Below are 120899 nucleotides of genomic sequence, written 5' to 3' on the forward strand. Positions count from 1 at the left end.
TGGAGGCCGTTCTGTGTCTATAAAAACATTATTTGGTGGTAAGAAAAGGAGGCATTCTTCCTCCATTCTTCCAGTAAATTGCCAAGGAAAGTGTCTAAAAAGATCAATATCAGATGTTAACATCATTACACAGTTTTAAAACTGCCCACAAGCTAGTTATACAGTACGAACAAGATAATAATAGTAAGAAAACATTTTCCAAGCAGTTCACTCCTTTAAGTTTTGTCTGACAAATCTACTAGCTTGGTTTATCGTGTTTCCTTTTTTTTAATGGTTCTGCTTTTTATTGTCTCATTGTGTGTCGCTGTGCATTGACTGAATCGTAAAAAAGGTATTTTAAAAATTTTAATTGTTGTTCTTCACCCATTCCTAAAAAAACGTGCTTTTTAATTCATACAGATCAAGATAAATTTTCCAGGTTATGTTTCCAGATAGGTTTTCCATGGAGCTTAGCCGGAAATGCAATCTAGAATTTTGCATGTCTTTGAATAATAACGAATCTCACAGCACATCTCTGTCTATATAGGGCATTTCATGTACATTCTCAATTATGATAATTTGTAATCGTATTCATTGCTCCATGTTATTTGTGACCATGAATATCACAAAGCCAGCATGCAATTCAGCATAATTGGTACTAGCTGCTCTGGTCTGTGTTGCTCACAAGTAAATAGATGGTTCTTTCAAATCTTTGGAACTCATATTGAGTACCTCTCTGTTAATAAAGCTCTGGAAATAAAAAAAAAGAAAGTAAATCACATTTTGTGCAGAATTACTTAAACTGCATACCTGAACAGGAGAAAACAAAACACTGGATTGAGTTAAACATCTGTGAGCAGGAACGCAACAGCCTGGAGCAGCAATGGACTGCTGCAGCCATTGTATTGCTAATACACTGCATAGAAATCACTGTCGCATACTCACACTGGGCAAGCCTATTGGGAATCCTTTATTGACTTTAAATGGGATAAAATAAAATGACTAGTGTGGTAAAATAAACAGTATTCATTGAATTGCTAAATGTAAACGCCAATGCTGTAGGGTCAACACTGAAACTCCCCATCACAAATCAAGTATGCAAAGGGGAAGAGCGTTGGGCTTGCAGGTCACCCGGAATGGTCTGTGGGATAGAGATAATAAATCTCAACAGTAATGATAGCAAAAATAACAGGTTCTGTAATTCGTAGTGTTGCACATAATCATCACGATAGCCCCTTGGTGTCTTTAGTAGAACCCAGTAACTCTATAGCCTCCTTTTGTTAACTCCGAAAAGAAAGAAGAGGATAATTGTTTTATCATTACAAAAAGATAATCTTCTGATTTGATTCCTACGGTGTAAATCTAGCAATCCCCAATCAATATGAAGCTAAACAAGGAAATAATCATTAGTGGAATTAAAGCGCAGCTTCTCACCCACCAGCTCCCTTAAGTGATTCTCAAAGTAGAGAGGCTGTGCGACCCAGCAGATAACAAGATACCCGCCGATCCCCAGGTTGCTTCCAGACAACTTCTTCTGCACTTTTAATTAAATAAGCCCACATTGCCATCAACAGCGCTGGCCTCCAGAGAATGTAGAATTCCGCAAAGTGCTTTAAGATTCAGCGTGCCTCTGCTACTGCAGGGAAACAAATTAGGGTTGTCTCAGAGAAATACAGAGCCATCTTCACTATGCATCGACTGAGGTACAAAGACAGCTTGAAAGCTGTTGTCTGAGTTCAGGGTAGAGGCGGGTCATTAGGTAGAGCTTTGACATTTGGTTAATGTTCGAGTTCAAAAGATCCAGGATGGCAGGTCGCTACGCTATAGATGGGGCTAATGTTGGCTTCCAAAGATTTTTTTTTCTACTTTATCTAGGAATATGTTACAGTAGTTTCAAACCCACTTTTTTTTCTTGGTCTGTCTCCCTTTTCAAGTTCTGATTATTGAGGTTTACCCCAATAGTTCAAATAAATAGATAGGTACTGTAATTGCAATCATGAGGTATTATTTTCAAATGATCCTTCACTATGATGTAGAACTCAGTAATAACAAAAGGTAAAGGGATTAAGCCCCACAAGATGCTTGACACCCATCGCAGCATGGCTTCTGAACCTCGGAACCTCAGCATCACGTGACTGTTTAGACATCTGCAATCTGTCCCCTAGCCAATAGCAGATAGGCTCTCACCTGATGCTGAAACAATTGTTTTAGAGAGCTATTGCAAAGCCACAGTTAGGCATCTAATAAAATCAATTGTAAAAATAGCTATAGAAATGGAGATCTACTGCATGTTCAGCCTTTAGAATCTTCTCAGTTACTGTTCTGTGAAGTTCAACAGAGGAACAGTTTACAGGATTACACAGCCCTTGTTTTTTGAAGGAAACCACTGAAACGCCTCTGGGGCAAAGAACATAAAACATGGGAGATTCAGTGGAATTCCACTGCTTTGTGGTGGTGGTGGGAATGCACGATTTAAACTTGACATGTGTGGCACATACTGTAGTGTGTTACATTCATCCACACAAAGTAGAGCTAGCAAGCACTGAAGCTGAGGGAGAGTGGACATTTCAGATTAGTTTTTCCCCCCCACCTAGTTTTCTAAGCATATATTCTGTGCAATATGCGTAGCACCACATACTGTAGCATGATTGACATAATGGTGTTGATATAATCTACAGGTAATATTCCAGTAACACCTTGAAAGCCAGCTTTAACCAGTTCAAAACTGGGTTGCTTGAAACTTATGTGCCTACTAGATTTCTTTAACGCCCTTAAGTGTGGGAAAAAGAGTAAGCACCAAAAGTGCTTAACAAACTTCTGGTATCAGTCAGAAATGCCAAGTTTCTTGTCACGCTGTTTGCTTTGCCAAATTAGATACCTGGCTGGGTAACAAAGAAAGAGAGCTCCTCCCCAGCGCAATACCGCAGGAATGATGTCCTTGCTCTGTTAAATTAAATTCCAAACAATGCCCGAGGCACTGCCCAGCCTGGGAAAAATATTATGAGCAAAAGGCCACACATGATACACCCTAGCAAAATAAAGATAATTACTTTTCAGAGCTTTTCAGCTTGAACTTCCCGTTTGTTTTGGTGGCTCACATAAGAAAGGTTGTAGCCGAGGTCTGCATTGAACTGCGAGCCACCTGCAGTCTGAATGAAGTTTACAGCCTTGGTACGCCAGTGCGGAAATGAATTGCCATGGATTGTCAATTGTAAACAGGAGAGAAGAACAGCTGTTCTTGTTTTGAAATCAACACATTAAAACAGTAAGTAGCGGGGTTCAGAAAAATACAGTGTTACACGGCCCCTCGTGTTGCTATAACTGTTTAAATAACGTACTTATCATTCTTCTTTTCATGGTTAACTTTTTACACTTATAACATTGAAGTCTGTTTCAAAGGTAACACAGCACTAAGTTGTTATGATGTTAACAATGAAAAGAAAAATTACAAGTATGTTATTTAAACAGTTGTAGCAAGACACAGGGACGTGTAACGCTATATTTTTCAGAACCCTGCTACTTACTCTTCAATTTATTGAAGACCTGCTGATGAAATAATTCTTAAAAGCAGTTCTGAGTAAGAGTACGAGTTTGTGTACACCCCCTACTTATCAGTATTATAATTCCCTGGAGAGCACTGGACTCTGTGCAGTTGTTTTATGGTTTGTCTGCATGTAAAAAGGAGTTCATACATAATTCTGCTGTGGTTCAGTATTTGGTAATGGGGTGTGTATATCAATGTGTGGAACTGCATACTCTTTCAGGGGCACAATATCAAAAGCATGTTGCTTGAAAGCACCCGCTGAAACACCACAGGCTATTGGAAACAGGTCTTTGTTTAAATGTATAACATTTACATTCAAAGCAATTTCCCATTCAGCGCTGCTCTGAATAAGAGAGAGACAGAGAGAGAGAGAGAGAGAGAGAGCCGGTTCATCTCTATCTTGTGAAGACATAACAGCAGCAAATTGGGGGCAGACAAAACCAGCATGGTGTACATTAACACCTCTGGGAAAAATGCCAGAATTATTCGTTGCTTTACAATATAAAAAAAATACTTCTATTACTGATCTTTAGAAATTCATATACTGTAAATAAACTGTTTGAGAATCCATCCTACAATGAACAGAGTAATCAGGCAGTGAAAATATGAAAACAAGTTTTGGTCTCAGTATAAAAATTACACAAGGTTGTTTATGAGGAATCAATGAGAAACGGTCCGCACTCAAGGATTTTTCATTTAAAAATAATTCATTTAATTTCTAAAACATATTGTGAAAATTGTGTTAAATTTTTGCTAAATATTTTATAAAAATTAAATGAAAAATCCTTGAGGGTGGACCGTTTCTCATTTTCTCACTATATCCTTTTGGTCTATGCCCCGTATTGTGTTGCTATTTCTGAGATGCTTTTTTTGAGCATGGGGTTTTCTTTTGTTAATTGTTTATAAGTAATCAACATGAGAACTTTGAAACATACAAGAAATGTCAGCAGGAAAAAAAAGTCATTTATAAAGCAGTTCAAACAACTACAAAACAAACAGACACACACAAGCACCAGTGGATCTGTCTTTCGGACAGAAGTCATAGTAAGGTACTCTTTGGTCGTGGTCATTACTCCATGGGTCTGTCCAATTGGTTGTACATATAGACGGTACCAGAGGGGTCAAATTGGTTAATTGTTCAGAAAGGCTGAGCATTGCTCATGTGCTTCTGAAGGAGAAAGGAGAAGAGTTGTGCTTCTGTGAACCACATTAGTCTAGAGCCCTTAACTAATCTTCAGGCAGCATTCAGGAGTTCAAGACTCAAAGCTTGAACAAACACAACGCTCTTCCCTGACAGGCATTTTTAACATTGCAAGTTAGCGAACAATATATTTTTTAACCCTATTAATCAAACTGCGTTCTGCAGCACTGTGTTACTGTTTAGTGTGTTTGCTTTGAGAGAAAGAAAGAAAGGTCTAGATCTGTCTTTAGATAATACAAAAATAGCGCTGTAGAAAGAATGTTCTTTTGGTATATTTGTGTCTAGCTCCTCTGAGTATTTTGGCTAGATTATAGCACTGGCTATATTATACCGCAAATTGCAGTTGTGGCTTTTGTGGGTCTTCCCTTGCCCTTGTTCAATTGCCTGGCGCTTGAATCTAAAGTACACGGATTTTCTTAATACCCAGGTCATGGCACCACAATCAAATGAAGTATCTCTTGGAGATTTACCTTCTCATTAAGAAATAATTGACCATCATGTGAAAGACTACTGAAAAATGTAATACTGGAGTCTGACTACCATACATGAGTAGCCATGACATCCTTAACATGGGAGGAAGTGATCAGGTTTCAGTGGGACCAATGCAGTGGGTGCATACGCGAACCATAGCCACATGCTTGGGGCTTTATTAGCCTTCAGGAGAAGCAGAAGATGACAAAAGTCATGTTACATTATAGCAGAGAATTTGTCAAGATGAAATACACCCATTTCTTTTTCAGACAAAAATATTATTCTTTATTTCAACAAAGAGATCTCTCCATTAAACAATGTGTTTTTTATTATTATAATTTTTTTTTTTCATCTACAAAATGGGATTAATGGAAAGCAATCAAGGTAAGGTGATAGCTTGACAAATGATTACACAAACCTGGAAGCTAGCTCTCAGACTATTGCTTTTGCACATTGCTCATGATGCTGCCTGGCTCTTAAAATGCAGCTGTAATGATGTTAAGGATTGGATACATAAAACAATCTATAACATTGCTCTCAAACCCTGAGAATGCACTTTGTTTTCTAAATTAGAGGCTATAAGCACATTAACCAAGTCATAGATCAAGTGGAAAATATTAGTTTCTGTTCCTTTGATTCTTCAGAACTGACACTGAAATGAAAACAAGCACACACCTTGTTACTTTTACATCCCTGTGCTAATTTCTCATGACTTGATCGGCTTTGGAAAGTTCCTAAAATATTTCAGCATGGTGCCAAGCCACAAATACAAAGCTGCTACTTTTCACATGTACATTTTTAATAATATCTGTGTTAATCATTTCCTATCTAAATTAAAGTAAGCAGGTTTGCTAATCTCTAGTTGGTCAGTACTGGTACTCATCGAACACTCAAACCACAGCTAAGGTCAAACATTTTGCATCTCCCTATAAAATTAACTAATTTTGCTTCATAAAGGTCGAATGAAACCTGCTGAACAATGTTACGTTAACATATTGAATTACATACCGCTTTGCAGTTTTCAATATACTTAGTAAAAAACAAAACTGACAAAAAATGGAAAAATATGATTTTGAAATCTAACATGAACTGTTATATTTTTGGTAGACTTTTACAGTATCATTTTGTAGTTTCTTTGACTACATGATGTTAAATAAAAGATCTAAATTATGCTCACGGTATTGTTTTTTAAAAGTATACCTCAATCCTAAAATTTCACGTCATGAAAAGTTTTTGACCATAGATGTAGGTCTACATTTTTATCAGTTATCATTTTAACATAGAATAAAACAGGTGACTTGGATGAAAAAAATTGCAAGGAGCCTATAGTCAGAAGACCTAGGCAAAGAAAAACAAACAAATGCTACAGCACTTCAAACCAGCTGCATGCCATTACACCTTTAAATGGCAATCTACTCATTGTCAACTGATCTTCCCAACAATACCTTCTCTCTAATAGTAGGCAATTAAATCAGAATTTCTATAATTTAATATCATGTCAACAATAATTAAGTACCATAATACAACCTCTTAAGAAAGCGAAGGCTGCAGTGTTTCCTGTCACAACGGATTAAGGGGCCTGTCTTTTGCATGTCAATTATGTTAATGATGAAAGTTCTTGTCTTATCAAGGCAGGCGGTGACTTAAACCACGATCACAGCTAATGGGAAGTGAAATTTACTGTACAACAGGGGGGACTGCTTATCCACAGCTCTGTCAAGTAACCCTTTGTGTCTCTGTAAACGGGAACAAATCTGTTGAAACGGCAACGCAGCAAACTTTGCCAAGTGTACTTCTGATGAGTATCCATTTCCATGCTTTTTTTAAATGGAATTAGGCTTTTATATTTAAATGCCTGGCGATCAGATTGGTCACTGGGGGTGTATTTGAAGTGTAGCAGGGATATTTTTGCTGTGAGAATCCGATGTCTTTTTTACCCCATCATCTTACCTTTCTCTTTGATCCTCCTCATCCGGGTTCGACAGGAGTTGGGACCCGGCCAGGGAGAGGTCGAGACCCGTGAGGGGCAGGTCTCTGTAAGCGAAGTTCACAAGCTGGACTGGAGCGATGCACTGGCTCTCCTCCTCCACCTGCTGGGATATGATCTCAAGATCAGACACCCCAGCCTCCTGAGCAGGCCTGAGAGGCAAAGAGAAAGAGAGGAACAAGCACAGTCAGACGCAGCCAAGCAGATTGCACAGAATAAAAACAGCTAGGGAGTTCAATTATATGAAACAAGTGGGATTCAAAACCAAACTAAATTAAATATGATTTCTGTCATATTTAATGCATGCAATAAAGATCAAAAGCTTTATAGCACAACTGTTCTTATTTATAGATTTGACCTGCAATGGTTTTCTATGTAGATTTGTCCTGCCTCCATGGTTTCAGAACCAGTTAGGAGCTAGGAAGATAATGTCTTCTTTACTCATGCTAACCTCTGCCTTGCTGTGTGTGCGTGCCCAAGGGAATGCATCTATAAAGCCTTGGTACAAGCAGGACCCAGCTGGAAACAAGATGTGACATCTCAATAGGGTACAGGCGGCAGCTGGAGTGAAAATCAATCAGCCCCAGCGTGAATGCATCTGCAGACCTCTGCCCTGTGGCACACAGTTTTAGACTCAAGCAGATGCTGGTATTAAATCCATTGGGATACGGCTTGCTATCATTGGCTGCATGGATGCAACAAATGAAGGGAGTGGAATCTAGACAGTATTGCATGAGGCCCATGTGGATGCAGATGCAGTTAAACATGTTCCCTATATGCTTGTGAATGCAACAGAATCCCACTTGAAGCTTCCACTTATGCTGTTAAAATGCAGCTGAACCTGAGGACAATGGGTTAGGAGATCAGGGAGTGCTCCTGATACTGCTTCATCTTCAAGTGCAGGGATGGAAATCAGACTCCCATTACATAGCAGTTTGATCCATTCTTGGTTTTACTAGGAGTTTAATAAGACACCCCCGAGCTTGTTACCAATGCATTGTGGCTAATCAAGCTCATATTAAAACCTGGAATGGTTGAAACTGCCTTTGCAATGGGAGTTTCAATTCCATCCCTGGAATGTTTTTGTGGTTTTTACAATTAGCTATGTTCCTGTGACCGAACACACATAAGACAAATAAAAATGTATGTTTTTGTTCTGTTTCCATGCATGTTGATTTAACAAAAGCAATAGTGATAAAAAAACTTAAAAAAAACTATTGCAATAAAGTGTTGTGAATCATACTAGGGTAAATGTAATAACTAGAAGGCTTTGCTTGCAAAGAATCTTGGAAAAAACATAATCAGGTGTCACTTGCAAATCTTGCCACAACACGATTATCTGAATACATACATGCTGTATAAAAGGCATAGATGTAACAGTGCCAGGTATTAAGAGTTGATAGCTGTAGTCCAGGGGATCCACTTGGTACAAGTGGGAGGTTGGAGGAAAGTGAGCAGGTTCCTAAAGTTAACTGTGCCAAGGACAGTCCTGTGGATTAAAACTGCACCACTAGCTCCCTGGTGGTTAGCCTGGCAAGGATAGAGAGACTACGCTCTGAACTTCTAGTGAAAAAAATCAATTAAAAAAAAAAGAATAATAAAACAAATAAATAGATTTTTCAGAAATGATGCATGGCAAAGCTTGCATGTCTCATTTGCTTACGAACCTCTTTTTAATAAAAACATTCCTGGTAGAATTTTTTAAATCTCACTTTCCTTCGTAAACATTTTTAATACTGCAGTTTCAGCTTTTTTTTTTTTTTTTTTTTTTTTTTTTTTACAGGACGAACTTACAATGCATTTTGAGGTGTCAAGAGAACAAAATGCCAAATGCAAATTTAAAAAAAGGAAACTATAGGGTTTTTAAACTGCTTGCATTCCAAACTAGGGCTGGTTTACCCTCAGCAGACAAACTGCTAAGAACTCATAATGAAAGCTGCAGTGAAAGCAATAGACCCATCCACAGCCTACGATTCCTGAACTGAATCCTGCTACACCCTCTACATTCCGAGTAGGATGATAAGAACACACCACTGCCTACAGCATGTAGAACCAAGCATGCTTTGTACTGGCCTACCGTCAAACAAACCATTATATCACAATACTTACATTCAAACATAATCCTAAAAAGGCAGATAAATTACTTGAATTAGACTATCTGGGTACACTGGACTGACTCACAGCAAAATCAGGTAAATAATATAAACACATGGTAACTGAACAGCAATAACCCTGAACAAAGCATGCCAAGGGAAATTATCAGAACTGGCCCCAAGCTAGCAAGAGAGAGTGGGTCACTTTTACAGTTGCAATATAAAAGAACATTTGTTTGCTGGAAGGAACGTCGCTTGCCCATGGGAAATAGGGTTTGGAAGCGGTCTTGTTGTTCTGTAACAAATGTGCTGATAACCTCCTACTTCAGAGGGACTGGGTTTTCTTTGTTTCTTCTGTTAACCTTAAAGACACCCTCAAGGCACCACTTCCCACCTCTTAAAATAGCAGTGGCAGCTGGACACAAACCCCAAGACTGAATATCCTAAAGAGGAGGCATTTTGTGATTTTTACCATTTCTCCCAGCCCTGCCCACAGACCACAGCTATTGCATTTGCCATCTAAGCTCAGTGAATCAGCAAGCTTTCCATTTAATAAATAGTGTTTTTGTTTTATGGACGTTTGACTTTTGGTTTCATATTTTGGGTTGTGTGTCACACTTGTAGTATGTAAAAGTGTTTGTCTCCTCATAAGAAATCTCTTTCATATCGTTAAGTATGTTCCCAAAACCTCACATTATACCAGAGACTCACACTATCTTTGCTGTTTCTTCAGAATGCTTTCTCCAGTATTCGTAGACAAGTTTTTTGTGAAGCACTCCAAGAGTGGGTCTGGGCTGCTGTGTGGGTGTCAGGATGTCATTCAGTCCTTAATAGTAGCGTAGAGCCAGTATAATATTCCACTTGCTTCAGGCTGCTGTGTACCAGCGCTTTCAAATGTTTTAAGAAGCTCCACTTGTACTGTAATCCCACCAGATTCTTTATTATTCACTGTCTGGTGCTTCTAGCTATAGAGCACATCTGGACAGCTCTTTATTGGCCTTTCAGGGCGTCTCGTTGAATGAGCCAACTGTATTACATAGCACAGCACGTTTTGACATTATCTCCATCCGCATATTCTGTGACACAAGCAGCAATTCGTTTATTGTGTGGTACAAACTGGATTAAGTTATTGACTCAGTGATATGCAGCACACTAATACAACCTGCTGCAGAGAGGTTAACAGATTGCTCTCTGATCATTTTTTTTCTTCAAATGGTTATACTGACAAATAAACAGATCAGTGTGTCTTTTTATAACGGGGATCTCTAACGGAAGCTTTTTGCATCTGCTTGGTTTGGCGAAGTCTTAAACACAAACATGCTTACGTTTTAAGATCTAGTGACACAGGACTGCAAAGATGACCTTGAGTGGTTTTTTTAATACTTTTTAAATACTTAATGACTAGAGCAGGGGTGACGTTATTCATTGGGCATTGCTAATTCCTGTGTTGACTAAATAGTCCACCACTGGGGATAACTGTATTTTAATACCCATAACACAATGAAGTGCACCAGAACTATTGCATGTAATGCAATGAATATTGTAATGTGACCCGCATATCATAATGCAAATGGTGTAGACTTAACTAGAGGGATGATAATAGAAATCTTGTTTCAAGTTAATACTGTATAAAAAGGGATATGGGGCATTATAGTAGGAAGATCAAAACATTTTCAATAGCTGAATTACATTGCGCATGGCTAGTGAAGCACCTCTTCTAAAATGCATTCCCATCACCACAGTTATCAGTGCATCGTCAGCATAATCCAATTGTTTTAAATCACACCAGAGTAAGAAAGGTCCTGGCTTTCAACACAAATGTCACACGGCAAAGCAATGAGTCGGTCATCTCTTACTTCTTCAAAACGCTCTGTTAAAATGATGTGAAAAGATCATTCACTCGTATAGGTCTTGTTTTTAAAAGTACATCTCTAACCACAAACACATTACAAAATTATGTTGAATGAGATACTCTTATTACCCATACTGTGCTAACTCAATGAATAGAACATGCTAGAGAAAGCAGGTTCATAACAACAGCCTTTGTGGTACCAAATCTTGGATTCTGATTGAAGAAGCTAAGCAAGGCTGATCAGTACTGAACTTGGCTGGAGGATCTTTAAGAAAAAAATGTTAGAATGGGACACTGTTACTTTGCAGGTGCTGCTGGGTCATTCAAAGAAAATACACCTTACACAGATTTCAAAAATCTCTCAGTGGCCCCTGCCTGTCTAAACATGAATACAAAGATAATTCAATTTGTGAAACAATCCTCAGCTTCGTTAGTGCCCACAGTGTAACAACTCTTGTCATGTATTGATCATTTTGAGCTGTTCACCAACATATATTTACAATTCTTTCTAACACGGTTTTAGTAGCGTTTGTGTCATGCAGTACAATCTATTATACGATGCTATTACCATATTGCCAGATGGGTTAAATTGCACCAATGGCCAGACCAATGACACTGCATAGCCTTACAGCTTATGTATTTCATGCTCAAACAACTGTATCTTCACTGAGGGAGTCCTGAACAAACAGAAGTCACATTGGTAATAGCTTCAATCCCACTACCGGAGCCTGAGAGCATCAACGATCCCATACTTCTCCAGTGTCCTCCAAAAGTCTAACAGCTTTCCGATATCGATCTATTTCAGCTTCACAACCACTGTGTAATGAGAATGCCACCCCCCAGGGATCCATGCAGGCTATTTTGGGGGCTAGGCTGGGATGCACAGATAATCATGGCATCAGTTTGAAAAGCACACTGCTTTGTGCAGAACATTCTGCAGTCCAATTTTCAGCAACCATACCGTCAAACTAATGCATTAAATCTGTTTGAATTCGTACCAAAAACACTGAGACTATTCACAGAAACAAATATAATATGATAGCGTGCCGTACATCAGCAGGGTTCCCAAGAGTCAAGATTAGAAGTGAGCAATTACTTTAACTTCAGTAAAACGCTTTGATTCGCGTCATTGTTATTGCGGTATATGTCAATGATCAGGATAAATATAATGTTAAGTGGGCTTCTCTTATTTACTATAAAATATTTAAAAATACTGTTTTTGGAATTGGCTTTTGGAGGTCATGCATAAGTGACTTGCTCCTCATACAGTATCTCTCATCACAGATATATTAAAGGAATGCTTTCATGCATTCCTGTGAACTTGTCAGTGTCAGGCTTTTGTCTTTTTTGGCTGCAAGCTGCAAGCACAGCTCATGACAGTGTTGGATTTGAAAGCTGTGAAATGCAAACTTCTTAAAGTAATGAAACCACACACAGCGTTTCTTTGGGGCCTTTATCTTATGATCAATAACATTCATAAAAAAGACAAGGTCTCTATGGCTGGATGAAAACGCGTACAGGAAATGCATTCAGATTACTCGTCTGTTGGGGAAATCACATATCACAAAGCAATTACACTTACCATTATTTAATCATCTGCCTAATATCGTCATTGTTATTACAGCTACATAGACCACTTACTGTACTAATAACAGCAATAAGAATGAGACAACACCGACAGTTTTGTTGCCAGCTAACAAAACCAATTCAAGGCAGCAAAGAATCCCTAGCAAAGGTAAGAGTTTATTTCTGATTCACATCCTTAATGCACTTCAGGTAGCTCTATGTACACTCAGGGTTTTAAGATGCAATTATGCTGGGAAGATAGCTTTTTTAGGCAAGGGCAATGAAGTAAGTAATTGTTTGTGCCTTGCTAATTATTTTATGATTTTTAACAGTTTCAATTTCAGATGGTTCGTTATCTTGCTTGAACTAAGTTTTACAGTTGGATGAAAAAATGTGGCTAACATTTTAATCTCACAGGGGCTAAACCCCAAACAAAGGATTGTTTTTTTTTCAGTTTGTTGTAGGTTTCTGTATATCTACATAAACTAAACTTGTCTGGAATAAACATCACTGGGAAATAGGTTTAAGCTCCTCATAATAGGGAGCTAGCACTCCCTTGACCCTTGAGCTCAGCACATCCTTGACTAGAGGCACAAGAACTTATATTGACAATAAAACAATAGGCATATCAGACTGGTAGGCTGTTTTTTTCCCCCAACAAAAAAAATTAACACTTTTGATTTTGATTTATTCTATTGTATTTATTTTAGACATGTGTGTCTGGCTGAACAGATTAAAGTTTTTGATAAAGGAAATACTAATGTAGCTTATTGCTTGTTATTTATTTTTTTATGTGACACTGTTTTTGCATCCAGATTCCTGAACAACCTGCTTCCACTTTAAAGCCAAATACTTCAATATATTTTAAAGGAAAAACTGGAACAGCGTTCCTGGGATAACTGAACTTGGGCTTGTCTGTTTACATCTAACATCCTTGTCAGTGACAGTGCTAAAGTGTGTCACTCTCAGTTTGTACCATTGGGCTTGATCATTTAGAACCAGTAAGCTCTCTGGTGCTAAACTGTTTTGAAAGTTTTTTCAGATATTTAAAGGTTTCTTTTTTAAACTCTAAACAGTGCACTGATTGGATTTACTATCTGGAAAATAAAGGTTGGTGTCAATTTAACAGGTCTGCCAAAAAAGAAATTCTAAAAATGGTGAGATTCCGAAGAAAAACAGGACATGTGACTGGATTTTACAGCTGCCTGGAGCCCTGGCTTTCATCTGTGGATTTGACTTCAAAATCCATGCAGGTCAAGCTAAATTGGTATAACTGGCATGTAAGCAGAAGGCAGAGAACTAGAGCTCTCCTAATCCCTTACTATACTACATGTATTGCCAAAGCGGCTAAGGCTACATGATGCCTTACCTCCATATATATATATATATATATATATATATATATATATATATATATATATATATATATATATATATACACACACACACACACACACACACACACACACACACACACACACACACTTATAGGAAATATGAGTTTTTCATATCTTTGGTCATAAAACCATGTTACCAACAGGCATGGCTCATCTTCTATCAGCAATTCATTCATTAATCAATCGTTGTCAATTTTGTTTCTCTGTCAAGCATTTACTGTCTCTCATTTGTACCTGTGAGACTGGGTAAGTGGCAGATCTCTATAACTCAGACGCAAGACCGATTCCAGTGCTACAACTGTTGTCTTTCTGGCCAGTGGTAGCAAACACTGATTTCCAGTAAGCAAACACTATTGCCAGCTGTGGTCTATAATGATGCATATGAATGCATGCTGAGTTCTTTGCATCACTAAAAATAATAATTTAACATAGTGCCAAGCCATCAGATAAGTAGTTATTTTTTTGGGTGGTAAACAAGTTATAAATCAACATTGTTAATAAAATAGAATCAACCAGAACGTTTCATAGCTACTTCTAGCAAACCAAGGGAGATGCTATTGTTTGTTTGATGTTTTCATTTCAAGTCCAAATCAAGGGTATTGATTACACCGGGCATTTATATAGCACACTAACAGCTCTACAGGTCTCGTTATAGATTCAGACAAGAAATCAAGTGATATGAAGAAAGAAAAAGAAGGTGCCGGTTTTAAATGGATATTCAGAAGCAGCATTCGTAGACGAGGAGAAGAGATCAGTGAAAGTAGTCATTTATTGAGGTTTGTTAATCAGGAGACCGTTCATCACTGAGCAGTGCAGAGAGCACAGAGCCTGCTGAGAGTTTACAAAACAGCCTAAAGACAAACTAGTCCCTTCAAAATATCAACACCCGCAAACACACACACACACACCCGCAAACACACACACACACACACACACACACACACACACACACACACACACTTCCACGTGTAGATTAAAGCTTCTGTTTCCCTTTGGTTTAGTATTTTTAATACACTGCAAGGCTAAAACACCCTGTTTGAAAAGCTACCTTCTGGGTTAATGCAATAGCAAATATAAGAGCACACGAATGCTTAGTACAACAGGGATTTGCACTGATCTGATCTTGGAAACCTAAATATCTCTGCCATTGTTGAAAAAGCATCAAGAATATTAAATGACCAAGTTGTCTGGAGACCTTACTAGTTGTGGGCAATTGAATTGTTTCAGGAGAAATCCCAAAGTTAATTTCCCAAGACTGAAAGAATCGCTAAATTTGCAACATGAAAAGCGACACTCCTCTCAGGGTCACAGAGAGTAATTATTAATAAACAGTATTAGCTAGTGGAAAACGCCACTGCATATGAATAAGCCTTTGGAGTCCCTTCACATTCTGGGGGGGGTTTGTGTAGCCGCTGGCCTCCTGGTCCGGAGTGTGTATTATTTATTGAAATACTCTTTATCCGGGGTAAACACATTGAGATGCAGATTTTCATTTACAATGTGGGCCTGGAGGGAGCAAGGTTGCAGCATTGCAACACGCACAGAATACATTCAGCATTCAACAGCACTGTCAGGGAAGGAAACCTAGATTCAGAATACAAATGCTAGATGAGAGTCCGAGGCAATTTCCCTCTGGAAAAGGCGTGGAAAAGAAAGATGCTCCCAGTTGATGTGCCCAGAGAACAGGACGGATTGTATTTATAGAGCATATTTCAAGTCACTGCATACAATACACCTTTGAAGTCCCTTCACATTGTGGGGCAGATTTGTGTGGCTACCGGCCCCCATGGTCGAGAGGGTTCATTATTTATCTAAATACTCTTTATCAGGAGTTGTACATTTTGTACCCAGTAGAGATTTTTTTAACAGAGGAAAACTGCCCATTATATTTGGTGTAAACCATCTGTTAACCATTAAATCAGAGCACCAATAAAGCGCTCAACAATTAAGAAGCAAACCAGCTTCCTCAGTTACCAATAGTTCAGATAAAAAACTAAAAAAGGGGTCGTCTTTGGCTCATACATTTATAAAAACAGTTGATCTCTGAGGATACATAAATGCATATTTGCCTGGGATTGAAATTAAGATGTCTAACTAATTCCACCTCTCTAAGTGGATGTTTTACCAGTATTATTATTATTTTTTCAATTTTATTTAGTGTGCCCAATTATTAAACTGCAGGTTCAGTGGGTGTCCTCCAATCCCACAACCAAGCCAGCTCTTCTACACCCAGGAGCTCGAGAGCGGATATTAGCAAGCTACCTGCCTCTGGAGGACAAAGACTAGCCCAGCAGATGTCCGCAGGACCTCACTGGGTGGCTGGTCGGTAGGGTCCATTGTAGCACAATGAAGAGAAACAGTTCCTTCTAGTTTTGCCTCCTTAACCCACGGGAGCACCAAGGCCAATGCGACGCTCCATCTGGAATGCCCTGTAAAGAACAGCGACTTCACACAGCCAGGATGTGACCCCAGCTGTGCTTTTGCTAGGACAGCCACTCAGGGACCCCCATCACTACTAATATTGTTGATGTTTTTTTTTAAAGCTAACCCACCAGAACCCAATGCTTTAACTACCTAGTCTTAACTAACTATTTATATCTCTGTATCACCCGAGGGCTGTCAGAAATGGGGTGTCTTTGTGTCGCTGCATCACAGCCTGCTGGGCCAGATGAATTCCAGCAATAAAACATAAATGTGGTCCATTTACTGGATTCCATTTACTGTAAATATTCCATTTCGTATTTGGAGAATTTAATTTACTAAAAACTGTTATAACACTGCATTGTTATAGGCGTAATTCTTTACAAATAGCGTGCAAGTATTTCTAATGTGACACAATGTTATGAATACTTTAATCATGTCAATCTTTTAGATGCTAAAGAAAGTATACAGTATACCAAGGAAAAATAAACCAGAAAGAAAAAAGTTAATTCATAATTCATTAACTATGCTGTAGAGCAAAAGAACATTATGAATACCTCTTTCTTACAATTTCAGGCTGTCCCATTGTTTGCACTAAGCCTAATTCTCTTCTCTCAATTAGCAATTTGTCTATAGATTTTTCTTGATCACAGAATGGCAGGGTAAGGGAAATTGTTCAGTGACATGAAATCAGCTACATTCCAAACAACCAGCCCCAATTCCAAAAAGGCATACTGGGAATAAAAGTGAACACCCGAGGGAAATTAGGAACATGCCTCTTGCTCAAAGCAACTTTCGTACAGTTACTTTGCTCAAGGCTAGACTGACTGAATATCATACTCACTGAGGGCTGCTCATGTTGAGAGATGTAGCAAGAAGCCGCTATTCCAATAACGTTTATCCAATTCTAACTCCCAAGTATAGCACAGATTTCACACATAACAGACCTGAAAAGAAGAAGGAGAGAAGATAATTGAAAATATGTAACCTGAATTTAAATGCGTAACAATCGCTCTGGACTGATACGAAGTATATGGCAGTCTGGGGGTGCAACATGCTTGGACAGTTAATGGTGTTATAGAAGCAGCTAACACATTATTACTGCTATAAAACAAAAGCGGCAAAATCCCATGATGCACTAGCAGGATGTCAACTATTTTTGGCTATGTAAATAAGTCCATTATAGCTTACAACCAATTATCACATGCTTCTTACATTTTGCAACAGTTTTGCACAAGCAAACAACACAGGTGTCTGAGAGTTAGTTGCAGTTTTCCGTCCCTCACAGTTCTCTTTTGGCCTGGTTTTCCTCATTTTTACAACTTCTGGAGCCCTTTTCAGTTTGGTAACTAACAACAAGGTTTCTCTTTGAATCAACACCGAGTTATTTCAGAACTATTCAATCAAGTGTGTGCAAAAGGGGTGAAAAGCCAATATGTTTGTAGAAATGAAAGCTTTAGGAGACATCAGGTGGACATGAAAAAGAAACAGGTGTGGAGGCAAAATACATACAGTGTCCTACCTACAAACTAATAGCAGCTCAAGGTGTTATATATTGCTTGCTTTGTTACTGCAGTGTTCAAATTATACTATTGAGTATCTTGAACATGCTTTTTCTTGATTTTGCTGGTAGATGCAAAGGTTCTGCCTGAGAAATCGTCAAATCTCTTACACAGCAAAAACTGTCACAAGAAGGCTTCAGTAGAATATATTAGTAATTATACAGAAAATGTTTCATTACACCCAGGACTCATCTTTAAAAACCTGCATTATTCTCAGTCAGTTTTTAAGTCAAGGCAGTCTCTGCATGCCTGCAAAGTCTGAATACTGCAATTTAAAAAATGTGAAATGCTAAAAAGAAAAAATTTAAACACTGTTATCCAAAAAGTATTTGATAGGGTGGCTGTTGCGTAATTGCTTGGAACAGCTAGAAATTTAAACTTTTAGAGACTGGCAGTAAAAGAAGGGTGTGATTGAGTCCAGAATTTCACATTGTAATGAGAGATGTTGGGAACAAGAATGGACCGTTTGAACGCCTGAAGGTTATTCTCCTGTTAGCATGCATTTAAGTGTTTCTTGAGTGACCCCAAAGTCTTAGCTGCTAAACAACTAGTCCCATCATTAATCATTTACAACAGGCTTCCCATCTGAACTGGCTTTTTCTCCGCTTCTGTTGATCAGCCAAATTAAATGGTTCTTTTTAGCAGGGAGTGTTACCTGGATTCATCAAATGTATTTAAGTGAGAAATTGCAAAAGTTTAGCTGTCCCTTTTAAGTACAAAAAAAAATGTTTTTGATATGCGCATAACTGCAGAGAGTAAGTGGGACTTAACTACATAATCTTTTGGGTCCACACATAGAATTGCTTTGTCAAGTTCCCCGGTATTACATTTGCCTTTTTAAATAATCACTCTGCATTGTTGAAATACTGTTAGAGTGGAGTCCACCATCACTCCAAGGTCCCTGTTTCAATCCCATTCAATCTGTACAGTTTTATGCTCAGTATACAGTGTTTAATGCACAGTATTAAGATAATATTCATGTATGTTAAAGAGCTGATCCATTCCAAAGCTCTTTGTATTGACTTTACAGCATTTAATACATCCACTGGTACTGCACACAGTTTGGTGTCTTTTTGCAAAGTCTGCAGTTAGATTTTTCATGGTGTGTTTTTATATTATCATATCCCAACAGAAATGTGTCCCAACCAAGGAAACCGGTTCTCCATAGCTAAGTGGTAACCCTTTTGGATATACTTTATTAAAACAAACTGTTATTTGAGTACTGACTTTCTTTCTCATCCTTCACCAATATTTGTATGATCTTCAATGCATTAGAGAGCAACAGAGGTGGCAATTTAGCTGCTGAATCAGTTGTCCAAGAAACAAAAAAAAAACAGTACTTATCATCACAGCACAGTGGAAAATATAACAGATAGCAGTCTACTGTAAATTCAGTGTGCACACATTTGACATTAATCTGTAGTTATATACAGTACACGGTAATATTAACTATTGTGTGTCTAAAACAATTAAAATAAACCCTAAAACGTGTTTATTCCACCTATATACACTGTAAACCCAAATGATTGACAATGAAACGCTGTCCACGAGTATAACATATGGAGTAAGGCTGACGTTTAAGCAAAATAAGTCTTTACAAATAAGCATTAAATATTCTTATAAATGATAAATTAACAAGCAAACAAATAAACACACACACACACACACACACACACACACACACACACACACACACACACACATTATATATGTATGTGAGAGAGAGCAAGAGATGTCAGTAGCATTACATTTTTATAAAGCTATATATTAGATAGATAATGGTGTGCGATTCTTCTCTTTTTGTATTAAGACATCTCTTACATGTTTTTACGTATTATTAAGCGTCTTACACCGTGCTCCATGTTTATTTAGACAGAAGCTTAGCCTGCTCCCTACTTCCTTCGAACTGACTTACCATGCAACAGGAGTCAGCTTCTACTAAACACATTTACCAGTGACCCACAACATTACTGCATGCTTCAGTGATCTATACGATAGCACTAAAACAAGATCCACACAGTGGAATCCGAGTTAAGATCAAGGAAATCACTAGAACGTGTGCTACCATTTAAAAGTCTGCTGTTTTACCACCAGCAGGTCTCAATAATCCACTGCCGGTCATCGGACCCTCACAGCCTCTCAAAATACAACTAATCGGTCTCTGTGAGTAAGCACAACGCACCCAATCCTAAGTGGGGTTTATTGGAATCAATCCAAATTTGTGATCGTTCCATAAATCTGTATCATCGCTCTCATTCTACTTATTAACAAGGCCTCTACCCGCTCTCAGTAACCGTACGCATACTGATCCGAGGCATACAACAGTATTGCGACCAAATCCTACAGATAAGGAATGAAGACAAGAGCCTGTTGTGTGTCGGCAAAGCCTTTGATAATACACACGTAAATAATAAAAGAATGGACCAGTCCAGTCTTTAACTAGAAAGCGTTAGCGTAACGTTAATTTTATAATATATATATATATATATATATATATATATATATATATATATATATATATATATATATATATATATATATATATATATATATATGATGAGACTCTGTTGTTTTTTAAACCTACCTTTTTCGAATTACATGGTGGCCATTGTCTAATCGTGCCTCCGTTGCCCCCGGTGACGATAATAATGTCTCCCTCGCTGATGATCAGAGTATCTATGAAGCTCCGTGCTCGCAATGTGTAGGCTGTTATCCTTAGCGGTTTTGCGTTAGACAGGCACCCTTGCTGCTGCTTAGAATACGAGGTACAACGAAGAAGCCCAATCCGAAATACAAGCAGCATCATTTACCAAGATGTAATTAACCATCCCCGGTTAACCAACTGGCTAGTTAACTGCACCCTTAAAAAAAAAAAAAAAAAGAAAAGGAAGAAAAAATAGATTACTCGTTCGGTTCAATTAGACAGGGCTTCCCCCTACGATCACATGGACTCCTTGTGTCGGGTATATAGAGCTGGGTCTCCCAAGACAAGGAACTGTCCAGGTGCTGAAAAAGAGATTAGCCTCGTAATCCCATTCTCTACCGCAAAACACCGCTTTAAAATCAACAACGAATGTTACAGTTAAACATATTTCGGTACAGCATATTAAATTGTAACATGTTTTCTCATGAGTGATAGAAAATATTCTGAGAGCCAGTAAATTGCATTACGCGAGCCCCGATAAACGTAGTTCACTCCCTCTGATGAGATTCTGTACTGCAGTACTATGTCCCGCTAACCCCGTTCTGAACGGTGTACTTTATACCCACCTTGCTTTTGGAGTGCATCCGCTAATGCTTTATTTAGGTCGCTTAATATCTGGTATTTTTATCCTACGGTTCTTGAAATAAAAGACACTGTTAGGAATGATTCGTTATCTTTACAGCGATTGGCAAAAGCGTTTGTCAGTCATGCGGATCACCCTGTCAATGGGCAAATCACATGCCAATCAATCCCATGGCATGTACAGTCTGTAGAATAATTGAGCAAGGCAGTGCTTGCTCAGCTAAAGGAGAGCGCACACTTGCATTCATATACCTACTACTGCTTTTCTACTGAAGAGCACGTTACAAACGCACTGTTTGTTTTCATGTGTTTCACTAAGACATGCAAAATGAATATCTAAATATATGTGATGCCAACATTAAAGATTAACTTTACTTACAGTTCCGTTTTAACGCTCCCAGGTGCGTCTTTCTGAGAGTGGTTTATTTTACATTAATCCTACTATTTTCAGAAGATTCATAATTTTGTTTTAAGTTTTTGGTTTCAGATATGCACCGTCTAACCATGAACAAGAACTAACAACTGTAAATACAATCATTGTAAAATTCAGAAAGCGTGATATATTAGCAAGGGCACGGTGCGCTGGAACGCACCGAGATGCATTGGGGTGTCAAGAATCTAATTTACTCATGTAAATGAGCATAATTAAATAAACACACTTCCACAATAAGTTCAAGGACAAATTGTGAATCTCCACAAAATCGTCGGGACAGCTTAACTGTCACTAAAAGGAAATTGCTTATGTAAATCAGCTCGACTAATACACCACGTGCTCAATATACACAAGCGGACCTAACTGAACTTTTTTTGTTGTAAAAGTTGAAAACTGATTTTACTGCAAGAGTGTTGGAGGAATTCTATTTTTATATTTCATGGTTAGTTTGTATGTTGATTTTACTTACATATTTGTAAATGTAAGATTAATAAATAACATCAAACCTGTATAAAGGCACATGATAAAATGTAATAACCATTAGAAAATTGATCCATAGATGGGAAAGTTAGCGTGGTGACCGAAGAGGACATGATAACATTGACATTTGTGTCTTTTTCTTGAAAATGGTGCAGATTGCACTTTGATATGCTGTTGCTGTCTGATACTATCAATGAAATGACATCTTTGAGGCGTGCTCCAATATGGCAAGCACGTCTGATTATCATCTGCGCACATTATAGTGAGGAAGAATAGTTTCCCATAATAATCTTCCAGGCCCAGTGCTAGATTCAGCACCATGCCCCTATTGCCACATATGAGACATCGTAAAGACCTCAGTGATTATTAACACGAAGCTGCTGTCAGGCTGCACTTGAGTTCCTAACATCAGACATTAATAATACCTCGTTGTGTTACATTTACAAACATGTTCGCCTGGTTTTTCTCCTCCATCTATTAATCCTGTCAAATAAAGCCATATGAAAAAGAAACGGTAGTTGGCATTGAACATTGCAAAAGAAGATGAACGTGTGTAATTTGTAATTAGCCAGTTTGCCTGTAACCGACAGCTATGTTTCCATATCATTTTGTATTAATTATATTATACCGTATGCTTCTTGAAGAGCTGCACATGCGCAGTTTGCATTATCATGAAAGCACAGTTCAGTAACACGTTTTGTTCATTACCTCATCCTAGTATATTAAAAGAAAGGCAATCCCAAGGGGTAAGCCCTCTAGAGCGGGCTCGAGGTATGCTAGAGGGGACAAAATACTCAAAGCCCTGCTTTATTAGGTCGTGATAAGCAGAGAGAGCCAGTCCTCACAGCTCCTCGGGGCTGGGTCACAGCGCTGTGTGTTTCTGTTAGACAGACACAAACAAGGGTAAGCTATGAAGGGTTGCTGGGACTAGACTGATAGACATTAAAGAAATGATGATGAGAGAGAGAGAGAGAGAGAGAGAGAGAGAGAGAGAGAGAGAGAGAGAGAGAGAGAGAGAGAGGGGAGGACCAGTGGACCCAACACCTACTAATACAGCCTCAGGTCATTGAGCCGATGAGTGGAGATTGCTGGCGATGACGGCTAAAGGAGTCAGACAAGCAAGGATAATGGAGCTAAACAGAAGCCATCGTCACAGCCTTGAGAGTAAAAACAAATAGGAAACAACAGCTGAATAGACAATGAACAGGTGGCAGCACAAGGGAAAAAAGGGTTTCATTAGGACCCATATACCCCTAATAGTATACAATGGATGGTCCGAGATAAAAACGTAGATTCAATACGTTTCTATCATGCTGTTGTTTATCTATGTCATCTTGCAGGAAAGCTTTAAACATCAGCGCGGTCATCAGAGGAATGTTTTCTATCACGGAATAGACCCAAAAACCAATGCCTCTGTTTCGACCCCCAGGCTTGTCAATCATTTTTTGTATGTTGACAGTGAAAACGCCAAATAGGCAAAAGAAGAGAAAGCACAATATGATTGTTAGTGGATATTACTGATGGAGAGCCCCGTCTGTCAAATCAGCTGTTCAGCAAACTATGTTAACTTATCAATTTGGTCCCGATTTCTTTGGATTTTGTCGAATTACATGGTGAATGCACACTAAGCCCACTTTGCAAGCCAGTCATCCAGAATAACTTTTACACCTATCATTGGTACCAGATAATTGTGCAATGCGGAATGCGAATGCATGCTTAACTGAAGAAATCAGAAAAGGCAATTGGCTTGTAAATTGTCTCATTAAAACAAATACATACAGGGATCCAAATCTAAATCAAAAGTTGATAGCCTAGTAGTTTGTGAACTTTAGGAAAAGCAATGTGCCATAGGGCTGACTTCATGCATCTGGTATGCATTTACATGACAAAAGTATTTCCTTTTTATTTGTGCATCTTCCCACAGAAATCATCCCAGCTGCTGAAGCTATAAATAACACCGTGTAACATTTTTTTTTTGTTGTTTCTGTTTGTTCCTGGGTAGTAAGTGTTATTTCCTAATTGCTTATGCCTCAAAAGTATAGAAAATGGCTATTATTCCTCACAAACTTTGCTTTTGTGACCAGGACAGTGCTATTTCAAAATATCACTATTTCCAATGGGAAAACGGGCAAATATGTGTCTTTTCGTTCACTAAAGTCAGAAAAAAACAACATATGAATCCAAATTAACATGTATTTATACTAAAGTAATACAAAAATGACTACAAAATATTTAGAAGTGAGTAGTTTTTCGAGATTTACGATTATACTGTATTTAACTAGACAAGTTATTCTGTGTGCTAACTCAACAGCTCAAGTGAGTAGACCACACTACATTACTATGAGCAATGTAAGAATAGTACTTTCAACGTTTCTGATATAATTATTATTTTGATGATAAAATTGAACAATTACACCACAGGCTAATGTATCAATGCATTAAGGCATGCTATTGAGTCGAAGCGACTTAAAGAAATTTACAGGTGTCGTGTTATTTTGTTATACTGCGCTTGCCCCAGTGTTGTGCCATCTTTTGCTTCTCATCAGTTTTTGCCAAATTCCTATACTGCGCATGCTCGCATGCTTACCTCTTCGTCTAATTACTGAGTCAGAAAAAGCTCCCTACTTAAATCGTTTTAATGTATTGCTAGTAAGTAAGTATAAATGGATACAATTAGTCCTGTTGACTATTTTTCCATCATGGGTAACGCTACCTTCCGAAGATTATTTACCTTAAATGAAAATATGTATTATGATGTCTACACGGATAATTAATCTTCCCTGTTTGTGGGCAATGTGTATTCCTAATTGTAAAGTAATGTGTTGATGGCATTCATTCCTTTTTTTACTGTTGGTGTCGTTAGTACTATGGTATTATTGTCTGCAAATGCTTTCAGTAGCCGTGATACATTATGAAAGTGCTTGTTGACCATTATTTGATTGACTTTATTGTTTTTTATTTACAGACCTCCAATTTACTTAAATTCTTTGAATAGGGCAGTGGTTTTCAGACTTATTTTAGATTAGATCACCTTTGAGTTTATACTGATTTAAGTCTTCACTAAGAAGCAGTGGCAACTATAGCTGCACTTTACAACTGAAAAAAGTTACAGTCAATCTCTGTTAAGAATTGAACAGCCGGTATTATCATTTAACCTGTCAAAGGTTTGGTTATGTAGATTATGGCAACCATTTACTATACTTAGATTTCTAATATAGTAGTTTACATTAGAAGGTCATTGCAAATGTTTTGAAATTGCCACGTTATCTGGTTTATTTAATTCAAGTACATAACAACAGTTCAAGTAACACAAACTGTACTTTTTACCCATAATACAATAATGAAACAGAAGATGCATGTTTCATTATAGCAAGATCCTAGTTTGGTTGGTGAGAAAAGACGATGACACAATCTGCGTTTGCCTATTAACAACAAAGCATGTCAGACGAAATTAAGGCTTCCAGGCTTTGCAAAAGTTAACTATGCAAAAGTTATTAGCAAGTGTGTTACAGGAGAAGACAACTGATATCTCGTTGTGTTACACAATGTTGGGGAAGAAATGACACACTTGCACTAGCCGAAGCACTTATTTATTAGCAATGTGTTTAATATATCCGCTAGTGTTCATTACTGATTAATTTGCCACCCATTACTGATTAATTTGCCATCTTCTTTTGCTGCTGTTCAAGAGGAGTGTGCAGCTACCATACAGTGTGCTGTGGTATAGCACAAGGGGTTGAAAGCTCAGGAGAGAACAGACTAAGCAGCCTTGAAGTTTCCATCAATGTGTTATACCGAGCTTGATACCTTAGTGCGGACATCTTTGAGCTCAACTTGTTGAGGGTATCAAAATCTTTCTTACGAGGTTTTAGTTTTTTCAAAACTCAAGGGATACAAATCTGAGGTCCAGAATAACACCTTTTAATGTCATTCTAAATGATCTTGGAGTTGTAATTTCCTGGTAATAAGTTTTTTTTTTTTTTGTGTTTCTTTTACAGGAAAGAGATATTGTTCAGGGCCGGAATCTACTTCTTCAGTTTGTCAGCTTCCCTTTACAAGTTAAAAGAAGATGATGGCAGGTGGAAAATATACATTTAAAAAAAATTATGATTCAAGAATGCTTATACCTGTGGCATTAACTGTGTTCTTAATGTAAAATAATAAAAAAAAAAACATGCATGTACTGTATATTGCAAATGCAACAAGAATGGAAATAAGACTCCAATTGCACAGTTTCAGCCGTTCCAGGATTTACAGCGAATGGGTAACAAGCTCAGGTGTGTCAACTTAAACTCATAGTGAAACCAGGAGTGGATCAAACTGCTAAGCAATATGAGTCTTCTTTCCATCCTTGCATAATGGTATATATATATATATATATATATATATATATATATATATATATATATATATATATATATATATATATATATATATATATTATATATATATATATATATGTGAGGTAAACATGGTGCCAGGAAAAATGAAAAGCTGTAATGTTTGTCTGCTTGATTTAGTCTCATAGTTTTTTGATCGTCTGTTTTCAGAGATGGAGCAATTGTTCACATCACGTCACAAGGCTCATAGAAAAAAACACTGAGTTAAAACCACTTTGTTTGAATTACACTGCAATCAATTCCTGCTGAGTTTCAACTCCTTATTCATTATCCAAACACTTTTCCAGCCTGTGATATTCTCTTATATCTGTGTTTATTTGTTTTAGCACACGGTGAGCCCTGTGAGGCATCAGAGCAATCCTATTGCTACAATGGAGGCAGGTGCTACCAGATCTCTTCTATGTCCACCCTTTCCTGTGTGTGAGTAGCACTTTGTTTTTTGTGGTAGCTCTTTAAAATATTGTTTGCAAATTCATAATGAATTTCTGCTGTATGCTACAGGAGTAACAATATCTTCTGCACTTCTGAAGTAATTAATTTTGACTTCAGCCCTGTTAATTCATTGTGATTTCAAAACATTTAGGTTCCCCTTTCCCCTCAACCCCATGCCTAATGAATTTGCTGTTTATTCTTTACTAATTCATACCTTCTTATCTGCCCACCAGGGGATTGTGAGAAGTGTTCATTCATGCACGAATGCATGCCTTACACATGTGATCAACATCAATTGGAATGAATACGGGTAATTACATCCACATGAATTAACAGGGCTCAATTCAAAATGAATTACTTCAGAACTCAGAGCCTCAGATATTCAGATGTTCTTCCTATGAGATTCCCTCAGAATTCATTATGAACCGTTTTTTCATTTTTCCTGAATGAAAAGGTCGCTTGTTTTAGAGCAAAGGGTTGACCTGATCATGCTGCTGTGTGTGTCACAGGGATAAGGATTTTTCTGAGAATTTCACACACACTGGGGAATTGCCCTGGATTGCACAACCACATATCTGAGATCATTCCTGGGGGGGTGGGGGGGGGGGGGGGGGGTAAAGAAAAATATGTGAGCATATTTTGATTCTGATTGGAATATAAATGTGCCTGCAATGCCAAAAGTCCCTGTGCTACAAAACCAGCAGGCTTCGATGTAAAGCATCTTCCACATCCTGTTTCAAATCCAGAGAGCATCATCATTTCTGGCTCGGGTTTAAAGATACGCATTGTTGATTTGAAGATTGCTATGCTTAAACTTAGTTTTTAAAAAAAAATATTTTTCAGAATCTGGAGGCAGAAGAAAAGAAACCAACAGAACACCAATCAGCAGTCTTACCACGTCTATCCCCGAAGCAATGGAATATGATAAGCACTACTTTTATATGAAAAGCAAGGAGAATTTTACATTCACTTAAAACATAAAATGAAAGACTTTCGCATCCCAAACATGCTGTAGACATCTATTGTACATAAAAGTGAGCCGTTTGGGCTCTGGGCTTTTTTTAATTTAATTTATTTTTTTTAATTTAATGTATATTTAGTGTGATGCTAAAATTTGCATTATGACTAGTTTATAATTTTAAAATACATCTTAAACACTTATTTTTTAAATACATATTATTGTGTCCTTTTTAGGCAATTCCTCTAAAGTGGGTTTCAAACATAAGGTTTTTACCAAATGATCTAAACCACAAATTTATTTAGTGAAGGTAACAAATCGCACTCAAATGCACACACTTTAATCAACAAACAGGACCCAGGTTATAAAGCCACTTGAGAAGCAACTAAACAGTTTGAGGCTTTGGACAACTGGCAGCAATACGAATTGTATGTTGTTTAGATGTTATTTCAAGGGTAGCTGTACTATAGATGCTGGCCGCAGGTCCCTCGAAGACCCATGGTGTTTAGTCTTACACTGTAGCTCATAATTTCTCATGTTTCTAACAGAGGATGAGCAGCAAGTGGTAACTTTAAAGCTAATGACAACTGTGTAAAAGTAAATTCAATAAAATAAATAAAACACATGGTATTGTAACATTATGTGAACTAAAATTAAAAGCATTAGGAGTTGGATTCTGTACCGCTGAATGACTATTGTGTGGGCTGTATGACTGTGGAATCACAGTTTATTCTACTGTATTTACTTTTTGGTTATTCCCCATTTGAAAAGCAGGCCCTTAGGAAGAATTGGAGTGTTCCATTAGGAGTAATCACTTTCAGAACTCAAAGGCCCCATGTTGGGCTGCACTTGCTAAACGTGAATCGCCCTTTAGTGAGATGCTGTTAAAAGCTACCATGTTGTGTTAATGTTAAATGTCATTGTAGACGTTCATGTTCTACTTTGTATCAATTATGTATATTTCTTTGTATTTCAACAAGCTTTAGTTGTACATGTGTAGCAAGAAATTGTCAGCTGGCTGAAGATGAGTCATGTTGATACAGTTATGTAATGGGTACAGAAGAGCACAAAAAAGTGGATTACTTTGTAAGATTTTATTTAGACAAGCAGCATAATCTAAGGCTCGTCACACCCAAATACATGTGCCGTAGTTGAATCTACAGCAGGTTAAAGATTGCATGCAAGGCATTTTGCAAAATTGTAGTTGCGAGAGACGTATGATAGTTTGGGAACTGAATCCAGGCCCATGAATGCCTTGTAATTTAGTTTCTGTAGATTGTTATGGCATAACTGTCTGCCAGCCTAAGTAAGCTGTTCTCCCGATTCACTGCACCTGGCACAAAATCAAGAATGCTGTTGTGATTTTTGGATTGCAAAGCACGCTTGTCCTCCGATTCGATTCTTTCCCGTGCTACTTGTGACAGAATGTACATTGTTACATCAATGTCACTGGTAGAACAATCCCTAGCAGTCTTTCCACTGAAGCCCAGTTGTTCCAAGAATATTGATTTGTGGAGGTTAAAATCAATGATGAATTAACCGAGTCACCAACTGCCCAGTATGTGACTAGGCTGAGAAACATTTCACTGGCTTAAAAAAAGGGTTTGTGTTTCTAGTTTCTTATCTTACAGTCTTTGTTTATCATCATTGCTTTACCTGTTTAAGTGTGCAAGTTGTGTTCACCCCATGTGACCTCCTGCACCCTGTTCAAATTCACCTTTGTGTAAAAACTGTAAAAGAGAAGGCACTTCATGATGATTGAGATGTTCAGAATAATGGTTTCTTCGGTCTGATTTCAGATTAGAGGCAGCTATAATACAATACCTGTTTTTACTTTATTATTCATATATTTCCTGCTTATAGCATAAAATGGAGATGTAGATATTTCTACAATTTGTTATTTAATGGCTTGATAGGCGGTTGCGCTGTACAGAAGTAATTTTGAAGGGGGTGCCCTCCAGAACAAGCTTGAGAATCCCTGTCCTAATGCATTGAAATCAATCATAACCCCTCCCCTCCAAGGGTTAATATGTATTTTTTGCTGTGAGTGCGTGTTTGCCGAGTTCTCTCATGACTGCTGTGGGATGTGTGACGAACTGCATTTACAGCTGACTTGCATTTTCTTTGTTTTGATTTATAGTTCATTCCTCCTGTGTGATGAAATCATTGCTGTTATTATATTGCCCGGCATTAAGATGCTTCTGCATTGGAGGTTGCTAGGACTAGTACGGCACTCACTATGGTACCTTTCACACAGGCAGAGACACATTTTCAAATGCCCCAATCCATGTTTTATTGCGGTTAACCATCAGTCACAATACTTGTTGGAGAGTAACTTACACATAAGTGAACACTCTCATGTCATATGTTATTAGTGCACATCCATAATTGGTCTGATAATGGTGAGCAAATTGGTGAATGAAGTCCAGAGGAAGAGGATGGAGCTGAGCACATAGGGATGATCTTAGCCTCTTGAGTGTGCTGATGGGCAATAGATTTACACTTAGTCTTGTGCAAGGTGTAGTTACACAAGACTCCAAGGGAGGACAAGGTAGTGTCAGACAGTGGCAAAGCTATGCAGAACAGGTTGTCATCTTGCAGCAATAAAAAGGCCAGTAAGTGCAGGAGAGCACAGAGGATCACTCTCCTGGTGTCCAAGTCAGCGCCAGCTCTGATCTCCGGAGGGACGGCTGTGAGAAGCAATTGTTTAATAGGTGCAAGTCAGAGGAGTGGGTATTACTGCTTGGGAAAAGAACCAGGAGAGTACATCAGTTAGGATGGGGGGCAAATTTTAATATAGGGGGTCAGCCTACAATGTATAAGGGTTAAAAATGTAAGCCATTATTCTGACTTGCAATAGGCAGAATGCTTGTCAAAGGACAGCTAATTTATACACATCTAGCAAGTGTGGTGTATTGAAAGTGTTTCCATTTGTATTCCAGTTTGGACACTCGTACCTGTTAGGGGGTCTGAGATTGGTACTTTTAACATGTGTCCCTTTCATCCACCAGTAAGCCTGTATTAAATGCAAATCCAGCAGGAAACAAACACAGTGGATCAATTTACTTTTCTTCAACCTTGTTTCCCGCAACTTGCCCAGGTGATGATGACACACATGTTTCCACCTTCTATTCAGAGGAGGTAGGAAAATTGACAAATGGTTACACAGCAAGTCAGTGCGTGAGCTGGGATTTAAAACCATCTCTCCGAGCCCACAGCTCAAACCATATGGCCATGAAGTCATACACTGGGATTCAGAGGAAGACCTTCCTATTAATACAGTAACACAATCAACTCAAAAAATGTGAACACAGCAGGTCCAACTGACTTAAAAAAAACTTCTTTATACATGGTCATTAAAAATATTTGCATATACTGATTTAGTGTTTAAAAAACACAAAGAACCATCAGATTCTCTGCTCATTAAAAGGGGGACCAATGTTAATGTTAATTAGGCTAATAGGACGTAAGATTTTAAAGCATTGGTTAGAATTATTTTTACTGATTTCAGCCCAGTGTCAAAACAAACAAACAAAAAAAAACCTGATGAAATCCATTGAAAACTGAAATAATATTTCAGGTTAACAAAACGTCTCGTTTAGAATCATGTTATTTAGCATTGCTTCTACCAATGCTGAATTATTCAAGGAGATCAATAAACGGACCAGCCTCTTCAAGGAAGGCAGTTACTTATCCTGAGGTCCATGCAGTGTGTCAGGTAAGTCGTTGGGCTAACTAGGCATGACTGATCTATTGCAGGTTCACAGTCCTGTTTGTGTCCCCGATGGAAGGCTGAGAGGCCAGAAGCCAGTTAGCTCATCCTGTGAGGAGCATCAAGAATTGCAGTGATAGGACTGTCACTGACGGGGCAATAATATTGACTTTGTAAGGCTGAACAACATAGAATCTGTTTAACTAAAAAACAGACAGCAGGAAGGCCATTACGCGGACATGCTTTTGCCCTAGTGTTGGGTGGGATCAGTGGGGGCATTGTCAGGAAGAGGCAGTCTGTAGAGGGCTGGAGTGGGGGTGCTGGGAACTGTCACCCTACAGCAGTGAGGTTTGAGAGTGATTGATTTTTGAAAAAAAAAATCAGTTGCAGATGCAATTCGATTTAAATACACATTGATGACTAGGAGTATTGCATCACCTGGGTTAAATTTCTCAGACACAAGTCTTGGGATTGCTTTAATTCTCAGGTCATAGGGGCTGCCACTATAATTGGGAAAGGTTGGGAAGCCTTGCTCTGATGCCTGGGGAGAAGCACTTTGGTAGCGATGGATGAGGCTGTCCAGGCACAAGCGGCAGTACCCAAACATTAGCATCTAATAAATGTTATCAGAAGCAACAAGAAAAGCCAAAAAAAGACAACATTATATTCTCTCTGAAATGCTTCTAAAATAAATATGCAACATACTTAATGTTTGTTTTGTTGATGGCATTTAGTAGATGGTGTCTTTCTTTTACTGCAGTAATTTCAGCGAGAACAACCTGCAGTGCCATAATGGCAGGAACAAGTGCTTTGACTTGAGACTCATTCATGACTAATGCATCCATATGGCCATTTCAAAAACTGCCAGATCTATAAAACTATTACAAATTTCTATTGACAAAACTATGATCGAGACTGGTGCATATTCGTCAACAATCTGTGGATATTATGAGTGTTTTCTCTGACGGTATTTCAACATATATGGCAATAAATCATACATACCAGGTCTATTCAGTGCCTTTGAAATGGACTCTCATCTATTACCTTTCAAATCTGCATCTTTATAATTGCGGTAATCTTTGTCATGTTTGTCACGTCTGGTGTGTAGAGACCTTAAGTAACAACACTGCATCTCTTACATATTGTTTTTCAAGATCAAGGCCAGCCAGAAGAAATATTAGTTTGATCAATTATATTTACTATAAAAGCTAAATTAAACAATTAAGGAATTTTAAGGGGAGATTTCAGAGCCATTTACAACTTTTAAGCACACATAGTACCCAATGTTTGATGCTTTATCAAAGCTTTTTTTAAAGAAAAAAGGCCTAGAAACAGTGAAGAATCTTTCCTAGCACTGTAAACAGGTCTGCAGTTTCGAAAGAGTTAATGATGCAACTGACCTCAGGAAATACAAGGGGAAAAAGTTAACATTTTATTATCTTATTTAAACAGAGATATCTTTTAAATGCTAAATTGTTTTAATAACAGATATGTTCAGTATGCAGCATTCATACTTCCACTGATGCAACCAGGATGTAGATCTTGATCCCTAAAACTTTTTTAAAGCTATAAATTACCTTATACAAAAAAAATGAAGCGTAAAGTCACCTTGTGGAAACGTCCTTCTTTAAAACAGGAATCACAGCTGCCAAGTTGCATTAAATTACAAAGTTATGGTTCAGGTCAAAGCTTAGAACATTAGCCCATGATTTTTATGCAACTGCCAGACATAAAACAAATGACAGAGTGCTACACCATTACAAAACGTAGAAATGGTTCTGGACTGCGCTCGACACATTTATTACAAAAATGATTGCTGTAATAACTTACATTTAAGAATACACACAATAATCCACAATATACAAAAGACAGAGGTCGCAATGATGGATTATAGAACATTGTGTTTTAATATGACTGTGCTGGACTGAATGCAAAAAAATGCAAACTGCGCACACCACTAGAAATATTTGGTTTACACATTATTGACTAATTACATTAATTAACAGAGATACAAAGCAAACATCACCTTTTCGTGTAACAAATGCAACAAGTTCCAATTGTGTATAATCAACAGTTACGCAAAGCATGTAAAAGACTAGAAAAAACGCTTGCTTTATTTGTAAATACAATTAGAAACAGCTCTTGGGCTTGTCCCGCCACATAAGAACTATGCATGTGATGACACTATAACAGTGTTATAGACACTGTCAGAACACACTTAATCCTCCTAAAAACAGCGTCAGCATTCAAGCACTTAAATGTGTGAACCTGCTGGCAGCCAGCGACATGTGTGCTGCACATTACCAGGAGAGTACTGCCTGGCCCCCGTTTAACATGAAAAAAAGCTCCAGAAAACAAAATGAAAAATAATAATAATACATTTAAGCAGAAACTGGTTAGCAATCCATAGAAAATTATTTTTTTGTAAAGTTCTCCAGCACAAAGAAAATTACGTTTTATCATACAGACAGGTACGGTACATAGCCAAGTCAATTACAGTACATTTAATTACAGTCCAGTCGTGCATACACTGCTCGAAACAAATCGGAAACAATATTTCCAGTAATCAATGCCAAGTCTGTATTGGTATATGTGGCGATATTTACATATGGAGAGTGGACAATAGTATAGATTGGAATGTCAGATATATCTATATTACCACCATCAGACACCTCACTAATTACCCATTTAGCATTTATATGACTATAGGGTTAGCATAGTCATAATTTCAATACAGGATTTGTGGGGTTTATAACACTTGATATACAAATCTCTGAATGTCCCTTAATTGTCTGGAGCAGTCCATGCATTTCCCATCACAAACTTTAACACACCAGAAAGCCTATGAAAACCTATAGTGCAGAGCAATGACTTCATTTTCAACACGTGTTATAAAGCTTTCCTAAATGATGTGAAACGCATCAGAATAGTAATATCTTTTGTTACAAACCAGATTTTTTGAAAAAGTGCACACTGCTGGAATTTAACACTTGCTAGTAAATGGAAAAGAAAAAGAAAAAAAAACCTGGAGTGACTCAACTCTCCCCGTCACCTAATACTGCTCTGCCGTCCGCTCAACAACCCTACAAAACCTGCTCCCACTTCCACGCTTCTTCATCCTAAATGAACAAGTGCCACAACTGTGGAATAGCCGTGCTGCAGGTTTTCCGCGTCAGTCAGGGTGTAACCGTCAGTGACAATCTTGTCACATCCAATCTCCCCATTCCCGAAGAAGCCAAACAAAGGAATGTTTGGGAAGATCTTCCGAAAGGCGTCTGCTTCCACGTTGTTCTTCGAATTGTAGTGGTGTCTGCCACGACCCACACAGGCGAACATGAAGCCCAGGGTGTTGTGCTGGGGGATGTTGGCGGATTTCAGGCGCTGCAAAGCTGCTTCTGCAGTCTTGTCACTGTTCACGTCCTGCTCGAGGAGAACCGAAGCACTCTGGATCTTGGAGCCACTCAACGCCAGACCCACAACCCCGTAGGAACCCGGGTTGCAGCTTCCATAAGCAAACAAGACACACAGCGGAAATAAACCGATGCAAGTCAGTTCAATTGTTCGCATCCAAATGCCCATTTGTTTAATTAAAAGCTACACAATTGTCTAGAAACAGCTGCAGGAGGTACATGTTTTAGTAATCATTTTTTGATATACATTGGTGAGCTGGATTAGTCAAACTAAAAGACTTAATTTGTTTGTACATTTTAATGATCTGGAAAAAGGATACATTATTTAGTTATAAATTGTTACAAGAGCTTCTGAATATATGAAAGTATTTATTGTATACAAAGCCCATTATTATGAATTAAAGTTATCAATTCTAGTGTACACTGTACTTTCAACCTACCACTCTGGCTCTGGGGAAGTCACACTCTCAATATGTCCACCTGCAAGGAGGATGTTAGCTTTGGACAGCGGCTCAATGACTTGGTTAAGGAATCGTGCAGCTCCCGACTTAAACGCCTCATATCCAAACAGAAGAACCACCCGCAGATTGGGATTGTTCACAAGTCCTGCGAATGAACAAACACATATTGTGCAATAGCAGTCACAGGAACGAATGGCCAGTCTGCCCTTAACCACCCTTCCCTATTGAAACAGCAGACTTGCTGGATATTCACGATTTGAAATGTAGTTGGTTCATCATTCCAGATGGGATTAATTGGTAAAAGTATAGATGGTTACCATAACACAGTTATAGAGAAGTATATCAATGGTATTACTCCAGGTGTAAATGTTTGATACAATGGAGGAGGTATGGAGGTATGTGCTTCAGAGAAGAGTCCTTGTATCATTTACCTAACCCATGGAGAGTATATATTTAATGATTTGAAAGAAGAGAAGAGGTGTTAGCCAGGTATACTGGCTGAATTACAACACAGGAGCACGGAGCAAAGACACTGTTGGCATATATATTGCACTTGTTGCACGGTCACTCTCTGCAGTGACTGAAACACATACAAATGTATTAGATAATACAAATGTTACATTAATTAATGTTAATACATAGCCTAATGATGAAATGATGATTCAAGTTAACATTAGTTAGACCCTAGAGGAGATCATCATTAGAAAAGTTACAGCAGTTCTAACCAACAGGTGCTACTGTTAGTAAAGCAAAACATTGACGCAATGTTTTTTTCTTATAAACATTCTTTACAAAAAAAAAAATAATTCAATCACAGCTGTCACTTAACCATTCAATACTCTAGCGAAAATACATTTTAAAACAGTTTCAAATAGGTCAGTTGCAACACAATTTCACTTCCTTTGATTCCAGTGCTAGCCTACAGAAAGAGGATGCAGTTGCTGACGGAACAAGGAGAACCAGCTAATAAAACAGAACAAAGATACTGAACAACTGATAACAGTGTCAGGGTGCTAATTAAGCAGAAACTTTTAAGTATTTTGGCAAATCCTGTATTAAATACCAAGAATAATAAAGAAAAAAAAGCATAAAATGAAAAGGCAATGCACTTGAGTACATTTAAAAGCACATGCGTTCATGCTCCATTGTGTTACCAGCTATACCCACCTGCTTCTTCAAGTGACGTGCTGGAGAAACTCCTTTTACAGAAGTGGAAGGAGCGGATATTTATTCCATCAATATTGGGAAACATGATGGCAAAGCCTGCTTCTCCCTCTTCAAATTCCTGAGGTGGGTTATTGTGTGATCCCATCGGAGTTACTGGAGAAACAAAAGGGGCTGGTAAGCATCCAACGCTCTCTTAAATACCAGTGCTCTATTCCACTTACAAAAATACATTCAAATAACTGGGACTGGAGAGGCACGGACTATCCTACAGAGCCAGACTTCAAGTATAATTACCAATTTAAAAGGACATTAAAAACAGAGAAGTTGCCTCTTACAGACAATCCCAGGTACTGCAATGCCCAAGATGTCACATCCTATGGGAAACAGTTTCCTAAGCTCGTCTGTTTTTCCTGAGCTAGATGACTTTTTAACTGTAGGAAAGAAAAAAAAAAGTGTTAGTTACAGATGCAGCTTAAAAAAAAAAAAAATCAGAACAATATTGTTCTTGCCAGTGTTGATTTACCATCAACTCATATGAAAAGTTCAGTTTGACTTTTTCATTTAAGTTGTTGCCTAGATGCATGACTAGTCACTGATACCCATGTGATTCAAAATCATCATTCAACAGGATGAGGATAGAATTAATAAAAGGCTTAAGAATTCAACAAATCATCTCCTACTAACATTTAAATCAAAAGGCAAAGCACTTTCGCATTGTTAAGACCCCTGTGGGAAGTCTCTATAAGCCTGCACAGAGGGGTGTATTATAACCACCAGATGAAGGACAAATGTACCCAAATGCAAGGGCCAAGAAGCAATCTCAATCTGTGATCACAGATTGTCTGTGGGCAAGAATTAGCTTAGCAGCAGGGGGCACAAAAAAACAAAAAGACTACATGTATTAGAAATATTACAGGAAAAGCTTTTTTTTTTTTTTTTTTGCAATAGGTGGCAGCGTTGGTAAGGACAGGATAAAAAATGTGGTTGCTTTTGTTGGGAATACAAATATCCTACAGCACTGTATTAATATTCACCCAGTATTCAATCCCCCCCAATGTCTACAACCATAAACAATCTTCAAGCAAATCATTTAGAGTTACAGTTCATGTAAAACAGGTATTCAGACCACAGTCCTGGATGTAATGAGAGGGGGGGTGCCAATACTGCTTCACTGGAGATGTAAGATGAATAAAAACTGTGTAAAACTTGACAAGGGATTTATGAGGGCAAATAGCACAAAACAAATGCAACAGTTTAAAACAGTATACCCAGCAGGGATGGAAATAAGACTGATTACATAGCAGTTTCATTCATTCCAAGTTTTACTACCAGCTTGATTGCATATAGATAACAATCTCAGGTATGTCTTATTAAACTCACAGTAAAACCAGGAATGGATCAAATTGCTTTGCAATGGGAGTCATTTCTGTCCTTATTACTGTGTTTTGTAGTACATCTCCTACCTTTTTTTTTAAGAAAATGACTATCTTGCTGGATAAAAGCATCAACATCTGCCATAATCAGCACTGTCTTGGGAAGCAAATATACATTCTGCACAGAAGAGAACAGGTTTATACACAATGCTTTATTTATACTGATCATTGGTTCTACTCCAAATATGGGAATGTCAAAAACAGGATGGGTTTCAGGATTTTTATGTGCTGTGGCTTCATGTGTGTGATTATGATTTGCATTACCCAAGTTCAGACCCAGGAGCCAACAGGAACCTTACCCAGTATTGGTGCAAGTAATACTAACTTGGGTAAGATGGTTATAAATATGTATACTGCACATCAACAGCATTTAACGGTGTGATAGAACAACTGGTAAAAGGTCATGTTATTAAGACATTCTCGTGTAAATCACACAGTAATTGTGTTCATCTGCAGCCAGTACTAGTAATTAAGATTACCTCCACTTCTTCAACCAGAGTCCGGGGTAGGACGTGGCCAGTGCCGCCACTGGACCCTGAAGCCGAAATCCAGGTCACTTTCTGCTGTTTTCTGAGTACTCTGCGGGCACACTCCCGCCACAATGCGCAAACACTAAAATGAACAACACAATTACAACGCCATGCTGTACTACAGCACACAGTAAACTCGCGGATTATGTACGTTACTGTCTGCATGTGCATTGAAGACAACAGTTGACTGCCAGCTGACATGCGGTGTTATACAACCAAGGAAACAAGTATCACTCAGTAAATTGAGGACCATATGATAACAACAACAACAACAACAACGCGGAAGTTCTTTTTTATGACTTTACTAATTCTACTCCAAAATATCAAATGAAATTCAACCCTTTTGTGTTAAGAATTCAACTGCAATGTGCATTTTGCACAAGTAAATAAAGTAGACTATACGGTAATTCATACTGATATGGTATGTGTTATATTTATTTTCTTACCTGGCGGTGTGAAACAGTGACTTGGTCGGCACAAATGTGAGAATTTTCTCAACCACCTCGGCTACGTTAGAAAGCACATACCCAGCTTTACTTTCTATCGTTAAATCCATTTTTTGCAGCTTTGTAGCAACATAAAAAGTCTACGATGCACAACCAGAAGCGGCAGACCCTTTATTCCCGACCTTTCAACTTTCCACCAAAAAAACTAGGAAGTACACACTCAACTAGAATCAGCTGTCTACTGAGCCTCATAGCGCCTTCTAGTGGGTCTTCCTCAAATCAAACAAACTTCGATACACGGTATAGATGACACAAATACCACTTATCGGATACACCCGCCAGCTTTTATTAAAGAAAGGGTCTTATAAATATAGTCAAACGTTTCAACGATCGATCTTTTTAATGTCTTAACACGAGATAAGCTATTGGCGTGCAATATGTAATACTAATTTTGGCCACCAGTCCAGGAAACTTTAACACTACAATTGAATAAGGCATCTGGTGATCACACCTTATAGGGCTGTACTGCTCATACACATCTCCACTCAGAGATCTCGGGCTTGCTTTTAGCCTGGTATCAGGCAATAGGAGACTATAATTAGTAATCTGCAGCTGGTCTTTTGGACAAAGGGTTTAGATTAACTTGGCCTATTCATGATGTGATGCACTTAAATATGGAAATATTGTGCTACATTAAACAGGGGGATCACGAGCGCACACCTGGGCTGTAGCTGATGGTTTAAAATGAGAGTTTGCATGCACTCTAAAGGGTCTCCAGAAACCACCTCTCTCTCGCGTTCTGAGGGAATGGATATTAATAGATTTCGTCTTTCTGCTGGACATGTATAATTAGAATGCTGAGTTTCTGAAATAAGATCTCTAAATATGCAAATCATATTACATTTGCCAGCAGAGCAGATCACGCAACAGGGTTCAGGTGGATGTGCATGCTTGAAGTTACTGGACCGCAGCCTGCAACGTGCATATAATCAGGGACCATTGTTCGCTTGGTTGCTGAAACAGCTTTGTTTCATTTGCAGTTTTTACGTAGTCGATATGGTATATTCCAGTGTTGCTCAAACTGCTATGCCGCTATCATTCAGCCCCTTTCAGTTACTTTGTATTAAACAGGTCTAACAAGTGTAGTCTTTGTTGGCCGCACTCAGCACTGTGAGCATAAAGCACTGGCACTTTTAAGACTACAAATAAAGAGAATGATAAACAACACGGTTTCAGGTTTTCCTATCCATCGATATAATGGCACTAATTTATGCACACAATGTATTTGTTTATTCTTTTTTTTTGTTCACTCATCTGACTTGGTTGCAGCAATTGGGTATTGGAATGGCTACCTGCAATAAATAAATAAATAAAGCCCACACGGGGGCGCTGTTGGCCTTGTTTGGCTGCTGAGGAGATGATGGGTGTTTCCTAAATCGTTACTGCTAGAGAGGTTTTGTTTTAGGAAGGTACACACCCTGTGACATCAGTAGGTTTTGAAGAAAAAAAAAAATAAAAATCTCGTACAGACGCTGTTGTGCAAGATCACAGGGGGAGAGGGGCGCGCCTTCCTAACCATTGCTTTGTATTTATTTTAAACAACTGTGTTTTGTTAAAGAAAATAATAATAATCATAATAATAACTAAAGTACTAATTTACAGGACAGTAAGGGATCTAGCCGGATCTTAATCAGACATGTCAACTTTGGACGAGACAGATGCACTGCGGCCGAGATATGGGTGTAAGTAGACTACAGAAAACTTTTTTTATGACCTTAAAATATATTTAGCAGAGTTTAAGCAGACTTTTCACCTTGCTGATGCGACGCAAACAAGGGATAGGTTTGGGAGCGCTTTGCGATCAGCTTCAAACAGTTTCCTTTTTTTATTTTCCACATTAAGTAGAACAATATACACATTTTTAATGGTGTATTTATTATGTACTGGTAAGTAGCTCCCATCTGCCAACCCGCTGTAACTCACCTTTCCTTTTTTATTATCTTCACTAGAAGTGCAGGGTTATCTTTTTAGTCAGTAGCTAGCCCATATTGAACAAGTAAAGCAACCTGCTGTTTCTATGCTTTTGTAAAATAATTTAATTAATCGTACGTGCAGATTAAAAACTGGTGCCCTCCTCAGCTCAAGTCAACGTTGCAGGTTTTCACCTGAGCACAAACTCGAGCCTTAACTAGTGAATCCCGCCCACAGAAAGTTTAATTATAGGCCTGAAGTAGAACTTAACAGTCCAATCACTGGTCACAGACCAGGTAAACTTCTTCAAACCTGATTGTTTGCAAAAACAACAACAATAAAGAGAAATGATGCAGATAAACCATTTAAACAATGCGCGCACTAGCAGGCTGGTGGTTCTATAGCTATGTGCTTATGCTACACATAACAATGTTTTGTTACTTTATTTTCTAGTTCGATGGCTCTTTTTACTTTGTATCTGTCCAGATTGTAATGTAATTCCAAACAAACGAGTTACCAGTACAGTAACGTTCAAGATGTTTCCCACGTGCTCGTGTTATAAAGTCTTATACTGAAACCAAATGCAAATAAATAAAAACACTCCAGATAGACAAAATAATCAACAAAAATGAATGTAGGTGCAATGTCATTTTTGTTAATTTTTTTTTTTTTTTTTGCCTTTACCTGAAGCTTATTTATTTATTTGCATTTGGTTTCACTACAAGAGTTTATCTGGTTATCGCATTTTTTTTTTTTTTTGTCACCTTAATATTACATCTGTTAAATGAGCCAATCTGAATGGGACGGAGAGTGTATCCTTCCTCTAGTTCGCATCTCTAGGACCTGCGGCTGACGCGCCAAATATTCCAGCGAGTACTCGCAGCAGAGGAATGAACTGCAAGCTCCCTCTTTGTAAGCCGCGGCCCTTCTTTCCAAGGCAGAGCAACACCCAGTAGCGTTGCTAAACCTTCTATTTCTGTACAGGCGGGAAGTTATTTCCTGTTACTTTAAGAGTTTTCGGTCAGGATTCAACTGCAGTACAGCTAGAAAATTTCTAACACACCAGGTCCTTGCTTTAAAGCAGATTGAGAGATTTAACACCGTTAACCACCTCCCCTCCCCTCCCCTCCCCTCCCCTCCCCTGCTGCCCTGCGTGGACTGTACTGTACTATTAAATATATCGTCGTGCGCTCAAGAATGCAGTAAAGTTTCTGAAATGTCTATTGGGGCCTGCAATGCTGGATGTGTAAATCGGTACGCTAATAGAATGGCGTGTGACCCGAGGATAACTCTTTAGCAGAGGTTTAGGATCATTCTGGGACAGTGCTATGATGGATTTTAATCTTATTTTTTCTTCATTAGTATTTTATTGTAGGTTTTTCTCATACCTATTAAACACATAGAATGTCGTTGCGGCCCACTCTGCATTAGGTAACACAGTTCAAGAAACCAACCATGAAGGTTACAAGAGCACTGAGGAGCTAATGGGGGTGTCGCTATTTTTAGTTCCTTTTTATCTGTTTTATTTTGAGGCCGGTTGAGTTCTGTGACTTGCTGTAGTGTAATGAAGTATCTTGGTCCTGATTACTAACAATGTTGTACACATTTGAGAGCTGGGAGTATGTTTTCTCTCTGTATCCTGTTCTTGAACTCTTTCTTAATGAGCATGCACAATTAAGTTCATTAGGACCTCAGATCTAATCGGCTATGAAGGGCTTTAAGTGGAAAATGTGCCAAGTGGGGCCAGCGTATGTACACTGTGTCTTCACGTGAATCTCACAGACTGCCTAATGTCTAATTCAGCACTTCATTTCTACTTCAAAGCAGCGTTTATGTTTGATTTCCGGGCTCAACAAAGATGATGCTCAATAAACACAGGTTCCAGCGAGAGTGTCTTGAGAGACACTGATTGGTTTATTAAATCTTTACAGAACCGCACTCATGTCATTGAATTGTGTTGTATTCTGATTTCCACGAGTGCACCTCATCACTACAGCATGCAAACAAATGGTGAAATGCGCCGCTGTTTCTATTGCTGCAAAAAGTTGGAAATTGTTCGAGCTCCTGAAAAAACAGACACAAGTTGCCGAACAATGTGGTGTTTCCCGTTGTGGAGAGTTGCTTCGCCATTCTGTTAAATAATGTGCATGTCTTGTATGTTGCTGCTGCATTTTCTACCATGTGTACGGGCTCTGTGCTAATTCAGTTTGACAGTTTATTAACGTTAAATTAACCCTATTTAACTCCCATTGTTTTTGCCTCTGCCATTGTGATAGATCGAAACACACCAGCCGGCTAACTGCATAGTAAATAGTGATTTAAGCTTTTTCACCAAGTTGTTTTGCTTTAGTTTTATTAATGTTGGAGTTTGTCTGTCACTTTATTATTATAGTTCATTAACATACACTTCCCTATTGTTTTGCTTTTACTTATTCAGTTCATTTCATATGGTGATGCACGTGCGTCATGACACATCATACATGTATTTATTTATTTATTTATTTATTGATTGATTCATGGTGTGTCTGGTGGCTGACTTAGAGAACACTTTGGCTAAAAGAACACTTTGCTTGCTTCCCGAGGGGTGTTCTCTTAGCCGGAGACTACTGTGTATATATAAATATACATCTCGACGCAAGGCATTGAAAATGAAGGTTTCTGACTCTGACAGAAATGAGATCGTTAGCTTTAATAGGTGGGTGGGATTCTGGTCTTGGAACTCCAGTAATAGAACAAGACCAGGTTACTCTCCTAGTTCATATCAGGGTCTGTTCCTTGATATCAGTAGGCCTATATTTTGGCCTATGTCCAAGTATCTTGGGATAGGTTAATTCTATGTCCACAGCTGTCTGTTTTACAGTTTGAATAATTGTTTGTGGCAACAGATTTGAGAGGGATACAGATCTTGGTTTGCTGTGGGGTTGATCAACAGACAGGGAGTGTATATTTGGGGGGGGGGGGGGGGGGGGGGGGGGGGGGGGGGGGGGACAACAAATGAAAACACCTGCACAGGTGAGCAGTCAGGATAACTAACCATGACAAGGCTGCATTGCAAGGGGCTTCTGTTTAAAACATTGTGGATTCCTCAGTGTTTAGTGCTGGCGTTGGGACGGCCAGTACAGTCATGGATACCGAAGCCCTCGTGAAGATGCCTCTGTTTAGTCCTTTGTCTGTGTGTGGACAGTGTGCTATAGGGGCAGCCCAGTGTAAATACACGAGTATACAGTATGCTATAGGGGCAGCCCACAGTAAACCCACGAGTGTGTGGTATAGTCAGGTTCCAGACGGTCTCAGTGCTGAATGCATTTTCTCTTTTGTTTATTTGAGATATAGCGCAAACAGCCTTTTTTAAAAGGACCAAAAAAAGTGTTTTTTTTTTTTTTTTTTTTAATTTTCCCTCGCTCTGCTACCCCTCTGCAAGTTGTCTTGAGTGTTGAAGGTGAGGTTAGAACTACTGCTAGGGTTACTTGAAAGGACTGTTTAGAATATTTGTAATAAAATTGTCCTAAAAAAAAAAAAAAACAGTCCTTAATGTTTGCTGAATATGTCTCTAAATCAAGCAGGTAACCGTTTTTGCTATAAAGTACAGTAACTGCTTGTAGTCCCCCTAACGGTTATTCAGTGATTTTAAATGTGACATAGGGAGAATATGGTGTAAACCTGAGGGAAGACAAAACCACCTTTTCAGGAACAGCAGCTTGAAACCTGGTTCCAGAAGACCAGGAGACCTAGTGTGAGGCAAGTTAGCTGTATAAAACCCTGTCTCTCCTGGTGTGTCATGCAGTGGCCTGAAGCCTAGTCTCTTGAAACTGTTCCAAGCCACAGACTCCAAATACATACACCCCCTCATTAAAGTTCTGAGTCCATCATTAATGATCATTTTATTACACATGCAAAATAACCCCTCAGGACCAACACATTCATTGTGATTATTATTGTGTGTGTGTGTGTAATATATTATATATATATATACACTTCATTTTATTATAGCACTCATACTAATGGTGTGACACTGTGCAGTAAGCAGCACTGCTGTGATGTAACGTGCAGTGAAATTAGATCTCAGAAAACGTGTTAAAGTATCTCAGACATTTTATAACACTGAAATGCTGTCATGAAAACGTCCTGATTTATTTCTTGTTTGCAGATTAAACGAATGGCGCAGTTGGTGGTAGTGTAGTTGCTTTATGTATTTGACAATTGCAGTTTGAACTCTGCTTACCCTATATGCATACAGTTCCAAATAAGGCAACTCAATTACACAATTGTTTGGAAAAACAACAAGGTGTTTGTGCAGTAGTCCTCTCCGTCCACTATTCTCTGAATTGCCATCTACTTTTAGAACAAGATTGGCTTTAATCCTGGGTTAAGTAGGCTTTGCACTGGTCTGGTGCCTCCGGGCTGCTGTGTATTTGCTGTGTTTAGTTCACTGTGAAGCTGGTCCCCACTGTCTGCTTAGTGACACGTTAAATGCGCCGCTGGTTTTGTTTTTCAGCTGTTCTGGACAGCGTGGAGCGCCTCACTGCAGAGGAGATGGACGAGCGGCGGCAGCAGAACATGGCATACGAGTACCTGTGCCACCTGGAGGAGGCCAAGCGGTAAGGAGCCTGTGGGGGAGGGGTGGGGCACACTGACCAAGAGGGGGGCAGTGGGCAAGCGGGTCAGCTGTAACATTGTCTTACCCTGGGAGCCCTGGGTTTCAAATTAGCTTTGGAAAAAATGAAACGGACAGTCTACAGAACAATACCATCTTTGTAAACCGGACCGAATGAGACAATAAAAAAAAAAATTAAAAAAAGCAGCACATTTAAAGCATGTAAAACAAGCAGAAGTACTACGGCAGAGAGAAACCTAAACACAGAGAGGCTGAAGAAGTCGCTTGTGTAAGCAGATCATGTGGCTGCCTGGTTGTGATGGGAAAGTGAAAGTAGCTAGCGGAAAAGATGTATGAGCATCATTCAAATACAATTTGTACTGCTTTGTGTTCAAGAATAGTAAGCAGCTGAAGTTAAGCAGCCTGTGGAATGTGTCCAGGGTTGTCTAGCCGACCAGCAGATTCAGTTTAAATACACACGTTTCTACAGTGTAGGGGCAGGGTGAAACCACTGGGGTGCAATCTTCAAAGGCGTTGCTCGGCATTTTAATATGATTTCCTCATTCCATTTCATTGCCATTCTCGGTCTACGGCAGAGCTTGATTGAGCAAGAAACCTGAATATTGAAACACAGTTCCCTCTAAGGGAAATTTATTGTATAGGATTGTATTACTAATGCCTGTCTGTTATTATAATATCATTTTCCAAGGGAAATTGTTTTTTTTTCTGCCTTTCCTGTGCTAGCAGATCTTTTATTCTTGGTAATGATTGATGCTTGAAAACTTTAGCGAGTTTATGACACTTAGCAGCCAAGTGGAACACTTTGAAATGTCCTTTATTGCTCCAGATGAGCAACTTGTGTGTAACCAGTCACAGATCCACACTGACTTCCACTTTAAGTTCCCCAACAGCTTGCAAGAGACTTTCTGATCTTCTGTAAACTTGAAGTACTTCTGGGAGTTTCTGTTGCTGTCGATTTTGATCCAAACTCACAACCATCTGTGATGAATCAACCTGGGCAACAGCCAAGTAATGGCAGTCCAGTAACCACTCTGCTTTGTTGAAGACGATTGAGTGCATTTTAAGTGACGTGATGATTAAGTTGTGGTCAGGTGGCCGGGAGCCCGTGTGTGGAACCCAGGAATGGAACGAGAGAGTGGAGTCAATGGAATTGAGCTAAATAATGAGCCGCTATTTAAATATCCAAAATAGGACAAACTGTGTCACTTTACAGTACATTTCAAGAGAATAATACTAAAGATACTCACTGGCGTTGATGTTGGTTTTAGTGATCTGTTCTTTTTATTATTCAAACAAGGGCTCTCTCTCTCTCTCTCTCTCTCTCTCTCTCTCTCTCTCTCTCTCTCTCTCTCTCTCCCTGCTTTCATGGGTTCAGACACACACTGGAGGAAGGAGAGAGTGCAACAGGAAGTGAGTCAGTCCCTGCAGTCTTCGGCAACACACTCTGTTACTGTAGAAACCTTTTAGTTGCCTTGGAGATGGGTTCCTGTGTGACACGTTGGTGATTGGGGGGAGGGGGGGAGGTTTGACAGTTTCAAGCCCTGAAATTTTACTGCTCTTGCTTTCAGCTGGTCTTGAATTTTCATGTCCTTTCACCCAAATCGACTTGCTTCACAGCAATTATAAAAACAATTTCAAAATCTTTTAAAACGACTGTGTCTCAAGTAAGTGTATTTAATGAGCAATGAATCATAAATTCCACGTCTGCCAAAACTGTTAAGTTAGTGCTTGTTTAGTGTCATGTTTTAGGTCTGGGACTTTCGTTGGCCCTCATTTTCATAAATGAATGATCCCTTAATTACTGCATCTTGTTTAAAAGCACTGGTTGGCTTTTGGTTGTTTTACAGTAGTAATGTAAGTAAGTTAATTCTGTTTTTTATTCTTGCACATCAGAGTCTGCATCAGTGAATGTAAAAATGACATTTGATAATCACTGTAAAAGGTGCTCCTCCTGTTTTCTTACAGCCTAGAGGAAGATTATGATATACTCATCCTTCTTGCTTGTATAAATTGCATTGCTGTTAGACAAGTTTAAACACTTACAATTTGTTTAACCTAGCCTCTTGTGGAATTAATTACATGGAATTGTAGTAGTCAGAATTCAGCTGCTGATTTCTGACTGTGTTTCTAAGCATTGCTGCATTGCATTTTTGGTCTTTTGAAGTGACTGGAGAGTGCAGAACCGTCACTGATGAATCTGCTCTGTGACTCTTATCCCAATACCAAGGTGGATAAAGGGAGCTATTTCAAATCAGGCCCCCTCCAATTTGCTGGGTGAGATTGCTGATCTCACAGCAGTCTATGCAGCCAGAAAGAGAATACCAGATTTAAAGTGACACTAAGCAGATCTCTGTCGGATTGGAAGCCTCCAGTGGTTGCATTTTGTAAGTTGTTTCCACAGTTCATTCCACAAAAAAAGCATTTGGGATAATTTGCATGTTTTGCAGTGTTTATCTACACTGGTGTGAGATATCACCAGCGGCCGTGGGCTGGAGAGCTTTTGATGTGGTCTGTAGTTAAAGAACAGCTGCCAGGAGACATTGGCTTTGAATCCAACCTCTTGCCCACTGCTTCACTTACTCACTGTACTGTGACCTTATGCTTCAGTCCCACCTCAGTCAAAACAACAAGCTTCCCACACATGGAAACATATCTCAGAAGCAAGAAGGCAATGTTGTGTGCAAAATACAGCCAGCAAGTTTGTTATTCCAAAGCACCTTTTAGACCCTGACCTCCTCTACACTTCAAGCGCCCTCTCCTGTATGCACTGTTTTTAATTGGGTGAGCTCTTACCTTTTAAAGGATATGTGTTTGTCCCACCCTTGTGGTGTAGAGTGATGATGTAATGCTGCAGCGAGTCTCATTCCTGTTCTATCACATTGAACATGCAACATGAATGTGTTTGTTTTATTAATTGTGCTGCTTAGCAGTTCCTTTTCTTTTTTACTGTTGCTCCCCTGTCTGTTTTCTGCTGGCAATGCCTGTGATGCAGATCAGTAGTAGCCAGTCATCACACATAGACAAATAATCTGTTTCGGTTCAAATTTTTGTTGCTTTATGATTTACCATTGCAGTCTTCTGGCCCCGTCATTTTAAGACGTGTGACCGATTCTCTAACCCTCCTCCTGGTTTCAGGGTTAATTCAGTTGTTTTCACCACTGGCCTTCATGCTCTGTCAAGTGTCAGCAGGTCCCATAGTCAGCAGGACAAGCCTGGAATGTTTCTTCCATTATCGCTGAGTCCTGTCCACCCAGCCTCCAGGGCAGGGCTCAGACTCTCCAGTGGAGTAAGTGGACTCTAGGACTCAAGGTCTGAAGTTTCTCAACTCTAACCACTAGACCACACTGCCTCCCGTTCCCCTGGCTCTAACCACTAGACCACACTGCCTCCTGTTCCCAAGGCTCTAACCACTAGACCACACTGCCTCCCGTTCCCCCAGCTCTAACCACTAGACCACACTGCCTCCCGTTCCCCCAGCTCTAACCACTAGACCACACTGCCTCCCGTTCCCCCAGCTCTAACCACTAGACCACACTGCCTCCCGTTCCCCCAGCTCTAACCACTAGACCACACTGCCTCCCGTTCCCCCAGCTCTAACCACTAGACCACACTGCCTCCCGTTCCCCCGGCCTCTAACCAGTAGACCACACTGCCTCCCGTTCCCCCGGCTCTAACCACTAGACCACACTGCCTCCCGTTCCCCCGGCTCTAACCACTAGACCACACTGCCTCCCGTTCCCCCCAGCTCTAACCACTAGACCACACTGCCTCCCGTTCCCAAGGCTCTAACCACTAGACAACACTGCCTCTCAGTTCTCAACACTTTGGTATACTGTAGTATAGAATTGGTTACTTGGGTATAGTTTATCTTCTGTGTTAGTGAACATACTGTATTGTGATGTCACAGTACCCTATACTGTATTGTGATGTCACAGTACCTTAATCAGTCTTGATGGTTTGGAATGTGACATCACAGGTGTGAACATGGCATCTCTCCATATTTTACTTTGTTACATCTGTTCCTGTGAAGTGCATCATGAGAGATGTCTCAGTCAGTAGAGCAGAGCTGCAGGAGTCACTGTAGTATCGAAATGTTTAATGCATGTTTATTCCAGGGCTCCATCATGAGAGAGTAGTGAGTGTTATGTTAACAATCCTCTTTGTGTGGTCTTGCACTGAACATGGTTAGAGCTGGAGTGGAGAAAGAGAGAGAACGATTACAGAGCTCAGCTAAAGAGAAGGATCACTTGTCAAATACTGTACTAATGACGCAGTGTTCTAGACGTTGTTATAGAATTTCCTCTATCCACCTCCATGAAAATCCCATGAGAGAACATTAACCCCTCATAATACATATACTGTCAACAGTGTTAATACCATGCAAAATACAGGCTAAACTTAATCACACACAATTGTGCAAATCTATGTAAAGGCCCATATTGTCTAGGCTAATTGATGACTTGGAGCACAGTCTAAGACAATACCACAAGTCATAAGATTGGATTAATGTCCAATACTGTAGTGTACTCTAGAGTAGTCATTGTGCTTTTCTTTAAGTTAGCATGGAGAAATGGTTGATTTAATAAAGCTGCACAGGGAAACCAGTTTGTTTCAGGTGTTTTATTTCAGATGCAATGCCCATTCTGTTGAAGGCAGGATGACAGCTCAATTGTATGGAATTGCATTACAGAAATAGATTCTAGAGCCTAACACATTTGTTTGTTTAGTTGTCCCATTGAGGACCTATTGTGCATTTATTTACTTTGATAGATTTTAGCAGGGCTAATACTGACGCAGTTGATTTAGCAGTGGAGAGTGGAGATGGGAAGTTTGATAAGAGGGCAACTTTCTAACCACAGAGTAGTGAAACCGGATGAACTGCTGCTTTTTATAGACACCGTTTTCCCCAAGATAACTAAAAATGACATGCAACAAACTTCTAGGTAGCGAAAGGAGCTACAAAGTGGTGTTGAAGAGCTCCATGAACCACCGCAGAGAGTGGCTCAAGATTCAGCTGCTGGAGAATCCTTCTGTCGTTTTGGATGTTTGACCTGGAATCGTTAAACACACAGAGCGAAAAACAAAAGTGCGTTCAGAAACAAATTAAATGAAAACGTGAATTCTTCTAAATTAGACATGCCTGCAGTGTGTTTGGTACAATCCTTGAGATAAGAGCCTGTCTGCCTTCAGTTCTCTGAGCTGGTTTAAAATAACCATTCTCTGTACCAGCTCCTACCAACCCAACATGCTTTCATCCTTCTTCAGATTGACAGCTTGATAGCTTCACTATTAGTGCAGTTAAAACATTAGTGATCTGAACTACCAACAGAGTAGACACATATACGCCCAGGCTGTAGAATCTCAGAGCAGTCACCTGTGCTTTACTAAAATGCTTCAGGAAATTAATTGAATCTGCAGGGCTGAAATGCTGTCAGGTTATTGTGTCTATGAAGGAGGGAGAGGGAGCATTCCCTGTGTTCCTTTAGCCAGGGCGACCTGTCTTGTATGTGCTCATTTCCCTTGATTAGGCTGTTCAAACTGACTGCTGGATGCATCAGCTATTGATTTCCATGAGCCAAAGTTAGACTGTGCTGCTACTCTGATCTCTCTCAGTGACTTCTGCTCTTCACAGTATCCCTTATCTCTCCCCTCAGGGCCTGCGAATGAGATTTCTCTTTGAACTGGGAGACATTTCAGAAATTCCTGCTCACACAGCTTGCTGTAGAGCTCTGTTTAAAGTTTCTATTGTTCACATAGTCTGTCTCTTCAGGGTTGGGTGGGGTTTGTGTATTGAAAACTGTACTGGGAAAAACTGTCTGTGTAGGTTGTTGACTGTAATGACTATATGTGAGAAATAAAACTATAGGCTAGAATTTAGAAATGTAACTTTACTGAGCCAACAATTTATTTTCCATGGAAAACAGTCCTTTTTTATGAAGTGATTCAGCAAATATTCCACTCTGAAGTCTGAAGCAGACCAATGTATTAAAAGCTACCATCTTCCCACAGTAAGCCAATAAGCTCATTTTATTGTTGCAAGAAACCATTTAAACAGCATTTGAGTAAACCTGCCTTTTACCCTGTGCTGGTATTGTTCATGTTTACAAAGCAGACAGGACCTCTGGTATAATATCAGAAGATCTCTCTTCAGCACAGCGCCCCCAAATGCCATTCTGGAGCACTGCCTCCCACGCAGCAATTTGAGAAGCTGGAGTACCTTGGTTTCCACGGTGAGGGAGACCCGGGCACGGTGAGGTTAGTCCCACCAGTGCCATCTGATACTCGAGGGTGGTTAGCGTCACTGCCCACAGTTTCCAGGGGGGGACGGGGAGACAGGACTTCAAGTCAGCGCTGTGGCGCGAGGAGGGGCCAGTGCACAGGAAGCAGAGTGCATGACGGAGAGGAAGTGGTTCTTTCTGTGAGGCTACAGACATCTGCCGAGGGAATCTAAAAATAAAACCCCAAAAACTTGTCGAGTGGTTCTCAAAGATGTACCTAAAGATCCATGACAGTACTGTTTTGAAACTTAACGTTCATTCTTTCAAATACAAAAATGCGAACGCTCACAAGCTCTGTGAGTTTATCATACACACACACAGACTCTAGTCATTGGAGTGAGATATTTTACAATGGGATTTCAAAGCAAGCTGTGCCAAAGAGGTATTCCAGTAATAAGGAATATTCTAGTGAAAAGATCAGCTGTGGAGAACATGGACCTGATCGAGAAGCTTGATTTAAACTTGCTTTTGTGTTCTGTTACAATTATCGAACGCTTTCATCTGTGTAATCAAGTACATGTCTGTACCTGCAGTTAATGATGCACAGGTAAATCCTTCCTATAGCAAGGTGAACTTAAAGGGGTTTGAATTAACGCGACTGACTGAATCTGTTCTCTAGGCAGTCTCGTTCTTCAACTCCGGGCCTGTCTGTATTGTGAGAGAATAGACACTTAAGCTGTGGTGTCTTAACTCTGAGGTGTGAAACTGTCAAGTTTGTCTGGTACCAGGATGTTCAAATTCAGAATGAATGAATGAATGAGAAAATCAATTCTCACTCAAATGGCAGAATTAATGCAAGGAACAACCCTGATGAAAAGTCCTGGGTTCCAGTCAAGAACTAGTTTTAAGTTTGTCGGGGAGGCTGTTGGTATTGGTAGATATTGGTCATGCTAATTCAGGTGCATCTTTCTACATGCAAATTGCCCTGTACAATAATTGCCAATAGTATTTTAACTCCCTATTGTATTGAGAATGGAACTGAATGTTAACCATTCAAATATTCTATTAAAGCCATACCTGGTTACAGTCTGTGCAGGGTGTTGGTGTAAAAGTGCATACTCGCACGTGGCTGCAGGAAGATGCTGGTGTCTGAGAGGAGGAGTAATGTCTCTTTATTTCTTCCTGAAGAGACAGTGATTCCCCAGTACACTCAGACAGCCTCCTTCCTATTGGAGTGACCCTCCACCTCTCCTCTCCAGACCCTGTATCCTGTGAGAGAGAAAGGGAGGAAGCCCATGAGAACATGAAGTGGATTAGAAGCACAGTGTGATAGTTTAACTGCAGTGGCTGTAACTTTGTTCTCTGGTGTGTGTGAATGAATAACACGTGCACACTCCTCAAAGACTGTTTTTGGGGAAGTATCTATAGTTGCCTTTTGTTTAGTACCATGTTCTCAAACAGAGAAATACTATTGGAAAGGAGTGGGGTGGGGGGGTGGTAAAATAACATTGGATCTTCACCAAGCTTAACTGAAGCATTTTTATACGTGACTAAGAGGTTTTTTCAGTTATGTATAGTCATAAAGGGCTTCCTGGAGGTACAGCAATATAGTATTTATGTAAGTTTGGGGTGGGGTCGGTAGCTGCATGATACAGTTTATCAGCCGTGTGTTTTCCAGTAGGGGTGGAGACAGTGAAAGCTCTAACTATCTCCATTGTTGGAGTGATGTGATTAGTCTACGCTCGGAGCTGTGTGTAAATGAGCTGTCAGGGGGCGTGTGAATCGCCACACTCCTCTGGTCAGACTGGCTTTTCAGGATTGCCACTTGGCTCAGGTAGAAAACACATCTCTACTGCAGAAAGCAGAGAGACCTTCTGCTTTCCAGACACTCCTGTAAGATTATGCTCCAGTCCAAAGCGTGATCCGGAAGGAGAAACAAACGTTTAAAGTTTTCATGGGAAAGGCTCCAGCATACCAGTTGTGTCTTGCTGGTTTTGTAGAAACAACAGAGACAATCTTGTGCACATTAAAAGAAAACGCTCAAGAATGTAATTGCATACTCAGGAAAGACCAGTCATTATTTTCCTGTCCTGCTTGCTGCCGAGGGTGGTTGAATATTATTTTCCTGCCCTGTTTGCTGCCATGGAGGGTGGTTGAATATTATTTTCCTGTCCTGCTTGCTGCTGTGGAGGGTGGTTGAATTGTGTTGCTCGCAGTGCTAACGGGGGATACAGATGGATGACAGACTGGAGTGAATGTGCAATACCCTTTTAAACTCTACACTGACTTTAAACAAACTAACCTGAACTGTAATGTTCAGCCACGTCAGGGTTGGAAATAGAACTCCCTATTGCATAGCAGTTGGATCCATTCCCGGTTTAACTATGAATTTAAAATGACACACCAGAGATTGTTACCTATACACTCAAGCTCGTAGTAAAACCTGGAATGGGTAAAACTGCAGTGCAATCTGAGTCTTATTTCCATCCCTGCACATAGACACCAGCTAATGTCTTTGTCAGTTCACTGGGATTGTGAAAGTACTTTTATATCCAGTAGAAAGGGTTGGCTCTTTCCTATAATAATATGATGTAAAATAATCAAAATAGTCTTTAAACCCACCCTTCACTCTATCTCTATCTCTGTCTATCTCTCGCTCTCTTTTACACACACTGTCTATCTCTCTCTCTCTCTCCCTCCCCCTGCAGGTGGATGGAGGCCTGCCTGGATGAGGAGTTGCCCCCCACCACAGAGCTGGAAGAGGGGCTGCGAAACGGAGTCTACCTGGCCAAGCTGGGCAACTTCTTCGCTCCACGCGTCGTGTCCCTTAAGAAGATCTACGACCGCGAGCAGACCCGATACAAGGTGAGGGGGGACGGGATAGAGAGAGGAGATACAGTGCAGTGAGGGAAAAGAGTGTGGCAGGAAGAGAGGGATTATCATAGCTGGAGTACCGTAGGGGTTTGAGAAAAGAGGGTGGGAAGACAGTGATGGAAAGAGGAGAGGAGGTAACTGGATAGTTTATCTAGAAGTATGTTAAAGTATATGATGCAGAGAAAGAAACTCAGATGAAGGTGTTCATGATATTATTGTGAAAGAAAGTATATATAATAATTAATATATATATATAAACTAATAAGTATATCCTTGTTTCAGGCCACAGGACTCCATTTCAGACACACAGACAACGTGATCCAATGGTTGAACGCCATGAACGAGATCGGTCTGCCAAAGGTGACTGCACATAGGGGCTGGAGAGTTGAGGGGTTGGGCTGTATTGGATCCTTTTTTGGGTTGATTCTTGATTGCCGCTGCTGATCTCACTTGGTCCCAAGTAAAACCTTCCATGTCCCGAGACCACGGTACTGTTCCCCAGTAGCAGGGCTGGGGTTGTGTGACTTGCTGTGATGTGCTCGTCCCATCAGAAAGCTGATCCACCAAACCTGACTGATGCAACAGAAAGCTTTTGACCCTAGAGGCACGTCATAACAGGCTTCTTTCTATTCCTGCAGATTTTCTATCCCGAGACAACAGATATCTACGACAGGAAGAACATGCCTCGCAGCATCTACTGCATCCACGCACTCAGGTACCTGCCTGCCCTCTAGTGATCCCCCCCGCTGGGAAGCAGGGGTGTAGAGCTACCCCAAGGTCACGTGATGCTATGCACCTCAGTACATGGGACGGTACTTTTTAAATTGAAATAAAAATGGATGATCTTCTGTTAAGACAAAACTTGAGTAAGACAGAAAGCTATAGCGATCATATATTCATACCAGCTGTAAATCGCGTATATTCATCATTCAAGAGCCACTGTGAAGTACGGTTGCTATGCAGTGCGTTTTAGTCTTGCACTATGGTCCTCGCCTCTATTACAGATATGTCAGGTATAGAAAGTATCATGATTCAAATAATGAATCAGTACAGCCCTATTGAAGTGTACAGTGTGGGCAGCTCGAACAAACATGGAAGAAGTCATCTACCGGTGACCTCACATCCTGTGCTAAATCTTGCTTTAAGTCAAGTGGAAAAAAGTAAGCTAAAGAATGAGCTCTCATCCTGCCCTGACTGAGTGAAGCCAGCTAGTACAGTCAGGGCTGGGTAGACAGGAGCTGTTTGGCCACTTGTGAATCATTCATTGCCCTGTTAGTTATTTATCCCAATTCAATGGGGCAGTTAAACTCCCATCTACTTTATATTATGTGCCTTAATTGGAAATGTGCTATTCCCAACATAGAACTAAATTGGAATTACTCCTAACATTAACAGTGGCAGTATTAGATGGTAAATTCTATCCAGCTGCACAGAGTGGTCGTTACAATGTAGGAAATTAATAATGCTGCCAAGTAGCTAATTAGTAGTGTGACTGGACTGCTGAAGATTAAAGTGATGCAGTGAACTGTGATTATATTGTAGGATATGCTTGTGGTTATATGCATTAACTGCAGTCAAAAATGTGCTTCCACAGCAGGGAAAGTGGCTGCAGTTAAAGTCTCATTCTCCAGTAATCCAGATACTGTAAACCACAGTTAAGCAACAGCTAAACGTTTTCTCATCTGCTGCATGCTGGCAGCAAATTGGGTGTCATGAATCAAACAGATCAGCGTGATGTATTCCGTTGTACCAGACAGTGTTCGCCATTATGTCAGGTCATTGTTGCTTACCAGCGAGCTGCAGACGGAGAAAAGGAAATAACAAACGGGTTGGAAGGGTCCCAGCTGTGTGGGATAAAGAGTTTGGTAGAGCAGGGAGGAAATGACTAAGGAGACGGCACTCTTCCACTCAGGAGTATATGAAGCATTTAGCTTTGAACTGGCATCTGGGGTACAGAAAAAAGAAGCTGTGTGTGCCCCAGTTTCTTTATGTGTACAGAGTAGGGGAGTACTGTTACTCGCTGCCCGGACTCTGAACTGATTTTTTCAGCAGGTGTTCAATAAATTGATTTATTAACAAGCAGTCCCATTGCACATTGCTTTGCGCAACCCTGACATGTATTCTTTCAAACCTGCTATGTTACTAAAGACCGCCTTGCATGCACAATCAAGCTTCTTTTGATCAGGAGAGGTTGAGCCACAAACCGTCCAAAGTTCTCCCTATTTCTTTAGCACGTTGCTCAGATTTCACCTCGCAATGACCCAGAAATAGTAGTATGTATCTTAAAGGTGGATGTTGCTTTCTTGTGCTCCCAGTTTAACCCCAGTCTGTTGCTCTGTCCTCCCAGTTTGTACCTGTTCAAGCTGGGATTGGCCCCTCAGATCCAGGACCTGTATGGGAAGGTGGATTTCACAGGTGAGACCTTTCAAAGTGCAGAGCAGCTTTCCAGCCTGTGTACTCTATAGAAAACAAATAGTAACATCGATACACATGGGCATATCAATACGATGCCTCTTAGACTTCTGTGTGGGGTTGCAGGGTCTGAAGTCCTTGCTGGTTGGAATTTGTTCTGCTGCAGCACTTGGCTGGGTTAACTGCAGTATGAGCTCAGCTCCAGCTATGTGAAACACATTAGTGATTGTGTGAGCGTTTCCTGTAATTTGCGCTGCTCTGAAGCAAACTCCCTGCGCTCTCAGCTTGCCAGGCTCCGTGATGGGGAGCAGTTTATCACAGCGTGGCAGGAATAAGCAAAACCACCCTCCAGTCTGGCCAAAAACAACATGGCAGGATCATAACGTGCAATAGTGGTGCATTGGCAGCAGCAGTGCCCACCTGCTAGTGTGTCCTTAACCCTGCCCAGCAGGACCCAGCCCACAATTTGAGATGTCCTTATCTGTGGTCTGGATTAAAGGCAAATTATGGTGGTGCCATTGCCCTTTTAAAGTATAGCCATGAACTTTGATTTAATTCAGGTCTATGGTTGCATTGCTGCACAGCCATGTACAGTCAATATAGGGGCATCACGTAAGTTTGTTGTCAACAAACTTAACAACATCCAGTTGACAGTAATTCAGTGTTTAATAGTTGTTGAATGTTCTTCATTATTTGATTGACTTCTTCTCTCTCGCCTGTCTCCCGGTCACAGAGGAGGAGATTAACAACATGAAGAGCGAATTAGAGAAGTACGGGATCCAGATGCCCGCTTTCAGCAAGATTGGCGGCATCCTGGCCAATGAGCTTTCAGTGGACGAAGCGGCACGTGAGTGTGATGTCTTTTTAACAGCGGTGAATACCAGAGGAGCCCACGATACACCCCTGTCAATATAACTTGTAAAACAGGGAGCGAAGCGGGGGGAGCTTCTGTTCTTTAGCACGTTGAGGCAGTGCAGGTTTTAAAATTCTCAGACGGCTTGCTCAACTCCAGAGAATGCTTGGAATCTCAGTTCACAGCGTTCGCTTCGCACAGATGCCTTCCTCACTGTGTATTCAAACAAAGTTAATTACATTTCTGTACAATTAATTAGTGATTTGTAGAATTTGTTAATGTGTTTGTTCTTAAAGGGAAAGAATTAACATTCCAATAAAACAATACAGAGCACATTTTTACTCCAGACTTTTTGACCCTTAGTTTAAATGGTCCAAATGAAGCTCCTAGTAAAAGCTACTCTGGTTTGAGAGTCTCAGTGGTAGGTGTTTCATTCCCTCCAGCTTACTCTTCTGTCTGCTGTCTGTCGCCCCCAGTGCATGCTGCGGTGATTGCTATTAACGATGCCATCGATCACGGGGAGCCGGCGGGCACCATGGCAGCCATGCGCAACCCCAACGCCATGCTGGTGAACCTGGACGAGGGCTCCAGCCAGCGCTACCAGCACACCCTGCAGCAAGCCAAGCAGGACAAGGTGGCCAACGCCAGGAAACGGGTAACTACCGATCATCGGCCCTTAATCACTGGACACAATATGAGTAGAGGGCCTGTCTGGGTAGCCTGGGTTTCTTAACTATGGTAATTGCACTGTATTGAGGTGAAAATGCTGTGCAAGTTTGGTGATCTTTGCAATGGGCACTAAAGGGATTTTCTGGCGTTCCAGATAACGGGAGAGAATTCCCAAGAGGAGCGAGACGTCTACGAGGAGCTGCTGACCCAGGCCGAGATCCAGGGCAACGTCAACAAAGTGAATTGTGAGTCAGTGAACTGCTCCTGGGTTGTAGAGCCACTGAACTCTCTCTCCTCGCTCTCCTTCTCCCCTTCTGCTTTGTGTTTTTCTTATCAGTTGTACTCCTGTTTTCTACCTCTTAAGAGTTTCACCTCACCCCTGTAAACTACTTTTTGGCATAAAAATGAAATAAGTATAACGAAAGCTGTTTTAATATAATGAAGATAAAAACAAATTGGAAAAATATTCGGTTTGTGATAACTCCCCTCTCTCTCTCTCCCCTACCCCTCCGCCCCCTCTGCACAGTGCTGAACTCTCTGGAGACGGTGGATCGTGCCCTGCTTGGAGGTGACGAGGCTGCTCTTTATGATGCGCTGCGCTCGCAGGTTCTGGGGCTCCGCAGGCTGCAGCCAGACAACAAGGTCTGGTACCTGAAGCAGCTGAGCGCCGACCGCGAAGCCAAGGAGCAGGTAGGGGGTGCTCCTCCTACAGCACAGAGGGTGGATTGGGCAGCGATTGCATTTCATTCATTCATACTCTCTCTCTCTCTCTCTGTCTCTCTCGCACTCTAGAATTTCCCAGGGGAGTTGCTGCAGAAGGAGGAGCTTCAGAATGGGGTGGATCTCGCCACTGACGACGCCAACCGCTACCAGAAAAGTAACGTCCATTTCATCCCATATATATATATATATACACACACTCATGCACACACACATACAGTACCAGTCAAAAGTTTGAGTACACCTGCTTGAAACCAGGTTTTTCATGATTATCTATGCTTTTAACTGTATAAACTTGCCTATAAACACTATAAACACAATATTTCATTATATGATGTGTGTACTTATATAAGCTGATAATCATAAGTGAATTGCATTCAAAAATTTAATATTTAAATAAAAATGTAAATCTTGTCAATTTCAATGAAATTGTCACCCAAAGCAAGGGGATTTCAGTCTGAAGCCAGTCAGTTAAAAGTCTGAAATGTGTATAACACGGTGTTAGAACACTGGCCTAAGTATAAAAGTGTCTTTGTTAGATATTCTCTGAGGTAACTAGCATGTTACCTAATTAACCTTTTGTCACCAATTATTGTTAACAGGTGAGGGTCCATGATTACAATAAATATAGGTAGCATAGGCACAAGTTGCAAGGGAGCAGAAAATGGCAAAATACGCTCAGTTAGGCAAATTACTTTAAGAAATGAAGGTCAATCTTTAAGACAAATCGCAAGAACTTTGCAAGTGTCTGTAACTGCTGTGGCCAAGACCATCAAACGATGTGAAGAAACTGGCACTCATGAGGACCGAACAAGGTTAGGCAGGCCAAGGGTGACCTCAGAATCAGAGAATAAGTTAATTCGAGTCACAAGTCTGCGAAACCAGCGATTAACTGCCCCTGAAATACAAGCTCAGCTAAATGCTACTAGATGTACAGATGTTTCAACATCAACTGTTCAGAGGAGATTGTGTGAAGCTGGCCTAACTGGAAGAATTGCTGCAAAGAAACCATTGTTAAGAGTGCAGAATAAGAGGAAGAGAGTTGCCTGGGCCAAAAAACACAGAATCTGGATGTTTGAGGAGTGGAAGTCGGTCTTATGGACCGATGAGTCAAAATTTGAAATATTTGGGTCCAACCGCTGAGTATTTGTAAGACACAGAGAGGGTGAGCGCATGAGTTCTGCATGTGTGGTTCCCACTGTCAAGCATGGAGGAGGCAGTGTCATGGTCTGGGGTTGCTTTGATGATGACAGAGTTGGTAATCAAGTCCATGGCAAGCTCAACCAGCATGGCTATCATAGCATACTTCAGAGGCATGCCGTTCCATCAGGATTATGGCTAGTTGGGCAGTCCTTCATTCTTCAGCAATGACCCGAAACACACCTCATAGTTGTGCAAGAACTATCTGGCGAAGAAGGAAAGTGAAGGACAACTCAGTCTAATGACCTGGCCTGCCCAGTCTCCAGACCTCAATCCCATAGAACTTGTATGGGACGAACTGGACAGAAGAGTCAAAGCCAAGCTACCCACAAGTGCCCTACATCTCTGGGAATTGCTGCAGAAATGCTGGGAAGACATGTCGGGTGATTTCCTGTTGAAACTTGTTTTCAAGTATTTACAAAAATTTAAAACATTGTCAATTATGAACAAAACTTTGTTTCCAGCAAGTGTACTCAAACTTTTGACTGTGTGTGTGTGTGTGTGTGTGTGTGTATAACATCACCCCCATATTAATATCTGCTCCCCCCCCCCCCCCCCCCGTCTGCTTGGCAGTTATGTGTGGCTGGCCCCTCACAGCCCCCTGTCCCCCTCTCTCTCTCTCTCTCTACCCCCTCAGTGCTGCTGGCGGTGGAGCGGATCAACACTGCGATCCGTGGGGGGGTTGCGGAGGAGACGGTGTCAGAGCTGATGAACCCCGAGGCTCAGCTCCCCCAGGTCTACCCCTCTGCTTCGGACCTGTACCAGCGAGAGCTCTCCACCCTGCAGCAGCAGAGCCCAGAGGTCAGCTTCCTTACAGCAGAGACGCCAGCGCTTCTGTAAACACCGCCCACACTGCTACAGAGATGCAAATCACAGGGCAAGCCTGGGTGCAACATGAACATGTGTTGTAATGTTCCTTATGATTCTGAAACATGTTTAGAAATTAATTCATCATTCCTCATGGTGCCTCTTTAAAACCAAAACTGTGCTATGAAAGTCCAGACTTGCATCCCTAGTGTTTAAAGTTTTGAATATTTACTTCTTTAAAACTCACAAAATACACAACAAATCATCTGTACACCTACACCATGAAGTGTATCTTTATTCATAGATGAGCAATATCTACACTTTAGACCTAACAATTGCAGGAATTTGTGTTTAAGCCCCGCCTCTTGGCTGCAGGATTGTGACTGTGCTTCTGATTGGCTGTGCAGGGCTCCCTGACGCACCCCGAGCTGCTGGTTGCTGTGGAGATGCTGTCATCAGTGGCACTGATTAATCGGGCGCTGGACACAGGGGACCGGCAGGCAGTGTGGAAGCAGCTGGAGAGCTCAGTGACTGGACTAAGCAACGTGGAGGACGAGAACGCACAGAGGTGAGGGATCGGGGGGGTGGGGGTAAGTACTGGGGCTGATGGTAGAAGGGTGGCTTTAGGGAAAAAATAAGGGATTACGCAGTGTGCTCTGTATTGATCCCCACATTTTTTTTTTTTTAGCCTGCATATTGCTTTGTTTAAACCTAAGGGATGCTATTCCCTGACTCCTCACGACGGCAGTAATGTGCACATTGTTTTTTGGATTTGTGACGTGATGCTTATCAGGTCTGTTCCTTGTCGCTTCTCTGCTCTGACCCTGTGTTATTTTAACCCTGTATTGCCTGCAGGTACATCGATGATCTGACCCGGTGGAAGGCAGTGGCTCGGGCCGAGGGGAATCCCTTCCTCACCTGGAACGACATCCAGGCCTGTGTGGACCAGGTGAACAGCACTGTGCAGGAGGAGCATGAGAGTGAGTGCTGGGGCAGGGGCAGGGGCAGGGGCAGGGGGGAACGCTGCCACTGTGGGGAATGATTGTATTGTACAGGAGGCCTGAGGATAGATTCTATTAGACATGGGGATCCTCTTGAACAGGGGCTGAGACGAGAGTCATGACTTGGGGGGGGGGGGGGGGGGGGGGGGGGATTGGAATGATTCCATTGAACTGGGAATGTGATCCTATTGATCCTATTTGAAGGCGTGGAAGAGAGAGAGCTGTAGGAGAGGTCCTGTGAGCCATGGTATCACCCTGTTGCTGAAAGTGGGAGTTCTGTTGCAGTATTTGACTCTCTCTCTCTCTCCCTGTCTCTCTTCTTCTCTCAGGGATCATTGCCATTGGACTCATTAACGAGGCTCTGGATCAGGGCAGTGCTCAGACCACTCTGGCAGCACTGCAGCACCCAGCTGCCAAGCTGTCCGAGGTGCGCCCCCCGGTGGCACAGCACTACCACGACACGCTGGTGCGGGCGCGCAGGGAGAAGGCACAGGTACGGCTTTAGTCTTTCATACTGCCTAGCTTCAGCGGCTTGATTTCTGTAGTAACAAAAAATTACATTTATACAGGTGGCATACAAAGAGCTGTACTCACTCAATGCTGAACCTTTATCAGACTGGCCAGGTGATACATTGTCTTGACATGTCCTGGCCACTTTATTAGGCACCTCAGACTTGTGATTTAGGAAAATTGAGTTGTGACTGGGTCCCAGATTCACACAGCCTTGGAAAGCATCACCCATGTAGTTGCCTACACTTTCTTCTGGACAAAATGCATCTCTTTGATTGGCAAGTTTTTTAATTAGAGACTTTGGGTTCTAAGTAACCCAAAGTCCATTTTTTTTATAGTTTTCTACTGTCACAATGGTTTAATCCCTTTCTTAAAATGTACCTTTTGCTGTGCACTTGCTTTAAGGTGTGAGTATCGGAATTTGATGTTTTTATTTCACAATTTCCAAAGAGGCATTAATTGATCTGGAACCCAGCTTCTCTAAGCTAGTGAGTATACAAAGGAGGTCATTGTTCCTAAAACAAAAAAAGTGAAATCAAGAATCTGTGCAAAACTGGTTCTTGCTAAGCACAGGGTTTCATTACCAGGGGATCAAAGAGCATTGATTTGTTCAGAAGAGGAACAGCTGGCTTTCTTGAGAGAAAGGACACCGGCTTGTTGAGACTAATGGCTTTGTAGCGGTTCCTGATATCTGTGTTCTAAATGTATTGATGGACTAAAGAAATCAAAAAGGAGAAGAAAAGCGGGTGTTATTGTAGCATAAGAACAAATAGATATGGTTTAGGAAATCTAATACAGTAAATAGAAGTGACAACAAATTGAACCTAATGATTACGGAATCCCTCCAGAATACCCCGGGATCTTGCAGTTAACCTGCCCCCTGATGTCTGCCCCAGTGCACTGCTCTGGCTGCAGCTGAGCTCTGAGGTTGTTTTTCATGTGCTGGAAGCTGTGAAATTTAGGGCTGATTCAGATTGTTGCTGTTTCTTCGTTATCACAGTCCAAACATGATAACAGTGATTTGGGAATAGGGTGGCTGATCCATGCTAAGCGCATTTCCTCACGATGACGTGCTCCCTAAAAATCAGCGCTCCCACCTCCCTGGTGTCACATGACCGGTCTGAGAGGGGACTGATCAACAGGTCAGGCTCCCTAAACGTTTCCTTATATGGAGACACTCCCAGCTTTCAAAACTGCAGCTGGCCTGGGCTTCCCCAGGGGTTTAAACACAATGACGGGGCAAAACATGCCCTGCTGACAAACAATCGGCACAATAACACTGATTATATTAGAGGTAAAAATTGGAAGGGAGACTCACAGCAGTGTTGCTGTATTTAATTCAGTTCAGTTAGGAATGAAGTTTATTTTGTATTAGTACCAGGAAAAAAATTCACCTACCTTGGAAACTGCCAGCACTGGGACTAAATACCAAAAAGAGAGACTGGTTAATCAGAGTGGGGTGTCATGTCATGTACCCAGGAACAGCCAAGGTGTTGGATCTTCACTGAGCCACCAACACTACCTCTTATGGCACAGATACTGGTCCTTGAAGATAATGCTGACCCGGCTCCTGTGTTGTGAATAAACACGTTAGCACACAGGAAGCTGCTACACAGGAGGCTGTTAGGCGTCTGTAGACTGCAGCTCTGAGCAAACAGAGAATCAAGTGGACTTCTCTTTTTACAAGACAGGAAGTGGGTTAGAGAGGAAATGATTGGAGCACAAAGTGTGGCAATGAAATGCAAACAGCTGACAAAACTGTGAGGGAGATAGAGACAAGACAGGAAAATAAGAGAGAGACAAGAATAGGCTCAATGCTGTTCTTGCTATAACATAACTACTGTACCACTGAAGCTAATAACAGTTTTGTGTAGTATTTAAAAGGCAAGTAGTCATGTTATATTTAGGGAGGATAGTGCATAATGGCCCCCTCCACTTCCAAAAAGAATCAATTTAAAAAATGAAAGGGAAGTACATAAAGAATTGGATGATGGTGTAGCCCCACGTCTCTCCTCTTCTCCCTGGGGCAGTGTCCCAATGCACAATTTTCTAACCATGTAGCCTCTGTGGGTTTCAATGCCTGGGGAATACCCCACAGGATTAGGGTAAATGCTTACAAAATATCTCAAAATGAATAATATTTTCATACATATTCAACTATGTGAAAAAATAAACAACTCTCAATATTTTGTGCAACTCAGAGAGGAAAGTAGTATTTTGCAATTATAGTTTAGGGGTAGAGATATCTCTCTCTCTCTCTCTCTCTCTCTCTCTCTCTCTCTCTCTCTCTCTCTCTCTCTCTCTCTCTCTCTCTCTCTGTGGTGCCACACCCACTCACTCATTCATTTCCTCAATTCAGATCAGAAATCAGACTCAAATCTTAATATACTTTTCAGAGATGTTTCTTCTGCTCAGCCCCCCTCCCCCCTCCAACAGTGTTGTCCTTTGCTAGTGCTGACTAGTTAGTGCTGAAACCGTTCTTTACTGTAAACAGACCAGCCTACATTCAAGAAAACCAAGGGCATTCATGAGGTTGGCCACTAATGAAGTAGTATTACTTGGACCAGTCTGTACTGAGTAGTTATTAGAGTTTGTGTGTGTGAGTTGGTGTGTGCCTAGAAAAGGGAAGCTAAGTAATGCACAGTTCACTGCATGTTTACACACAATAAAATAATCAGTCAATTATAAGCAATGATTACCAATTACTGGGGATTGGATTTCATTTACTTTAGAATATTTGCTTCATTTACCAAGAATTGCTTCATACAATTATCCACAGATTGATTAGAATTACTACTGATAATTACTAATTACCTTTGGTTACTGTGAATTCCTAGAATCAGTTTAAGTAATTATATGATTTATTTTTATTTAAAGTAGTTTCAAGTATCTTTCTTGTAGAAGCCAGTGTTAAATACGGCTGACTAACTAATGCAAGTTGTTCATAGCTTGACTGTTAACTGTAGCCACTGTTGATACAAGAATTCAATTTATACATTTAAATTCCATGCCTGTAGAATAAATATGTGCGTCTCCAGCCCTGTGTATTTTTCTCTCTCTCTCTCGGGGTTGGGGGGTTGCACAAAGAGAGCTCTGTGTCCTCGTCCAATCAGAGGACAGTGTGTCTCATTCCGGAAACTGAGGCAACTGTTTTCTGACACTGACAGCTCAGAGGAGCCATCTGGTGTAAACTCTTGCCACTGCATGGCACTCGCTGTTTAACTGCTTATAGGGTTGCAGGTATTGTTCTTTATGTGGAACTTTTATTGTACTCTCTGTAAGGATTAGGGGGGTCTCCCTGTAGGGATTAGGGGGGTCTCTCTGTAGGGATTAGGGGTTTCTCTGTAATGGGATCAGTCATGCCTTGCAGACACTGAAGGAAAGAGAGAGACATCAATGGTATGCCATGCTTTTGCATTCACTCTCAGAAAGATGAGAAATCTCAGTGAATGGGCCAGACACCTACCTCTCCTAATTGATCCAGTTAGTATGACAGGACTTTTTTTCTGTTGGGGTTTATTGGGCAGGTTCTTGGTGCTGTTGGACTGCGCCGTTGAATTCTGCTACAGAAACATGGCTTTAATCCAGGCAGAATCCTGTTCAATCTAGTGTGTTGGTCCCTGGGATTCTGATTCATTGTTCCAGACCTGTTTGACTCCAGTTGAACTAGCGTTGCAAAAATCAACATTCCGGAACAATCCACTTCAGGCAAAAAGGAAGCCAATGCAAGTGGTAATTTTCTTACTTGATGATTCATTAGAAATGGTCTTGTGGCTGATATTATGTGTGGGTCATAACTGTCCATATTGTAATGGGAAAATGCAAATAGTGTGAATGGAATAAAACAAGCAAAAAAAGTAGGTTGCGGGGAGGAAGCAGCAGGTCAGTTGCTGAGTAATTTCTGGCTAGCTTAATGCTCTTAAAAGGATTGTATTCCTCTGTGAAAGATTTCATTTGCATAACCATTGTGATGGTTCAGTATATGAGAAATCTGTGTGTGTTTGAGCCAGTCCTGCTAGACAGCACTGCGATGTGTATAAGAACAGAGCCCCAGTGAAGGAAGCAGCAGGAACGAACTGGAGGATGGCGAGCAGCGCTGATGACAGCTCAGTGAATTCACAGGTCACAGCAACTGCCAAACAGATACAAAGTAGAGGCACTGAAAAGGAATGAGGTCATTTACTGTGAACAACATAGAGTACTGACATTCACAAATAAGTACATGTTCCCTTATGAAATGTCTGTCTGCTAAATTTCTTTCTAGATTTTGTGTATTCATAAATTCATTTTAAATACATTATAAAACCAAAATGTATACATCTGCATACTGTGAACACACACATTTCTCAAGGGCGTGTGAGTTTTGTAATCCGTAGCATTTGTTGGTTACTGGAAAATCTAAAGCAAACCGCATCAGTTTTACTTATTGCAATATTTCTAAATATTGCATATACTCTTCAAGTGCATTTTATATTTGCTTGCATCCATACCTGTAAACCGTCCTGCATGCCAGTTATCATTATAACAAGCTCAACCTTTTTATAATGATGTTCCTCAAATAGATATTTCGTATGGCGGTGGGAACTAACTCATGTCAGGTGACTGTATGTTTGAGGGTGGAGACAAGACATCAGTACAGTGAAGTTTCAACAATTCTGTGAAATTAGGGGTAACCCTCTCGGATAAAGAAATAACTTTGTGCATGAGAATGACTCTTGTATTGGATTGCTTTAAGGTTACTGAAGTATCTGGCTTGGCTTAGCTGGCATCTAGCAGTGGAGTAATGATTACTGGACTCTCAATACAGTTCTGATATAAAGTAAACGCTGCTGCCTCCCCAGGACACACAGGACGACTCTGCGGTGCTCTGGCTGGATGAGATCCAGGACGGTGTGTGCAATTCGAACAAGGAGACGGAGGACTCGCAGCAGTGTAAGAGCCAGCCCTACCCTTCATTCACCCTGTCTCATAATGAATCATTGAGAGCTTCAGCCCCTCTCAATCACAGCGCTGTAGTGAAGCAGAGTCTCTCTCTCGCTCTCTCTCTCAGTCTCTCTGGGGATCCTGGGGATCAATGAGGCAGTGGAGCGCGGTGACACGGCTCAGACCCTCGCTGCCCTGCGCTCCCCCGACGTAGGGCTGTACGGAGTGACCCCTGAGTGTGACCAGGCCTACCAGGCAGACCTCGCCGTGCTGAAGAAGAGCAAGCAGGACGAGGGTGAGCAGGCAGAGAGAGCTCAGAACACAGAAACGCACACACTACACACACTCGCACACACACATTTAAATATGCATGCATACACACACACACACCCCTAAATACACATGCATACACATGTACAGACTTGTTTGTTTATAGCGTTTGCATTGATATATATTGTAGATTTACTGTTGTAACCTCCAGAGGGACAAGGATCACCACAATATTGAAAGTTCTGTAAAGTCAATACTCCTGCAGTAAAATGATTTACCAGTATGTTTCGAAATATATGTTTAAACATTCAAGAGTACGTTTTGTCAGGTTTTAGACCCATAAGCATAATAAATGAGCCCGCACCCATTCACACACACACACCTACATGCACGCACATGCACACCCTACTTTGATTTTTGAACACGTGCCTGTCTGTTAGGCTAAAGAGATTTTTAATAAATCTTCTAGGAATAAACCCTTTCATTCCTATTGCTTTGTTATTGATTGTTTTAAGGACTTCAAGGGTTAGACTACCAAAAAACAATGTAAAAGCAAATAGCTACAAACTGACTAGTTTATTTGTGCTTTGGTAACATGCTGCTGACGAGTATGAAGCCTGTAATAATAAGTAATAGAAATCTCCCCCCAGGTGACAATGGCAGTGATTGGGTGAAGCACTGGGTGAAGGGAGGATACGATTACTACTTCAACATCCGGACCAGGGAGGGGAGCTGGGAGGAGCCGGCCAACTTCATCGAGAACAACACGCAGCTGAGCCGGGAGGACATCCAGGTAAGACTGCGCAGAGAGGGGCTGTTTGAAATGTTTCAATTCAGCTTTACCTTCACACTGCTGAGGCTTCATTGAGCTCACCTCACCCCCGCTCACCTCCACTAGACAACCATCTCTGGAGTGACGTCCGCCTACAACCGGGAGCAGCTGTGGCTGGCCAATGAGAACCTGATCACTGAGCTGCAGGCACGCTGCCGAGGATACCTGGTGAGGAACGGGCAGACAGAGCGCCTCAACTACCTGAAGAGGCAGGGCCCGGCCATCACCAGCATCCAGGTAAACTACTGCACAGGGAAACTGTCACCTGGGTACAGGTAAACTGCACAGGAATACTGTCACCTGGGTACAGGTAAAATACTGCACAGGGATACTGTCACCTGGGTACAGGTAAAATACTGCACAGGGATACTGTCACCTGGGTACAGGTAAAATACTGCACAGGGATACTGTCACCTGGGGTACAGGTAAAATACTGCACAGGGATACTGTCACCTGGGTACAGGTAAAATACTGCACAGGGGTACTGTCACCTGGGCACAGGTAAACTACTGCACAGGACATTGTCTCCTGGGTACAGGAAAACTACTGCACAGGACACTGTCACCTGGGTACAGGAAAACTGCCTTTATAGGGTTAGCTATGAAGTTCATATAAGTACAAACACCACTGAAGTATCACTTTATTTTATAATGCTAATCTTTTCCTCCACTACCTGAAGAAGCAAGGTCCACAGTACATATCCCCTGCTTAACTATCCCCTGTACAGGTGTAGCACATTCCTCTGTCATCTGTAAATATACGAAACACACCCCAGCTCATGCTCTGATGTGTCTCTGTCGCCCCCTGCAGTCTCACTGGAGAGGCTACAAGCAGAGGAAGAATTACCTGAACAGGAAGCAATACCTGAAAGACCACACTGAGGAAGTTACTAAGGTAACTGTCGCACAGGAGGTGGGGGGGGGGGGGGGGGGGGGGGGGGGGGGGGGGGGGGGGTTATCTTTTGTGTGTTTCATTCCAGAGATGGATGTTAGCAGTTTCCAATTTCTCAATCAATACCAAAAGGGCATGCGGTTCTAAGGTGTCACTAGTTTGGTTGACTGTATTCACACTACATTGATGCTGTGAGCTGAGTGCGCGTATGAAATTTCACTGCATATCTATGCCAGATTTGATTTCACACAGTGTGGTTAGGATTCATACAGAAAATGACGTGTTTCTCAGCAGTGATTATGCTTAACGCAGCTGGTGTGCGCTGTATGTGCTTCTGCTGAGTCAGGGCTGTGCTCACTGTGTGTGTGTGTGTGTGTCTCTCTCCTCAGATCCAGTCCAAGGTGAGGATGCACCAGGCAAGGAAGAGATACCAGGACCGGCTCAAGTACTTCCGTGACCACGTGAGTCTGAACTACAAAACTGATAAGCACAGCACATCATTGCAGATCTGCAAAAAAAAATTCCATTACAGGGACTATATGAACTGGGCAGAACCTCTGCTTTTAAGTGGCTTTCTCCCAAAAGGAATTTGACATCTTGATGTGTGGTAAAAGTGTAATAAATGGTTTAAAAGTGTAATAAATCATAGTGGAAAGAAGGTTGGACAAGGATGGTAAAATACAGATGGGTGTGGTAAAGCATATTTAAAACAAACTCCCTTTGCTGTGTGTTCTCTCTTGCAGATTGATGATATAGTAAAAATCCAGGCGTTTATCCGGGCCAACAAGGCCAGAGATGACTACAAGACACTGAGTGAGTGTCTTTGTTTCTCTCCCTCCCTCGTAATCTTTCTCTCCTCTCTCTGTCTTATTTATATTCTCCTCTAAACTGCTTTTGGCTTCACCACCAGGAGTACACGCTATGCATTCAGATCTGTCGATGTTGGAAGCGCTGCTTTGTTGTAAATCCTTCTTCTCATGCCCGCTCCCCCTCAGTAAATGCTCAGGATCCCCCCATGGCAGTGGTGCGGAAGTTCGTCCACCTGCTTGACCAGAGTGACCAGGACTTCCAGGAGGAGCTGGAGCTCATGCGCCTGCGCGAAGAGGTCGTGACCCAGATCCGCTCCAATCAGCAGCTAGAGAATGACCTCAACCTCATGGACATCAAGATTGGCCTGCTGGTCAAGAACAAGATCACCTTGCAGGTAAACCAGTCCAACCAGAGACTGGATGCCATTCCATACAGTGCTTTGTTTACTATGTTTCCTTGTTCTTAGGGAGAAAGTACTGCAGCGTTGAGATAGATGACACTGCTGAACACTCCTGTTGTCTCTCTGACTCCCCCTCTTGTGGCGATAGGCAGTAGCGCAGCCCTGACCGCTGTGTGTGTCTCTGTCTGTGCAGGAGGTGGTGTCTCACAGTAAGAAGCTGACCAAGAAGAACAAGGGGCAGCTCTCCGACATGATGATGATGAACAAGCAGGGTGGGCTGAAGGCGCTGAGCAAGGCGAAGCGAGAGAAACTTGAGGCCTACCAGTTCCTCTTCTACCTGTTACAGGTAACACTGCACTGTCTCTTAATACAGTACACCTCTGATCAGTTTCAGCCTTGGGATATGTGCACTGCAAAACAGTGCAGCTTTAAAAAATGTCTATGCCAAACCGGTCCATGATACCTCACATTATGGCTTGCAATAAGGATATGGTACATTTGTACACATATCTGGAGATGTGCTGGTCCTGGTTAGAACAGGAACCTGGACTATAAAGGATCAGGAGCGCTGTATTTGCAGTTTTAGTTTAGTTCTCCTCCAACCCTCCGCTCCCTGCAGACGAACCCCACCTACCTGGCCAAGCTGATCTTCCAGATGCCCCAGAATAAGTCCACCAAGTTCATGGACTCTGTGATCTTCACGCTGTACAACTACGCCTCCAACCAGCGTGAGGAGTACCTGCTGCTGAAGCTCTTCAAGACCGCACTGCAGGAGGAGATCAAGTAAGAGCCCCGGAGACACTGCGACCTGGGCTGCCCTGTCACACAGCACTGTAATCACAAAGCTTTTACCCAGTGGTGTAACCAGGACTCACATAATAGGCCAGCTAAGCCACATGGCTCGTATACAAACGAAGCTGGATAAAGACACTCTGTGGAAATGCTTATAGATACTAGATAAATGCATTACCTATTTATGGGTGTTATTAGAAGTTCAGTATACAATGAAAAGGTGAATTTATAGATGGTTATTGTTTAAGAAAATGCCGCTGGGTCCACGTGCTGTGAAAGCTCTAAATTAAGTTTATTTGAAGCATTGTAACATGGCACACTAACATGGTGTTTAGAAAGAAACCATTGGATACTTAGCACGAGGGTATATATTTTGTGAACTAAACCCATTTAGAAATGTATATGAACCTGACTCAAACTTATTTTGTCAGGTCAAAGGTAGACCAGATCCAGGAGATTGTGACAGGGAACCCCACCGTTATCAAAATGGTGGTGAGCTTTAACCGTGGGGCCCGGGGCCAGAATGCACTGAGGCAGATCCTGGCGCCTGTCGTCAAGGAGACCATGGATGACAAGGCACTGAGCATCAAGACCGATCCCGTGGACATTTACAAGAGCTGGGTCAACCAGATGGAGTCTCAGACTGGCGAGGCAAGGTAGGAGATCCCGTTGAGCAAGACTTGGCAAGGAGGACAGCAGTCCATGATAAAACTATAAAATATTATCAATGCAATTTGACAGTAAAACCACATTTTATTCAACGAGCTCACAAGTTTCTCAAGGCAGTAAAGATTGTTGTTTGGATAAAGAAACACGCCTGTTAGATTCTATTCCAGTGTTTGGTGCTTACTGTAAATCAGAATTGGAGGGATATTAGCTAGCTGCTAAAGGAAACAGGAAAATATAATACACAAGAACTGAGAATGAATATTTCGTCTTTCATGCAAACATAAGTAACACTTATCAACAACCTTTTTTATATTCTGTTCAAAAAACCAAACCAAACCAATTTACCTCAAGAAAATTCAAGCTCCTAAATATTTTCCATTCCCTTCCAAGGCAGTTTATGATCCTGATTTATCAGCAACTCAAGCTTAGGAAGTACCTGAGATTAAAAGATAGAACTTCTAAGAAATGAAATGCTGTATTTTCAAAGAGTTTACTCCAGTCTTTAATGGGCTCATGTTAATGAGAAACAAAGCGAGTGCTGAAGAAGACTTGGGAAATATACCTTAATTGTTTGGTTCTAGTGTTTTTAACTCTTTCAAAAAATAGAAGTTCATTAAAGACTGTAGTAAACACTGAAAATGTCAAGTGTACGAACGTTTCAGCTGGTCCCTTCAGCAGTGTTGTGTTTCTCCCAGGTTTTAGCTGTGTGTTTGTATCAGTTGCAACGTGCTGTAACGGGTTCCCTTGTGCGTTTGTCAGTAAGCTTCCCTACGACGTGACACCAGAGCAGGCGCTGAGTCACGAGGAGGTCCGGACCCGTCTCGACGCCTCCATCAAGCACATGCGCACCGTGACGGACAAGTTCCTGTCAGCCATCACTGTGTCCGTGGACAAGATCCCGTGAGTACGGGGGCTCGGGAGGGGAAGAGGAGCTCACCAAACCCTCCGAGTGTTGGCTCTGTTAACGCGCGGCTCTCCCGCCGCTGTGTTTCAGGTACGGGATGCGCTTCATTGCAAAGGTGCTGAAAGACACGCTGCATGAGAAGTTCCCTGACGCCACCGAGGACGAGCTCTTAAAGGTATTGCCTGCCTCCCTCCCAAACCACTGGGAGAAGGGTCTCAACTCGCACAGCATGGAGCCACATCAGTCTTACTGTGTGGGGCATGCTGATTAACCCTTTCATGCATGGCGACCTCATATGATCAAATTGAAAATATTTCTATTATTGCTTTTCAATATTTCATGCATGAAAGGGTTAAAGGAGATTAACTGGTAATGCTCTGGTAATGAGGAGGTTTGCCTAGCAGCCACCCTCCACAATGCCTGAATAGCAGCTTCTGTTTGTACCTGATCTTTCTTGAGCACTAATTTCACTTCCTCCTCCTCCTCCTTCTCCTCCTCTGCTCTCCATTAGCTCTCAGAGACCGGGCATGTTTTTGTTATTTGAGGACAGGCACAGGCCAGGTCTCAGTGTCGACTGCAGCTGTTTTTATTGTAGATGGTGGGTGGTAGATATCCTGTCCCCAGCCGGTCTCCGCTTCTCTCGCAGTCCTTCAGTTTTCTTGCTGTAAGTCTTCTTGTTTTTAATTCAAAGCTGTTTCTCCTCTGTCTCTGTCTCTGTCTCTCTCTCTCTCTCTCTCTCTCTCTCTCTCTCTCTCTCTCGCTCTCTCTCTCTCTCTCTCTCTCTCTGTCTCCTACACTCCAGCTTTGCTCTGCTGTTGGAACGTGCTCTCCAGACTCCCAGGTCAGAGAAGGTGAGCGACAGGTTTTAAATCTATTCTCATTGCTTCCAAACTCTTCAGCTTTCACACAGGTGTGTGTGTGTGTGTGTGTGTGTGTGTGTGTGTGTGTGTGTGTGTGAGTGTCCTGGTTTAGATATGTCTCTTTTGCTCTTGTATCTTGCTCTTAATTGTACTGTATTTTTTGTATACAACTGTAAGTCACCCTGGGTAAGGGCGTCTGCTAAGAAATTAATAATAATAATAATAAAATATGTTGTCTTAAGTATTGGAAGATTGGCCTGCCAGGATTTTTTAAAAATTGGGGGAATTTAGACACTAATTGTCAACTTCAGTAAAATAATAAGTAAATAAAATTTAGGAATTTAAATGCTCTGAAATTCTTGATGCCACATGTGCTCAAAAACATACACTAATGCTTTATAACATGAATCATGAGAACCATTTCAAAATGAGTTTGCTTGAGTAAGAAGCAGTTCTGCATTATACTGCTCAAAAGCTGTTTGTTTTCTGTACTCTTAACCCATGGTTTTGGTGTGTAGAGTTTCCTGGTTTGTAGCAGGAAGTTGCAGATCTTGATACAGTTCACACGGCTATGATCAGTGATGCCTCACCCCTCACACCCTGCAGTGATAAGAAACGCTTGTTCGTATGTTTTAGATATTATCTTCTTTCTTGATTCTTGGAACCTTGCTTTATGTTTTTCGATCAACCTGCCCTGTCTGTTCCAGATTATTGGTAACCTGCTGTATTACCGCTACATGAACCCAGCCATCGTGGCGCCTGACGCCTTTGACATCATCGACCTGTCCGCGGGAGGTCAGCTGACCACTGACCAGCGGCGCAACCTGGGCTCCATTGCCAAGATGCTGCAGCACGCTGCCTCCAACAAGATGTTCATCGGAGACAATTCACACCTAGCAAATATCAACGAGTACCTCAGCAACTCCTACCAGAAATTCAGGTACAGCACACCCCTCTCCCCCTGCCTGCCCGCCTGCCTCTGTCTATGGATACATACCACATGTAGCAATTATAGATTTGTCTCAAGAAAATTCAAGACCCAAAATGTTTTAGATTTTCTTTCAAGGCAATTGATGATCCTAATTTATCAGCAACCCTAGGCAGTACCTAAAAAGAACTAAGTCAGGTATACAAACATTTTTTCCAAGATTTTAGCTGGTTACTATTTTCAGGGTTAAATACATACCTTTCAAAAAGTACTGTTTTTAAGTCTATAACATGTACAAATTGTCCAGGAAATCACAGATAAGATCTTTCTCGTAATGCGTTCTTTGTTAGTCACAAGTGAGAGGCACAGAGCAGTATTATGCCAGGCTTTTGAATAATCCTATAGATTCTCTTCTGTGCACATTTAGCTTCTCCATCAGAACAGTTCCACAAGACCGACTGTACGTATTGCTTGAAAGGTTCCCCCGGTTATCACAGAAAGTTCCTCATTAGCAGTACTATAGCAGTATTGACAAACCATTTAAGTAACAAAATGCTGTCTGTGTCTCTATGCTGACGCAGACGGTTCCTGCTGGCTGCCTGTGACGTCCCCCCACTGGAGGACAAGTTCAACGTGGACGAGTACTCAGACCTGGTCACCCTCACCAAGCCCGTCATCTACATCACTATCGCAGAGATCATCAACACCCACACGGTGAGTAACAAACAGACCGCTGCGTAGCCCACGGTTCAGGGTGCGGGTGATGAAACTTATACCATTGAAGCGCCAGCATATTGAACTGCGTGGGTGTGGCTGTGTTCCATCTCCCACACCTCTCGATAACCATACCATCTTCAATTCTCATCATCTCACATTTCAAGCTGGCTTTGAATGGGAAATGTCTAAGAGGACTCAAACCCCATGTTAATCTGTAATACAGATCAATCTGACTAAATTAACCCCTGGCAGGCCACCCTGGGCCAGGTTGCCATTGTAAATGAGAATCTGGCCTCAGTTGACTTACCTGGTAAAATAAAGGATTGATTGAGTGGTTGTTATATAATGAGCTGTTCTCGTATCATCCCTGTGCCTGTGTGTCTCTCCCCAGCTCCTGCTGAATCACCAGGACGCCATCGCCTCTGAACACAACGACCCCATTCACGAGCTCCTGGAAGACCTGGGCGAGGTCCCCACCATAGAGTCTATGGTTGGTGAGTAGAGTGGCCGCCATAGTCTCTCATCGCTGAATAGAGTTGCTAGAGGAGGTCCTTAGCCACCTCTCACTGGCTCAATTCATACCGATTTCATGTGTATTTTGCATCTGAGTTCTGTATGTCTCCATTCCTGCTGCAGGGGAAGGCACGCTGGCCCCCGGGGACCCCAACTGGGACATGCTGACAAAGACGGAGGTGTCTCTCACATTGACCAACAAGTTCGACGTGCCGGGCAGCGAGAATGAAGAGATGGACGCCAGGACACTCATGCTCAAGTAGGTGATGGTTACTGTTATCCAGGAAGCTGGGTTACTCCTCGGTCCAGTCAGTACGTACCTGTGGTCAGTGAGTATGGAAACCCTCCTGAGTCACTCCCTCCCTCCCCTCCTGTGTTATCTGTGCAGTGCCAAGCGGCTGATTGTAGATGTGATCCGTTTCCAACCCGGAGAGACCCTGACGGAGATCCTGGAGACCCCCGCCAGCAGTGAGCAGGTGAGTGTGATTACATCACCAGCCTTAACCAGGCAGCTCCACCCTGTACAATCCTTCGCTCCTGCGTACTGAATGGGTAGCGCTGTATGTTCTCAGTGTAGGACTCGATAATGTGGGCCCAAGTGGACCATCACCAATCAGAATGTCATTTTGCAAAGTTGTAAAGTCCAAGAAGATATTGAACTTCTTATTATACTTATCAAGTAGTATTTATTTTCAAGAAACCCCAGCAGTCTACTTTTTTCTTGGTGCACGCGTTATAGTTGGGGTGGGCAGTCAGATGCGCTCGGCTTTCTCTCTGTGTGCCGCTGCAGGATTGATACAGTGCAGAAGGTCTGACCCTCCCTCCCCGCTGGTGCGTGTTTTCTCTCAGGAAGCGGAGTACCAGCGAGCCATGCAGCGGCGAGCTATCCGGGACGCCAAGACGCCAGAGAAGATGAAGCAGAAGAAAACCGCGAAGGACGACAGTCTGACGCTGCAGGGCAAGAAGGACAAGATCCATGCCAACTTGCAGCGCCTGGGGGAGCTGGGCAAGGTGAACCCTGAGAACCGCTACCAGGACCTCATCAATGACATCGCCAAGGTAACAGACAGACAATTGGAACTGTGTCATTTGTAATCCATTGCACTTACTGTGTCACTGTAGTTGAACCTTGGTACACCTGCTTAATTATAGTTGTGATTGTACCACATAATTGATCAAGTACAGTTCAATTACACACCTTTCCAAGCTTAATCTTTTGCATTTCCATGCGATGTTTCTCACTGAGTATCATTATTCTTGTAGTTTCAACTATTTATCATATTTTCAGTATGTTTCTGTATTTGTACCTGGGATCATTGCTGGCAGCCTTGTTGCTGTAATGTACAGTAAATATAAGATCCTGTACATTTGAAATAGACTGATTGGACTGTATGTAGGTGTAACTTGTGCCTCCATCAATCAATAACCCCCAGGATATCCGCAACCAGCGTCGGTACAGGCAGCGCAGGAAGGCAGAGCTTGTGAAGCTGCAGCAGACTAATGGCGCGCTAAACTCCAAGTCCAGCTTCTACGCAGTGCAGATCGACTATTACAACCAGTACATCAAGACCTGCATGGACAACCTGGCCAGCAAGGGCAAGTGAGTACCCTGGGGCAAATAACAATCCTCCTGTGAGGGCAAGGGACTTGTAACTACCCCCAGAAAATAAATAACCATGTGAATACTCTTATAAAAGTTCACCATCGTAAAAGCATAACAAGGTATAATAAAGGACAGATCTGCATTGTAAAGAATAGCATGTTTAAAAAAAAAAAGGCTAACCAGAGTAAAATAATGGTACATGCTTAGTAGAATCATGGGAAAAACATGGGCAAAGTGCAACAAATACAAGGAGGTAAACTTTTATACGAGTAGCCAACATTCACAGAAGCAAAATTATTCTCGTAGTGAGCTACAGCTCTAGTCCATCTTGAGAAACTGATGTTTGTTTAGAGGATCAATTCATATCTCCTGAGGAATTCAGTGTGTTGCTGCGCAGAGACTCAGGGAGCAGCAGACCTATTTCTGCTGTGTGAAGCAATATTCCCAACAGGGTGGATGTTGTTTTTGTTTGTCGTCTAGGACTCCGGTTGTGTTTTCAACATGTTTTACTCGCAGAAGGTCAATGGGATTTCTCAGCAGTATCACTATGTGTTCAGGGGGTCGTTTTGTTTCTGACTGGGTGCTGTATGTTCTCTGTGTGGAACTCAGTACATGTGGTCTCCCCTTAGGGTGTCTAAGAAGCCAGGGCAGGTGAAGAAGAGCAAGCAGGTGTCTCAGAAATACACAGCGGCACGGCTCCACGAGAAGGGGGTTCTAATGGAGATCGAGGACCTGCAGACCAGCCAGTGAGACTCTTCTACTCACTATCACCTCTCCCCATCTCTCCCTGAACCCTGTTATATATATATATATATATATCTGCTTCCTCCCTCCACACCTCTCCCCATCTCCCACTATCTATTGCTCTTTCTCACTCTCTCACCTCCTCTTTTCTTAACTCTACTTCTCTGTCCCATTCACCCTGTGTTCTGTGTGTCTCTCTCTGACCGCAACTCTCTCTCCATCTCCCTCTGTATGTGTCTCTTGCTCTCTCTCTCTCTCTCTCTCTCTCCGACTGCAACTCTCTCTCCATCTCCCTCTGTGTGTCTCTCTCTCACTCTCTCTCTCTCTCTCTCCGACTGCAATTCTCTCTCCATCTCCCTCTGTGTCTCTCTCTCTCTCTCTCTCTCTCTCTCTCTCTCTCTCTCTCTCTCTCTCTCTCTCTCTGACTGCTCTCTCTCCTCCACAGGTTTAAGAATGTAATCTTTGAGATCTCACCAGCAGAGGAGGTCGGTGACTTTGAGGTGAAGGCCAAGTTCATGGGAGTGCAGATCGAGACTTTGATGCTGCATTACCAGGTAAGCCACCCCTTGTGTACATTCCTAATACATGATCATGTGAACATACCTTTTTTATATTAACAATACACGCCTTTCATCAGAACCTATTTATAATGGTGTCACACTCTCACCTGCGTTTCTCTGCCCTACCCCAGGACCTGCTGCAGCTGCAGTATGAGGGCGTGGCTGTGATGAAGCTGTTCGACCGAGCGACCGTCAACGTCAACCTGCTCATCTTCCTCCTCAACAAGAAGTTCTACGGGAAGTGAGCGAGCGAGCGCAGAGATCACAGACACTTTACAAAGCGCCACGTCCATACAGACCAGAGCACCGTGCCATGTGGCCACGCCCCCGGGGAGTTTCCTCTCCAGTCAGAACTCTCGTTTTGCCTTTTATTTGCTTTTCCGAGATATTTGCGTGTTCTCCAGTTTGTTCCCTCACTGCCTGTCTGAGTAGCACAGACAAAGTCCACATTAGTTTCTTTAGTAGAAAGCTTTTTTTAATTTGTTTTTATTTCATCGTCCTATAAGAATCTGTGCTTATGTTAGACTATGATAAAATTGCCATCACACAGTGTTGGGTATTGCCAATACATTATACCAGAACCACTTCTGACTTGATTTTACAATCTCAAAAAGCATTTCTGAGGCTTTTCTTTAGTTAGTTTTTCCTGCCCCAGCTGTTCAATGAGAGAGAAGGTGTGTACATGCTCTCATGGAGGGTATCAATCCACTTTCCCCCAATACTGTATATTAGTTTATCAACCCAGTCATTCCACCACACAACAGTTAAATAAATAAATAAATAAAAAACCTCTATGTAAAGGAAAAAAAAAACTGTTAGTCATTTATTTGTCTGTGCTTGAAATGTGTTTTCATTCTATGCAATTTTATATCTGCTTGTATTTTTTTTTTCTTAGATACCTAAATTATAATATATATATATATATTATATATATAATATATATATATATAGATATATATATATATATTCGATATATATATATATATATATATATAAATTCAAGTGGCTAAAGCAAGAAAACTATATTTTGAGGAGCTATATATCATGTAAAAGAGACAATCACATTTGAAACATTTTATGGTTCATTTATTTAATATGTGCATGTTTGTATAGGGGGTGTACAGACATTTGGCTGAAGTTGACAGTGTTGCTTCAGTTAACTTTCTGTTAGCTACATACAGTGTACGTCTGTAATCTTGGATTTCCTTAGAACCTGAGCGTGTTTACAGGTGAAACTGAAAATCGTCTTTTACTTGCTTCCATTGCAATTGCTTTGGAGGGACACCCAGGATTAGGGATCCAGTGCTGGGAAATTGGTGCCTTTTTTGTATTTTATAATAATAATAATAATAATAATAATAATAATACAATAACAATAATTATTAAAAGAAATATAAAGATGTGTTTTGTATAAACAGTGTGTGCTTAAGGGGCAATTTGTTATGAGTATATAATATCAGATTTATTTTAACTGAGATATTTTTGTTCTTGAAATTGCTTTTATGAACCATTCAAATGCACCGCTGCAACACTGCCTCTAGTGCTTTATGTGTTATTACTCGTAGGAATTGCTTACACCCACAAGAGGCAGAGTGTTTCAGGGGGAAGTTTTAATGGTTACACTCTATGTATCAGAAGGACTTGTCCAGGCATGATTCTGGGAAGCAGAATGAGGGTCACCAGGAAGTGATGACTCAAACAAAAAACAATACGGTAAAGAGCAAAGGATAAAATAGTTAAGAGATCTCCAATCTCTCCTACCATTGCCAAGCTGATCTTCAAGGAAGCAGTCTAAAAGGGAAAGGTGTTTGAGTGGACCCTGTTTTAAGCATTATGTACCCTGGTGAATTCTCGTCTGGGGTGATCCTCTTGTTACATTATAATGTTCCCTGCTGATATTATTATATAACTCTGTTCTGCTGCATATCCCCCCCTTCTATTGTACAAGCAGGACAAATGGGATTCAGTGAATATGTAGTCTGGGAAAACTAAAAGATCTTTAGAAAACCTGGAAAGGGACGTGCTGTGTGTTGATTTGTATAATGTTGGTGTCTATGCAGGCTGTCAGGAACCGTGTTAGTCACTCATTGTAGTATAGAGACATAGACCTTGCACATTGCCCTTGACAAAAGTGGAATGAAACAGAGCCTGCTGTTGCTCTCTCATTGAGTTGTAGTTACATTCTTAAGTATTACGTAATCAGTTTTTATTTTTTCTTTGTGTTGCATTCTGTTTAAAGATTATTATGTTTAGTGCCTTGAAATAGAAAAAGTGAGTTCTGTATTTACAGCTCAAAATAAATTGCTGGAAATTGATGGCGTGTTGAGGGATTCTTTTTTTTGCATATTCTGTCTCTCTCTCACACTGTTAATGGGAGTTTAAAAGGTTTGCGGTGACATGCCATGGCGCAGTGATCACAGACTTCACTGAAGTCATTGTGCAAGCTGCAAGTGCGGCTCACAAACTTGGAGCTATGAATGCATTGTTTCTGGTATATGTGCTTCTCAATATTAAGCTGAGGTGTTTGTGTTTGGGACAGATCTGTTTTTACTTCTTAATCTGCATTTAACACTTTTACTGTTTTATACAGATGGATTTTTTTTTCCTACAAACTCCTCTTTTTCTGAAAAGTATCATAAGAAACGCCATTTGAAAAAGTAACTTCACATGTGCAACAGTTACACAGCCAGATGCTTTTATTAGGCATCTGTTAGTGGGAGTTTTTTTTTTTGTTTGTTTTTTAAAAACATAAAATATGATCAATTCCTGATTTGGAAAAAACAAAATGTATGGAAATACTACCTGTAGAGTTTGCTTTATTGACTGACATAACAGATCTTAGCCACGCCTGCTGTGGAGCTTGGCTCCTCCCTCAGTAAAAGATGGCCAATCTCTTTTGAGTTATGCAAATGATTTCCCCAAGTGACACCTAAAGTTCACACAGGGTCTTGCATTCCACAGGCAATTTACCAATATTACCTTTGGAAAGACTTGTATGTTTTTTCTTTTTTTCTTTGATTTTTATATTCAGTCAGTGTGCACTGATATGCCATGTAAAGCTAGGACCTTACACTGCTAAACCAGCATCTGAAAAACCTGAAATATTTTCTGCCTATCTGGTGTAGTTTGCTCAGTTAGTTCAATTGATAATCAAAACTGCATTTTCAAACAAACGGCCTCTTCGAATTTGCCTAACTTTGGTACAAACTGATATGTACTGTACACAATAGCTTGTGTGTCAAATCAGACATTAAATCATACAGTATAGCATTTAAAAAGGACTGTTTAAATATTCAACTAAGCATTGCCAGACAACCTAAAGTATCAAAGCTCTCCTGTCCTGACTGCAATTGTAAAAAAGAGAACAGGATATTGCCTATAATGAATAAAAGGGAAATGTCGCTCTAAGTTCCTTATTATGGATGCAATACTGTTATGTAATTCTCTTTTAATATGAATTATTCAGTGATTCATGAGTGCAAATGAATATTTCATACACAAGAGACTAGGAAAAAACCCACTGTTTGACATACAGCACAGGAGTTGGGCAACATATTAGAAACACATGTTTCAGAGGTAAGTGGGCAGGCATAACCCCACGACTCTTTATTTACGTGACATTGCTGAATTGTACTCTAATGTGTAAAATGCTGCACACCCCTGCTCCCATTCAGGTTCAGTCACAATGTGCTTGTTTGACAGGGTGGATAGTAAACTCTCGGTGGGCAGTTCCTTTGTGTGCAAGCCTCTATATCAGGGCTCGCCACCCCTGTTCCTGGAGGGCCCCAGTCCTGCAGGATTTATAGGTGCCTTTACGTCATCAGTAGCTAAAGATCTGGAACACATGTTAATCTGGATTAATTACGCCAATAATTGGTTCAATGAAGTAACTGAGAGCTCAGATGAAACGACCAAGGTTAGAGGCCTCTGCTCTACAACTGAATGACGTTTCAGCCTAACAGGCAATGGAGGGGAACAGACTCTAGTGCAGGATTCCTGTCCCACTGCAGGAATGAAGAGCTGGTAATACTGTGTCACGGATCCCTCCTGAACAAAGGAAACGCATCAGAGATTGGTTACTATAAATCTGGGGGGAGGGGGGACAAAGTGGCCCTTCCACTCCTGGTCCAATCCTGTCACAATTGGTTTAATTGAACAAAGTAAACCTCTGTCCAGACCCTGAAGTAGTTCATTGTTTGATTTGACCTATTAATCCTGGGGTGGAATGGCCCTCCAGGACCGTGATTGGACACCCCTCCCATAAATCAGTGCCATGAACCCTATCTTTTACTGGCAGTGTTATGGCAGGCCTTTGTAATATTTTCCAGCCCCTGTTTGTGTGTTTCTGACATTTAGTCTTGACCGCTCTGTAAGCTGTGGCTCCTGTGCTGATGTCATCATGGAGCATGCAGCTGCCAGCTAACCTGTTTCCATAGAAACTGATACTGCTTCAGTTCTGTCTCAGAATACACCAGCCCTAACTGTGACTGCTAAAAAAAAGTGTTTTTTTACACATTTTGGAAGACATTCATCAGTTATATTTGTTCACAGATGTTGACTGGTGTTTACTTGATTACCATCACCACATGTTATATTTAATTGGATTTTGTGGTCATTATACAAAACAATATAACAATGCACAAACAGTACCTAACTGTTGTATTACTTTACCAATGCTATTCTTCTATCAACTCTGATGTGAATTTTAGGTTATTGGGTAAAAACAGACACACACACATAGTGAAAAGCAACATTGCTTTAGAAATCCAGATTGATTGATAGCATCTGTTTATATACAGCAATAGTGCGTTTATTTAAAATAGAAGAAGTGGTATTATTGATTGCCAGATATGTGCAGTGTAATGAGTAATGTTGCAATATTAAGTTGTTGTGTATTATGGCTTTTTTAAATAATTTTTTTTTATGATGGACTTTTTGAACTTCAAGTTGTTTTAAATTAGATGCCATAGCTCATCGTTTGATTGCGAGGTTAATGTGCAGTACCAAACTCAGCCTTGTGTGATTAAAGTAACAACGCCAACTGTGTATGCTTTGCTGTCGTGCAAAATCAACTGCAGCGGACCTATTTAACCCTTAGGACAATTATTGTGGCTGCTGCCAAATCAGCCACCTTCAACTACAGTGCAGTAAGAACCACAGGGCCAAAAGAGAGTTTCTTTAGAATGTTGTTTCTGGTCTATTTTAATTGTTTCAGTTCTTAGTATGCTTGCATTTTGTTATACTTGTTTGTAATCTGGCACTGGCACCATAGACTGCAGAATGTGGGGCAAGGAGAGTCGAATTTTATAAATTTAGGGGGCCACGCGAACACATGGTTTTTGAGTACTGTCCTCCACCTGTGGATTAAACACGATCCGTCTCCTTTAAGAGCTCACTGTCTCCGTCTTGTGGTCATCAAAGGGGAGCACGTCGCTTCGCAGTTGAAAACTGCCTGGTGTTTTTCGTGTTGTGTTCTCAGGATCACTTTGGCGGGGGGTGTAAAGGTTTTTAGAAAAATAAAGAGACGAGGAGAGCAGGGTCAAAGCCTGAAAACGGTGATTACGAGATAACAAGAAGTAATGAAGGAGTTGAAGGAGCTGCTGAAGCGAGTCTACACACCCCCTACCGATCTGACAGGACGGCGAACAGCATGCAGTTATTGTAAAACATAAAGAAATTGTTTTTTTTTTTCAATCAGGGCTGCATTGGATTTGTTTCCAGACAAGATCATCCGCTGTTCTGAATTTTACACGCCGTGTTTTCCCAACAGAGAGACAGACGGAATTTCTATGTTTTGTTGTTGTTGAATATCATCGGACACTTTTTGAAATTGGAGTCGCTGTTTCAATATATACGCATATATTAATTTCGTTCTTTGGAACAAACTTTGAAAAACAGTTTTTAAACTTATGGAGTATTTTAGCAAATCGTGTATATTTCCCTGCATTTGCAACTGTCGTCTGTGATTTTGTAATACGGAGTCCGTACAATCACAATGAAGAGAATTTTATAACTGCTGCATTCGCTGTTTTGTTATTGTGGATTTCTGGATTAAAATAAATAAATAAATAAATAAATAAATAATATATTTTAAGATCCTTGAAGTTGTTTAGGAAAGAAATGGGAAGACCAATGACAAGCTACTGACAAAAATATATACTTTTTATTTTTGTTCGTTTATTAACCGACGACGAATCATGCTTTAAGACTCTTCAAACTTTTAAATTTTATTTTATAGACTTCTAGACAAAAATACTTTTTGTTTTTTTTATTATTCTACCGTTACAACATGGCAGTCCTCATTGCTGGAAAGTTTCAGAATTAAAACAAATTAAATCAAATTTATTTTGCTATATTGGGTGGGTTATAATTGTCAAAAGTTTCTTTTATTTTTAATTACAAAAAAAAAAAAGAAAAAAGAAAAAGCTGGCTTCCAAAAAATCTAATCATTTTTATGTTCGTTAACATCACTAATGTGGAGGGATTTGGACTCCTGGATATTTTAAATCTTACAACAAAAGAAAATGTACATTTAATAAATGTATATGGACACTGTTTACAAACAAGAAAACAAAAAACAATTAGACATCTTGTCTATTCATGTTGCAGAGAATATGGGACTGAGCAACTTGCATTGAAATAGTTAATATATTTTCATATATGCTGTTTCTATAAGTACATTTCTATTTTCATAAAATATTTCGTATTTAACTAGTTTAACTTTGCGGCCTGCGTCATGGCAGGATCTCCGGGTTCAGGTGGCACCAACCCCCGGAAATTCAGCGAAAAGATTGCGCTGCACAACCAGAAACAGGCTGAGGAGACTCGGGCCTTCGAGCAGCTTATGACAGATATCACTCTCTCCAGGGTAAGCAAATTGATTTAATAACAAAGATTTAACCGTGTTCAGTTTATCCGTGTTGGCTTATCAGCGACTCAGATGTGTCAAAAGTTATTTTTGTTGTTTGAAAACGCAAACAGACTGACTAAGAACGTCAGCCGTGTCCACTTCGAGAGAACCAGTGAGTGGTATGGATGTGTATACGAGTAGGACTCCATACTCTGAGTGGAAGGTAGGGCTTGTTTGAGTGAGCAAGATGTAAAGTATGTGTTATGAGTCTTGTAATCTGACCCTAAAATGGTTTACATAATATACAGGTTCTCTCTGGCAGTAGTGTAGTACAGTTTAAACGCACACAAAAACACACAGAAAGCCCTAATGACTCCTAGTATGTATGAGGTTTGAGACTGTAGTGCTTTGTGTAGTGTTCACTTAACAAGTCTTAAAATGCACGAGTTTACTCATTGGCTGACCCGTCATTTTTATTCTGTTTATAAATGAAAACCTAGAAGGCTGTTGGTAAGAAATGAATGAGCCCATAAAGAAATTATTTATATAGATATATAAGTGGAGATATAGATATATAGAGCAATTTGCTTATTCAATAAACATCAGCAACGTTAAGTTGCCATCCATGTTACTGCATTACTCTGCACGCTTGCTTTCGGCATGATTTGTCAACAGAATGCACCAGAATTGTTACATTTTAAAATTTGTATACAGCTGTAATGCTGCTGATAAGGAGACATACCATTTTCATGATCAGCAGTTAAACCAATGCAGCCGCTGAAGATTAGGAGGGATCTGATTTCCAGAGGTGCACAGAGTTCATTGAGAGAAGTTTTATATTAAGTGGGTTTTTGTTTTCAGGGGAGTGGCACTTTGTGTCAGCAAATCTTTTTCTGTGGAGCAGAGAGAGATGGATACTTTAATATGTTAATTATGTTGTTATTATTGTTGGATTGGGGTGCCAGTATCTGTATTAGAATGTTTTGCTTGCTTTGTTGTGGTCCTGATGTTGTTGGCTGTATTGTTCTCTTACAGGTAAATGACCAGCTAGATGGATGTCATGTTGTTCTAATGTGTTCATTTTTTAAATGTTTTTGGAGTGTAGGTGTTCTATTCTGACTGAATTAGTGGAGGTCAGGGTTGGGGTCTATTCCTTTTAAAGACATTTCTTTGAAGGACTTGGAATTGGTATTGCAACTGGGAATTAGTTTTACAAAGTAATTGAAAATGGGATTGGATTTGTTAAAGGAATTGACCCAGCACTGCTGGTTGTACTGTAAAAGCGCTGCTCCCGGATATGCATTGTGCCATATTTTGTCCAGTGCTCTATAACATGATATGCATTGTGATTTATTGGATCTGGCTATGATTTAGTGCTGTAGTCGGGTGCCACACTGCGGCTCTGTGTTTCTCTAGAGGAGTGCTTTACTGCTAGACAGTACAATGTTTGCACTATGTGTCCTGGACTTGGAAACAAAGTTGTTTGTTTGAGTTTTCTTTTACTGTATTGTTATTGGCTTGAATTAGTAAATACCAGTATTGTATCGCCCACCCCATACCCACACATATGCCAGAGTTGGCATAGTGCACAAGTAGTACAGTATGTCACTTTAAGCTGTGTCAGTCTAGTGATTGATCTGCTCAAAATACTTCTAAGATTCATGCGCTACTATAGTGGGAGGTGTGGATGGGACCAAAGCTGCTTTAGTCAACGAGAAGCTTTCTCTTAAGACTGTGGTTATTTATTTGAAGATATGTCTGCACCTGGCTAGGTATGTGAAGATCCTGTTTTCAAGGATGTCCTGTCCCTAGTGGGATCTTTATGGTTAAGACTAGACAGGATCTCAGTATGAACATCTAACACCACTGTGCCCCATAAAACCATGCTGGGGGACAATGGAAACGTTTTATAACGGAGAGGGCAAAGCTTGTGCTCTAACAAAGCCAAAACTCTGTTTACGCAGTTTTAACGTGCAGGTGACTTTTTTTTATCTAGCTGTTTTATGCTAGTCCACGTCATTTCTGTTCAAGGCCGGTAAATCTGAAAATCTGTGCTGAATTCTTCCTAATACTGTAAATTAAAAAATGTCTTTAGTAGATCATCAACGGCAGATTAGGTGTTTAGTTTTAATTTATTATTATTATTATTATTATTATTATTGGCATAAAAACTTGTCTGTTTTGCACTAGCTGGCTGCAACACGGTTCTCCCTTTCAAAATAAACTTATCTTCTCTGATGTTCCGTGCTTTCAATGGAATTTATTTTCTAGCTTTAAGATTAACTTTGTTTAAATAAAGGCTCTTCCTATTTACACCTCATGACTTTCTCACAGTATCTAGACCCCTTGTCGGTGTGTACAGTTTGTTCCAGATCTTTATCATTTATACATGTATTTATTTGTTTTGTGATTGCTCTATGTCATACAAACCTTGATAAACCTGCCCCAAGGTCTCTTAAAGAATGAAATCAGTGCCTACTTCTAAGTAGATAGACCACTGTTGTTGTTTTTTCTATCGCTTGAGTTTATTAAATAAATCCTATTGTTCCAGAGAGACTATTACACCCATCCTTAACCTTTCTTCATAGTGTGGCAAGTCAGATTGGGAGCTTTTTAATAGACATGTTTGAGCTGCCCCTACCCCACTTGAAAAGACATGAGCTGAGACAAAGGATGAGGTCTGGTCTCCAGGTGAAGAAACTCAGGTTGCTCCAAACATTCAGTCTGAAATTATGTTGACTCAAAGCAACCCACCATTGCGCTGAATCTCAGGATCATAAGGTTGAGGAGGTCATTGTTTGATTTTTGTGGGCTGGGGATCATGTTAAAGCAGCCTTATTGGAGGGGTTCCCGAGTGGCTCACCTGGCAAAAGCACGGCCGGAGGGAGAGTCCTACAGTCAGAGGTGCGCAGGTTCACGTCCTGGCTGTGTGAAGTTAACAAACTTTGCTAGAAATACCAGAGGAAGCGTTCCATTGGCTCTCGAGTTCCTGGGTGTAGAAGAAGAAACTGGTTTGGTCATGGGATCGGAGGACCCGCACTGAACCTTCAGTTCTCCTGAGCAGTGTGCTGTGATGCTGTGTTGAGGGGAAACTATTAGCGGGCACTCTAAATTATATAATGTTAGGACTCCAACCTTAAATTTGCTCCCATCTAGATTGGGTTGACCTTATCGGGTTGCGGTTAATTAAAAATTTTAGAAATGTTTGTGTTTGGGGTGGAGTTGTCTTGCGAATGACCCCATCGTGATGCAGAAAATTCACTGAAACACAAGCAGTGAGCAGCAACGTCCCAGTGCGCGTCAGTTTTGTAATTAAAGCTACAGTACCACATTAGCTGTGCAGTACACTACAGAGTACCGTCATTTTTGCTGTATTCAGAATAAAATAACACATCAAATAGCAACTTTTGGTTAATTCTGACAAACAACATTATTAAATAATCTGAATAGTGCAACAATTCTACATTGTTGGAATGTATTTTCTATTGTTTTGGCCAGGTTACAATATTTCAATCAAACAATCAGTCAATCAATGTATTTTTATATAGTGCCTTTCATGGCAATGCCATCCCAAAGCACTTTATAGGAAAAATACAAAAAAATACAAAGTACAACGTCATAACTAAAATAAAAACATGATTACAAATGATTTACATTTAAAAAATAAATAAAATAATGAAATGAAATCCTATTGCTAAAAGCTGGGACAAACAAATGTGTTTTTAGCAGTGCTTTACATTTCTCAAGAGAATGCGAGCCTCATAACTGGTGACAACGAGTTCCACAGTTTAGCAGTACTAGTGGAGAAACTCTGACCTCCCGGAAGAATCTTATATAAAGATATTTGAAAGGTGTCCTCTATAAAGCATTATCAGATCTGATAGAGAAGGCATTGTGTGACAATGGTGTGCATGTTACTGGGGGTGATCCATTATGAAAGCACAGAAGTCCTTGAGGCCTAGTTGGTATCATTGTGGTTTTCTTGTGCTGTACCCTGTCAAGGGCAGGACTCCTAACAGACAGCTAACAGACAGTGGGGAGGATAAGCAGTGACTTTTATAACATCCATCAGCAGTTCATATTGAGAGAGTTGAGCTGTAGATTCTTGAAGATCCTTGAAGGAAGGGGGGAATGTTGTTTCAGTTTCCAGTAATTAGTTGCAGTGTTACTTTATTTTTGTACAATTTCATATGGTCATATTTTCTGTCAACAAAAACACTCAGAGTGGCCATCTGTTAGTGGCAGCTAATGCAGTTTTTTTCTTATTACTGTACATTGCAGACAAGTGTCCTGGAGCTAAGAATTAAATCTGGCCCGCTCTGGATTTCTATTGGACAGCGTGGGATGCCATTAATCAATGCGTTAATGTTGGCTACATTTATTATATTTAGAATGGTAATTTTCATGTACAGTCTTCACCATGTACACTATGAAGTACAGTCAGCACCATGTACACTATGAAGTACAGTCAGCACCATGTACACTGTGAAATAGTCTGCAGCATGTACACTATGAAGTACAGTCAGCACCGTGTACACTATGAAGTACAGTCTGCACCATGTACACTATGAAGTACAGTTAGGGTATGTACACTGAAAGAGTCAGCACTGTGTACACTATGAAGTACAGTCTGCACCATGTACACTATGAAGTACAGTTAGCATATGTACACTGTGAAAGAGTCAGCACCATGCACACTATGAAGTATAGTGCCATGTTTGGATATATTTTTACACAGCAGCTGTGCTTTTGTAGGCATTTTATACACTTTCAGCCTCAGCTGACTTAATTGGAGAGAGCATTTCTAAAAAGTGTATTGAATCATTCTTATTGCAGGTATGCAGTATTTGATGTACTGTATATATGTATGTGTGTATATAAAATGATATACAAATGCACTGATTCCACTGTCTTGCAGTGGTCACCTAGCAACAACAGAAAACATGACCCCATTCACACAGTACTTAAAACACTCAAAAACAATGCTTGTAAGTACCAGGGCTGGCTCTTGAGTGCTCTGTTTAATATGGGAGCAAAAAACAGAAAAAAACAAAAACCTTATGCTAAAAATAACCATGCTGTGCTAACTAGATTCAGGAACAGGAGTTTTGGTTGCCCGTGACACAGTGCTGAACTCTGTGCAAAAGGGTGAAACTAAGAGTAACAAGCATATCCGTGACATTATTCCTGGGTCACTGCTGTAAATCCAACATTAGAGCCGTGAGTAACACGAGAAAGTAGATCCTCTTGACCTGTGTCTACATAGTAGTTGACAGGCAATTACTCCACAGCCCCAGACTATGATATTCTCAGCTTATGCAAAGATAGTCCTTAGCAAGTCTCATCACAGTTGGCTAAGAGGTATATATTAGAGGTATATTTAAAACTGCAGTGGTTCTGCAGTGAAACCTACAAACAGTACAGCAACTGGTATTGTGTGTGTGTGTTTTTTGTGCTCAGCGATTAACGGACTGGGGTATGGTGTGAAATTAGCTGAAGTACTGGACAGCAATGTGGAAGCTGTAGATCAGAGAGTAAGGTGTGGCTCTACGGTAGAAATGGAGTGCAGCATTATCCTATTGTTGGCAGAGGATGAGGTGGGGCTTTGAGATTCAAATTCTGCCCTTTGATTAGCTTGTGTAAGAACGACCATCTGAATTTGCCTATTCCTGATTGTAATGAAGATTTAGGTTGTTTACCTCATGCTAGCAGAGAAAAGCTACACTGTAAGGCAGGGGAGCAAAATACTCAACTTGGCTTAGTTAACAGGTTTGGCCTGGGAGTCTGTATATAAAGGGTTTTATAAATCTGCAGTTCTTGAAATTGCTCATTCATCGTTGGTGTGGCACATTTGAGCATGCATTATTGTTTCAAAAACACAGATGAGGTTCTTTGATGCCTGGCGAATAGACGCTTTCTTCCATTTACTAGACTAACTACCATAACAGAATGCCTTTGAATCCTTCTTCTCGAACCACAAGGCCATTCTGCATCCCAGTCCCTACCTCAGACCAAGGGGCTTTGCTGCCTTCTGGGGTGCGTTCAGTTAAGAGAACGTTAGTGGAACACTTCTGTTCTCTGCAAACATTTTTTATTGTACATATTTTTTAATAATAATAATAATATTATTATTATTATTATTATTATTATTATTATTTACATTTACATTTACATTTACATTTTATCAATATTAATTGCAGTATAAATATTTTTTGTTGAGCTTCCTCTGGGTCCATATAAATTAAAAAAAAAAAAAAACATGTCCATTACCCAGAGTCAAACTAATCTCATAGCTAGAAGCCATTTTTGTTCCACTACGCACAACCTCTCCAGACTATTCGCCTGTTAGCAAACGTACGAACAAAACGACCAACAGAAGGAATTTCAAAATCCATTTCTTAGTTGAAGGCGTTCCTGGCTCCTCAGCCCTTGTCCTTTCCCCTGCCTGCCCCTGTCTCAGTGCAAGGGTTGACTGCTGTGTTTTTTTCTTGGCAGGTGCAGTTCCAGAAGGTTCAGCAGCTGCAGCTAACACAGACCCGGGCGCAATACTATGGCGGCTCTCTGCCAAATGTCAATCAGATCGGCAACACTAGTACAGACTTTCAGGTGAGCAGCAAGACAGTTCTGAAACTCCCACTCTGTTCTCTGACATACAGTTGCTTTGATGGTTTGTAGCATTAAATTGTCTTTTTTTGGGGATTAAAAATAAAAAAAAGACATCTATTCTGGTCTACATGTAGCTGTTTGTAAAACTGTTGTAACACAGTGTTTGATTTTACTGTATCAGCTGTGCACGTATTGGCATTTTCTAACTTTAACCTCAACTTGAATCGAAAGACTGCATGACCCATTCTAGCCTTAGGCACAATTCTTCTATTTCCATGGATCATTAGGGTGTTGAAAATAGGTAGCATGCTCTTCCCGAAGGATGATCCATTTTACATTTTTCCCTTACTCAAAGGAAACCTTATTGTTTGTGTGTAAAAAAGTCTGCTTCAACCATCGCAGGGGTTGATTTTCTAGTCTCTCTGGTCACGCAAATATCTGACGATCCATGGAGACTGATCACCAGAGTTTAATTTATCTCATCTCCAAAAGTAAAATTCAGCCATGTGTTCCTTCGGAGATAGTGATCCATGTGATAAAGTTATTGATAGCTCCTCAGAAGAAAGGATACAATATGTACTGTACTATACCGACCCAAATTCGTGTGCAAATGTACCATTTTCAGCTAAGTAGCGTTTTGTAACGTGGATCAGTATGGCTGTCGAATATCCAGTTCCTATCCTTTTCCCATTCAGGGTTCGTTTACACCGGGACTGGACAGCATGCGCGGCACTCGGCACCACGGGCTGGTAGAGCGTGTCAGTAGGGATCGCAGCCGACTCAACTCTCCACACAGGCGACTCGCAGACAAGCTCGGCCGCCAGATATCCTTTACTGACCCGGTGATGCTCAGCTGACTCTGAGGAGCAGCCATTGCTTACATTATGAGTGTCAGGTTATTTATGTTTGGCTCTGTTTTTGTAACATCCCTGAGAGAGGGAGAGGGAGGATATTTGCAATTAAGAAGCCTGAATAGGCAGGGCTGGGATCTCTGTCGCTTTGTACTGAGCACCCCTAGTCTAGCAGTCAGCATCTGCTCCATCAGAATAGTACTGCATGAAGTGTGGTGATGCTGTACTGTTTAGGGATCCAGTGGGCCTGCTCTGCACCTGTGCTGTTAATTGATAACTTGAGTTTTTTTCTTTGAGACCCAGAGCTATCCAAGAGCTTCACTTAGCCAACAGGAGAGATTAATGTTGGTTTACTAGGAGGCCTGCAGGCAAGGTCTGTGTCTTCTCAAGCGAGGACATCAGCCTTTTTAAAAAAAAAATAGCAGCTACATAGTATAGTGTAATGTCATGGGTAATGTTTATTCCCTCAGCACAGCATATACAGGGCAATTAAGCAGAACTGTGGGAGCATGTTTGTATCGATGTATATGCTTTTCTTATATATATATATATATGTATATGTGTGTGTGCTTTTAGTTGAACAGTAGATTTTTGTGCACACTTGTGGGTTGTAGGTGGTGTGTATAAATGGCAGGGGATATACATATCGTGGAAGGAAGGCCCTCCCTGAAAGACCAAAATGAAAGTGCACACCCCTGCATCTAGGTGTTGTTTTAACTATGGCACACAAAAGGGCCCTGCTTTGATTGAAAAGACAAGTGCACTTCTGAGCCCCTGATTGTGTGTCTTTGTATTTGTCTGTCCTTTGAGCGAGAGAATGAATACATTTGGGAGGTACCTGTCCGCTAGCTGGTTTATTGTTTATTGTTTGAACTCAAGAGTATTAGGTGCTGTGAGGAGGAGGTAAACTGTACTGTTCAGGTCCGGTTTCACCTTCAAGAGGAGAGAGATAGAGGGAGTGAGGGCAGGCCAAGGCTGAGTATTTAGTATTTTGAGTCATTCTATACCCACAGTCTTTTCATTGACTCTTTCAAAACCAAGCTACACGTATGTATTTTCGTATCTATATTAGTTTGTTTGTTTGTTTGTGGTTGAAAGGAGGAAACCATAAGCAAAAATATTTAAGACTTCATTTGGTGTTGAATTAAGAAAGCATGGTCTTTATTATCGGGTGAATCACTAACCCTTTAAACAGCCAATGTATTTGAAATGCAGTTTTTTTCTTTTTTCAAATTAAACTAGAAAATAAAATGCATACAAGTACATGGCTTAGACTTAACTCAATAGTCTTGGTGCAAACATTGCTTTCTGTAAAACCTGGAACGGCACAAACTTATGTAAGAGTTCAAACTGAGGTCAATTGCTAGTGACACACTAAAATGGATCATAGAGGCTGAACTTTGTTTTCGGTATAGACGGCTATCTTTTGCTTTCTCGGAAATGTTCTACTTTCATAAAATTGTGTTTATTTTTTGTAATCATTTAATTGTGTATTGCGCACTGCTTTCTGTTTAAAGTCTTGTTTTCCACAAATGTGTTAAAGCATCTGCCAAAACAAGTGCAAGAGGTCCAGATCCTGGAGACTGAGTAACTTCCTCCAGGCTTGAATGCTCTTGTCCTGTAGTTATTTATTTGATGGTATTAGGGTGAGTGTGGATTTTTCTACAGTATAAGCCCCCATTAGCGTAGTACTCCTGTCTTTGTGGCTTGATGGTCTCAAATGAGTTGTTGGCTATCTGCCCATGGCATTAACAACTCAAGGCTCATTTGAAACTGAAGAAAGCTCTTTCCTTTAAAACATCTCTTCAGGCTTGACAGTAAGAATACCTGAAAAATGTGTACCAGGCTTGTGTGTTTCCTTGTGATGCATGTAATCAAGATGCTTAAGGATCTAAGTGGTGATACTCCTTGTAAAGCACTGATATGAAAAAGTATTGTGTGTCCCAAGCTCCAACACGGACAGATGTTTGACTGTATAACTGCCAGGAATGGTATTTTTTTTTCTCTCCAAAATTGCACTGTTTGACAATGCAAGGAACTGAGTGTTGACAGTTGCAAGTGTTCAATAATGCTACCATTGTTTCACTGACCTTTGATCAAGGCAGCGTTATTGTTCTGTTTGGTCATGCTGGGACTGGGTTTGAATTTTATATAATCTGGGATTTCTTTTTTTATTATTTGTTATATGAAACCGTGAAGGTCAACCTGACTTGTGACCTTACCTTCCGTGTGAGTGCTCTAGTGTTTCTTCATAACAAAGCACCTTCCTTTTGTGTGAGAATTTCTACACCACGTTTGCATGTAATGTCATTTTTATCTTGTTGGATTTATGCATTGATAAGATGTGTCAAGGTTGAACTGTGTTGGGAATGGTATTCCTTAACTTGGGAACGTCGAGAGCTCTCCGTATGGATCTGTGTATCTGTCTCCGCCCCCGGATAACAGCTGGAGAAGGTGAGCACTGGCTTTTGTTGCTTTCAGTTATAACCTAAAGATAAAGTCCCACATAAACACGTTTACAAGAAACCTTACAGGCTAACCCTTACAAACCACACTGGTGTTGTTTACATAGTGTGGGTGTGTGTTTTAGATATATATATAATTACTGAATAACTGAATGCATATGAGAAACCGGTTTGCATGTCTGTCAGTGTGTTCAGGCACTGATGCATTTACTAAAGTCACAATATGGTGAAGACATGTGCATCAGTCTGGGGGAGAATTACAGACATTATATTGTTGGGGGTTGCAATAGAATGTAGACCTCATCTTTTAAATATCCAAAAAGTCTTGGTTAGGATGTTTTGCTATTCAAATGTTTTAATTATTTATTTTTTTAAATCTCTAAATCTTATAGTATAGAAAGAATTTAAAAAAAAAAATAAACATGATTTATTTAAAAGCTTATTGAATTGTGTATTTAAAATTAATACTTAGCAGTTCAAATTATTTCCTTTTTTCCTTCTGAAATGTTGTATGTTTGAAGTGCTGTCTGACAACCCTGCAGGTTCTCCATGTACTAACCAGCATCATATTCTTTCTAGTTCTAACCTGCCTTTTTATTTAGGTTTGAACTCCAGAACACACATACAGTGCAATACTAACCACAACAGCTTTCAAAATGGCACATATTATTTTTTCCCTTTGGGAACTTCTCTGGTTCTCTGTCTGGCTGGTTTTCTAGAGACAGGGAGTGTTTAAGATAATTATGGGAAATAAATACCTGATAACTGGCATCCTAACCTGGAAGTGTCCTGTTTTGTGTGTAAAATTGCAACAAATGTATGCTGTTCGCTCGATAGTCTACTTTACTGAGCCAGGCAGGACAGAGTGTGTGATGAAGCTAGGTGACCAGTAGGTAATCTGTGGCATCCTCCCATACCTGGCTTGTTAGTGCTGTGCCTGCTAACGATTTGGTGTGTCTGTCTGGGCCGATTATGAGACAGATGCTGCTTGAAATTTGATGAGGCGAGCTCTGCAGAGAACGTTTACAGCACACACACAACATCTGCAGCACATTACTGCAGGCTGGCTTGGAGACCAGCCAGTTAGCTTTTCAACCATGCACAGGCTGCCAAGAAGCAGTGCTCTGCCTGTTTGAAACGGGTTTAGACATTATTTATTGAATATACCCCAACAGGCATTCCTCAAGTAGCAGCTCAATTTTACTGTCTTGTATCAAAAACAAATGCTGAGAAAATGTACAGAATTGCTACAGGCTGTATTGAGCTGCCAAATGCTGCTTAAGATCACCTTAAATATTTTACTACAGAACCTGTAAATGGCCAAGCCTTGCTGTAGTTTTGTACCATTAGTGCACTTTCAGTTTAGTTTAACAGCATTTTTATAAAAGTGATTACTGCTAATGGAACCTGTTTTCCACACGATAAAGGGCAGTACAGGACAGAAACATAAATAACGTACAGTTCTAAACAGAGTGTCTCGCACAGATGTAGGCATGCCAAAATCTGAACATGTCTCCCTCTCAGATACCGAGGCTTAACAAACACAGGGTCCTTCCCTGCCTTCCAGGACACAGTGCCAATGGGTTGATTGGTTCCAAGTGCCACATCACAAACAACCAGACAAGTTAGTATATCCGCTTAGTATGTGAGGGGAGGCTCTTCTGATACCAATCAATAAATACAGCAAATAACAAGTACAGCGTGAAGGCAGTAGTGTAGAGACAGTTTGATTTGCCTGGGAGTTCTTAACCGGGAGATGCGAGTCTCTGTTTTTGTTTGTGCAGTGTTGTATGTCCCAGCAGAGTGGTACAGATGTGGAACAGTCTGTTTCTGGGCAGTGCTGCTATGGTCTTGGGAGATTGTTTGCAGATCTGTGTTGAAGCAGTGCAGTGCTCCCTGTGGGTTTTTGCGGAGCAGAGATATTGGGTATTGCTGCGTTTGGGTAGAGATGTCTGTCCCTGCGGAGTTCTTCAAGAGTCTAGCTGGCCCAGGGTCAGCAGTAGGGGTCACCGCCTTTCAAGTCTCACGCTCTCCCTGCACACAAACTCACCTTTTCCCAGCTAACCCCCTCTGCTGGACTAGTGAGGCATTAACCCTTAAGATCCAATTTTTGTTTCCAATGTTCACAACACCAGGCTTGTGGCCTGGGGCCATAGTAGAGAGACTGTACCGCCTGCTGACTGGTTCTGTAGTGCGTTAATGAGTGATCAGTACAACATGAACATGTGGATAAACACACTGATAAATGTTCCAGAGATGAACTGGAGAAACAGAGGTTTCCTGTATGCTTTTAATCAAGTTAAGTCTATTTGGAGGCTTGCCGGCTCTCCATCTTCATTTATCAACCTGCATCATTGTTAAACACAATTGTGTACACCATTTTATATGCAGGTCGTGCATCCATAACTTGGAACACTCTTGTCATAAAATATTCAATTTCTAATGCTGCTGAATCATTTTTTGTAAATCCTCATTTTATATACAGCCTTGTTTCTTAAAGGCTGTGATGTTCAGATACATTTCAAATGAGAGTTTTACTTGCCCATCTATGTGGCAAGTGAGTTAAGGCTTTAGTAAATGTAAAATAAAGCAACCTTGTAATGCAAGGCTTACCCTGAAGATTGCTGCTTCATAATCCTCCCCTTGTTATATTCCTAAGTAAAGGTAGTACTGTTATTTGACGGTAAAGATAGTCGCTCATTAAAAGGAGCTGTGAGGAAGATGGGAGTTAAACTTTAAACCACAACAGATTCCACAATAAATCAATGGCAGAATGTATCTGTTGAATTCTAGATATTTGTGGGCTGCAGCATGTGATTCGGGTCTCAAAGCTTGCACATGCATTGTCAATCCTCTCTGCTTTCAGCAGGACATCGCCCCCAGCAAGTAGATGAAAGGACAGCAAGCTTGATGTAAAATATGCTATTGAGCTGATGGGATATTTTCTAGTGAAGAAAGGAACATTTGTGTACTAATAAAAGAAGACAATTACGATTGTTCCTGTTCAGTTAGGCAGGCAGTTTGTAAATTGTTACATGACCTAGTCCTGTATTTTACAATATGCTGTCTTGTTCATGAGTATGAGCGAGCAGGAGGGGATAAAGAAACCTTTTTTTCTTTACTCTGTTGTGTTAGTAACACTCTATTTCTAATAAACTGACAACACGCCTCCTAGATGTATTTTAGGGTGCTGTTATGGAATTATCTAGTCCTGTGTGTTTTGTTTGCAGTCTTTCTGTTCAGTCAGCATAGAAAGATATCTTGCAAAGTAAATGGTGACACCAATAGATACAACATAAAAATCCTCTTATTTCTGCATTTTTAAGCTTCTGGTTTCCTTCCTCTTAGACCTTCAATCTTGTTCATCGCTTACTCACTAAACAGCAGCCTGCCGTCTATCTCTTCCTTGCTGCTCCTTTGCACATTGACGCCCTCTCCCACACTCCTACTAACCACATGAGCGTGAAGCAGGGTGTGATTCAGGATTGTAAACTGTAATGTTTCCATCTCTAAAGGGAGCAGCCACCCTGGAGCGAAGAGAAACGGCCTGGATTTAGATTATTATCCCAGCTCAACAGGTGAATCCTGATCTCTCTCTCACAGAGGAATCAGCCCTAGATTCATTTTCTTCTTTGCTTTCTTCTCCTCCTGTTCGTCTTTATCTAAATCTCACTCTCATTCTCTTAGGAATAAAACAAAACAATATTTCAACCAAGGTTCTGCAAACGGAAAGGTGTGCATACCCGGGCTGGACACAAAAACCAGAAACACGGCCCACAACACAGTCTGCAAAGTGTTTAAATAGTTCAGGATGGAGACGTGACCATTCCTCCTTTAGTTCAGTGAAGTTTGTGCCTCATAGTCATCATTGTGATGTTTCTTTTGAAACATCCGTAATTTGTGCAATTTGGTATTTGGAAGCACCTTCCAACCAATCTCCTTCATTCTGTCCCCTATTTCAAAGTATGTCTGATCAGTGGTCTGAAACTGACTCTCAGCAGAGGGATGCAGCTTTATGTATTGCAGAATATGTGTCTTGTCTTCCGTTTGCATAATCAATGAATCTGTTGCACAAACTGGGTCTTACTTATTTTTTGACAACTCTTATGTAGTCGCTTGTAAATCAAAATATTGTGTACCATCGTACATATATTAAATGTATAAATTTAATTTATTTCATATCCAACAGAAATGTATCTTTTAGATTCCGAGTAGTGAAGTTTGTCATTATAACTGTACTTTTTGTTAATGTTGGCCAAATGGTATTTTCTAATTACTAACGCTCTTTATTCTTCCAACTTCTAACTGGCCAGTAAACAGGCTTACTGTATCAATTTGCCAAACCACCAGCAAGGGGACCACCACCTGGTAAAAAGAATGAATGAATGAATGAATGTGTCTTTAAGTCTACACAGGGAAAGAATCACCCTGGTGTGAATATCTGTTCACAGCGACAGCAGTGTAAATGAGCAGTGTGCAGCTTGACCTTCAGTGTCTCTGTGGTTTCTAACTCCATACTCCCCCCACCCCCCTCCCTCGAACAGGACAAATTCCGACTCTGCTCTGCACACGAGCGCCTTGAACCCCAATCCCCAGGACCCCTTTGTGGGTATGAACCAGCAGATGTCAAGAGCGCCCCCTCAACGCAACGGTGAGCCAATCGCAGCCTTCCTTTTTCATCCTCACTTTCAAAGAGATGATGTTGTCAATCTGTATCTATTTCAAGATCAGAGGAGAAGGTCTGCACACAGGGAGCTTGGAGGGGAGATTTATTTGTTCATTTATTTATTTCGGGAAGAAAGAGAATTTCTTGCCTTTTACTTTTTATCTATTTTGGTTTATTAAAATAAATTCTCCAGTCTCAGATCTCGTTTTGGAGAGTGTCCTGAGAGACCAGGCTGACTGACGCTTGTAGGTTTTTGGCATCGGGATAATTAGCTGTGACCTGAGGAATGGCTTGCGATAGGAGAGGCATTGCCACGATAAAGGGCATGAACGTAGCCATCTGGGCACAAATAAGGTCACGAACTCAGTTTCTGGGTGATCACAGCAAAGAAAAATTGACTTGGGATTGTCTGATTTCTGTGTAAAAATAAATAAATAGTTGCTTATATAATAGGGCACTTGTAATTGTCAATTACGGGATTTGCAAAACATCCTCCCTTTAACACACATGTATGTGGAGGGTGACAGCTAAAGAAATTAAAGGATTGTCTGGAGTAAAAGAAAACCTTGTCTCTCAGACACACACACAGACATTCTTGCTGCTTGTCGGCCCCTTATCTATCTTAGGACAAAGTCCTTGTGAGAGGCCCCGCGGCATGCCCACCTTTATTAATAATTACATATGTTAGCCAGTTATTCACGACAATCCCTCTTGAATTGGGTGTCACTGTTTTAAGGCATACAATTCTTCACCAGATTCTTTAAGGATACATTGTCTAACAGCTGCAATTAGATGTGGTGATTAAAACTAAAGAACAGAAAATGTCCCTTTTATATATGTAACTCTTGTATAAAACAATGCTCTTCTTATTTCCTAGTCCCCTGGGGCTCTGGTTTCTGTGTTTTATTTGTATTCGTTCCTGATGCCTCATTCAGAGGAAAGGCAAAAGAGATTTAAAGCTGCAGAGTCCGGTTTAAGTACATCCACAGAGTCGACTTTCACATAAAGCCAAAAAAGAGACTTGACAAAGCAAAGTTTAGAGACCAATTGCTATTTCTAAATTGCTAAAGCTTCTGCATATTCGGATTGAATTGAACAACCCTTGATGATACAGTGCCAGTGCAGTGCATGTGAGGGAGCTAGGGATGAGTGCAGCTGGTCTAGCGTGTGAGTTTTACTGACTACATTTAAAGTTACCTGTCATTTTTCCACAGTCAGCGTTAATGAAGCTGAGATTGACGGGATGGGAGATGGTAAGTGAACTTACTGCTGTGTGGTTACTGAACAAGAGTAAGGATTTTGTATTATCCAGAAGGAGGGGTGACCTCTGTGAAATGCAGCCAGACTTGAATTTGCCTGCAGCAGGCGTTTCCAGATCAGCCTTTGATTGCATCAGTAAGTCTAAACGTGCAAGACACATATGCCTGTCATCAGTGACAGACTTTCTATGTGTCTAATAACAGCCATCTGTGTTTTTCATAACTTTAAACATTAAATCGTATTTAGCGACGTGTTTTCTTATTACAATTTGTTTGTCATCCTCCTTGTCTGATTGTGTTCTCCCTCCATCCTTTTGGCTTGCCTGTGTGTCGACATGCCCACAGTAACTCCCCCTTTTCTTTGCTGTCTTGGGTTAGATCTCTATATTAAGCACGCGTCTCTGCTAGGTGTCGCAGTGGGTTAATTCACTATGATGCTGTGCCACGCTCTCCCAGTATTAAAGGGAGGCTTTCCTGTAAGGAGGCCAGGCTTCCCCGGGGGCCCTTTTCTTTGATTTGTTTCTTTGATTCCTTTTTGTTTTACACTATTACTTCCTTTTTAAGACTGAATGAAATACTTACAGTCCTTGCACAGAAGTTACTGTAGCACTGTGTATGATTTCACCACTTGTCATTATACAAGTGCCCTCATGCATATCTGCTATTCCACGTTTTTGGAATGAATAGTACGTTCATCTTTTAGCACCATCATTTCAATATTTCCTGTTTGACACCTGTTGGTTTTTCCCTTGTCAATGTTTGTTTTGGAAAGGGTCACCCAACACTGTACATCTACTTCTTAATTAGGTAGAATTATTCATTTCCATTTTACCTCCTTGGTGAGAAAAACCCCAGCGTGCATCGCAACTCAAACAGGTTTCCTGTTGCCAAGGGAACATAACAAAGTGCAAAACATCCTTTAAACACCTGCTGGTCAGGTGCTTACCAGGGGACTGCTGTGCTCTGAGGAAGCAGCCCATCCCAATCAGCTGCTGTAGTGTTCTGCTGGTGTATTTGCATATCCTGAAATTCCTGTTGGTACACTGTACCTGTTGCTGTTATCTTGATTTTTTTTTTTTTTTCTCAGTTAGCTCTACTGTTTTGTGTCAGTGATGTGTTTAGACTGTCCATGCTGCTGGTCGCTTTGTGCTTTGCATGCACAGTACTGTATTTCCTTGTAATGCTGCAATGGAAAGTAACTCTTGTTTGTCTTATCCAGTGTTCTCATTCCCAGCCTTGCCAAACGAGGAGAGCCTGATGGGTGTCAGCAAGCCCCTCCCCAAACAGCTGTGGGAGGCAAAGAAGGTGAGTGGAGAAAAGGGCATGTCAAGTCTTGATAGAATAACATTGCACACTCGGGTAATACAACTCAGCCTCTTAAACAGCTAATGATGTGAGATGGGTAAGGTTAGTTACACAACAGGATGTCAGAACTGTTGAAGGAATTTGGCATAATGACTTAAAGCGTGTCTTTATGTATTTATATCTCCAACTGTGGATAAGCTACTTAAGATCCCAGCAGGGGTCACTATATCATTGAGGAAATGCATGTCTGCCTGTTTCAGCAGCCTGTGGAATAGATTGTGGCTAAGACATTGCAGGGCAAAAGGAAGGGTGAGAGAAGGTTGTGTATTTCACAGGAAAAGTACAAACCCCCAAAAATGTGTGCCTTAAGGAAACATGGGACACTGATATGTCTTTTTTTAGAAGAAGAACACAACAAAATGCTGAAGTTCTTTCATTCTTTTCCCTGATGCAGGTGCAGTCTCTGTCCTCACGCCCCAAATCATGTGAAGTGCCTGGAATCAAGTGAGTTGCACCTCATTTGTATATTTTACTCCATCTGCAAAAGTATTGTGTTGTCTGTCAAAGAGTGTAAGGCAGACTGTTTGTTTATTTGTGTTACTGTGGCTATTTTATCGCTTATTGGCACTGGCGTTGGTACATGTCTTCATTGTTTATGTGTGTGTTTGCACATGTGGTTGCACTTCTTTAAAAAGACAACAACCTGATCTAAAAACATTTTTAACGTTTCCTCTGCCAGTATTTTCCCATCCCCGGAACAGAATGCTGGGCTCTCCCATTTCCAGGGGACGTTGAACACAGGCGGATCGCTACCAGACCTGACCAACCTGCACTTCCCCTCTCCCCTGCCCACCCCCCTGGACCCTGAAGATGGAGGGTACCCCAACCTGAGTGGGGGGAGCAGCACCGGCAACCTGCCCGCCGCCATGATGCATCTGGGCATCGGGAACTCGCAAGGTGCAGTTGCCTGCTAGCTGCCACTTAGTTACTTTGCTATCTGAGATTTATAGGAGATATTCTTTCAGTTTAAGACCTGCATACCAAAAACAACCAAACAGGTTAAGTCATGATCTAGTTCGCTTGCCAACTGGACTTGTCAGTCCCAGCTTTAATTAACCTCTATTTATAGTGGTGTTGATCGGAGCAGTTCTTGATAGTAACATCTCTCGTTCCCACAGGTCTCTCCTCCTCCCTGAGTAACCCGTCCATCCAGGCTACCCTCAACAACTCTCAGCTGCACTCATCGCTCAGCAACCCCTCCATCCACTCGTCTCTGCGACTGTCCTCTCTGTCCAACCCACAGCAGGGGGCCCTTGGCAACACGCCACGCCGGCGCCACACCCCCGTCAGCCCCCTGACCCTGTCCCCCGGAGCCGAGCAGCGCAGAGGCCTCGGCAAGCAGCTCTCCCCTACCATGTCCCCGTCACTGTCCCCCATTACACAGGTAAGCACCACCGGCACACACACATGCTTTTACGTTGACTCCCAGTAAGACACTGGTGAAAGTGCTTTGATTTCCATTTTGGGAAATTTTCAGTTTCGCTTTCGAGGCAGTGACTTCTCTTCATGCAACAGGAAAATCCATTTAAAAGCTGTTGGGTTCTCAGAATCGCTCACTCAAGTGCCAACCCTGTTGACGTTATAAAGATCGTAACATTTAGTGTTAATAACTATTACCCTTGGACATATTTACCTTGACTTAACATGACATTTGCATTGTTGTGATGATGATGAGAATGATAAACAGTGTGCCGTAATTACCGACTTTCAGTTTGCTTGTTTTCAGGGTGTTTCCTTGGACACCAGCAGTCTGCCAATGGAGCCACCCCCTCCCTACCACCTCTACCAGCAGTCTTTGCAGCAGCAGCAGCAGCAGCAGCAGCAGCAGCAGTCCCACCAGCCAGTACAGCAGAGCTCCCAGCATTCCACAGGGCAGCAGCAGCAGCAGCAGCAACAACAACAACAGCAACAACAACAACAACAACAACAACAGCAGCAGCAGCAGCAACAGCAGCAGCAGCAGCCAATGTCTCCCCTCCACAACCTTCATATGGATCTGAACTCTGCCAATGTGAGTACCTGGCAGCAGATACTAATGGAATCGTTATTATTTGTAATCGGTGTTAATGCTAAATTCGTGTTGTAATGCTGTTATCTTATGGATTGTACATCTATTGAAAGAATAATGAAGAGAAAAATCATCCTACGTTCTCATCTCTCCCGTTTCTTTCTCGGCAGCACAACTCATTGGGAGCCTTCTTCTATGATCCCTTCATGGACACCCAGCTCTCGGGCAGACAGTCCAAGTCCCTGTCTTACCAGGTATGAGAGTGACATTCACTATGCACTAACTGTTCTGACACTCTGTTTCGTTTTGTTCAGCTGTGAGAAAAGCTTGGCTGTTAGAAATGAAGATTCCTGAATATGCTGCTCTGGTTTTTCAGTTTTGAATACAAGCCTTTTCTAACCGTGCTGTGTTCTCCAGCAGCTCGACCAGTTCAACATGTTGGAGAACTCCATGAGTTCACTGCCGGGGGGAAGCTGCTTTGACCCGGGTTCCAACCTCTGCTACTCCCAGGCGTCGCTGATGGGGTTTGGTGGAAGCCACGGGAACCTGCAGGAGTCACTGCAGTTGCGGCAGAACATGTTCTTCTCAAACTGCGGGGGAGGCATCCCCAACATCATTCTAACAGGTAAGCAACAGGGGATGGTATCCCACTAGTGCTGGGCAGTCCCTCCGTCCTGTAACGTGCAACCATACACTTTGGATTGTGATCTGGTCACATCTTTGAAGCTCAGTAGGGCTTGGCCTGATCAGGACTTGGATGGTGACCCTCTCCTCGCTTTAACCAAAGAAACAAGCTTGAGGTGTTTTGTTCACTAGGTAAATACTGTTCTAGGGGGAAATCTACTGCTCTTTGTAGTGGAAGTATATTGCCTCTGCCTGTGACATGTGACTGTATTGAATAGGTGATTTCTTCTTCCCAGACGAGTCGAACCCGAGCCTGTCCAAGGACATCAGCAGCGCGCTGGCAGGGGTGCCGGAGTGCTTTGACTCGGAGGGAGGGTTCCTGGGCGACGAGCTCCGAATCGAGCCCCTCAGCCTGGACGGACTGAACATGCTGAGTGACCCCGACATGGTCCTGTCTGACCCCTCTGTGGAGGACAGCTTCCGCAGTGACAGACTCTAGGGAGATGGAGTAGGGGAAGACAATGTTTTGTAATGTGGATACCACCCCCCACACACACGCATCGCACACAAGGAATGGGGGCTTCGGACCATGAACCGCCACAGCAGACCCGACTATCATCCAGACACTTTTTTTAGGTTTCTATTCTTTTCCTTTCCCAATATCTGCAGAGACAGTGTGATATCAGTAGCCTGTGTCTGTTCTAAAACACAAACAACCTGCAGTGTGGAAGGGTTAGCCATCTTCTATGTCGACAGCAAAGTTTGTGTGGCCCTTGGTCCTGTTCTGGAACACCAGAGCACAGTTTACAGATGTTAGCCTTTTAAAATCTTTAAAATACCCTGCATCTTACCATCACTATAGTAACCATGTACCCCGGAAACCTGTCTGCCATGTGCAGGATTAAAACCTGACCAAACCCTTCCCAGGCATGCCTGTGCCCAACCTGTACAGTTAATGTAAATTAAAAAATATATATATATATATATATATATATATATATAAAAAAAAAATGGAGTTTGAGGAGCCAGTAACTACACGATAACCTGAAAATCTGTCTGAATTAAACACAAGGGAGAGTTTTTTTTTTTTTTAAATCCAGTGTTTTTATTTTAAAAATGTATTTAGCCTTTTTTTTTTGTACAAAGTCGTTTGATGCAGATATATATTTTTTAATGCAGTAAAAAGAAAAGGGCAATTGGTTTACACAGAAGAAATTAAAGAAAGGAAAAAGAATGAGGGTCTTAAGAGCTTGGAGAAACACGTTCTTTGTAAACCAGTTTCTTTCACTATAGATGCTAAATGCATCTGTTCTTGTAATCTGACACCACCAGCACTGTCAGAGTGACACACCTGTGAAAACTGTATTTTATATATGTAGAGTTTAACTGAGGAGATCTGTGGTGGAGTAACCCTGAAAGTGCATCTAAGCAAGTATTTTTGTCAAATGGACATTTCCCACCCAACGTGCTATGGCTTGTAGCAGCACCAAGCACTGCAGAGATTGAACAGCTAATAAAGATTGGGTGGGACATTTGCAACGCATTCCTTTTGAAGAAAATGCAGCTCCTTGATTTCTCACAGTTCCAACATGCAGCCACCAGGAGGAGTAAAAAGGGAAGGACATTGCTTTGAACATGTTATTATGGCCAAAATGACTTCCCCCTTTTAATTGCTATTTTTATGTACCTTTTAATTTAAGTGGAATTTTGTGTTATTAAAACAAACAAAAAATATATATCTTTTAAGGGAATGAGTAATCAGACTTTGATCCATGTGAATTTATTTTTAAATTTAAATACAAAATATTTTGTTAAGTTAAGGCAGAGATGTTTTTAAGCAAGGTTCCAGTTTCTGTGTGTTGACTAACTGTATTGTGGGGGGAGAAAGACTAATACCTGTGGAACAAGAATCCAATGTGTACCTGAAGAAGTGAATCTGAGACTGAAAACATTAACAGCTCACTTGCACAGTGATAAAGGGAGCACTGACTATCATGATTGTTTAATTTTTTAATGATTAGCAATGCAGTCATAATCTTGAGTTGGTTTTCAGTAAACAGTCTAGTTGCAGGAGAGGGGCGGGAGTAGCATTGTTTCTGGGGGAGATTTAAAACAGAATCTCTATCTTTTCTTTATAATGTTGCAAAAGTCTTTTTGTTTATTGTTGTTGTAGTTGTTAATGAATAGTTTTGTATATTTTGAATCCCGGTGTGGTTTACTAGCAGTAGAACTGGTCCTAGCTCAGAATCCCACCAGGGGGTGCTGTGGAGTAGTAAACAAGCAGTCTCAAGGCAAGGAAAACCCAAGTGGGCTAAGCTGAGCTATGAGCTGCTGAGTCTATGTTTTTTTTTTTTTTTTTTTTTTTTTTTTTTTTTTAGAAACAAACCCATTTACAGCAGATTGCTGCCACCAATAGAAGGCCTGGACCTAGCTAAAGGGCGTTTGACAAACATGTTTAACAATTCGGAGAAAGAGCTAGGAATGTGAAAGTGGATCTTTATAAATTCTACATAGAGTACACAATAAATACATAATACAGTATGTGTAAGTTCTGTAATGTACCGTTGTGATTGTAATAATTCAATAAATCGTCTGTCACATACTTCACGATTTAGGTCAAGTAATAGAGCAAAATGATTTGCGGTACTGTATTAGGGTTAAAGAAAGTTATTTCGGTAGTTACTTCCGAGGCCACTTCATCTCAGCAGTGCCTTTGGGGTTACACTGGCTGTATGTAAAGCAGGCCAGTGATTGGGAGAAGCAGCTGGTTGGTTAAAGACAGATTGTGAATTGAAGTGCAAGATGGGTAAAAGTTCTGGAATTACCTCAAATATCACCACTTTACAAAGTGGTATTAAAACTGTGTCAATATTGTTACTGATTCACTTTCATTTTTCTAGTTACCTATTTTTCTGGCCAACCCCATAGTTTTGTTTTTGGCACAAATCGGTTCGATTTTACTAAACGTCTGCAAAACAAGAGTTTACTTTTCAGGAGTATATTTTTGCAGCTCTAAAATAAAAATAAAAGCTTGGGCTCAAAGTCAGTTTAAAGTTGACACCCTCTTGTCTGCTTACAAACCTCCTTACCAAGCACCCAGAATTTAGAGCAGGGGAGTACAATTGCTAAACAATGACTCCTATATTTGTGACTGTTTATAACCTGATTTTTGTAACCAGTAAATTGAGAAGTTATTGCAACCCCCTCCTTCTACTGTTGGTCTGATCTTATCTGTGGGGTGGAGATTGCTAACACCCATCCTGTTAGGAGTGGTTTGGTCCTCTCAACTATTGCCTTACTCTAACAACCTTCTTGCACCTCACAATCAAAGATGTGTAACCCAAATTATTTTCTACTTAATTATATCTGTATTTCTATTTTTATTATTATTAGAAAGACTAATGTTATCAATTTATCATAGAAGGAATGCAACTACTTTTTTTTTGTCTTGTTACTATGTTTTTTGCTTAAACAATGTACAGTTCTATTTAAAGAGAGATGTTTCTTGTCCACTAGTGTTAACATTTATTTTTTATTGTAATATGGCATTTTTAAATCTCTTTCGGATATTAAAACTTTACAACACGGGAATGTTTTTGATCTGTGTGCCATGCGTGTTTGTTTTTTAGAGCCGGTATTGTAGATGAGAACACTCGCACACTATAAAACACTTTCATCTCTCACTGCTGTGCTGCGTGTGTTGATATTTGATTTAATGTACTGAAGTGTTAGAGAGACTGGCAAGTATTTCGTTCTTCAATAATAACTACTTTGTAGATTCTTCTAAATGCAAAAAAAAAAAAAAAAAAAAAAAAGTTAATAAAGTTTTACTCTTCCTGATTTACAATGTTGACAGATATGAGTCAGAAGAAAATTGCAGAAAGGTCTATGGGATAACATCCCTTTACAGACCACAAGCCATACATTTTAATTGAATCTCTCATAATGTAACTGGGAGCCTTAACAAGATTTGGAAATGTTTCAAATACTAGGTTTATAGTTCCACTATGAAGAGTCACCAGCAGAGGGCATTGTTGCCTCACAGCTGCCTGAAGAGAAAAGACTGGCTGACCACTTTATATCTCTGCTGTGCAACACGCCATTGTGCTGTGAGCTGTTAAACAAATAGGGTCAACTTTGTCCTTTAGCCCCAGGGCTGTAAGATCCATGCTTAATTAACTGCCAACGATTTCTAAACCAATTCTCTACCCTCCACAGTATATACAAGTCTAAAATAAAAGTATTGCTTTTATTCTTCCCCCTCAGTTTTAATGAGAATGTGATAGAGGGTAGTATTTGCTATGCAATTAGCAGAGGGATTATGTCCCAATTATATACTTTTATTCCATCAAGCAGCTCTTAACTTGACTGCCCTTTTATCGGCTGCTCTGTATTTCTGGGTTTATTTTTGCTGTATATATATATATATATATATATATATATATATATATTATTATATATATATATATATATATAAATATATTTATTACTTCATATAATCTGTCAGGATTAAATTAACTTTAAAAAAAAAAAAAGAACTGAGGATTGTGTTCTGACAGCTTGCTTAACTTGAGTACCTCCGAGTGCATTTAGTAACCCCAGCAACTGTGATGTGATTTAAAGGAAGGTCCATTCCTCTCATTGTCATAAAAAAGCTCTTGCAAACAAGAGAGGATAGGCACCCACAATATGCAAACTTATTAGCTTTTAGCAGTTTGTATGCCAGAAATGCCTTCAACCTCTTTTAATACTATAATATGTGCTGCTTTCAAAACATATGGAAGTGCATGACAGGAAAGATTTATAAAAGGATTTTGTTAGCTGAAAAAAATGTAGAGTTTAGAAAAAAGAAAAGTTTCAGACTTGCAGAGGAGCTCGAGATTAATAAACTTGGTCCAGGCAGAGATGGAGGGAGTAACGGGGATTAGTGTTCCCAGGCAATGCCCTTCTTTGAGTATTTCAGAAGCATTATTTTTTTATTTTTTTTAAATGTTTTAAGATTGTTAAAAATTCAATCACAACGCTGTCTGACAGTCCAGAGCTTACAGAAATCTCATTTTAAAGTCTCTATTCGAGCTTTTCATGCGATTTTCATATATGGCCACAACTATAGTGCTCATTCAGGGTGACCGTGCCTGAGAATGGAGGGTTTTAGTGCTCATTATTGGAGTCATTAGATCATACTGTAATTACACTGTATATGCATTGCTTGGGAGAACATCCCAATTACTTTGCAACTGCAGTTTAAGATAATTGATTACACTCATCTGTCATTTAATATCACTGTAACTGTTTTGTACAAGGCCTTTCTCCAGACAGTTCTTGTGACGTGGTTCATCCACAACACAAAAACCCAACAGAAACGTTCCAGTCCGGCAGACAAGCTTCTCAAGCATGGCTTATTTAGAGCTCATGTCCTCCATCCCCCCACAGCTGTGCACAGATCAGTTTGAAACGAGATTGTTAATGACAATCTCATGGTTTAAAAGCGCATTATTAGTGTGGGTGGCATATAGAATAATATCGGTAACGCTGCATACCAGTCTTTGTATGTTTAATGATACACACGTGCATGTATATCTATTGACTGTTCATTAACATGGAACTAACAGCAAGTGGTTAATTGCATATTAATTAAATATTTATGACACTCAAAATAAAGCGTTACCGAAGCTTATAATTTTAGTGGTGCTGTTGCATGCAATGGGCACTGAACATAACCCTAAATGCGTGGGTCTTACACAATTCAAAACGGTGAACATTGAAAGCGGCAGAGGTGCACACAGAGCACCACTGCCCAGGTAAAGAATGATAGACAGCATGCTCAAGGAGCCTGGAGCTCTTTGACCCTGTCTGCTCGGCGCTGGCAGCTCTCTCTTTACTGTCAAATAGCTTTGGCAGTTCCAGCCCGCTCCCTCGACCCCAATCTGCTCGTTAACTCACTTCAAACCCCTGGCGTTCATTCAGCAGGGGGTCCAGCACAGGGCTAACTGAATTAACTTTTCGTGAGTCTCTCTCTCTCTCTCTCTCTCTCTCCCTCTCTCTCTCCACGTTCTCATGCAGTGTGTTTATGTTAAAAAATTACCAGCGTCAACTACTTTATCTGAATGCGGTTATTTAGAATGCCAGACATTTTTTTGTATTTGTACAAACACCCTGATAATCTGTGGTATTATCATGAACCAAATCAGTATTTGTGTTTTGCTAACTGTTCTGTAAGGGGATACGATACTATGTTTGTATATGAGGCTGTTTTCTTTATGTATTCGGAGCATAGCTGAGGAATGCCATCTACACAATACTGAGTGTCTCTGGAATTTTAAATAGTGCATTTACGATTCCCAGTTCTGAGATACTATTTGGAAAGTAAACAGAACTACGCCTCTTCAGTATCTTGGTTTCCCCCTCCCTCCGTCCCAACCTGCACTGTTTACATTCTTCCTTTAGCAGTGTGAATGTTCCTGATTGCTGCGCTGACTGTGGTATATATAAACAGGTGGGAGCTCACTGATGCAGGTATATTCTTAGCCTGTTGAACTCGGGGCACTCTGAGCTCCTTGGTTTTCCAGGCCGACAGAGCTCCAGTCTGGTGTCACAAATGGTTATGGTCCGGCTTATATGAGTAACGAGTTGGATATTACTGGAAGGACGCTGCTGTGTTACTTATCTACTGCTATTAAATACATGACTACTTTGTTTTAGACAGCAAGGCACCTTCCATAAGTAGCAAATGCAGTATAAGAACGATACTACTTAATATAATTGGAGCAGATCCCCTAGAAAGGTAGTTTCTTATAAAAAATAAAAAAAAACGATTGTCTCTTTGCAGTGTCTTAATACACTTAAGAAAATGTTTTGAACTAAAAAGGGGAGCAGTGAAAAGGGAGCTGAAGGTACTTGGATAAGATATTGTGGTGTAAGCCATAGTGCTCGGAGTGGAGTTACTGCAACACGCTCACACTACACACCGTGACTGTCTCCTGTGACATAAATTACGGCTGCTTTTTCTTTCTCGACATATTTGCGATATTTCAATCCACATTCCTCAGTTGTTAGTCATCTGAGCCTCAAAATAGAGTTTGTTTCTGTTTTAAACGCAGGTTGTTTATTTATTTATTTATTTATTTGTTTGGTTTTTTTTAAAGGCAGACACGATTATCTGACAGATTAAAAAAAAAGCAATTTATCCTGCTGGAACATGAAAACAGAAAGCTCACTTGCTGGTTTTTTGAGCGTGTTTTTGTTTACAGAGACCAGTGTGAGTGTGTGATAGGAAGCGGCTCTGCCAGTAAACCTGATCTAAACTCTGCCGGCCTGCCTCTCCCCTTCACTCTAATCCTGCATTATCTCCCGCCTGTCACTTCCTGAATTAGCTTTGGAAAACACAAGGCCTTTGGCAAACCTTCCCGGAAAATTAAAACTAAACAAAAACTTTCCATCTCCCACCTCTATTTAAATCCTGTGTATCCCAGAGGGTCTGGGATTATAGAAGCTGCCGCCCTCCCCATACTCCCTTCCTAAATTTAGGAACCTGAAATAGTAATCACTTCTAATGCAGCATACTGTTACCCTGCATCTAATAACAATGAGTGCAGTTCTCCAGCACTGTGATTAAGAACATAAGAACATAAGAAAGTTTACAAACGAGAGGAGGCCGTTCGGCCCATCTTGCTCGTTTGGTTGTTAGTAGCTTATTGATCCCAGAATCTCATCAAGCAGCTTCTTGAAGGATCCCAGGGTGTCAGCTTCAACAACATTACTGGGGAGTTGATTCCAGACCCTCACAATTCTCTGTGTAAAAAAGTGCCTCCTATTTTCTGTTCTGAATGCCCCTTTGTCTAAACTCCATTTGTGACCCCTGGTCCTTGTTTCTTTTTTCAGGCTGAAAAAGTCCCTTGGGTCGACACTGTCAATACCTTTTAGAATTTTGAATGCTTGAATTAGGTCGCTACGTAGTCTTCTTTGTTCAAGACTGAACAGATTCAATTCGTTTAGCCTGTCTGCATATGACATGCCTTTTAAGCCCGGAATAATTCTGGTCGCTCTTCTTTGCACTCTTTCTAGAGCAGCAATATCTTTTTTATAGCGAGGTGACCAGAACTGCACACAATATTCAAGATGAGGTCTTACTAGTGCATTGTACAGTTTTAACATTACTTCCCTTGATTTAAATTCAACACTTTTCACAATGTATCCGAGCATCTTGTTAGCCTTTTTTATAGCTTCCCCACATTGTCTAGATGAAGACATTTCTGAGTCAACAAAAACTCCTAGGTCTTTTTCATAGATTCCTTCTCCAATTTCAGTATCTCCCATATGATATTTATAATGTACATTTTTATTTCCTGCGTGCAGTACCTTACACTTTTCTCTATTAAATGTCATTTGCCATGTGTCTGCCCAGTTCTGAATCTTGTCTAGATCATTTTGAATGACCTTTGCTGCTGCAACAGTGTTTGCCACTCCTCCTACTTTTGTGTCGTCTGCAAATTTAACAAGTTTGCTTACTATACCAGAATCTAAATCATTAATGTAGATTAGGAATAGCAGAGGACCTAATACTGATCCCTGTGGTACACCACTGGTTACCACACTCCATTCTGAGGTTTTTCCTCTAATCAGTACTTTCTGTTTTCTACATGTTAACCACTCCCTAATCCATGTACATGCGTTTCCTTGAATCCCAACTGCGTTCAGTTTGAGAATTAATCTTTTGTGCGGGACTTTGTCAAAAGCTTTCTGGAAATCTAAATAAACCATGTCATATGCTTTGCAATTATCCATTATCGATGTTGCATCCTCAAAAAAATCAAGCAAGTTAGTTAGACACGATCTCCCTTTCCTAAAACCGTGTTGACTGTCTCCCAGGACCCTGTTACCATATAGGTAATTTTCCATTTTGGATCTTATTATAGTTTCCATAAGTTTGCATATAATAGAAGTCAGGCTTACTGGTCTGTAGTTACCTGGTTCAGTTTTGTTTCCCTTTTTGTGGATCGGTATTACGTTTGCAATTTTCCAGTCTGTCGGTACCACCCCTGTGTCAAGAGATTACCCCAGACCTTATTAATGAACACTGAACATTTTGAAGGCTGTATGAAAGGCATTCTTTCCTGGGCTCTCCAGTGCTGCCACCTTGCAGCATTAATACACTCCATTCTCAGCTCTCCGGTGTTCAGTTCCAGCCCAGTGTATGGGCTATCCTGTCAGTACCCTACAATCTTCACCTGATCCCAGAGTCCAATATGATCACTCTGGATGTCACACTGCAATGGTCAGGGTTAAATATTTATTTAATTCAAATGCAAAGTAACCTCATATGAGGACAGCAGATAGTAAATGTTTCAGCCAGTATAGGCTGACTTTGCCCATGAATGCCTTATCTTTTTAATGTAATTTGGAGTTCACTGCGATGGCCTTGTATTGGCATCCTCATATTAAGTAGGAAAGGTAACACTGTCCTAAATAATGCTCTCCTATGAGGATGCCAATTTTGTTTGCATGTAACAACACAAGAAACTCACAGTGTAAATAGTAATAACCTGTGGCTCATGGAAATGCACGATGAAAGAGTTAACAGCAGCTTGACAGGTATGCATGCCAATATGAGGAAAGAGAAGTGTTAGAGCAAATCAGTTAGATTGTTACTCTTTTTTCTCTCTGAATTATTGCTTGTCTTTATCTCTAATGTTGTGGGAGGTCCTGATTGAGATAACTGTGCTTCCTGTTCTTTTCAATTCTTTATTGTGTAACCAGGATAGGAACCCATTGAGATCTCGTGTCCAACTACTGGAATTGGATTCCGCTCCTGGAAATCGCCTGACTGCAGTTCATTTAATTATATTACTTCAAGACGTCGTTTCTTTCCACTATCCTAGTGCTGGGTTTCAACCTGCCTCGTATCCTGCATATGCCCAAATAATTAATGGGTGTTGTAATACTGGGATGCTTAGTTACATGTACCTTTTCATATGTCATCATCCTGCACAGGAGCTGCCTGGCCTCTGTTTATCCAGACAGATGTTGCACAGCTGGAACAGAGAGAAGTTCTGTTTCCACGGAGGGGTGGTGTGGATCAGTGGTTTTATTAGTTATTATTATCATCATCTCACAATGCCCTGAACAATGTGAAACATGCAGGTAATAACATAGCAAACCCACAGGTCTCTGAAAAAAATGTACTGTACAAACCTGAGCTTCACGCTCATGGTTTATCATGTCGGCAGAAGCCCTCAGTGGAATTACAGCCTGAAGCTTACGTGGTATTATAATTATTGGATCTTCACCAGAAGTAACAGGGGATCATGGATAGTACAGCCAGTGCTAAGAGGAGGTAATGCAATCGATTTGAAACCATTGTAAGTCTTTGTGAACGGGTCCCAATGGCTCTACTGACTTCAATCACCACACTGGTGTGAGGTAAGAGCTGCGCTTTCCTGCCCTCAGTGTCACGCCTCACTGACGCAGGGGGGATAAGCCCTGAATGTTTCCAGGAATGAGCTGAACCCTCCCAGAGGTGCAGGCCAGTGGGTGGCAGGTTACTAGATACTGAGATAAAGATCAAGACAGATTGCATGATTTAAACCAGGGGGCGGTCAGCTCGCATCTCGGAGTGCTGAGCAAAGAATAAGAGAGAGAGAGATAAAAACACACATGTTTATGAGACAGCCATACATTTTCTAGGAGAGACAGTTATGGGTTTTGTAACAGGTTATAGGGCTGGGGGTCCAGTAGCAGAGATACTGCATGGGATTAATCAGTTCTTTGTTCTGCAGCAGCTATAGAAGTGAAGTGGTAACTAATGCTGCTAATGAGTTTCTACAGTGTGATTCCACCAGAGATGCACCTTGATTCCTGAAAGTCTGAATGTGTTATCATACTCCAGATCTACAGGATCTCGGTATGAGAGTCAGGCAAGCCCAGACACACACCAAAACCAATGCTTTTACATTCTATAATCCTGTATGCTCCTTTATCGGACTGCGTTGTAGAAGGTGGATGTAGAATTGTGGATCCTGTGATAATCTTAAGTGGTGAGTGTAACGATATTGGGTCCTGAAACAAGAGCACAGGCAAAGGCATTATTCTAGGTTTTATTAAACTGTTTTAAATCATGCTAACACTTTACATTGTCTCTGATTACTGTGTATTTACATAGAAGTTACTTAATAAATACATGTGTACTTACACATAATTCCAATGTTATTACATATAGTTACAAAGTGCCTGTAAGTACACAGTTGTATCAAAAGAGGATTAGTGTTGGGCTTAGGTGTGCAAAAGGATTTACACATTAAGTATATTTTAACTATTCATAATAACTCTGTAATAATGTGTAAGCATGCATGTATTTGCTAACTACCATACTGTAGGAATCCCCTACCTTAGGTATTTCTGTCAATATGAAAAGCTGAGACTGCATATTTATTAGCACAATTTGTGTCCCAGTGTTCTTTCAATAATGACAATTCTGTGTTACTGTGAAAAGAAAGTGAAATGCTGAAACAGGCTTTCCCTTTGGAGGTGTTTCCAAGGTCTCAGTCTGATTGGTAAAAACAAGCGCACACACGCACGCACACACATACCCTTTGCAGTGTCAGAGTGAAGACAGCTGAGGGAGGCAGGTTTGGGGAGAGTTAAGCTGGGAATTGAAAGGTCAACAAAGTACACTGTCTCTGTGGGGGGAAAAAAGTCTTTGTGGCAGAAAATATAGACGTTAGAAAAAACAATCCTATGCTGATATTTCTTGTAACCCCGTGGTAGTAGCTGTATAATTTCTGAAAAACACTGTGAATGTAACGTAGGAGATAATTTGAATTTTTTGTGCCTGTTTTAAAATAGCTGGTGAAGATAGTTCTGTATCCCCTAGGTGAAATTGTACAGCTTGCACATGCAAAGTGTTGTTTTATTTCCCGCCTCTTCCTCTCCCTGTTTCCTTCATCTTGCTCCAGGATCGGTTATATAAGTTCCTTATCACAGTCCTACCTGTCCAAGTGCTGAGCAATTACTCTGCCTTAACCTTTCAACTCCTGGAAGGTATTCCTTCAGGAATAACACTCCTGAGAGCTCTGTGCTGATGGCACTGTACTCAGAAGAGCCCCTTGGAAGTTTAAAGTGCAGTTATACTTTACTAGAACAATATTGAACATCTTAGACCTCTGTTATAGCTCCCTGCAGCTGCAGAGATAGTACAGTCATGCTGCTGCTTCGTATAAATCTTTGAATCACGCCTGCCCTCTCCAAGTACAGCTGGTACACCAGAGTTTAACCATTAACCCATTCCCCTGGAACAAGCTACTCCTAGTGGATGCATGCAGTAACCACATTTATTTTATGTCGTATTTCTTACTTTTAAAAAGTCACCAGGTGATGATTGAAACAGAAAAGGATCCTAAGTGATTTAGGTCTTTCGTTTCTGCTTGTTGGAATTGTTAGCTGTTTGGTTTTGACAGTACCTAGTGCAATCAGCCCCTCGCTCTCAAAGGCAATTAACTCGTCCTCCCCAGCTCCTCTGTAAAGCTGTAGGGGTGCCTGATGTCAGCACTGTTCTGTTACAGAGTGACACAAACCAGAGGCAGCCTCAGCATTCATCACATTAACCAGACAGACAGATCTGCTCTCTCCATACAAACTAGCAAGGTTCACAATGTTTGGTTGAGGGACTGGACAGGTCATGGGGGTGAGAATCACTAGTTTTGTGCTTGTTGAAAAAGTTACTTTGCCTCTTTCAAGAATAACTCTGACACTCAAACAAAAAGACTACAAATGCATGATAAGGTTTACTGCTCTTTGGTTTGTGATAAAGTGTCCAGAAAAGAGCTTAGCTTAGCTGAACTGATGCTGTACAGGTATAGTGTTATTTTGAAATCTAAAACTAATGTTTGTGTTGCTTAGTTGACTGATAGTTAATAAATGGTTATTAGGAGATAAAGGGTTAATGAGTAAAATACGTTACAGATGCCTTTTCTTGGATTTAGGATTCAAATGCTAATTCATATATATATATATATATATATATATATATATATATATATATATATATATATATATATATATATATATATATATACTATAATAGTAGATCATAGTAATCAAATAGTACTTGATTTAATTAGACGTTATATGGCTATAATACAAGACGATGTTCTGTATATCTCTCTCTCCTGAGAGCGAGAGGAGGCACATTAGCACCTTTTTGTTTTTTTTGTTGTTGTTGTTATAAATAAATACCTACTAGGCATGATCTAACAAGCATGCTGTTTCTACCCCTCACTCATTGGAAAGGTTCAGACAGTGACTGTACAACTACGACATGCTGTGCCTCATTGTGCACTTCCCCTTATTAAGTTATGTGGGAAATACCCCATATTTTAGGTTTAATATCGTAGTTTATTTAAAGTTTATTTAAATAATGTAATTTAAGAGAAAAGGCAAAATATGAGGAAAATATTATTACAGAGTGATTATAGCATACTTTTTTAATCTTGCTAAATTGAATAAGTCATGCCTCATCATTACAGTACAGTGGAAACTACAGAGCCAGTATAGAGCATATCTCAAAGTGCTGCAACAGGGTATGAGGCACTGTACACTGTATCTCAAAGTGCTGCAACAGGGTGTGTGCCACTGTACACTGTATCTCAAAGTGCATGCAACAGGGTGTGTGGCACTGTACACTGTATCTCAAAGTGCTGCAACAGGGTGTGTGGCACTGTACACTGTATCTCAAAGTGCATGCAACAGGGTGTGTGGCACTGTACACTGTATCTCAAAGTGCATGCAACAGGGTGTGTGGCACTGTACACTGTATCTCAAAGTGCTGCAACAGGGTGTGTGGCACTGTACACTGTATCTCAAAGTGCTGCAACAGGGTGTGTGGCACTGTACACTGTATCTCAAAGTGCATGCAACAGGGTGTGTGGCACTGTACACTGTATCTCAAAGTGCTGCAACAGGGTGTGTGGCACTGTACACTGTATCTCAAAGTGCTGCAACAGGGTGTGTGACACTGTACACTGTATCTCAAAGTGCATATAAGAATATTTACGAACACAATGAGGCTGTTCGGCCCATCTGAGTTTGTCTAGTTTCTAGTAGCTGCTTGATCTCAAAACTTTGTCAGGTTGGGCCTGAAAGGATCTCAATGTTTCTGCCTCATCTACATGAGCAGGTAACCCATTCCATCCCCTCACCACTGTGTGTGAAGAAGTGTCTCCTTTCCTGTCCTAAGTTCTATCTAATTTCCAACTGTGTTCTCTGGTCCTGGTTTCTGCACAGCACTTAATAATGGTTAGGGTTAACTATGTTAAAGGCTTCAATTGTCTCCTCTTAATTCTTTTTTGTTGTGCTTTTGCAAATGCAGTTGAACTCAGAAGTGCCAGACCACTTAATAAACTTGGCACTAATACACCTTTGTGACCATGACTACTGACTAGTAAAACAGCAGCACTATTGTGGTAGTATTTTTGCAGTACCTAGTAGCACCTTTTTAGGTGTGCTCTATGAATCTCTCTCCTGACCTAGACATCCTCATGTGAGTCATATCAGTGTGGAATGAATCACAGCATTTAGCGGAATAGCTGTGTTACTGTTTGAACATGCTGTTTGTGTTACACTGCGTTTAAAAGTGCAGATTAACAGATAATGTGTTTGGGCTGAGCGGGGTGGAGGCTGCAGACAAAGGTACTGTCGCGTTTGATGCTCAATGCAGTGGGATTT

At 40.8% G+C, this 120899-nt stretch overlaps 4 protein-coding genes and 2 long non-coding RNA genes across 12 annotated transcripts in view; 3 read left to right on the forward strand and 3 right to left on the reverse strand.

The window, feature by feature from the left end:
* The window catches only part of LOC121294753 (transmembrane protein 266-like), a 49425-nt gene extending 27969 nt beyond the window's left edge, over positions 1 to 21456 (reverse strand). Inside the window, exons 1-4 of the mRNA XM_041218819.1 lie at positions 21344 to 21456; positions 20658 to 20934; positions 17356 to 17458; positions 7146 to 7334 (exon numbers count right to left, since the gene is read on the reverse strand). Coding sequence (XP_041074753.1) covers positions 7146 to 7334; positions 17356 to 17369 — 203 coding nt within the window. The 5' untranslated portion in view covers positions 17370 to 17458; positions 20658 to 20934; positions 21344 to 21456. The remainder of the gene's footprint in view (positions 1 to 7145; positions 7335 to 17355; positions 17459 to 20657; positions 20935 to 21343) is intronic.
* Positions 21457 to 33550: 12094 nt separating this feature from the next.
* LOC121295059 (F-box only protein 22-like) lies at positions 33551 to 39430 on the reverse strand. The gene is made up of 7 exons (XM_041219357.1): positions 39222 to 39430; positions 38725 to 38857; positions 38276 to 38363; positions 37148 to 37243; positions 36813 to 36965; positions 35625 to 35790; positions 33551 to 35276 (listed from the first exon to the last, which is right to left on the reverse strand). Exons 1-7 carry the CDS (start codon positions 39329 to 39331, stop codon positions 34889 to 34891), a joined length of 1134 nt encoding a protein of 377 aa, XP_041075291.1. The 5' UTR covers positions 39332 to 39430; the 3' UTR covers positions 33551 to 34888.
* A 1300-nt stretch (positions 39431 to 40730) lies between these two features.
* Positions 40731 to 80306, forward strand: iqgap1 (IQ motif containing GTPase activating protein 1). The gene is made up of 38 exons (XM_041218280.1): positions 40731 to 40963; positions 45688 to 45790; positions 54734 to 54890; positions 55182 to 55259; positions 55538 to 55614; positions 57247 to 57314; positions 58045 to 58158; positions 58641 to 58819; positions 58988 to 59078; positions 59360 to 59523; positions 59626 to 59710; positions 61391 to 61554; positions 61968 to 62128; positions 62416 to 62540; positions 62891 to 63054; positions 67913 to 68003; positions 68122 to 68289; positions 68915 to 69057; positions 69163 to 69333; positions 69907 to 69990; positions 70377 to 70448; positions 70731 to 70800; positions 70983 to 71191; positions 71391 to 71543; positions 71817 to 71980; positions 72421 to 72645; positions 73418 to 73558; positions 73653 to 73737; positions 75130 to 75362; positions 75932 to 76064; positions 76459 to 76561; positions 76704 to 76839; positions 76969 to 77056; positions 77430 to 77639; positions 78014 to 78180; positions 78813 to 78929; positions 79373 to 79481; positions 79619 to 80306. The coding sequence occupies exons 1-38, from the start codon at positions 40918 to 40920 to the stop codon at positions 79730 to 79732; spliced, it is 4962 nt and encodes a 1653-aa protein (XP_041074214.1). The 5' UTR covers positions 40731 to 40917; the 3' UTR covers positions 79733 to 80306.
* LOC121294508 lies at positions 63016 to 65150 on the reverse strand. Its single transcript, XR_005946802.1, has 3 exons — positions 64470 to 65150; positions 63656 to 63786; positions 63016 to 63100 (listed from the first exon to the last, which is right to left on the reverse strand). It is a non-coding gene; the product is annotated as an uncharacterized LOC121294508 (long non-coding RNA).
* Positions 74186 to 74968, forward strand: LOC121294509. The gene is made up of 3 exons (XR_005946803.1): positions 74186 to 74226; positions 74365 to 74413; positions 74941 to 74968. It is a non-coding gene; the product is annotated as an uncharacterized LOC121294509 (long non-coding RNA).
* A 4614-nt stretch (positions 80307 to 84920) lies between the features above and the next one.
* On the forward strand, positions 84921 to 107176 carry LOC121294690 (CREB-regulated transcription coactivator 3-like). Of its 7 annotated transcripts, none has more exons than XM_041218677.1 (15): positions 84921 to 86355; positions 92833 to 92943; positions 93639 to 93767; positions 96187 to 96248; positions 99775 to 99837; positions 100804 to 100910; positions 102140 to 102178; positions 103404 to 103489; positions 103944 to 103993; positions 104229 to 104446; positions 104668 to 104933; positions 105261 to 105560; positions 105728 to 105811; positions 105975 to 106182; positions 106478 to 107176. In XM_041218677.1, exons 1-15 carry the CDS (start codon positions 86224 to 86226, stop codon positions 106678 to 106680), a joined length of 2058 nt encoding a protein of 685 aa, XP_041074611.1. In that variant the 5' UTR covers positions 84921 to 86223; the 3' UTR covers positions 106681 to 107176. The 7 variants fall into 7 exon arrangements, with proteins under 7 accessions (XP_041074611.1, XP_041074612.1, XP_041074616.1 ...); XM_041218678.1 differs by having other exon boundaries at positions 105978 to 106182; XM_041218680.1 differs by having other exon boundaries at positions 84922 to 86355; positions 105276 to 105560.
* Positions 107177 to 120899: the final 13723 nt, after the last annotated feature.

Source organism: Polyodon spathula, chromosome 19 (genome assembly GCF_017654505.1).
Source record: "Polyodon spathula isolate WHYD16114869_AA chromosome 19, ASM1765450v1, whole genome shotgun sequence".
NCBI classification, from domain to species: domain Eukaryota; kingdom Metazoa; phylum Chordata; class Actinopteri; order Acipenseriformes; family Polyodontidae; genus Polyodon; species Polyodon spathula.

Coding starts and splice junctions, on each gene's coding strand:
- LOC121294690 (XM_041218677.1), top strand. CDS start 86,224: ATGGCAGGATCTCCGGGTTCAGGTGGCACCAACCCCCGGAAATTCAGC. Junction 96,249..99,774: donor CCGGATAACAGCTGGAGAAG/GTGAGCACTGGC, acceptor CCATCTCTAAAG/GGAGCAGCCACCCTGGAGCG. Junction 106,183..106,477: donor CCCCAACATCATTCTAACAG/GTAAGCAACAGG, acceptor TCTTCTTCCCAG/ACGAGTCGAACCCGAGCCTG.
- LOC121295059 (XM_041219357.1), bottom strand. CDS start 39,331: ATGGATTTAACGATAGAAAGTAAAGCTGGGTATGTGCTTTCTAACGTA. Junction 36,966..37,147: donor TGCAGTACCTGGGATTGTCT/GTAAGAGGCAAC, acceptor TTGTTTCTCCAG/TAACTCCGATGGGATCACAC. Junction 35,277..35,624: donor ACTTCCCCAGAGCCAGAGTG/GTAGGTTGAAAG, acceptor TGCTTATGGAAG/CTGCAACCCGGGTTCCTACG.
- iqgap1 (XM_041218280.1), top strand. CDS start 40,918: ATGTCAACTTTGGACGAGACAGATGCACTGCGGCCGAGATATGGGT. Junction 76,065..76,458: donor AGATCATCAACACCCACACG/GTGAGTAACAAA, acceptor GTCTCTCCCCAG/CTCCTGCTGAATCACCAGGA. Junction 77,057..77,429: donor CCCCCGCCAGCAGTGAGCAG/GTGAGTGTGATT, acceptor GTTTTCTCTCAG/GAAGCGGAGTACCAGCGAGC.